The sequence below is a fragment of the Acomys russatus genome, chromosome 20 (assembly GCF_903995435.1).
Source record: "Acomys russatus chromosome 20, mAcoRus1.1, whole genome shotgun sequence".
In the NCBI taxonomy this organism is placed as follows: domain Eukaryota; kingdom Metazoa; phylum Chordata; class Mammalia; order Rodentia; family Muridae; genus Acomys; species Acomys russatus.
This window is the reverse complement of record NC_067156.1, coordinates 47,488,705-47,608,900: the sequence shown is the minus strand read 5'-3', so window position 1 is coordinate 47,608,900 and position 120,196 is coordinate 47,488,705. Positions and strand designations below refer to the sequence as shown.

General features: G+C 51.2%; 3 protein-coding genes across 7 annotated transcripts; 1 reads left to right on the top strand and 2 right to left on the bottom strand.

The window, feature by feature from the left end:
* Positions 1 to 4,409: 4,409 nt before the first annotated feature.
* Slc6a7 (solute carrier family 6 member 7) lies at positions 4,410 to 22,591 on the top strand. The gene is made up of 14 exons (XM_051163549.1): positions 4,410 to 4,595; positions 9,307 to 9,490; positions 11,032 to 11,163; positions 11,264 to 11,498; positions 12,940 to 13,078; positions 14,229 to 14,363; positions 15,316 to 15,419; positions 15,545 to 15,669; positions 16,766 to 16,878; positions 16,954 to 17,085; positions 17,529 to 17,628; positions 17,788 to 17,888; positions 18,425 to 18,592; positions 22,214 to 22,591. Exons 1-14 carry the CDS (start codon positions 4,563 to 4,565, stop codon positions 22,424 to 22,426), a joined length of 1,914 nt encoding a protein of 637 aa, XP_051019506.1. The 5' UTR covers positions 4,410 to 4,562; the 3' UTR covers positions 22,427 to 22,591.
* Positions 22,592 to 33,566: 10,975 nt separating this feature from the next.
* Positions 33,567 to 96,458, bottom strand: Camk2a (calcium/calmodulin dependent protein kinase II alpha). 5 transcript variants are annotated; one of them, XM_051163369.1, is made up of 19 exons: positions 96,233 to 96,457; positions 78,400 to 78,494; positions 71,577 to 71,636; positions 67,441 to 67,495; positions 66,581 to 66,646; positions 66,399 to 66,471; positions 63,305 to 63,407; positions 61,639 to 61,722; positions 61,457 to 61,551; positions 60,569 to 60,691; positions 60,142 to 60,225; positions 58,764 to 58,806; positions 54,521 to 54,561; positions 50,124 to 50,156; positions 49,153 to 49,201; positions 41,303 to 41,378; positions 38,729 to 38,823; positions 34,689 to 34,917; positions 33,569 to 34,464 (listed from the first exon to the last, which is right to left on the bottom strand). In XM_051163369.1, exons 1-19 carry the CDS (start codon positions 96,292 to 96,294, stop codon positions 34,461 to 34,463), a joined length of 1,470 nt encoding a protein of 489 aa, XP_051019326.1. In that variant the 5' UTR covers positions 96,295 to 96,457; the 3' UTR covers positions 33,569 to 34,460. The 5 variants fall into 5 exon arrangements, with proteins under 5 accessions (XP_051019324.1, XP_051019326.1, XP_051019325.1 ...); XM_051163367.1 differs by having other exon boundaries at positions 33,567 to 34,464; positions 61,457 to 61,722; positions 96,233 to 96,458; XM_051163370.1 differs by lacking the exon at positions 50,124 to 50,156 and having other exon boundaries at positions 33,570 to 34,464.
* Positions 96,459 to 104,148: 7,690 nt separating this feature from the next.
* Positions 104,149 to 110,658, bottom strand: Arsi (arylsulfatase family member I). Its single transcript, XM_051163499.1, has 2 exons — positions 110,241 to 110,658; positions 104,149 to 106,007 (listed from the first exon to the last, which is right to left on the bottom strand). Exons 1-2 carry the CDS (start codon positions 110,549 to 110,551, stop codon positions 104,600 to 104,602), a joined length of 1,719 nt encoding a protein of 572 aa, XP_051019456.1. The 5' UTR covers positions 110,552 to 110,658; the 3' UTR covers positions 104,149 to 104,599.
* Between the last annotated feature and the right edge of the window lie 9,538 nt (positions 110,659 to 120,196).

The window sequence follows — 120,196 nt, the reverse complement described above, 5'->3', positions numbered from 1 at the left end:
AGGGTAGGCTCCATGTTCGTCAGGAGGCCTAGAAGGCTTCCTGGAGGAGGCAGTGCTTGAACCTGTATGTGATGATCAGGTCCAGAAAGGAAGCAGGAACAGGAGCTATGGGAATTTCACTGTGCTTTATAAGCTGCTGGGAAAAGATGCTCTCCTCACCTCCTTTCCTAGAGGTGGGCAGAAGTCAGCCATCTAGGACCGTCTCTGCCCAGAGGGCTCTGGTGCCAGCTGCTTGCCCCTCTGTTTACTGTTCTGGGAGGTGGCTAGGTCATAAAAAGTGTGTGCAGCTTGCCTGCCTTCGCCCTTTGCTCCTGGGCCTGGGATAGCAGCACACAGGTGTTCCCAGCTCCAGCACACCAGCCTCCTCCTTGCTCCTGCCATCCACTGGGGGAGCTAGCAGGGCCTCTCTGGCAGCTGACACCTGAGCCTCTGAAAGCAGGTGACTCCAGAATGGAGTAAGGAGAGGCTAGTAGCTGGCAATAAGTTTAGCTTTCTGATCTGCATGCCCCTAGTTCAACTGCTTCCCCTCTCCGGGCCTCCATTTTCTCCCCTGGTCCAATTATCTTGGGAGTGAATGGGATTTAGGCAGCAAATGCTTTTTACCTGTTGAGCCCTTTCGTTGGCCAGACTGACCTGAAACTCACCATATAATCAAGCCTGGCCTTGAACACAGTGATCCTCCTCCTTGCAATCACCACAGCCTTTGGAATGCTGGGCTTATAGGCATGAACTAGTTCTGTCAGTGTTCCCCCAGACTTCCTACCCAGAAAACCCGCACCCAGTACCTGTGAGCATCCCTCACACAAGGGAGTTCTGGAATCTTGGGACTGGAGGACTGTGCCATCTCCGTGACTGAGTGGAGCATCAGGTTTTGGAGTTAAGTGGGCTGGGCTCTGGTGTGGCAGCCTCAAGGTTATGAGAGCTGGAAGCTAAGGTGCTTAGACTCCTTGGGCCTCCCCGTCTGTCAAACGGAAGTGTAGTAGCTATTCTTGGGACTGAGCAATGCCTCACTGGAGATGACTTGCATGTCTGGCTGTAGTTGCAACTACCTCAGTGCTGAGGACCTTTGCTGGTATGGGGAGATGAGGTCCTGGCTCTAGAAGACCCGACAGGCAGTGGCAGTACAGAGTGTGGGGTCACATGTCCATTGGCATCCAAACTCCATGAAGAAAAGAAGTTGTCTGTGTATGTTTCCAAGCAGGTTAATGTTAAGTCTGATATTGTGAAAAACTGGGCATGGTGGCACATGCCTGTAATCCCAACACTTGAATGGTGGGGGCAGGAAGATCAAAAAAGCTAGGTCATTCTTGCCCATATGGTAAGTTCAAGGCCAATCTGGACTGCCTGAGACCTTGTCCAGGAGAGGGTGAGGTTTAGCAAGTAGCTAAGGAAAGAGATGTCTTTAGGTCGCAGCAGACCCAGCATCCACCCCAAAGACAGAGGTGCCCCAGCTGTCCTCTGGAAACAGCAGGCACTGTTTTGTACAGGGGAAGCTGTACCACCCCATCTGCTGCACCGGTGGCATGCCCAAGCTGCTGCTGGGGATCTAGGCTCCAACAGTAGAGCTGGCTCAGACTGGTCTTCTAAGGCACAAAGCTGGCCACTGGCAAATGACAACAAAGGACGCCAGCACTGTTTCCTTGGGTCTGTAGAACCCTAGCTCCACACTGAGAACACTCGTCCTGTGGAAGAGCCACAAAGCCACTATCAACTGCCACAATCATGGTGTGAGCTAAGCAAATCAGGCCCAGGGATGCTCTAGAGAGACTCCAGGTTGGAAGCCCAGTGCCTTGGAGGAGATGGGCTCTGCCACCTGAGGGGTTGTGCACGTGTGACAGCATAAACTTGGAGGAGGGAAGTCTTCAATCTCTGAGAGAAATGGTCTGGCCCTGGGATGGGGAGATGCAGTCTGTCAGCCCACCACCATGGCCTCGGAGGGCAATCCCGGCTTGCGGCGTCCTCCTTGCTGTGCCAGATGGACTGGCAGTCTGGAGCCTCATTTTTCACAGCCACCACGCCCCGTGTAACAAAACACATGCTCTACGGTGACAAAATCCGAACGTTTAAGCAAATTAAAGATGTTTATTTATATGCTTTTAAAAATATCTCCCTATATAATAAAGGAAGTACATTTTCATCTAACACTTTCCTTAAATCAGCACACATCTCCACTTCACTTCTGGCTTGTGGTGAGACCCGGAGACATTCTGAGAGAAGCAAAGGGGTGGGGTGGGGTGGGGTGGGGAGGGGCAGGGAAAGAAATGGAAGAGGGAGAGAATTTAACCAGTGGTAGCTTCCAAGCCCCTCCAGGATGGAGGGCAAAGAATAAGCAAGCATGTCTGGTCACTGAACACTTGGCTATTGTGTGTTTGCAAAGCTGGGGCTTCAGGGAGTAGAATGACTGACCAGGACAACATCTGTCAGAAAATCTCAAGTGTTTTTCTTTTTTCCCACCCAAGGCTGATGACAGGGAGATGGTGGCAGAGAGAAGACCAGGAAATGTAGCCTGGATTGGCTCACATCCTATATCCCAGCTGTGCATCTGCCCTCACCCTAACTGAATGATTTTTATAAGTCCTGCCCTCTCTGGGCCTCAGTTTCCCCCATCTGGAAAACATGGACCCAGCTCACTTGCACACCATACCCTCAGGGACTGTCACCAAAGCTCAGTGCTTGTCACATAATACACTTAATCAAGGAGGGTCAAGTTACCATCTTACCTCCCACCCCCAACCAGATGTTGCTATGCAGGGACCAGAAAGAGGCCAGTTTTCTGTTATGTAGAGTCAGCTGCCTCACCCAAGCCCCTGTTCCGGAGATTCTTCTGGACCTCTCAAAGGCCTGACAGTTTCCAGTGTCAGAGGGAGAGCAGGAAGAGAGGAAAGGTAAAGAGGAGGGAGCATGGGACCTGGGTGAGGCCCCTTCCTAAGCCCCAGGCCTCTGCTCCTCCCCAGGCAGGGCCATAGGCCCCTCCAGGACTATCCCTAAAGCTTAGAACTTCTCTGAGATCTTGGGCACATAACATCATTCCCCTGAGATCGCTTCTCCATGTTTAAAATGCTGTTGGGAAGAGTTCATCAGCAATTACTGGACATGGGCATCCATGATTATACAGCTGGGCTCAGGAGCCACCTGAGGTTCCTGAGGCAGCAGAGAGAAGTCCCTCCCTCCTAAGTCAGGGAAGCCTTGGCTGGCTAGACTCAGGTAGGATTATCTCAGAGGTTGGGGAAGAGAAGTGGGGTGCGCCCCCGCCCCTGCTCAGGAACTCTGTAACCTTGAAGTCTAGCCCTACCCTCAACCCTCAGAGCAGACCCTACCCTGGCATCTCCCAAACCCTACCCTGGCATCTCCCAAAGACCTCACCTCTGATGTAGACAGCAACCATATAGATGGTCAATGTCTAAAGGTGGCACCTTTTGAGGGCGTGGGTTTGTCCACACTTGGCTTCCCACAGCGCTTCATCCCAGTAAGCTAGCGCACGGATTGCTCAGTCACTCCAGCTATCTCTTTCCCATCCCAGCGGAAGGCTCACAAGACGGCCAGGTTCTCCTAGAGCTCGGCCAGACATTTGCTGGTCCGTGGCCATTTCACAGATACAATGTATAGCCCTGAGGCCACAGTGCTGATAGATAGGAACCTGCCTGTACACTACATCACAAGCCATGACAACATGGTGACACTTGCCTATCCCTTCTCCTTCCCCAAATCTCTCGATTGCACTTTCATGCCAAGAAAAGAGCAGTGCTGGGGCCACTATATCTATGAAGCCTGGTTGTCACACGCTAAGTTAACTGTGTGGCCTTGAGTGAGTAACTAAAGTCCTAGTCCTTAAGTTTCCTAATCTGCAAAACCAAAGGACTAACACCGGTTGAGAAAACAGATGTGGCCCAGGACCATTTTAAGAATCAGGATAAATGTCTTACTCATAGACTGATGGCTGAGGGAGCAAGCTAAGCAATTAGCTGAGTGCCTACTGTGTGGCAGCTCCATGCTGGTTGTTTTCTATGTTGGGCCTCTCTGAATTCCTTACACCCCAGTAAAGTGACATAAGGTAAAGACGTTGCCCTATAGAAAACTTAAGTTGAGGTCATCAGCAAAGAAAATGCCCGGTGCTGGAGCACCACACAGGAATATTAGTGTGCAAGAGCCCTCTGCCTGCCTCTCTCCTCACCCAAGGAACGAAAAGGAGGCCCAGAGAAGGTAGTCACTTGCCCAAGGTCACCCAGGAGACCGTAGCTGCGGCCGATGGATTCTGTCACGCACCCCCCTCCCCACCCGCTCGGGCAGCTCCAATCCGCAGCTCTGCGTGCGGGGGCGCGCGCATCCCCCTGCCGCCGTCTGTCCGTCATAGGATCTGTCTGGGTGTCTCCCCAGCCTAGGGCGCTGCGCGGGGGAGAGGCAGGGCGTTCGGAGCGCCCCACGCCCCGCAGCGGCCTCACGGCAGCGCCTGCGCCCTCCCCAGCCCGTGCGCGGGAGCCGCCGGGGCAAAGGCGCAGAGGTAGGACCATCGCTCGGTGCCCGCCTGGCTGCGCTCCAGCCAGCGACAACGCCAGCTCTCCAAGATGAAGAAGCTCCAGGAAGCTCACCTCCGCAAGGTAGGGCAGGAGGGCGGAGCGCACCTGGAGGAGGCTGGGAGGATCGACAGGCCAAAGGGATGCCCTCAACGCTCAGTACTAAGGAACCTCCTTCTAAACTGGATTACGGGGAAGGGCGGGGTCACCATCTCCCCTGGTGGGTCGGGGTTTAGTGCTAGGATCCAGGTTCACTGGGCCTCGGCCTGCAAACAGGTGTCCGCAGCCCCAGGAGGTGCTGATGGGTGGCTGGGGTCAGATACCCCTCTCCTAGTACTCCATTTGTTATACCAGGGCTTAACTTAGGGTGGGGGCGTTGGAAGCGGAATGTCAACACTGGCCTGGGCTCTGCTGAGGCTGGGATCTCGCCCTTGCTTTACCTGGGTACTCTAAACCGAGGGGCCTTTGCCAGCCTCCAGCGGATCTCCACTTCAGTCCTGAGGAGAACTCAGGCCCTGCGAGCTGCAGCCCCTCTAATACTTCCCTTGTACCTTTTCGCCCCGCAGTATTCCCTTTCCTGCTGAGACGCCCCCTCCCCCCAACCCCGGGAGACCCCAGACAGTCCCTAGTCAGGGTTGAAGAGAGGCAAGGACAGGGGTGGGGTGGGGGCGGGAGGGGGTGCCGGGGAACCTAAGAATGGGAGGTGGGGTAGCAATACAGAAGTCCAGCAGACCTCGATCTCCCGAGCACCTTGCCATGCTGGACCTCCCAGTTGTTTGTGGGGGTGGGGGAGTACTGAGGTGAGTTTCCTGGCGACAAGCTTTTAAGTACCAGCTCTATACAAGGAAAGAGAACTCCTGAGTACTGTTTCTGAAGCTGCCACTTGGAGGTGACCTGTCAAGTCCATTCTCCAGCCATCAGGCAGTCTCCGGTATGAAGATAAGAACCCCTCCCCCACTGGGCTGTATGAGATATGGAGATGGCTATGAACTGGAAGGGACAGGTACACGTGAGAAGACTACACAAGGGCTGGCTGCTGTCATCACTCACCACATCACACACACACACACACACACACACACACACACACACACACACACACAAACACAAACACACGCGCGCGCGCGCGCGCGCGCCCCTTCATTCAAGCTTTCTGATCTTCTGCTTCCAGGTCTGTAAACACTGACCTGGCATGAGGCACTTCTTGATGCTGTTTGTGGTCTCTTGGATTCTATTGGGTCTTGTTCCCGTTTTCCCCAAGGTGTTCTCTCTCTCTCTCTCTCTCTCTCTCTCTCTCTCTCTCTCTCTCTCTCTCTCTCTCTCTCTCTCTCTCTCTCTCTCTCTCTCTCTCTCTCTCTCTCTCTCTCTCTCTCTCTCTCTCTCTCTCTCTCCCCCCCTTCCCACAAGCACCCCCGGCCTCTGTCACAGCAACACATGATAGTAACAGCCATGTGGTTAGGAAGCTCTTGCTGAGTGTACCCCATGGGCGCTTCCCTGCCGCCTCGGTTGCTTCAGCCATCCACTAGACCCCACTAGCCCTATTTTGTAGACAGGGCAACTGAGGCACAGAAGGCTTCATGCCTTACCTGGAAGTAGAAGCTTCCTAGAACAAGCAGTGCAGTGCTGACACCCCACCCCACGCCCTATGTCTCAGAGAGAAGGAAGCCCCTGTGAGCAAGGCCGAGGGTCGGCAGAAGCGGCATGTGTCGGGGACTTGTGTGTGTGTGGGAGGACTCTTAGTCCTGCTCTGACCTTGGCTTGCCATTTGACCTTGGGGCCCCTCCCTTAGCTCCCTGGAGCTCTGTTTCCTGCAGTGAAGTGGGAATCCCGGATGCCTTTTGTCTTTCCCAGTAGGTAGACAGTGTAGGTTTGGCTGCACTCCCCCTCCTACTCCCCCCTCCCTCCTCTCCCCCCTCTCCTGGTGTCTGAGGGTGGGGACCTATATCAGTAGGTCCCAAAAAGAGAAGGTGCAGGTGCATGCTCAGAAGTGTGTTCCTACGTGAGCCAGAATGGGGAGCTGGAGCTCCCAGCCAGGTGGAAATGGAAAGCAAGCCAGGTAGGTTCTGGCCCTGCCCCATTTTTTTTTTTTTTTTTTTTTTTTTTTTTTTTTTTGTGGTTGCCCGCTGCTTCTGGACCAGCCCTATCCTCACAGTGCCAGGCTCCTGGGATTCACCTGATGGTGGGGCTAGGTCTCCATGTAGGTTCCTGATTGGCTCATCTTTGGGGGGCACCCCATTCTCTGGTCCTGGAACAGGAGCGCAAGCTTCCTTCTGATTGGGGGAGGTGGGGGACCAGTTGGCAGCCTCCTGCTCTTAGAACTCTTGTCGCCATGGAAACAGATCGGACTGCTCTGCGAGTGTTGGAAAGGGCAGTATCTCTGAGGGGATCAGAGGAGCCTCATTACTGGGACCTCCTGGCAGCTGGCCTGAAGGGAGCAGAGGGTCTCAGAGTCACAGGCCTACCTTGCAACCTAGTGATGGGGGTCAAGTCAGCTGGCTGTCACCAACTCCCCCTTAGAGCTCCTGTTGAGTCCTGGGGGGGTCCCCCAAAGGATGGTTCTCATAACTAGAGAGGCAGCCTTAGGAGAGGGGAGTAAAGAGTAGGAAGGGGAGGGGAGGGGAGGGGAGGGGAGGGCAGGGGAGGGAAAGGGAAGAGCTCTGCTAAGCCTGGGAGTTGCTGTTACCCTCACCTCATAATGTCCTAGGCTACGGCAGAAAAACCACCACTCTATCATTTATTTACCTCAGTTTTAAAGCACCTTTTTCATTTTGTCTGTCACTATCACCCACAACCATGCCAGGCTGTCCCTGTCGCCAGTGCCCAACCACAGACAAGATGGCTATCATGGTCACACTACTGTCACCAAGTCAGCCCAACACTGTAATTTCAGTGCAGCTGCAGGATCCACTGCCCAGCCTGACACTACCACAGACATCTCCAGCTGTGTGATCCTTTGCACCTCTACTCTCCTGCCTGGGATGGAAGCCAGGCCTGGTGCATGAGGACAGATGCTCTACCACTGGGCCACACCCCAGCCCCTCCTTTCATCATCTTGATCCCAGTGGCTTGTGTGGCCAGTACCCTGCGAAGCCTCCTCTGTCACTACCTTTTTTGGGTCGAAAGTCTTTGAGACGGAAACTCACCTAGTCAGTGGCTTGGTTCTGAGTGCCTGGAGAGGCTCTTAGCTGGTCCTCAGTCACTGTGAGCCTCTAGCAGAGGGCTCCCTGATGCTGTCCAGACTCACACCTCTGATGGGACCACGATGCTGGCTCCTCGAGACTCTTTTTTGTAAACAGAAATTAGGAACACTGCATTCTGGTCCCTATTTGGAATGTCCTGGCCCATTGAATGAGCTGACCGGGTCCTGCTAGCAAAGCCGTTTGTTTTAGATTGTATTTGCCCAGCTTTTGATTGGAGAATTCTTCCACAGAATGCCTACGAGCATCTCAAAGACTAAGTCTCTGGAAACACTGTTCTAGCCAATCTCCGCACTGTCTAGATGGGGCAGCAGAGACTCAGAGGACTGTGGTCACACTGTAGATTAGCGTGGACCGCAGGTCAGAATCAGGCCCTTGGCTCCCAGGAATTCCTACAAGCATACCTGGACAGAAAACTGAGGCAGGGGCTTTTCTCCTGTGGCACACACCATGGCTGGATATTTTCTGATTGGCCCACTTTGTGTTCCATTCTCCTGGGCGCTAGGGGATTTCAGAGGCAAGCAAGCAAGCAAGGTGGGCTTCCACCTTCTGACCCACAACCATGTTCCATGCTGGGAGCTGCTCTTTGAATTTTAGGTAGCTCTTCCGGTACCACAGGTACTTCAGGCAGTAAACCAGAGCAACTCATGAATATACCAATTTGTATATTCTTTGGAGTCAAGATCTCAAGGGCCTGGAGCTGATCTCCGCTTCTCAGCTCTAACCGCAGAGAGAGTACCCAGTGGACCTTCCTGACCACAGTGAATCATGGAAGGAGATAGCCAGCCAATTGGCCTTGTTCTTTTTGACACTTTCCTCCCCATTAATGATAGTTGATGGAGGACTTTCTGAGACAGCATAAGAGGCCTCTTCCTGCGTGCTAGGCAAAGCCCACAACCCCCACTAGGTCCTCTCAGCCACAAGAGAGAATTCTGATCCCTTCCTCAGGGAGCCCACATTCTGTCAGGTCCTCTGCTTCCTGTGCCAAGGGTACCCTAGCCCCCTGGAGCCTCTTTTCCTGAACACCTTCCAGTCTGGCCACCTGCTCTTGGGTGTGCCCCATACTGTCCTAGAACCCCAGTGGAGATAACCTCCAAGTGGGTGAAGACCTGGCCATTAAGCAGCGTGAGTTCTGGGTGCCAGGCACGATTCTCCTAAGGACAAAGCAGGCAAAGGCCTCAGGTAGGTCATGACCGCCCCCCCCCCACCCCTGAGCCCTAGCTTTCCTCGTGCTTGGAATGGTGTGCGGATGAGCAGTTGGCTCAGGCGCTGTGGGCAGAATGTGGAGTGCTGTGATCACTAACACCCAGTGACTGTCACAAAGATCATCATTGGCAGTGATATTAAAATTGGCTCATCCTTGGCCTATTTCTGCTAGTCAAGATGAATCTGGGCAGCTTCCTAAGGCCTGAGCCATTTGCTGGTCCCCGAGGATCTCCCAGCGAGGGCCTCTTGAGTCCAGGTGAAACCCCTTGATTATCTGAACCAATGGAGCGTTTTCCACTCAGCCTTGCCCAGTTCCACAGTCGTGGCTTGGGTTCCAGCTCCATCCTGACCTCACTCTCCTCCCTCTCTGCTTTGTTCTCTCTTACTGGCAGCCTGTCACCCCAGACCTGCTGATGACTCCCAGTGACCAGGGCGATGTAGACCTGGACATAGACTTTGCAGCAGACAGGGGCAACTGGACGGGCAAGCTGGACTTCTTGCTATCCTGCATTGGCTACTGTGTGGGCTTGGGAAATGTCTGGCGGTTTCCCTATCGAGCCTACACCAATGGAGGCGGTAAGGGCCCAGGAACCTCTTGGGGGTAACAGGGATGACAGACCAAGGCTTGGGGCCTATAGGATGACCTTTGAAGTGATCTTAGGTTAGATGGAGGAGGCTTACTCTGACTGGCCCTTTTTATCTCCCAAGCCCCTCCTCCTCCTGCCTTGCCATCCTGCTACCCAGGTTTCCTCCATGGGGTCTCATGCTTTCCCAGACCCTCTGGTTGGCAGGAAGAACTGTCTACCTGGCCATGGTGGACGTAAAGAGAGGTACCCCCTGTCACTATTCACATGCTTTGCAGTTCTGTCCTTGTGCTGTCCCTTCTCACGCCTCCTGCTCCATTCACCATTCCCTCTCTAGACTCTTCAATGTTCCCCCCCCCCCCCCACACCCCGCCCCCACACCCCGCCTCCTGGTTCTTTCCATTCAGAATGCAAACACAAGATCTATGCTCTATTACAAGCAACCCCCACTGTCCTTGATTCTCCATCAAGTTACCATGCTAAACCTCGTTAACAATGGCTAGGATGAAGTACATACACCACTGGCCAGGTCCTGATAGCAACCCTTCTGAGTAGGCCCCTTGGAAATGCGGAAGTAGCTAGGGTCTGGAGAGGCCAAGGACCCTGTCTAATGTCACATGGTGCAGATTCAACCTTCTGACTGTCTCCTCCAGGGCTCCGTGTTCTTATGTATCTCCAGCTCCCTCTCCCAAATTTGTTAAAGAGGTGTGTGTTGGCAAAGAGGAAACCAGACAATACTAAACCACCAAGCAAAATTGTGTGCCCACTGCCAGCTTCCAAGGCTGTCCCCTTTCCTACTCCCTGTCTTTTTCTGTGTGTTGACTTTGCTTCTTCCTCAGACAGGAAGCCCTCCTCTATGAAGTCGGGGTGGAGAGCCCAGACATAGACACTTCTGGAGTGACTGTTCTGGAGGGTTTAGTCACCTAGATCCTCTTAGAGGATGAATCGATACCGATTGCAAGGAAAGGGATCAGCCTGACGTGGGATATTTACCCATGGAGCTTCAGGAGGGTGGGCAGAGGGCTAGCTGTGTGCCTACAGCCCTGCCGGAGCCATCTGGAGGTAGGCAGCTGCCTGAAGGAGGTGGCTGTCTATGTGCGAAGAGAAGGGGAGGGGTGCCAGGCCCAGGAAACTTCAGGGCCCATGAAATCTCAGGTGCCAGCCAGAGCATCCGAGGCAGCATTCATGAGGAAGGGACCATTGAAGCCAGATTCTGGAGGCGTAGAGCTGGTACTCTTGGGAAGATAACGCATTCATCCACTCTTCATGTCTTCACTCACCCATGCAGCAGGTGTTTCTGGAATGTCTGCTCTGTGCCCAGCCATGTTCTGGGCTCTCTAGCTACAGAAGTGAGTAAATCCCCATCAGCTCCCCAGCCTCAGTGACCCCCAGGAGAAGTGTTCCATCCATCCACCACAGGTGGATGGTAGGTGACTGCTGTCAAGGCACAGCAGTGGGCCTGCCAGCACGGAACCTGGGAAGGGCTGGTCCACCTGAATCCCACTCCACCCTCATCTGCTACCTCCATTGCAGGAGCCTTTCTTGTGCCCTACTTCCTCATGCTGGCCATCTGTGGCATCCCCCTCTTCTTCCTTGAGCTCTCCCTGGGTCAGTTCTCCAGCCTGGGACCCCTGGCTGTCTGGAAGATCAGCCCCCTCTTCAAAGGTAAGCTCTCTTCAGTGATGTCTGGCTGTGTTGAGCCAGCGGGAGTTGCCCTGCTGCCAGGCTCCAGCCAGGAGGTGATGCCGTCTCTCCCCTACGACAGGTGCAGGTGCGGCCATGTTGCTCATCGTAGGCCTGGTGGCCATCTACTACAACATGATCATCGCCTATGTCCTCTTCTACCTCTTTGCCTCCCTCACCAGCAACCTGCCCTGGGAGCACTGTGGCAACTGGTGGAACACGGAGCGCTGCCTAGAGCACAGAGGCCCCAAGGATGGCAACGGGGTGCTGCCCCTAAATCTCAGCAGCACTGTCAGCCCCAGTGAGGAGTACTGGAGGTCAGTTTGACTGGGGTAGCCACTGGGGGAGGGAGGTCAGGAGGGGGGGGTGCTGTGCTGGTCTAGCCTGGGCTCTGGCAGGGGCGGGGATCCTGGCTCCTTTCTAGCCAGCTACTTTTAGAACAAAAGGATCAGACTAACTAATTCAGAAGACAGCTGTGCAGATTAGAGGACAGGGTGCATGGAAACCGCAGTCCATTTACTAACAAGAGTGATGTTTATTAGCAAGAGTGACATTTGAGAGTCTCCCACTGTCACAGTGTGGGTAATAGCCGCCTACCTACTTCATAGGGCACTATCTGTTTAGTCATTTTCTCAAATGTTCACTCTCTGAATAAGCATTTATTGAGCTGCTACGTCAGTTGGTAAAGCACTTAGCATAGATCCAGGGCCTTACAGAGTTAGAACCAGATCAGATTAGTGAGAGAGCAGAGGTAAGATGAAGGGCGCCTGTGAGGATTGAACAAGGCAACGTGGATAAAATCATCGTTGCAGTGCTAGCTGGAACGGTGGTTGTCAGAAAGACATGGTGGCTCACTAGCTGAGAAAATAAAGGCCTGAGGCTTGTTTAGTAGCAGCCAGGAAGACACTAAGGATTCCTGATTCCATTCTGTTCCAGGATACTCTAGTAGCCCAGACCCTGGATGGGTAGCCCCTTCCTTCCCCTGCAAAGGATTGCTCGCAAGAGGTCCCCCAATAGGTTGTGTCTTGAAATGGTCCCTCTCCCAGCTTGCATGGCCTGTACAGTCCACTCCTCTGTTCATTTCCAGGCCAGCCAGAGGGCCTGTGCCTGCTAAAGTATGACCTAATAGTTTGAGTATGCCATGCAAAACTCAAGGACTTGACATGGTTGCTGTGACTGCCAAGGGTCTCTGTGGCAATACTAAGGCTGATCACATTGGGTGAGGTATAGACAGGGCAGATGGCACTGCCAAGAGGGCTAATTGGAGGGAGTTTAATGAAGAGGCTTTGTAGAGGATCAGGGATTCGAGAGAGAGAGAGAGAGAGAGAGAGAGAGAGAGAGAGAGAGAGAGAGAGAGAGAGAGAGAGAGAGAACTGCTACCATGCAGAACCAAGGGGGCAAAGAGAGGGATTGTGGGCCTTGAACATTTGGAAATGGGACCTTCCAATATGAACCATGACTCAGGGGGGCATAGTCATTGCTAGGCTCCTGAATGGACTGCATGTGTGTAGGTAAGTGTACACACACACATATATATGTATGAAAATACAAGATCCATCAAGCCTATACTTGTTGTTTGCTCCCCAAAGGAGTTGGGGGGAAGAGGTAGAGGCAAATTGGACTCAGACAATCCAAGATAAATGGAAAGGGGTTGGAAAGTATCACATGGGGAAAAGAGCTACCTGTCTTGGAAGGCTGGACATGGCTCCCCCCAAGCACAGGCTGACCAGAGGATGCTCCGATCACTGTCTCCCACAGCCGCTATGTCCTGCACATTCAGGGAAGCCAGGGCATCGGCCAACCCGGGGAGATTCGCTGGAACCTCTGCCTCTGCCTGCTGCTGGCCTGGGTTATCGTGTTTCTCTGTATCCTCAAGGGTGTGAAGTCCTCGGGCAAGGTGAGGCTTGAAAGGCTGGGTGCCAAGACTCAGTGGCTGGGGAGGAAGTGGGTGCTGGTCAAGGATGGGAAGATGACAGAATTCACCTGGTGAGGGGAAGAGAGGACCTAGGGATGGCTGTGCCTGAAGTGGGGGAGGAGGTCAGTAGGAGGGACACTGGGCTAGGTGCCTGCTTTAGGAAATATCCATTGGTTATTCAAGTTGGCACTCTTATCCAGAAATTGATGTTTTGCATTGACTCAGTGAGGATTTATGGAATGCTTATGGGATGGATTTCTAGATCAGACCTCTTGGAGATGCAGGTGACCCATACCCAGATGTGTCATGAGCTGGAACATGAGCATAGGCCCTGGGGGTGCACAATGGCATGGCTGGGTCTAGGTGCCCCTCGACATTTCAGTGAAGCCTTCCTCCACACTGGCTTCCCTCCGCTTGCTTCCTCAGTCTGTGGATTATCATAGAACTTACCTTATTGAATTAGGTGGGCTTCGTATCCATCCCATACCCAGTCTCCGTGGCAAGAAGGGATTATCTGTTTGGCTGGGCCTGCTCCTGAGCCCATCCCTGCAGCTGGACATGCAGTGAACCCCATGTAGGGAAAGTTGGATTACTGTTACCGGGTGAAGACAAACTAGATCCTAGGAGACCAGTGTGCACTGCAAGTGATGGGTGGAGAGGTATTAGAAAATTAGATCATTATTAAATGACCCAGATTTTAAGTGATCTTTGCTAAGCCAGAGGACATCACTGTGCAGTATAGAGTGGAAAGTGTTAGAGAGGAGGGACCACCATGGTCACCAGTGAGGCAGAGGTTGGTGACGCTTGGTGAGATGGCGAGAAAAGTGGCCGGCTGGATGCTCAGAAAGGTGAGGATGTCAGGTAGCTTGTAGAGATGCAGGGGCAGAATTCTCACCACCAGCGGTGCAAGCCTGTACCATTAGAGATGGGGCTGGGGTGGTCTTGGGAAGCAGGGTAGCAACACTTGGCTGGTGATGGGGAGACCAGGAGGGATGGAGAGGAGACATCCAGAACGGTAGCTGTTCCCTGCCTCAGGACCAGCAAAAGTTGAGAAGGTGGGTCCCCGGGATGAGGATTTGGGCAGGCAGAGCTGTGTGGAGAATCCTCTGGCACTCACCCTGCCCTCTTCCAGGTGGTGTATTTCACAGCCACCTTTCCCTACCTCATCTTGCTCATGCTGCTGGTACGAGGAGTGACCCTTCCCGGGGCCTGGAAGGGCATCCAGTTCTATCTCACTCCCCAGTTCCACCACCTGCTATCTTCCAAGGTGAGCGAGTAGTGTGAAAGGAGGGGTCTACGGGAGAGGGGGGCAGGGGTGGGGAGCCTCTTGAGCCTCCAGCTGCAGCACTGTGGCAGCCCTTCCTGTGTGTCCTCGCTTAGTCGTTAAAATCCTATGAAGCATATATTATTTTGTTCATCTGACAAAAGAAAAAAGAAAAAACACAAGGCTCACAAGAATTAGTGATGAGCATAAGGTCTCAGGCTGGGGTTTCCTTCAGATCTGAATGGCTCCGAAGCCCAGGGCGACATTGGTACCAGGGATGATCGCAACATGTCTCTGGCAGCGACACTACTGACCGCTGACTATACCCGACACTTTTCCAGTATTGTAGTTTATGGCAGGCACCTTGGTCTATGGTTGAGTTCTGGCTCTGGAGTCATTTTAAAAGACCTAGGTACAAGCCTCACTCCTCCACTTGCTGAGTAACTCCAAACAAGTGACTTCTCTCTGGACCCATTTACCCCTCACTGTGCCTCCCCATGAGGTAGGAACTATTCTAGGTCCTTCATCTGTGCAGATGGGAGTGCAGAGGGGATGACAAGGGCTCGTCCAGGATGTAGTTAGGACCTGTTTAGGATGAGGACCAGTTCAGATCCCTCTGACTCCAGGCAGGGAGTAAAGCGGTTACATAGGCCTGTGCTCAACTCCAATCGGCTGGCAACTCTGCATTAGCCACACCTTCCTTCAGGACTGGACCAGGCTTAGAGACCATCTACTAGACCCCAGGTGGTAAACTGAGTCCCAGAAAGGGGAAGGACTTGCCCACGTCATGCAGTGTCATGCAGTGTAAGTGCTGGAGCTGGGCGTACCCCTGGCCCTCATTTGTAACCCTGCCTGTTCCCCATTCCTTGCCGAACCTCTCCCTCTCTCACCCTCACCCCTCCTCCTTCTCTCCTGGGCCCTCCCTGTCTTCTCTGCCCCTCTTTCCTTGGCACAGGTATGGATTGAAGCTGCTCTACAGATATTTTACTCCCTGGGAGTGGGGTTTGGGGGTCTTCTCACCTTTGCCTCCTACAACACGTTCCACCAGAACATCTACAGGTCAGTGCTTGGAGCTTCCCAGTGTCGGGGGGCCAAACTCAGGAGGACTGCTGCCAATGATGCGGCTCTCTTGGGGTGAGGGTGTGGTCAGCTCACCCTGGCTTGGGTTTGGACTCTCCTGGCAGAGACACTTTCATTGTCACTCTGGGCAACGCCATCACCAGCATCCTGGCTGGTTTCGCTATCTTCTCGGTGCTGGGCTACATGTCTCAGGAGCTGGGTGTGCCTGTGGACCAAGTGGCCAAAGCAGGTAGGTACGGTGTTGCTTATAACAAAATCTCAATCATTTGGTTTTTACCAATAAAGATACGGGAGCCAGATGCTGGGGTGAAAGCCTGCTAGCTCAGAGAGGCAGAGAAAGTACCCAGCTGACCTTCCTCCTCAGCCAATGTCCCAAAAGGGGCATGTTCCTTCCCACACAGCATCTCAAAAAAAAAAAAAAAAAAAAAAATCCCCAAAACACCTTCAAACTAAATGTCCCTCCCTTCTACTTCCTGTGAGTCTCTTTATCCAACCCCCTGACTTCCTCTCTGTCTTTATGGTTTTTTTCCTATGTTCACTCTCTGTCAACTGGTTGCTTGCTCTGTCTCTTGGCCTATGGTTGATTTTACTTAATCCTGTTTATAGTATTCAGAGTAGAAAGTTCTTGGACTAAAGGTGTGTGCTGGGGCTGAGCAACACCACAACCAGAAACAGGTTTTTCCAGTAAACAACACAGTCTCGGGGTTCACAGTGTGATCAAATGTTCTGCAACAGTGGGGGGGGGAGCAGCATGCAAAAGTTTAGTTGGGTGAAAGGTGTCTGGGCCACACACAGGATATCAACACACACTTGTGGGGGGGCATTTGTGTAAATGCATGGGTGTGCAAATGAGTGTGTGAACTACAATCTGTTCTGGAGACAAAGAGTTTCTGTATGAGGCTGTCTTGTCTTTCAGGTCTTGTTTGTCCAAACAAGTCACATCCTGAGTTGAGATGTATGTGTGAGAGGGAAGCTAGGGTGCCAATGATCTGTGAGTCAGCGTGTTTGTGTCAGTAGGTGAGTGTAAGTATGCGGATTGGTGGGGGTTCTTTGTACAAAGGAGTGCGTGCAGACCTGTGTCTAACTACGTGCTACATTTGGTTCCCGTGTGTACTTGTCCGTGTCTGCTAATTTATATTCAATAGCCCTATGTACTGAGCACCTGCCGTGTGCCTTCCTGAATCCTGGGCACTAAAAAGTGATCAGTGTGTTCAGTTAGTGTCTGAGCGAGCCTCCACACAGACACAAACCACTCTGTATATGTGAGTGCATTTTGGGGCATAGTATGTACCCCAGGCTGCTGACCCTGCATGCCCTGGGCCCAGGCCCTGGCCTGGCTTTTGTTGTCTACCCACAGGCCATGACTATGCTGCCCCTGTCACCTTTCTGGTCCTTCCTCTTCTTCTTCATGCTTTTGACTCTTGGCCTGGATAGCCAGGTGAGCCTTGCCCTTGGGAGTGGGCACTGCTATGTGTGCATGTAGAACTCACTCTGACCTCAGTATCTCCCACAGTTTGCCTTTCTAGAGACCATAGTGACTGCAGTGACAGATGAGTTCCCATACTACCTGCGACCCAAGAAGGCGGTGTTCTCAGGCCTTATCTGTGTAGCCATGTACCTGATGGGGCTGATCCTTACCACAGATGTGAGTGACCTGCAGTGGGTGCCAAGGTGGGGGAGCTGGGCAGGGCGGCACTTGCAGCAGTATTTTTAACCAGTCACTGAATTGCTTCTGGTGCTACCAGGGACTGTTTCCTGTGGCAGGCACCTTGGTCTATGGTTGAGTTCTGGCTCTCGAGTCATTTTGAAAGACTTGGGTTCAAGCCTCACTCCTCCACTTGCTGAGTGACTCCAGACAAGTGACTTCTCTCTGGACCCCCCCCCCTTTTTTCCCCTCATCCATAAATGGGTCAGTCCTGTTAGGAGATCAGGCTGTTGGGAGGCAGGAAGGGACGTTGTCTCTATGGGGCTGAGGGGGCAGATTATTCCATGGTTTTTACCCTCGCAGTGCCCTGGCTGCTTTCCACTCACCTCCTGCCAGAGAAAGAGGCTCAGGCTGGAGGCCCAATGCTATGCTCTGTGTTCCAGGGGGGTATGTACTGGCTGGTCCTTCTGGATGACTACAGTGCCAGCTTCGGACTCATGGTGGTGGTGATTACCACGTGCCTCGCTGTCACCCGGGTATATGGTGAGAAGGGTGGGGGGAGGTAGGTGGGATGGGGAAGCAGGCTGACACTCCCCAGAGTGAGAGAACAGGGTGTGGACCCTATAGCAGTCAGCCATGGAGGAGGGGGTCACTGGCACTGGTGGGACCTCTCATGGGGACACTTTCTCCTCCCCTGTGCAGGCATCCAGAGGTTCTGCCGAGACATCCACATGATGCTGGGCTTTAAGCCAGGCATCTACTTCAGAGCCTGCTGGCTGTTTCTGTCCCCGGCCACACTCCTGGTAACCAGGGGGTGGGAGGGAAGGTCGCTGGCTGGGGCCCCAAGGCCAAGTGCAGGTCCCTCTGTGCAGATAGTCTAGCTGGGTTGTCCTGGCTCAGAGTGAGCCTTTGCTAGGCCTGTGGACTAGGCATCAGGACCTAGCTCACACTTGCCCCTTCACACCCCAGTTTTCTGAGCTGTGCTAGACCTAGTCTTATATTTGGTCGGCAAATGAGTGGGGCGTTCCTAGTTCTTAGGGCCTCAGGACTGTGTTTTGCTTGTCATAGGGTGGGAGCAGCTGGGAGAGAGGCTGTCTCAGGATTTATGCTATGTCCGAGCTGGGCTGTCACATACCTTCATATTGAGTCAGCTTGGAGCTAGGCAATAGCCCAGGTCTGGCAAAGGCCCCAGAGACAGACCATCTTCAGTTCTGGTAGGATCATGCATGAGCACGTCCCAGCTAGGCCCCTCTCAGGCCTTAAGGTGGTCCAGGCCCAGGCCATGCCATTCTCTGGGTTCCACTGAAGGTCTAGTGATGCTGGAATCTCTACTCTGCAGGCCTTGCTAGTGTACAGCATCGTCAAGTACCAGCCCTCAGAGTACGGCAGCTATCGCTTCCCCGCCTGGGCCGAGCTGCTAGGCATCCTGATGGGCCTGCTCTCCTGCCTTATGATCCCAGCCGGCATGCTGGTAGCTGTGCTTCGAGAGGAAGGCTCACTCTGGGAGGTGAGTTTGCCTTCCCTGCCTGCCTATAGCCTTCGAGGCCTGTGGCCCAGCTCTGGTCTCACCTCTCAGTGTAAAGAAGAACCCCTCCCCCCAAAAAACAAAAAACAAACAGCACCTGTACCTGCATAGCCAGAGCCTGGCAGGATCCTTGTAGGCTGCAGGAGGCCCATGTGGTCTAGAGTCACTTGGGGCTAGGGTCACACGCTGAACTTCGCAGCCTCGGTGTTGGAACTGCAAAGAACTACTCCAAAGACCACTGACGATAGTGTAGGGGTTGGAACTTGAACTCAGCATCCAGAGCCAGTGGATAAATTGAGATACCCCAGAAGGCAGGCTATCCCTCTTGTCCTATGTTTAGGATTCCTGCTGGGTCCACAGGTACTAGTATAGAACAGTAATCAGTAGCCGGGCAGCAGTGGTGGCGCACACCTTTAATCCCAGCGTTGGGAGGCAGAGACAGATGGATCTCTGTGAGTTCAAGGACAGCCTGGTCTACAGAGCGAGTTCCAGGACAGCTGGAGCTGTTACACAGAGAAACCCTGTCTCAAAAAACCAGAGAGAGAGAGAGAGAGAGAGAGAGAAAGAGAGCAATCAGTTAGCCAGGTGTGGTGGCACTTGCCTTTCCCAGCTCTCGGGAGGCAGAGGCAGGTGGATCTCTTTGTGATCAAGGCCAGTACAACTCCCTCTGGTCTACAGAGGGAGTTCCAGGACAGCCAGTGCTGTCTTCAAACAAACAAACAAGCAAACAAACATAAAAGAACAATTGGTACAGGAGCCAGAAGGCCTTGAAGTGGACAAGTAGCACCCCATCTGTGGGCCAGCAGACATTCTGTGTGACCATAAGGGGATCTTAGCCTCTCTCTGGGCCCAGGGAAAGCTTTGTACATAGAGTCTTCACTTTGGCCACTGTGAGTCTGGAATCCTCCTCAGAGGCCATCATCATGAGTCAATGGAGCTCAAATGAACCTGATGGTGGCCAGATAGGACCTGGGCCTATCCCTATGACACACACTTAACAGAAGGTGCCAGAGCCAGCTAGTCCCACCTCATGAGAGCTGACTGTTGAGAAATTTAGGAATGCTGTGATTCCATTGTTAAACCAGCTCTAGCCTGAAACCAGAAATGGCCGGAAATGAGTTGTAAAAGCAGGCTTGTGCCCCTTCTGTAGGGCCTGTGCCTCAACATGCTGCTGCCACAATGCCTGCCCAACACAGCTATTCTCTCTCTCTCTCTCTCTCTCTCTCTCTCTCTCTCTCTCTCTCTCTCTCTCTCTCTCTCTCCCTCCCTCCCTCCCTCCCTCTCTCTCTCTCTCTCTCTCTCTCTGCCCACCTGCTGCTCTCTGCTCTCTAATGACAGGTTGGAGTCAAGCCATTACTCTGCTTCCAATCACTGTATGGCTTGGGGCTAAGCTCTTCCCTTCTCTGAATCTCAGAGTTCTCTTTAGCTTCTCAAAGATCTGACAGTTGTGCCCTTGCTCAAGAGCCAGGTGCGTGCAGAGGACAGAAGAACAGGATAGCCCAGAGCCAGGGAAGTCAGTACTTGAAAGGCCCAGGCGCGGCCTCTCACGATCAGAGCTTCCTTCCATCCCAACAGCGTTAATGAGCCTACTGCAGTTATCTCTCTAGCCAGGAATGCCTGCCTCTAAGGTTGCTGTGAGAAAAGGAGCCAGTCAGATGAAGGGGTAGAAAAACAGAACATTAACAAAGTTTGAGATGTGGCCAATCTAGGTTCAAATCCCAGTGCCACCATTTCCCACCTGTGTGACTTTGGCCAACTTAAGCGACCTCTCTGAGCTTTAACCTTCAGATAATATCTGTAAAAGAAAAGGGGATGGAGGATAAATAACTCTTTTATAGGGTACTTCAAAGATTAAAAAGGCCAACACCTACCTAAAACAGAGCTGGGGTATGCTATGTGCTCAATTCCAGACCAGGAGTACCCATAGAGGCTGTTTTTCCTCTGAGCACCATCCAGCGACATAGTTGATTGTCGTGGAGGGTAACTAAAATGACTATAAGCCAGGATCATGGTTAGCATCCTCCCAGGTACAGGACAGCCCCACAGTTTGTCCCTCCCAGAAGGCCAGTGGTGCTCAGGTATACACAGAAACATCTAGATCCTTGGTGTTGGAGACCTTGCATTGTGGGCGCTAGGCAATAATGGATTGAGGGGTGCTGTCTGAGTTCTGTACCTCAAAAGAACAAACACACAAACTGAGAGCAGAACGCAGATGGAGAGTGGTGAAAGGCGCTATTTTGGCCAGGGCAGTGGGCATCAGAGAGAGATGTCAAGATGGACAAGGTGACCAAGACAGCATCCCTGGCAGCCAGCAATAAGTATAAAAGCCATGAGGGAAGAAGGGCTGGCATGTTTGAGGAGAGAAAAGAGGCCCGTGGACCTGGGGTAGGGGCGTGGGGAGTGGCAGGTCCAAGATTGTGGAATGTCTTAGTGTGCTTTCTATTGCCATGTTTAAAATACCACAACCAGGGTTGGGGATGGCTCAGTGGTTAAGAGCACTCGCTTGGCCTTGCAGAAGACCCTAGTTCCCACAATCAGGTAACTCACAACTGTCTGTAGCTCCAGGTCTGAGATCTGACGCTTTCTTCTGGTCTCTGCAGACACCTGCACTGATGTGTACATAGTCACACACAGACACATGCACCTGAGTGTACCTAAAATTAAAAATAAACTAACACACACACACACACACACACACACACACACACACACACACACACACATACACACTGACCAAAATCAAGTTGGGGAGGAAAGGGTTTGTTTGGTTTGTGTCAAGTTGACGAAAACCAGTGAGTACAGGAAGGTAGGCAGGGCAGGTCACAGAGAGCATGGCAAACATTCAGACTTCATTCCAAGGAAGAGGAGAAACCATTGGCAAGTTTGTGAGGAGCTGGCTCCAACAGTTGAATAAATGCCACCACACACTGGGTGCCAAAATGCTGTTGGCGCTAGACCAAGAGCCTGTCACATTCTGTGTGCCCTTGGAACCTCTACCCAGTGGGCTTCATCAGTTGTCAGTGGCCTTCTTTTTCTCAGCGTACAGGGTTCTTCCTCCAGCAGGATGGGCAGAGGGCCCTGGGAATGTGGCTAAGGATGGTCTCTGGGATTGTATGCTTAGTCAGCCCCTGAGTCAGCTCCCTCCTTCCTAGACAGTGGGTTCTGAGAAGTGTCTAGGAAGGCCGCCTCAGACCTGCCTCTGTCCTGGCTGCCAGTTCTTTCTGAAAAGCCCCCAGCAAGTCTGGATTCTGCTTTGAGCAGAAGAAAGCTTCAGTGGGTTCCTGAGTCTACCTTTAAATGTTTGTCAGGGTGTGTGTGTGTGTGTGTGTGTGTGTGTGTGTGTGTGTGTGTGTGTGTGTGTGTGTGTCTGCACATGCATGTGTGTGTGTGCGCACACCTTGTCTCACAGCCTTTGCAGCCACATTATTCCTAGCACTAACTAGTTATATCCTCTTTACAATGCCCCATTGTGGAGTTTACAGATAGATCCTTGGGAACACCAGTACTGACGTGGCAGAGCAGATTCTCACAGGACATAGAGGTCTTCTCTGGGTGCCTGGCCATGGAAAACACTAACCCCCCATTGTCATTGCTCTGCCACAGAGACTTCAGCAGGCCAGTCGGCCTGCTATAGACTGGGGCCCATCACTGGAAGAGAACCGGACGGGCATGTATGTGGCCACACTGGCTGGGAGCCAGTCACCAAAGCCGCTAATGGTACACATGCGCAAATACGGAGGCATCACCAGCTTCGAGAACACGGCCATTGAGGTGGACCGAGAGATCGCAGAGGAAGAGGAAGAATCCATGATGTGAGACTGGAGACCACCAAACAGGAGGGCTGGCCAGGGCCTGCAGGGGACAGCTATACCTGCTGGAATTCTGGCAATGGGAGGTTGCCACAGCAACGCCAGTCTCCAGCATAAATCTTTCTTTTGTGGCCTCTATATCTCCTGGAACCTCTATCTAGATGGACATACAACACACTAGATAGTCCATTCAAGGCTGAAATGACCCAGCTCAGGCCTCACTTCGCAGGGGTATGTGTTGAAGCCAGGGAGGAAAGAGCTGGCCCAAGGTCACATGCCCAGGAGGATGTGTTTCCAAGCTTCCAACCAGGCAACTCCCTTTCTCATGGGGCAACAGGCACTATATTTGTTATCTTTGTTCAGACATTTTGACCAGACGCATTCCATACAAGGCAACTTTAACCCTGGAGTTCAGGCTACTGAGAAGCCTGGAGGGGTTCCAAGGCCCTGGATATAGAGAGTCAGCAAATGAATTGGGCAGAAGAAGCTTTGTGGGTTCTTGTGTTAAAGACCAATTTTCCCGGGAGAAGTGGGAACTAGGGGCCTGAGGGAGGGTTTCTGTATGGGCCAGAGCTGCCCGTGACCCAGGAGGAGGCCCAACCTGCCAGAGTAGAGACCAAGAGTGACTGGAGATGGTGATGCTCACCAGTCGAAAGGGAGTGATGAAATAGCAGGGAGGGGAAGCCAGAAAGGCAGGGGGGAGGGGACTTGCATGGCGCTGCATATCACTTTAGGTCTGTTGAGGGTGGATTAGGGACAGTTATAGAGGTGGGAGGCTTGTGGAGTACAGGTGAGAGGCTGGCATTAGGCACTAGGGTGGGAGCCCACCTTTCACCTCGTGGGCATTGTGCCTTGGGTTGGCAGGAGGCCTGAGGAGCACCCACCCTGGAGGTAGGAATGAAGGCTGTAGTCAGGACCCTTCTCTGTCCCCCAGGGTTCCATTGGCAAAGACTACCAAGAGTCAGAGATGGTTCGCACAGGACATATCTCCGGATGTTGCAGGATACCTGACATGACGGCAGGGACAGAGGGCGGGAGCCTCTGCCCTGGGTCCCTGAGAGATGGTGTTCAGGTGTGGCCACCAGGTGTCCTGCACATTGCATTCCCCAGCAGAGCAGGGCACTTCCATGCAGCATGGTGGCCTCTGTACCCACCTCTCTCCTGGCATCTCCCCAGCCCTTTTGTGTTCCGCCAGTTGGTTGTCAGTAAATACCAAATGAGGTCATCCTCCTTACCTGACTCTTTGCTATGGAGGGCTCAGTGGGCAGCACAGAGCACTTGCCAGTTCCCACTAGACAGAGGAAGGGCCCAAGGCTGGCCACGTGCTTTTTGCAATCCTGCCTTCTGGCACTTGATTTGTAATGTCTGGGAGAGATGCTCAAGCTCCCATTATACATAAAGACAAATAGAGCCCCAGAGGGGAGAGACTTGCCCCAAGTGGGGTGGGTAGCAGCTCGTGACAGCATCCCCACCACCCCAATGTACCCCTGCAAGGGAGGCTGGAGCTGATGGTTCCGGTTTTCTAAGCAGATTCTCCTGGTGTTCTCACCCCCTTCCGGCAGGACCTCAGCACATGAAAGAGCCCCAAACCTTTCTAACGCAGGCCTAGGTTCTGCTGGGCTTTGATGGGGAAGAAAGGCAGGTGGTTGCTATTGGGTATTAATACATTTCCCCTTACAAAGGGCTAGGCCTGCCTACCCCTTTGTTGGTGGTACTCCAGATGGGAAAAGGGTGATGCCGGGGGAGGGGGGGCTTTTTCCCAAGCAGACTCCTTTCCACACCAACACAGCCTCCCATTTCAGGCAGGGCCCCTCGCCTGCTGCCTTCTTGCCACACCCATACGGAGAGTCGAAACATTCTGCTTCTTCACCTCCAACCCCCCCAACCCCCTCAACCCCCCAACCCCTGCGACCTAGTCAGCGTTTACAGTAGGTGATCAAACGATAAGCCTGGAGGCTCTTGGAGCTGAGACCTCATCTGTTCCAGCTCTTAAGCTTTCCCTTGCACCCCTGACTCCTCCACCTTTCCAGTCCTCCTGTCCAGCCCAGGCCCTGGACTTGCAAGGTCTTGTGTTACCTCTATTCATTTCCGCGCTCTCTGACTGCCCTTCCTGTTGGGCCACAGTTTCCCTCTGCTTGTGTCATCTCCCAAATGCCCAGTGGAAGCACTTTACTGACTTCAGATCTCTCTGAGTCACAACAGACTTAGGTAGGCACCAGCCAGGTGGGGAAGCTAACCAGAAGGCAGAGATCCCATCTGGAGGGTGGTGCCATGATGGCACAGGCCATAAATCAAAAGGAACACCTGCCCTATCTACAATAGGACCCCAGCCTGGAATCTAGAAGGTATTGGTTGGGAGGTTAGGGAGGTAATGATGAACATAAAAGTTGGTAGGAAAAAAAAAAAAAAAAAAAAGCCGGGGCACGCCTTTAACCCCAGCACTTGGGAGGCAGAGGCAGACGGATCTCTGTGAGTTCGAGGCCAGCCTGGTCTACAAAGCAAGTCCAGGATAGTCAAGGCTACACACAGAGAAACCCTGTCTTAAAAAAAAAAAAAAAGTTGGTAGAGGTAGGAGAGTAATAAGCAAGCAATCTTTAGTGGGTGTTGGCAGGACTAGAGGGAGGCTGGGGTGTGGGGAGTGGAAAAGGAGGCATGTGGATCATGTGGTGATGCTGCGTCTCAGAAGGTAGCCTGGCTGCCGCATGTGCTGGTTTCTCAAGAGTAGCTGGCAGTATGGATTTGGGGTGCAGGTTGTTGGCTCTGCAGACTCAGAGGACAGCACTTGCCAAGGTCTCTCGTGACCATACTGGAGCAAGGCCAGGCCTCATCTTTTCATTCCCACTGGATCCTCTGCTCCTAGCCTCAATTGGTCTCTGCACCCATGCACCTCTGAGCACGGGAAGTTAGTGCAGAGCACAAAGAGGCAACATGTCTATCTGGCAGGGAGGTGGGAAAAGATGCCCCAGGAGCCTGCACTTCTGCCCCCAAATTTGTTAGAGCAGGTAACCTCCTGGGAACTGAGAGAGGCTGAGGTGAAGCCCCTGACTCTCTACAGTCACTTCTACTTTATGCTATCTGGGTAGCAACCTTGACAGGGAGGGGCAAAAGTCTCTTCCCCAGTCCAGTTAAAGATGGCCGTATTCCCAACACTGGCAGAGAGGAGGAGTGAATACATATTGATTACATTAGCGGGTCCTCAATTAGCCCTGACCACTCCCTCTGCCCTCTACCAGGCCAGCAAATTCATCTCTGCCTGCGCCCACGCAGACCCAGGCTATCCTCTGCTTAGAGCGTGCCTTCTACCCTGATCCTGCGCCATCTCAGAATCCTAGCCAACCCATACATGAGCTTTCTTCAACTCCCAGCCACATGTGACTCCTAAGTGTGACTCAGGCACACATCTGTTGAGTCCAGACAGCCAAGCCTTTATGTCCAAGGCACTCGTGTCCTTCTGAGGCAGCATTTTCTATTGCTGTGCCATCAAGATTCTCGGCTTATACGCCTTGGACCTCAGAGCACTTTAGGATGTGGCAGGGCGCTGTGCAGAAGGCTCTGGCTGCTTAGCCACAGGCTTGGCCTGTTCTCAGCTCTGTCTGCCTGGAGCCATGTGACCAAAGGAAGTCTCTCTGCCTCTCCAAGCTTCGGGCTTTCTCTGTAATGGGTTAACCACAATTCTTCAGCAGTAACCAACCTCAGCGGGGTTTGGGGGAGGGTGCTGTGAGGTTCCAGCAGAGGGCAAAGCCCTGCCTTAGTCCTCCATGGCCAACCCTGGACGTCCCTGGTCTTTCATTGTTATGCACAGCAAAGCGATAAACTGAGCCCAGTTCTCTGGTGGCTCTGGGGACAACTGACTAGAGTTGAGAGAGCTGCATGCCCCTGGGAATACCATGGGCTCCTGGGTCGTTCAGCTTTCTGGGATTGTGGCATGCTATCCTCAACATTCATTTTTTGCTGGTGGCTCATGGAAAGTTTGGCTTCTTTCGCTTCTGGAGCCTGAGATCTCAATGACACTGGTCCTGCCCTGGAAAGGCGTCCAGGGATGTCTGCCCACAGCATGTCCTTGGCCTGCATCCTCTTGCTCTGTCTCCGCCTGACTTCTCTTCAAGGGACCAGGCAGCAGTTTGCCTCCTCTGTCCTGCTCCACAGGGATCCCCCCCTCCCAGCATCCTCATCCAGGCTTCTTTTTTGTTGGGTGGAAAGAAAAAACGTTTTCCCATTAATGGCCACGGCATCTGTGGCCTGCATCCCCCAGAGAATTGCGGTTAAGTAGGAGCCAAGGCTGAGAGAGCTACATGGTCAGAACCAAATCCTGGCCCCACAACCCTGAGAATCTGCTACTTCATGTTTCCAAACCTAAATCCCCTCCAATGTAAAATGAAGAGTTACTTTTGTTTTGGTTTGGTTTTGGCTTTTGGTTTTTGGCTTTTTGAGACAGAGTTTTTCTGTGTAGCCTTAGCTGTTCTGGAACTCACTCTGTAGACCAGGCTGTCCTTGAACTCACAGCAATCCACCTGCCTCTGCCTCCTGAGTGCTGGGATTAAAAGCGTGCACCACCATGCCTGGCTGCTTTTTTTTTTTTTTTTTTTTTTTTTTCCCTCAAGAGATTAGATGAGATATTGCTGGGCCCCTAGACCACACTTTTAAATTTAAAAAAAAAAAAAGGATAATCAAAGTGCCTAATACAAAACTGAATATGTAGAGACCTGTCATGTAAGATTATGCAGGCAAGAAACAGTCTCAGCTTCAACCTCCAGTTAGCCCAGGGAGGAGGAGGTCAATGACTCACAATTCTGGAGCCTGAGACAAGCTGACGTCAGGCCCAGGACTTACCAGCCCCGTGACAACACGCCTCAGAGGCCAGGCCTCAGTGTTCCCATCCGAAAATCAAGTAAGTTGGCTAGGAATCATGGACTCTCCACCAAGGTGCCTGATGGGAGAGAGATTGACTAAAGGAAGCTGGCTGCTCTCATCCATTCCCATAGGCTTTCTGCTGGATGCCCTCCCTGTGGCCCTGGGCAGGAAAGACCTCTGGAATTCCTTCTCCAGGCATGGAGGAAACAGCATCCCGCCTCCAGGCCAGGTTGAACGATTAGGAGCCCCAGTGGTTTTCCCAGTGAACTGGGCAGAGTAACCCTGGCAAGCTAGCATTTGAGTGGACTGTAGTTCCGTAGGTAGAATGCTTGCCTAGTGAGCATAAGGCTGTGGGTTCAAACCTTGACACAACCTAAGATGAGGTGGAATTGTGGTGCACACCTGTCATCTGGCACCCAGGAAGTTAGAGAAGGAAGATCAGAAGTTTGGGGTCAGTGGGTACAAAACAAGTTCAAGGCTAGCCTGGGCTACATGAGGTCCTCTCTCAAAAAAAAAACAAAAACAAAAACAAAAAAAAACCCAACAACGAAACAACAACAACAAAAAATCTGAGCTCAAGCCTTGCCTTAACCTTTATCCTGCTGACTACAGTCAGGGTCCCCAAAAAGCTTTGGGGCTCAGGAACATGAGTCAGGGAAAGCCCTACCATCAAAATCCCTTTTCTGAGGGGAGGGGAATGAAGCGGGAAGCCTTAGGTAGGTCTTCCTTATAACGGGGCCTTGGGGCCCAACTTTGGAGACTGGGAAGGAACTCAATGCAGATCCCCTAACCTAGGTGCTTTAAAGCCATAGCTGCCTGGGCCCCTGCCCAGCCTAATAGATCTCACTCCCCAAGAGTAGAACCGGGTACACATTTCTATCTAGCGGATCCTGTGAGTGAACCTGTAGCAGCCAGCCCCCAGCCCCACATTTTAGAGCAGGTTCGAGGTCATTCTTCCAAGACTGGGTTTCTCTGTGTGGCCCTGGTTGGGTCCTGGACTCACTTTGTAGACCAGGCTGGCCTCGAACTCACAGAGTTCCGCTTGTCTCTGCCTCCTGACAAGGTCACTCTTAGAATGAGGAAACTGAGGCATAGAGATGGGCTATGACTCACTGAGGCCTTACTATGACAGGTCAATAGTCTTTATCCCTTCTGTCCTAGTGATAGGACAGTCACCTCTCTAGTTCCCTCCACCTGAGCCTGGCAAGTGAGGTATCTGGACTAGACTTCCCTGAGGGAAGTGACCTCTGGGACTTTGGCTATCCAGGTGGGGGGAGAAGAGGAAGGACAAGGAGAGAGGCCATTCACGTGGGATTGGTACCTGTTCACCTCTTCCTGAGTAAACACTCCCAGAACCCATTAGCGGGTATTTTCTGAAGGATTTACCACACAGGCCCGGGGAGGCCCTTTCCACTGCTGGGGACCCACCCATGTGCTGGAATGGAACATCCATATTGTGGGAGGTTCAAGGCTCCCTTAGTCCTCTCATACCTCTGGTCCCCACACCCTCCTCCTCCTAAGCCCGCTTCCCACACACACATGCTTCTAGGTTGTCAACCCTTGCCTTGTTTCTAGACTTTCCTCTCACCCGCTCAGTGTCCCAAGTCCCCAAAGTCACACACCTCCTCTTTCCTCCAGCTCCAGGTCCACCTCCATCCAACCTGTCTCTTATGGTCTGACATAGTGTCAGGGGGTCCCAGAAGACAGGAAATAGTTCTAGCTCATATTCAAGTCTTTTTGACACCCCAACATGGCTCCAGCCCAGCCCAGAAAAGTCAGCATTTGCTGTGACTCAGATTCCAACTCATATTCCCCTGCCCCAGCCTCACTGGGGAGAAAGGGGGGGGGGGCTTCCCTTAGTCTTTACCCACAAGTCTCCTAATTCAAGTGTGGCTGTACTGAGGACTAAGAGCAACCAAGCAAAGGAGATGGGACATGTATGGACTATGTCGGTGCCCAGGAAGTGACGACCATTGCTGTTACATGTTGGAATACTCCTTCACATATCTTTGCCTCCATAATCCCAGCAGTGTGCTCACCAGGGGTGGCTACATACAAGAGTGGCAATGCCTGTCACATGCATCCTGCATGGGGACTTGCTGCCCTGCTTACCTGTGGGGAACACATGGTAGGAGGGTAGGCAGAGGGCATGGTGGGAGCCTAGGACCTAACCAAGTGTGTGGAAACCACGGGCGTAAACCATAAAGATGAAGCTGAAAAGGGACCGAGAGTCAAAAGGTACTGAGTGTCTAAGACCCTCACTCACTATTTTCTGATACCTAGAGTTGGGAAAGCACAGAACAGAGGAGTTGGGGGGCTCCCCAGAGGATCTAAAAGTCGGAAGGTTGGGTCAGTCTTGGCTCAAGGTTCCAAAGCAGCTCTCTGGATCTCACTCTTTTCCTTGGTCCCCAAAACTGTTGTAACCAGGACAAGTGGTGTGAAAACACACTGTGAACCATAGCATAGCACACTTGTGTGAGGTATAAAAACAAAAACAAACAAACACAGTTCTAATCCGAGGTGGTACACTGAGCGAGTTCAAAAACCCTCTTGAAATCAACTGGACCTGCCCAGATTATGCTGTGACACACGCCTGTAACCCACTCATGTTCTGCCACCTGCTGGTGAGAATCTGAATTGCAGCCTAGGCGAACTCTCCAGCTCCTCGGCACAGCCCAGGTGCCTGAGGCTATGAACGTGGACCTGAGACAGTATTTGTACTCTCTCATGCTCTTCTGAGCCTTGCCGTGTGCTCTCACAGTGAAGATTCTTAGCTGTGTGCAAGGGTCACACTCTATTTGGCTACCCCACATCAGCATTAGCAAGAACCTGGAAAACTGTTGATACAGGGACTTTGGGGTACCGGCACAAGGACCAAAGTTTAAGAGGAGCTGTTGAGTGCCAATGGACAATCCCCTTGGCCCCCGTGAAATCGTGGCTGTTTGGGATGGAGGAGGCTTGGCTTAGAATGGCTGACTCACTTGGTTTGCCTGAGACTGTCCTAGCTTGCTTGTTTGGGTTTTGTTTTGTTTTTTGTTTGTTTGTTTGGTTTTGGTTTTTCGAGACAGGGTTTCTCTGTGTTGCCTTGACCATCCTGGACTCACTTTGTAGACCAGGCTGGCCTCGAACTCACAGCGAACCCCCTGCCTCTGCCTCCCGAGTGCTGGGATTAAAGGCGTGTGTCACCATGCCTAGCTTGTTTGGGTTTTGTTTTTGTTTTTGGAGACAGGGTTTCTCCACGTAGCCCTGCCTGTCCTGGAACTCACTCTGTAAGCCAGGTTAGCCTTAAACTCAGAGATCCATCTGCCTCTGCCTCTTGAGTGCTGGGATTAAAGGAGTGTGCCACCACCGCCCAATTGACTGTCCTAGATATAGCACCAAAAAAATCTCACGTCAACATCTGGGACAGTCTCAAGCAAGCCAGATGAATTTGCTGGTCTCTACTTGTGGCCAGAGGGGGCCAACACTGGAGCACTGTCACATTGGCCCTGCTAGGCTGAAGGCAAGTGGTGTGGCCACAGAGAAAAACTCCCTGCAGCAGCCCGTGGTACTCTCTCACTGGGATCTTGCTGCCCGGGCCCAATGCTCCTCGCCAGCCACCAGACTCACACACACAACTGTAGGCTGGAGGCCTCTCCTCCCCTTAGTTCAACATCACATGGCTCTGCAGAGATTCTAAAGCTTCATGCTAGTCCGTGAGGCCATGCTGGAGGGAGAGAATGGGTAGGGAGGGCCTCTTCTGGAGACCCTTTCTCATTGTCCAAGAGAAACTGAGGCCCTAAGACAAGTTGACCTTGACCTGAAGGCCCCTCAGAGAGACCTGAGTTCTTGGCTGCTTGTGGCAATCCACCCCCAAGCCCCAATTCTTGTTAAGGGTATGCCAAATGCCTGAAGGGAAGCAGACTCCATCCTTGGCCCTAAGGGTGCAAGGATCTGGTCCAGACGCTCCCATGACTGGCTCAGCCTTGAGCACAGGAACCAAATCATTCCGATTCACAGGAAGACCAGGACTTTGATTTTTGCAACAGGGGACATTTGCAAACAACAACAAAAAAGAACCAGCCTTGGAGTTCTGTGCCCTGACCAATTCAGAGAGACACAGAGTCACATAAATTTGTAGCTATTTATTGCACTGAAAACACCAAGAATGAAACAGACACCTCTTCTCCCTCCCGCCCTCCCCCATCCCCAGTAGCAGAAAGTTTGAGCAGTGGTCATTCAAATTCACAGCCACATATTAAAAAAGAAAGAGAGAGAGAGAGAGAGAGAGAGAGAGAGAGAGAGAGAGAGAGAGAACTAAACAAAACCCCAAACAAATGAGTACAAAGAAACCAGCACTGGGAGCCTGGCAAACACATTCCCCAAAGGATCTCCCTTTGAAGGGGGTGGGGCAGCCATGGGGCACGATTTTGAGCTATGGCGCATAAGGCTGGAGATGCTTTTCATATAAATGTGACTTGGCTTTTTCTTTCTTTTTCATTTTTTCATCTAGAAGGTAATTTGGGAGGAGCATGGAGCTTGGCTGGTGAGGGTGGGCTCTGGGCAGTTTTGTTTTGGTTTTTTTTTTCCTGCTGGTTCCCCTGCCTGCCACCTTGGGGCCATTGTAATGTCCCAAGGGCTACATTAGTTGGCTGCCTACCAACAGGAGCGGCCTCTGCAGAGCGGGCTGTCTCAGACTGGGGTAGGGACCTGCCTCCACTTCTTCCACATGTGTAGAGGCACATGGTGGACAGGGGCATTTAGCCAACAAAAAGCAGGGCATAGGCGTCTTCTGGTTGGGGAAACTAAGGCCCCAAGAGGGGAAAGGACTCACCCAAGGTCCCACAGCAGATCTGGTCAGAGCTTGGAATCAAAGCCTACCAAAGGCCCCAAATATTTCTTTCCCCTGCAGTCCGTTGCTGTTCAGCAACAGACAGGCACCAAAGAGGAAAGTGATGGGGGCAGGCAGTGAAAAGGACGGGGACTAGCCAGGTCTGGTGCATAAGAAGGCCAGCCAGTGACAAACCCAGCAAGTTCTCATAGGTGGAGTGGGCTTCGTGTCATCTTCTTGGTTGACCCTCCATTATTCTGGTTAGGGACATCGATGGAGAAACGGAGGCTTGAAGAAAAGCTTCCATCTTGCTTGGTAATTACAGCATCCCCTGGTAAAGGCCACACCCTCCTTTACCTTTGGCTGGGGATGGTTGGGTTTGCTGAGCCTTATGAAGAAGCCTGGTTCTGGGGCACAGCAAGGGCCCATCCTTGGGCCTGGGCAGCAGTCTCTCTCTCTCTCTACCAAGGGCAGAGGACTATAGTGGAGTGGCTTAGACAGTAGAGTCACGCTTCTGCCCTGTGCTTGTCCCCGGGCAGCAGAGTTTAAGAGCCCAGCACACAGTCAGCTCACTATGTGGGGGGAGGGGAACAGCAGAACTCTCTGGTTCTGGGTTACAATGCTTTCCACTTCTGCTCCAGTCAACTCTCAGAAAAGCTGAGAGGACAAAAGCGGTCTCCAAACCCCTGGGCGCATGGCTCTTCCTCCCCTAGAATCCTCCAGAAGGGACAGTGTCTCATGCTGGCAAAACACAGCCACACCGAGACCAAAAAAGCACAGAGAGGCAGCTACGTCAATGCCAAGTTGGACAGTGAGAATATAACCTCGAATGTTATAATTTTTTTTTTTTGTCCAAAACTTGTCATTTGATTTTGCTGAGTGTTTTTCTTTTTTAAGTTTTTGTTTTTTGTTTTTTTGTTTTTTTCAATATACTTACTGCATATAAAGTCATGCAAAGAAAACAGTGCAGACAGGAGATCCCCGTGGATGAGACACAGCATTCCGTATCAGAGCCAATTCCAGGAAGAGGGAGGGGGAGGAAGAGAAAGAGAAGGCGAGGGTAGTGGGGGGGGGGGGGGCGGGCAGGCAAGCACAATAAAACACATGCCAGCCCAAGTTCAGCATGAAGTAGGAAAATAAGTTTCTGGTGCTCTGTTTTGGCCAAGTTAAGAGAGGAAATGAGCATATGTGCTCAGAAGGTAGTGGGGCTGGGGTGGGAGAGATGGCACAAAGAAATGGGAAAAGAGTTCCTGGGAGTATGGTGGTGAGGAGTCCGGTTCCAGGGATGCCCAGTCTGGATGTTCCCGTCCTAACCGCCTCCAGACCCTGACTCACTGTATGTTGGCCATGCCAGCCCTGGAAAAAAACCTTGTCAGCTGACTTTGGGGACCAGAATGGAAGGAAGCGGTGCTCCCTGAGGGGTGAGGCCATCTCAGAAAGGACTCCCTGCGCCCCTCCCCTGCAAAAAAAAACACTGGAACGGAGTAAAAACTTCCCCCTACCCCACTTCCCAACCCAATCCAACTCTTCTTTACAATAACTTGAGAGGTCTAGTTATTACATAAATAATCCGTTAACGCAAAGTCCATTTACGAAATACACAGAAGTTTGGCTGTAAAAAGGCATGCGTCCAAGTAGAAGTGATACCTAAATGTTGCTTGCTTTGCCCCTGAAACACCATCAGATCTCTTCTCAGACAGATGAGGCTGGAATTCTCCAAGGATGTTGGAGGGTAGAATGGGCAGATCAACACTGGAGACAAATGGCACAGGAGGCCCGAGGCAGTAAGTGGGGCGCCTGACCTGTAGAGCCCACACCCTTCCCCCCATGGTGGATGGTTTGGTCAAACACAAGGCCAGCGCAGCAGGGACGCTGTTGAGAGCAGCAGTTCCTTGCATGGGCTCCTCTCTCACTCTCTCCCATAAGGAGTTGGCTTGGAGGTTGAGGGACTCTTCTGTGCTTCCCTGGGGACCCCAAAAGAGAGGGACCCTTGTTGTAACTTGCCCTCCTCTTCTTCACTTCTGATGAATGCCCAGTTGGGGGCCTCCTCACCTATAGCTGAAACTAGGCCAAGCCAACAGCAGTGGGTAGGGGCTGGGGGTTCCTGGGGCCAGCACTCTGGGTACCCAAGCCTGATGAAGGTCCCCACTGGCAGGAAGAGAGTGAGAGGTGGAACCGAGGAGAGCTGGCCGTTTGCTTTGATGTCATGGTGACTTTTGTGAAGAAGAGGACTTTCGTGAGGCAAGTACAGAGTTGATAATGGTAGGGTGACATGACAGGGAGAATTCCAGCAAAATCCAAGAGAGAAGCAGCAGCCACATTCCATGGACAAAGGGTGGATCTCTGCGATGTGACAATGCAGGGACCCTGGCCTGGTCCTTCAACTGTAAGACACAGTAAACCCATCACCTTAGACATGATCAATGCTGCCTCCTAGGGTTTCCACCCAGCTCTCCCCCAGGATCCGCAGACCCAGACTCTCCTTGCTGGAGCCTTCTCACCCTCTCTGTAGCGATTCGGAGGGGCCCGCTCCCCCTGGGCATGCCCCACCACCACCAGGTCAACACCCTTAATTCCCCCCAAAGGTGCAGGAAGAAAGGATTCTTACTGGGGCAGGACGGAGGGTGCCCCAGATCTGTGGAAGTGGACGATCTGCCATTTGCCATCCCTGCGGTGCCAGACACGGGTCTCCTCTGACTGGGCCGTGCGGGGGATGCCACCTGCATCTAGGTACTGCGTGATGCGGATGTAGGCGATGCAGGCTGACTCGTCACCCATCAGGTGGATGTGAGGGTTCAGGATGGTGGTGTGCACGGGCTTGCTGTTCCGGGACCACACTGGAGGCAGGGACAGGAGGAACTGAGGAGATGCTATCGGGGGGTGGGGGGGGACCTCCTGCCTCATTCCTCTCTTAGCTTCCAGCTTCCCTTTTAAGGGAGACACCTCTGCCTGGCTCGTTTGCAGCAGAGGAATATCTGGGGCAGGGATCAGCTACCTGAGAGTCAAGGCAGAACTGCTATGTAACCTAGGTAACAGGATAGCGCATCCCAGATAAGGAACAATGGACTTCAGACGAGACAAATTGCCCAAACTTGGGGCGGGGGGAGCAGAATTTTAGAATCAGTGTCTTGTGCATACAAAAGCATGATTCTAGACAATTTACTGAGCCAGGTGCAGTTGATTTTTCTTGAACACATTTCCATCAGGACTAGGCTAGCACTTAGCTGGTAGAAGCTAAGCTGGGTCTAAGTATGCTTGATAGAAGCTGGGGGTGGTGACACACATCTTTAGTTCCAGTGCTTAGGAGGCAGGGGCAGGTGGGTCTCTGTGAGTTCAAGGCCAGCCTGGTTTACAGAGCGAGTTCCAGGAAAGCCAGGGCTACACAGAGAAACCTTGTCTAGAAAGACAGAGAATCTGGAAATCTCTCTGGATTTTCATATGAAAATCCTTCGCTTTTAACTTCTGTTATGTTATTCAAATGTAACACAGCTTGTGGACCACGTGAAATGTCTGTAATCTAGACACATCCCATCTTGTGTTTATCAACTGTATTGCAGGCCTATTCAATTCTAGAAATGGGGGGGGGAATGGAAATGCAGAGCCTTCAGTTTGGGGGGGTGGGGGTTGCCCTGGTCAGCATGAAGTGAGGTCATGGAGCTTTCTAGGACTAGAGAGACATAGGGGCAATCTGGTTGCCATGACAACTAACCAGAGTGCCTAGAACTGGTTCCCACCTCCATTTTCAACACCACCATAGCATTCTAGAAACTCATCAAGATGTTCATCAAGTTGTTCACCAAGTCGTGAAACAAAGGCACATAATGGCAGTGACCCAGGGGCAGACAGAGGTCATCAGGTTCTCACTCTAACAGGAACCCTGTGTCTTCCCCTAGTGTAGCCAAATCCTGCTCACAAACGCGTGGACAGCTAGCCTCAAATGTGGAGTCTCCAACAGGACCCAAGACACCCCAGTCTGAGATCCCGTATGACCAGTACTTTTCCCCATCCTCACCCTCTGGTTCTATTCTCTAATAAAATGTGTAAGCTGCAGATCTCCTGAAAACTGTAAACTGTCTTTCCGCCCCGCCCCACCCCTTCTAGATTGAAGAGGGCACCTAATGGCACCCACCCTCTAGTATTGTAATTAGTGTGTGCCCAGGTCTTCCACAGTCAGTATCAGATAAACAGAATAACAGGCTCAGAATTCAGAGTTCTCAGACACAGAGAATGTAGGTCTTTAGCGTAGCCTTAGAGGCTAAAGGTCACCGAGCTTCCCTTATCCAAAGTGCATGAGACTTTCCTAAATGTCCCTAAATATGATGCATGAGGCCAGAGGGAATGTGTCATGCACGAGGCTGGAGGGGACATGTCCATTAATAGGTATGGAAATTGAATCTAAAGCCACCATATGACATGGTTCTGGGGGGAAATGCAGAAGTCAAGCTCACAGTGTGTGGATTTGGACGACCCAGGTAAAGTCCCAATCCAGTCCAGAAGGGACAAACAGTGTAGCAGTGGTAGTGGGGCGGGGGTGGGGGTGGGGTGGCGGGGAGAGACAGGCTTCGTCATTGTTGGTCATGGTTGGGATCTCAGGGTCTCTGACATAACATGGTGTTACTGAGTGGCTTCCAGGGTTATCCTTCTCGTGGACAAAGTGGGAGGCAGGCCCATGTGCTAGGCAGAAAAGAGTAGGCAGTGGGAGGTAGCTCTGCAGGAGGAATACGCTATACTGGGCCACACTCCTGCAAGTCCTCCTTAGAAGCAACAGGGGTAAAGCCTAGAGCCTAGGAGCCAGGGCTGAGACAATGCCTGCTGCATGAAGCTAGCCAGAAACAGGAGCCTCTTTCTGCCTTTGGACCCTTGGTGGCCCCTGTATCTGCTGAGTTGAGCGGAGAACAGCAGCAGGGAAACAGCACCCCCAGAGGACAGAGGTAAAGTGACCACCACGGCGATCCTGTCAGTGAGGAACTACCAGCAGGGTCCAGCTTTCTCTCTCAGTAGAATTCAGTCCCCATATTTAAGAAAACGTAGCTTAAACGATTTAAGTCCCTAACTGCTTTTTTTTTTTTTTTTTAAGAGGAAACTCTTGGAATCTCTGTACTCCATAAATACAGATGGGTGCAAGCCGGGGGCTGGGTGGAGGTGGTGGGCTGCTGCTACGCTGACAGAATGGGCCCTCTCAATGAAGGAAGGTCACACAAAGCTAGGACTACAGGTTGCTTTGCAGCTTCTCTTGGACAAGTCGCTTCCCCTCTCTTGGCCACAGTGGAAACATCTTCTGAATGACGGGACTAGGCTTCACTGGGAGCCACTGCAGTAGCACCTGTGTGCTTTGTTTTTTAAGCCATATGTGAGCACCGTCTGTGCTTATTTCATGAGACGGTTTTCCTGGTTAGCTTCATAATATGTTTATTTGATTTGTTTTTAAGATTTTATTGGTATGTGTCTGTGTGCTTGTTGGGGGCCGGGGGAAGTACATACACATCAGTGCAACAGAAGCCAGAAGAGGATGTCGAACCTTCTGGAGCTAGGGTTACAGGCAGTTGTGCCGTGAACTGGGTGGTGGGAACAGAACCCGGTTCTTCTGAAAGGGTAGTACACACTCCTAATCTCTGAGCCATCTCTCCAGCCCTAATGTGATTATTCTAAAGAAAACATTCAAGCACAATCCTTAGTGGAAGATCGGTAGCACAGAATAAACAGGGAACAGTGAGCCCAAGAAAGGCAGAACAGTTAGGTCGTTATTGCCCTCCTGCTCTTGCCTTTGAAGCATCTGAGACCTTGACACCCTTTAAAAAAGGGGGAAATTGGGAAGTGTCGGAGAAGTGAGCTGAGCCTTTCTCTGCTTGGGCACTCAATAAGAATTAACCAGGAAGGGCATCCTTGCTGTTGGAACCAATGTATGGTTCCTTAAAATCGTGTGGTATGTGCCTGTCATTTGAGGGGAGACTGGATATACTGCCTCTGAGGTCCTTCCTCCATATCCTAACCTTAGCTTGGTCCCTGTCTGGCCCCTGGCCTGGGTAAGACACAGACAAGCAGAAAGCTCATTGGCCCAGGCTCAGCCTCAGCACCCTGCCCACCCTGATTGCAAAACTACTGAGATCTCTCCTGCAGAGGAGAGGCCCAGGAAGGACAGACATACAGGACAGAGACCTAGACAAACAGGTAGGGCACAGCAGTGTGAAATCCCTGGCTCTCCCTACCTATACGTTCATATGTAGCATAACCCAGGAGCCATCATGTCACCAACTGGGCATCTGGGGTGACCCAAAGCACCCAGATGGCTATAGATAGCAGTGTGAGTTAGTGAAGGCTCCTGTATATAAATGGGAACCAAGACCCCTCTCAAAACTCTCCCAGGATAAAGGGCAAGAACAGGCTAGGGAGACTTGTCACATGTCCTTGGTCTCTGGGAACCCACCCCTGCGTCACCCCATCCTCAGCCACAGGAAGGACAGCTGATAATCCAGCCGGCACTCAATGGAGAGGGAACCAAGCAGGTACCAACCCCTGTCCACATGGGATCTTCCTCTTCACTGGCTCCTGAGCCGCCCCTGAGGCCCTGCCCGTCACCCTGCTGTGCCAGCCAGCAGGACATGGAAGGAGAGCAGACAACAGGCACCCCAGAGAGAAGGGATTGCTCACGGTTTTCAAAATAGAATCGATGAAAGTCCAGGCCCTCGACCAGGTTCCCCAGGGCCTCGGGTTCGAAGGCTGTCATTCCAGGGTCACACATCTTCCTGAGGAAAGGAACCCAGAGAAAAAAGGGGGCCTGAGAAGGTGGCTTCTCGTTGCCCACTTGGAGGGTGGGCTGGTAAACGGGAATGACCACACCTTCCTCAGGGGATCCCCAAAGGAGGAGTTTACACACTGTCAAGCGTGGAGTGGGACTGGTGGGTGCTGGCTGCATCCAGGAAGACCACATCTAGGCCCTGGTTCTGCTATGAGATGGTCCCCAGCATGTATTTACTTCTGGAGAGAGAGTACTGCTAGCAGGTAAAGTGTCAGTCTGTACAGCCTGCTCTTATTCTTTTTTGTTGTTTTTTGGTTTTGCTTTTTTGGTTTGTCTTTTTTTTTTTTTTTTTTTTTCCTGAGACAAGGTTTCTCTGTGTCCACCTTGGCTATCCTGGACTCACTTGTAGACCAGGCTGGCCTCGAACTCACAGAGATCCACCTGCGTCTGCCTTCTGAGTGCTGGGATTAAAGGTGTGCGCTACCATGCCAAGCTTATTCTTTACACTGTACCCCACTTCAGGCAGTGACCCAAAGAGGCTTTTCCTAATTTGTCCCTTGAAGTCCCCAAGCTAAGCATGTACATACAGGAAGGTGCATTTTTCACTAATTTGAGCAAAAGCACCCTGTGGCTGGAAACCCTGACATTTTCCTGTGCTTTAAATGAGGAAAAAGAGCCTTAGAGAAGATGATGGGGGGCGGGGGGCTGGAGAGATGGCTCAGCAGCTAAGAGCACTGGTTGCTCTTCCAGAGGACCTAGATTCAATGGTGGCTCACAACCACCTGTAACCCCAGGTCCTCTTCTGGCCTCTACAGGCACCAGGCACGTAGGTGGTACACAGACAAACATGCAGGCAAAACACCCATCCGCATAAAAAAATGAATTTCTAAGAAAGTGACATCTGAGACGAAGCAGAGGATGTGACAGGGGAGCCCTCAGCAAAAAGAAGCTTTTTGTGTGTTTTCAGCTGACTGTCCCTTCCAGGTGTCTGTCTTATGAGGTGACTGCTAGGTAGGATAGGACACAAGTGGCCTCACCACTTACATACTTAGAGGACCTTTTGTGGTACAATAAACCCTAGCGACCAGAGCAGGGAACCCAGGGACAGGAAATGTCCCCACACAGGCTACGCTTCCGTGTCACGCTAGAACTGGAACTCTCAGAAGAAGACATCAGGCCCAGCCTTGCCTGAGATGGACAAAGCCCATGAAGGTACCTCAAGTGCACCCCTGCTATGGACTTCCTTAAAGGGTTGTCTGGGGTCTCTGCATCCTTGAAGGACTTGAAGGCTACCTTCTCTAAGATTCCAGGTCAGCACAGGCCCCAAGGCCATGGTAAGTTTCAAAGCCTGTAGCGGGATGCGAATATCGCCATAGCCTGTAACATTACAGAGGGGAAATGTTTCCCCCATGGCAGCCAGGAAGGCCATGTCACTAGCTCTTTGTTCCCTGGCTATGGCTTCTCAGAGTCACCGAACTGATACATCCTGACTTAGCTCCTCCAGGGCCATCCAAAATACTAGTGGAGAGTCTTCTCCCATGCTTTGATGCAACACTCTCTTACACTCTGGTGCACACGCCCGTGCATACTCGTGCACATATTTATAACTGTGTGCATATGTTACAAGTGCATGAACAAAGCACACATATAGTATGTGGGATTCTGGGTGTACGCATATGCCTCTCAAGTACCTTATTCTTCCAAGAAAGCCATTGACTTTCCAATGACTGAATTCAGTTCCCATGATTAGAATGCATGTTGCAGCTTCGGGCAGCCTGAGATCATGCCAGCCAAGCTTTTCCCATCTCCCATTAACCCCACAGGCAAGGGTCACGCTGTCTTGGTTGGAAGGCATGTGTGGGACTGTCAGGTCCAGACCTGGTCAGCCCTGGTTAAAATGATAAGGCCTGCAACCCAGAACATCCATTCTCTTTGGGTCAGCTGAAGACCTGCTTTGGGATCAGACCAGCAAGGGTGTGGTGACCACTAGAGGGTGCCGAAGCCCAGCTTATGCACATGGCCACCACCAGGCGTGTGCGCAGAGGCTATTCTGTTTAAGACTGTCTTACTCCCCAGAGGGGTTCAAGTTCCACTCCGCTCACTCTTGCTCACTCAAGGTGCACACCTTCCTGTTCCTGATCAGCTGAGGTCAAAGACCTGCGTAGACCCAGGGCAAAGACTGAGACCCACTGGGCAGGATGGAGAGGGGCTTGCCTCCATTCCCTCCTTCCCATGCTAGGGTACATACAGACCACCCTTCTTTCTTGGGGAGAAGCAAGGCAGCTTTACTTAGAGCTCTTCCTAGAATCAGGCTGGCAGAAAGAGGAACAGGAAGTGACGTGAACACCGGGCCGAGTGCAGAACGGAAAAGACAGGACCTCCATCTCATTTGCTGCTCATGCAGAGAGTGAGTAGGGCTCAGAAGCCCATGGTTAGCACCCCTGAACCCAATCCAGGCAGAACATGCAGAAGCCTGGCTGACTCACGTGTAGGACTCAAAGTCTCCATTGCTTATGGCTTCAATCAGCTGCTCTGTCACTTTTATGATTTCCTGTTTGCGCACTGTAAGGTAGGAGGGGACACAAATAACAACAACAGTGATAGTCATAAGGGACCAAGAACCAGCTTCCAAGTCCCAAGTCCGTGCCAGGCAGGCTCTGCAGGGGACCTGACACTGTGCACAGATGATCTCACCCATCCTTTTGTTGTCCCTAGGGGAGAGAGGGATCATTGGCCCCATTTCACAGGAGAGACCGAGGCTCAGTGGGTGTGATGTGGTTCCCAGAGCTACAAAAAGTGAAGGCATTGTCTCAGCTGGCAGCCTCGGCCTCCAAACACCATGGTGAACATTCAGTCTCCGGGTCTTGTTTGAACCCAGATTTTAAACTCCAAAATAGGTGTCTCGGCCATCCACCTAGGTTTGCCATGTGAACCAATGGCAGTGTCACACGTGGCTTGATCACTGACTATCACAAACCAGGGGTTCTCCCATGGGCAAACATGGGGCAATGGGGAAAGTCTTTGCGGTTACCCTTACTGTCTGGGTAGTTTTCGCTCAATTTGGGGGACTCTAAGATTCAGACAGAGTTGTATAGAACCGGCTAGGGTCAACTGCTTTCCCCCCATCTGCCTCGGAGGAAAAAAAACAAACAAAAACAAAAAAACTTCCGGTAGAGACCTAGAGGCCGGCCTCCTTATTAGATGTGCAATGGCTGGAGTCACAGCCCGTGGGATGAGGGTCACTCAGCTAGACAGTAGCACAAAGAAGGGTTTGAATTGCAGACAGGTCTTCATCCAAATTCTACCCCTTATGAGCTGTGGGGCCGAGGGCCACAGGGCTGACTGGGTTGTCCGATGGAGACAAGTGTCCTCCTCCCAGAGCTGACCTGAGGGTGGACTGATGTGATGAGCATATAGTGACCCCGAGCCTGGCCCGTGGCGGGTGACAAGCACTGCCGTTGCCTGCAGCCCCCACCTAAGCTTGTCTTGTCTGCTCCTCACAGACCTCCGGCAGGTAGGCGAGCTGCCTTAGCTAGTCCAGGGCAGAACTTCTGTCCTGGCCACTCAGTGCTGAGACAGAGGCCACACTGTCCAGGACGTGGGCTCAGTGGGGCTCAGTGTCTCTCAGACCCAGGGGAAATGGACTCTGAAAGCATCCAGGCTGGAAAAACAACTGCAGGTCAGAAACCCTAAGTTCTTTCTCTCTGAGCTACTGAGGAAACTGAGGCCCAGTGAGGGTCACAGTTTACCCAAGGACATGAAACATATGCTGCCATCTGACTCACAGCCTAAAGCCTCCTCCACGGGGACCCCGGTGCTTCTGCCCACATGTTCGCTCGCCACATTTTCATAACACTAACCCTACTCAGCTGCTTGGCACCCATGACCTATCTCTAAAGTTCAATGCCTGCTAATGGAGGGTGGAGCCAGGGCTTCATTGAAATCTGCAGCTGGCATAGCCCTGCAGGCTGCAGTATGGAGCAAGCAAGTGAGTGTCCATAGCTGTGGCCAGGGACTTCACCCCCACATCACAGCTGTTCTCTCCCCAAATCTATACCTGGCATAGCCCTTGGCATGTGGTGCATGCTTGGCAGAGGGAATAATGACCCGGCAATGGAGGTGCCACATCACACTCAGCCAGCTCACCCTGACTCCTGTAGGAATCTCCCGTACTGGGAAGGTGTCATTCAGACCCTGAGTGTAATTCATCATGGATGCTGCAGCGGGGCGTGGAGTGGGGTGTGATTGTTTCTTTTTCCGGGGCCCACTAGGGCAGAAGCCACACAAGCAGAGTGGATGAATGAATGAGCAGATGGCTCCAAACCAGTCTGGGCTGTCATCTTTGCAGTCTCTGGAATTGCCCAAGTACCTGAACACCTGTGTTCCTAGGTGCTCTAGAACCCAGACTCCTGGTCAGTCCTATGCAAAAGTAAAGACTAGTCAAGGGACATCTGGGCTTTGCCAGCAGGGACTACAGACTAGCCACTCCCATGTGGGATCAGAGCGGACAACGAAGAACAAGCCCCTCCTCCCATGCTCCTGGCAGGTTGTGGAAGCTGAGCCATAGCGTTTGCATGTGCCCTGGGCCCCTCCAGCATCTTTCTGCTGCTTCTTGCTGCCATCACAGGGAATGTGGGAAAGTGGTCCAGGTCCTGGGTTTTGGAGCCAAACTCCCTAGGCTTGCATTCCTGTTCTGTCACCTCATAGCTGCAAGGGACTGCCCTGGGCCTCAGTTTCCCCATATGGATAGGGGAGATATCAATGGTACTTACATTTTTAGGATTATCTTGGTCAGGAGAAAGAATGGGTCCCATTCAGCCTTCCCTGAGATCTGGGGTTCCAAGCTCCCAATATCAACTCATCATGTGAGCAATAGCAGCTGAGATCAAGCATTCGGGGCAAGGCCTGGCGGTCACTGAGAGACAGCTGCCATACCTACCATTTGTTAAACTAGGAAGCAGAAGCTTGTTCAAGTCCCTCTGCCTCAAGGCTCAGGCCAGGCCACATGCTTCCTGAGTCAGAGTCACAGGACACAGTCCTACTGGAGTTGTGGGCTGTGGCAGCCACTTCTTTGTTAGACAAAACTGACTAAGTGTGCCTCCTGTGCTTGGGGCTTTCCAGGCTGAAGCCTACTTCCTAAAGCTCCTCCATGTAGGAGCCCCCCTCTCTCTGCTTCCTGGGGCCTCCAAGTGAGCACCGGCTCCCCAGGCTCTGTCCTCTCCTGACCAGGCTTCTCTTCTCAGTGGCTTTCCAGAGCTACTGCACGTTTGCACCTGTCTTCAAAGCCCCCTAACCTGTCTGGTCACACTGAGTGGGCTACGCAGTCTCCAATGGTAGAATTGGACTCCAATGGTCTGGAGTCACACTGAACATTGAACCTCCGTGAATTTAGTGCTAGGTAGTGGCTGGCTTGGCTATGCGTTCAGACACCAGGATACCCAGTTTTCCCAAAGTCAAAGCTACTGGAACAAGAATCTCCCTATGGTCTCTGGGACGGAAGACCTGGCTGGAGACTGGTGCTTGGTGGACCTGAAGGCCTCTTTGATAGGGGCCTTCCCAGGACTCCAGCAGTTCACATCGCTGTGCAAGCAGCTTTCCAGCAGCCCACTGCATACCTCTGGCTAGCCTCCTCACCCAGACCGTCTGGAAGATTCCATTACAGACAGGGAAACTGAGGCCCCAGAGAGATGAAGAAAATCTCTTGGCTGGGCTGTGATGGTGCATGACTTTAATTCAAGCATTTGGGATGCAGAGGCAAGTGGATCTCTTTGAGTTTGAGGCCAGCCTGGTCTACAGAGAGAGTTCCAGGACAGCCAGGGCTACACAGAGAAACCCTGTCTCAAACAACAAAATGAAAGAAGAAAGAAAGAGGGAAGGAGGGAGGGAAGAAGGGAGGGAAGAAGGGAAGGAGGAAGGGAGAGAGAGAGAGAGAGAGAGAGAGAGAGAGAGAGAGAGAGAGAGAGAGAGAAACTTTCTTAAGATGAGACAACAGGCTGAGGCTCAGCTGGGGCCTGCACTCCTGACTAGTATTTCCTAGTGTTTACCCAGCTTTCGGGGAAGCTCTTCAGCTTGGAGAGAGAACAGAGGCAAGGGCCTGGGGAGGGAGCCCAGCAGAGCCCGGCACAGCTCAGAGAACAAGGCCCTGTGTAAAACCAGAGGAGCTCCGAACAACTAATGCATGCCCCTTCCTTCCCCCCAGGGACTGTTGCTCTGGGGAATACCATTTCCAGAGAACTGTAACACTGGGTCAGAGTCCACCAAGCTCAGTAAGAAGGCTTAACAAGTGAATGCCAGAAAATAGCATAGCACTGGGGGAATGTCCTCTGAGTTGGGGCAAGTATGAGTTCTTCTCTGCCCTCATAGGGAGCCCCTTCCACTTGGCCACTGGGCCCTTTTCAAATGAGGGGAACTGAGGCAGGAAGCAAGGTCCCAGGTCTTCAGCTGGTACCTATGACAGTTAATCTTGACCGTCAAATGGACAGGATTTAGAATTATCACAGAGACACCCCCTTGAGTGTGTCTCTGAAGATGTTTCCACAAAGATTAGCCTGAATAGGGAAGGTTCTCTCTGAATGTGGGTGGCATCACCCCATGGCCTAACTGAAAAGGAAACTGAGCTGAGCACAGGCACTCGGCTCTGTTTCCCGACTATTGTTTCCTGTCTACAAATGCAATGTCCTCAGCTGCCTCATGAGCCTCATGCGCCTCCAGCCATGACTGCCTACCGTGATGGACGGTGCTCTCAAACTACAGGCCAAAACAAACTCTTCCTTAAATTGCTTTTTACTTTTTTGTTGTTGTTGTTGCCACACTAACGGGAAAAATAACTAATATCATAACCCGTGTGGGCCTTTCCTCCCTCTATAAAACAGGAAGAAGTAAATTAAAATCTGAGACAAATTGTCCTGTGGATCCCTTAAAGTAGAGGAGGCTGTTGGCAAATGTGGGGCCTCGGGGCACAGCCCGAAGTCACCATCCAGGTGGAATAGGTCTTTGACAGCTCCTATTTTACATTACTAGTGCACACATATTTTGTATTCTACTCCAAATATTCTGTCTGTTTAACATATAAATATTTGTCTTAAAATAGTCTTGGAATCAAATTGACACTCCAAGAAAATGTCATGGGGCTCACTGTCATTCAACCACGAACTCCAGTTTGAATGAAAAAGAAATGAAGATTTCTCTAAACAATCATCACACGCCAAATGCTGTGCATGCACCATACATGAGCTGTCATTTCATCTGCACTGAAATCTCAGAGGTCGGTACTGTTATCAAAACCTGGTTATTACCAAGGAAACAGGAACTCAAGAGAGGTTACATTGGCTGACAAAGGTCACCCAGACAGTGGAATATGGTGCCTAACACATCCATAGTTTCTATCTGCCCTAAAGGCCAAGAATAGAATCTAGCTGCCTCAGAATCCCAAAGCCCATCTACCACCAAGTCATAAGCCTAGCCCCACTGTATATTTTTTTCACAACAAAATATCAAAACTCCAGGCCAAAAAACAAAAAACAACAACAACAACAACAACAAAAAAAAAAAACCAAAAAAACCAAAGAACCTACCAACCAACAAACCACGTGACATTTTTTCCATATTTCAACACACCCTCCCCCAACTCAAGGCATCTGGCTCCTTCCCCCGCATGCCGCCTGCTGAGTGCTCTAGTCTCCCTGACTTGGGAAATGTGAGAGGTAAGGACTCTGCTAGCCATTAAGGATCTGTATTTCCTGTACAGAATCGGCACATGGCTCCTTCCCAGAATACCTTCCCAAGGCCTTCAGGACACTGCTCGGCAGGGTCCAGATGCAGACTGTCTGGGTTCAGACCTCAACCCCACTTTGAGCCAGTTTCCCCAAACTCTACATCCTGCATTCTTGGCTGCAGAAGAGGGTCCATGGCAAAGTGAACTGTTTACTGTAGAAAGCCTCTAGGTCAACGGTTTTCAACCTCTGGGTTGTGACCTCTCTGAGGTCATGTATCAGCTATTTACACTACAGTTCATAACAGTAGCAATAAAATTACAGCTACAAAGTAGCAATGGGATAATTTTATGGTTGGAGGTCACCACAGCATGAGAACTGTATTAAACGGCCACAGTATTAGGAAGGTTGAGAACCACTGCTCTAAATCCAATTTTTTCACACTGTGAAACAACATTATCATCAGCAATGTTCATGAACAGAACTATGCAATACGGTCACAAAGATTTTTTTTTTAATGTAAAAAAAAAAAAGAACCTCTCACACTTTAGGATCACTCAGCAGTTATGAGTGTAGGCAGAAGACACTGGTTCAGTTCCCAGCACCCACATGGCTGCCTACAACCATCACTCCATTTCCAGAGAATCCAGTGCCTGCCTCTGGCCTCTGAGGGCACCAGGCATGCACTTAGTACACTTATACATGTAAGCAAAATATTCATACACATAAAATTACAATTAATGAATTTTTAGCTGGGCGTGATGGCACAAGCCTTTAATCCTAGCACTCGGGGAGACCTCTGCGAGTTCTCCGTGAGTTCAAGGCCAGCCTGGTCTACAAAGTGTGTCCAGGACAGCCAAGGCTACACAGAGAAACCCTGTTTCAAAAAAACCAAAATAAATAGATAAATCTTTTAAGGTTGTTGTGTTCAAAGTGAGTTTGTGATTCTGTGTTGGGCTGTGTTCACAGCTACCCTTGACCACAAGTGGCCAGCAGGCTGCAGGTTAGACACACCTGCACACTGGTCCAGGTGGAGCCCCGGGGTTAACAAGTATCTATGAACTGAAGATGGCTCTTCTTGCTATTTCCTTTCTTGAGACCCCTGTCCACACAGAGCTCTCTGCTCCCTTATCCAGCTGGTAGGTTTTATTGTGAGTCCAGTTTTCAGGGTGCTGACCTCAGCCTGTGCTCCTGCCTTGGCACCTCACGCATGAAGGCGGCAGATGTGCCACTCCAGCTGGCTGACCTGGGCACCTCTGAAAACAATTAGGCTATGGGCCACAAAACCCCTGCGTCTTTAGTTTCGTCTTTGGTTTTGACTTCACTCTAGCTGACTGGAATTCCTGGATTATTGTTCTCTATTTCTTTATTCTATTGCTTCATGTCTTAAAAATGAAAAGTCTCTGATGGGGTTGAAGAGCAGATGGTTTAGTTTTATAATTAAGCTTAGTTGTCTAGGGTTTAAGACGCTTTTTAGGTCTAGCTAAATGTTTTAAGTTGATAATGATGAGATATGATAGATATTGATTTACATTCAGGAATTTTAGACTCACCAAGACAGGCAAGATGTTTTCTTTAAGGCTGCCAAATACAAAAATAGCCAAAACACTACGAATATAATATAATATAATATAATATATATATATATATATAGTTCCTGATTGTTTCGTCGTTCTTCTTGCTGTAGGTAGTTTATTGTATATATGTGTAATAATATAAATGTATATGTAACTTTAAAAATTAAAAAAAAAGAAAGAAAGAAAAAGGAAAAAGAGCAAGCCAGAGAGCTCAAGGACACCACAAGAAAACATTCAGAATCAACTAAGCTGGGCACATAGGGGTCCACAGAGACTGAACCGCCAAACAGGTCTAGGATGGACCTAGACCCTTGGCATATATATAACAATTGTGCAGCTTGGTCTTCTTGTGGGACTCCTAAGAGCAGAAGCAAGAGCTGTATCTGACTCTGTGGGCTGCCTCTGGATCCCTGTCCCTTAGCTGGGCTGCCTTGCCTAGACACAATAGCAGAAGATGCACCTAGTCCTACTACAACTTGATATACAAAGGCAGCTGATGCCCATGGGAGGCCTCTGCCTTTCTGAGCCTTTTCTGAGAAGAAAGGGAGGGTGGGAGGATGTTGGGAAAGTGAGATGAGAGGGAGGGACTAGGAAGAGGGAAGGAAGGGGAAGCTGCAATCGGAGATGCCAAGTAAATAGATTAATTAAAAATACAGGTAATACATTCACACACAAAAATCTCAGTTGGGTTATTTTTAAAAAGAACACAAAGTTGGAGGCCTATAGAGTAGAGGTGGGTCTGAGAGGACTTAGGGGGAAGAATGAGAGGTGAATATGGTCTAAATACATTGTATATTATATTAAGAAACCTAAAATGACTTATTTCAAAAGGAAAGTTCATGTTACTAAGTATCATGTAGCTATGGCTTAAATATGTTAATTTTTTTCTCTGATAGTGAAATAAGCCCATAAACTAAAGTTAAGAGAATTTCTTCTGTGTAGCCACGCCCATAATATGTCCTGATTAACATGAGCCAAATCCAGGCCTCTGACGTGGTGGGTAGAAACAACAGTAAGAAGTCTGCTCAGCAGGCCAGGCCTCCCTACCTTTGGTGTCTTCATCCTCAATGGTGGTATTGGTACTCTCAGAAGATTCCTGCCAAAGAGAAGAAAACAGGCGGTGAGGAGGGCCTGGCAGCAGGAGGGGTTGGGTCAGGTTGGCGACCTGGCTGCCTGGTGATTCGCTGGGCTCTGTGGCCTCTCTGCTGACCAGCTGCTTCATACAAACCCTGCCAGACCCTCCAGCCTGAGGGAACCCAGCTAAGCCGGCATGAAGCGATCCCTGGCCTCTCTGGGAGGGTTGAGATGAGCTCCCCGGGTCCTTTCTGCTCATGGGGGCAGAGAAGGGGTGCAGAAGAGCAGAAAGACACCACGGGAGCCACAGAATGGGGGAGAAATACACACACTGGCAGGAAAAGAAGAGAAAGAGAGAGAGAGGGAGAGGCTGGGTCCAGTGTGAGACAGGGTGGGCTTTCCAGAGGGAAGGAAAGCCAACTGCACAACCGAGACTGCCATGGAACCAAAAGAAGAGGGACACGGGCCACCGGTGTCACCCTTGACACTCTAGACAGAAGCAGGGCTATGGCTCCCCTGATGGAGTGGCCTATGCAAGCTCAAGGGGCCTCCATGACGTCTGCTGCTTTGGCCAAACTGAGCCCCACCCTAGCAGCAAGTGGCACAAACCAAGCCCTGACATGAGCTATTGAGCAGAGGAGTGGGAGAAGCAAGAAGCCAAGGACAGGACTTGGTTCAAATCTACCTTTGGAGTACAGGAAGTTCTTAGATCTGCGGCTGGCCTACTGGTCTGGGCCATGGAATTGTAGGTGTCAACAGAAACACGCAAACAACACACACACACAACACACATATTGTCACACAATGCACACGTACCACCCATGCCCTGAGCACTCTCTCCCCGCCCCGGGTTCCTGTGCAGCCTGCAGGAAGGAGGCAGGAGCGAGGGAGCAAGGGTCCAAGGCCCAGCATTTACCCGTGTTTGGGAGACGGCAGACACTCACCATTAACTGAACGCTGGAACTGGACTTTCTTTTCTGGAAAAACAAGGAGAAGAGATGGAACAGGAAAAGACACAGCGTGAAAACAGCAGGGAGGTTAGGAGGAAGGACGGCCTCGGGGCCATCCTGTATGGTCCTTTCTGATCAGCAACATCTAGCCTGACATGTTCTGGGTCCTCAAATGCCTGTATCTGGCTCTACCAACTTAACATCCAAGTTCAAAACCAAGTCTGCCTTTGACTAGGACCATCTGCCATGCCTCACTCTGATAAGGAAGCTAGCCTTGGCTCTTAGGTGTTGGCTGTCTGCTCCTTTTAGGGGACATCAGGGTGCTAAGAAAGATGAGCCCCAGATTTCCCGTGCTTTTCTGCTAAACAGACCCCAGTCCTAGGCCCACTGTCTCTTAGGGGGGTTCTTCTTTTGTTTTTGTTCTTTGTGAACCCCAAGGCCTTATGTATGCCAGGCAAGCGCTCTGTCCCTGAGCCCTGGACAGAAGAGTAGGTCCTCTCTGAGGAATTTGATTAAGTCTTTCTTGGTGGGACCTGGTCATGTCCACTTTCAAGAATATACTCAAGGTGGCCCTGGGGGCTCCTTGGCAGTCTCGTTTGTGTTCATGGCTCCTCAGCAACTGTGTTATTCAGATCCTTTATGGTGAAAGAGAACTGAGGCACAGCCAGAAGTCCTCTCCTGTCCTGTCCTCTCCTCTCTTCCTCTTTCTCCTGTCCTGTCCTGTCCTGTCCTGTCCTGTCCTGTCCTCACCTCTCCTCTCCTCTATGCTAGCCTCCCTCCATAGCTGCAGCTTGGCCAGACAGCATGTGGGGAAGCAGGACAGGCCCGTACAGCTCAGCTGTCAGCAGAAACTCGAGGAGGCCCACGAGCCAGAAGGTTCCAGGTGGGACATGAAGAGGGAACACAGGGCAGAGACTGCATCAGATTCGGACGTACAGTGACAGGATGGGACATAGGGAAGAGGTTAACAACGCCACGGATGGGACATCAACAGGGCAGTGAGTGGGGTAAGGGGTGGGGGCCATGAATCTTCCTACGGAAACCAAGGCCTAAAGGAGGCTAGTGCTGGACACTCCTTCTTGGGGACAGAGGTTCTATATCCTAGAATGACAAATGAGGGTGATGGTCATGCCGCCTGACCGGCCCTTGAGAGTTGGGTTGAAAGGGGGCAAAAGTACAGTTGCTTCTCCTAGAACCACATATGGAAACTGGCTCTAAGGTCAGCCAAAGTTGCAGAGTGGAATTATAGTCAGTCTTGGCCCTGAAAAGCCTGTAAAGGCTCAAGAAGTATGAGAGTGAGCACCTGTCAATCAAGCCTAGCAGCCCTCCCCTCAGTGACAGAACAGAGGCTGCACAGCCTCTCCAGTCAAACTCCACGTGGACCAGTTTGTCTCTCAACACACAATTGTATAAAGAGCAAGGATTCCCCCTTAAGCTAGGTATATGTTTGTATAATGAAGCTCCCAGGAGCCTCTCTGGTGAGACCAGCTCACCAGCCTTTGTGAACAACTCTGTACTCTCCTGGTAGACATGGCAGGACCAGGACCAAGCCCTGGGAAGAAGGAACCGTGAGGCTCCAACTCAACCTGTGGCTTTTTGACTTGAGGATTTGAGTGTATAACCATCACTGTCCTCACCCCCTTTGCCCTCTCCACTCCATGGAAGACCAAGGTCTAACCAGCCAAGTTCCCCAAGTCCCAGGCCAGACCCCAATTACTCGTTTCTCCTCCATGTCTGGAAAAGGATAAAGGCTGAGTTAACAAGGGGTTGCTGGGCCAGGGACAACCTTTGCATGTCTACTCATCCAAATCTAGACCAACCAGAGAAGTCACTTAGGATGTGTTTTACCCTGAAGGAAACAGGGACATTTTGCCCAGCTGTGCTCTCTGGAAAACACCCTGATGACTACCAGAGTACCCTGCTATGAGCAATTCTTAACCTTGGCCAGTGCCTCTGTCCAAGAGCAGATAGATTGCGAGTTTCAGCATTATCGTTGGCCCAGTGTGGACCACTCCTGGTCCCAAACCTCACAGCTCTTCAACAGTTTGCCAGGCGCAATGTGAGTTCTTCAACAGCCTGCCAGGGCCAATACAAAAGCCAGGCAGAGCAGGGTACTCCAACTCAGCAACTACACACTCTGGGTGGAGGAGGGTCGCAGCCACTTTAGGCCTGCAGCCCCCAGGTAGCACATCCCTCTTGCACCCATTTCAAGTTGGGAGCAAAAGTTGGCTTAAGGACAGCAGACCAGAGTCCATCACAGCACATGTCTTAGTTCTGTGACGTGTCTGTTAATATTTCATCTGAGGTTTCCAAAAATGTGCTTTGTTTTTAAGAGAAAACAAAGTCTGACACACAAAACAGGAAAGATATTCCCAGTTCAATGGCCTCCTGCGTTCATGAGCACTTTTCACACTCTTAGTGTGTGTTAGCTCAGCTATCCTCACAGCCAGCTAAGGAGGAGAGCGAGAAGGAAGCGCAGTCCCCGAGACTTGAACCAACCACACCGCCCCAGCTGTCAGTAACCCACCCTATCCTTTGACCCACCATGATGACTCTGGCATGGAGTTGTTGAGGTTGAAATAGCCTCAGGAATCCCAGGACCCTGAAAACTGTATTTTCCCCTTTATAGTCCTCTCAACTCCATCTGCTTGCCAGAGGAACCTCCCCAGGATATTTGGGTCCAAAGAGTTCATTTTGAAAAGCATTGATTTTTGTCTAATAACCAAATAGCTATGTATAGTCAGGAGCTTCTTAATAGCTGGGACACATTCTGAGAAATGTGTCGTGAAGTGATTATGTCTTTATGTAGGCATCTTTATGCCTACATAAATTATGTCACTTTATAGGCACCTTGTAAATTGTTCATTATGTAGGCACCTTAGACCACAAGATATCTCTAGTGGTCCTAGGCTCCAAATCTACACAGCGTGTTATTATACCAAATACAGTAGGTATCTGGAATACATGGTAAATACTCTGTACCTAAACAAATCTATTTTTATTTTATTTTTTATTTTTTGGTTTTTTGAGACAGGGTCTCTGTGTAGCCTTGGCTGTCCTGGAGTTACTTTGTAGACCAGGCTGGCCTTGAACTCACATCGATCCTCCTGCCTCTGCCTCCCAAGTGCTGGGATTAAAGGCGTGCGCCACCACACCAGGCTCCTAAACAAATCTAAGCATGTGTAATTACATCAAGGGCCTGGTGTAGTAGCACACACTTGTAACTCCAGGCCTCTAGAGGCTGGACCAGGAAGATAAAGTGTTTGAAGCTGGCTTGGGCTGCATGGTGAGATTCTATGTCCAAAAAAAAGTTGGGGAAAGGTACAGTAAAACTGCTAGGCACTGGGAGCTTCCCCGTTCCACTGTTGTCTTTGTGAATCACCACTGCATATGAAGTCGGTCACTAACCAGGCACCATTACACAGCACGTGGCCACAGTCCTCAAGCACACACTATGAGATGGGAGAATGGTTAGATCAGAAAGAAAGTTTGCTCTTTTGTATGTTTCCAGAACTGAAATCTTGGAAATTATCACCAAGTCCACATCCCACCTGAGGCACCTAAGAGGCCCTCAGGTGGAAAAAGGCAATGGGGCAGAGGGGGAAAACCCAATTCTGGCCTGAGATACCCAGCCCAGATTCTCCCCCATGCAGTCCCAGGCAGCCCAGAGCCATTCTAAGGGAAGCTGTGCAGCCACCAGCACACACTGAATGGCCACCCAGACCATTCAGGACCTCGCACCTCCTGGGTAGGTGGGTGCGGAGCCCAGAGTAAGGCAGTCTCTGGAGGTGAGACCCTCATGAGGCAGTCAGATAGCGGAAGAGGAGGGGGGACTGCAGAGAGCAGAGGGACCAGGCCCCAGACAGCAGAGGGAGAAGTGAGAAGAAACAAGAAAGAGGGGCCAGCAAGTATGGAGAGGGGGGCAACGTGGGTTTCAGGGGCACAGGCATTGGTGGAGACGGGGGCCCTCTGGATCCCAAAGCCTGGTGAAATTAGTAGCTGCCCACTCTTCATGGGCCTTATAGGCTACACTAGTGTACAGACAGGCCAGGGCCCATCCAGCCCCAAATGCTTGGGCAGAAGGAGATCACCTCAGTGACCCTTTCTGTCCCCTTTGCACCCTCTTGTCACAGTTTTCCAGCCCCATAGAGCCCCAGAAGCCTCCTCAAAGATCTGCCCCTTTACTGTGCTCCGGGCAAGCCAAGCCACCTGCCGTCCTCAATCTGCTCCCAGCAAACATGGTGAGAGGTGGGCACCGGAGCATAGACTGGGTGATCTGGGGAGAGCTTGGCCCTAGATGTGAAATGTCACCATTAGTGAGGCTCCTCGCCTGAGGCCTGACAGCGGGGAGCCGCTGCCAGAGACGGGCCTGCTGGCTCCTGGGGACTTACCTTCACACCATCGCTCTTCTTGTTTCCTCCACTCTTCCCTCCTGTGGAGGAGAGAAAGTAGAGGGTTAGCAACACCAGGCAGGGCACCAGGGCCCACAGAGTGAGGAAGAGCAACATTTGCACGCAGCACAGTGGCTGAGAGCAGCGGAGGGTGGACTGTCTGGGAACAGAGTCGGCTTGGCAACCAGTGAGAGCCTTCCTCCTCCTCTTTCTCCTCCTCCTCCTCCTTCCACTTGTCTTCTTCCACCTTCTACTCCCTCTTCAGCAGCCCACAGAGTGGGTCTGGGATCCCCAGTTCTCAGCAATCTCGGCGATAGCCCTGTGGCTTTGGAGCTTTGAGAGGTGACCAGTATGTGCCGGGTCCATAGGGTTACTGTTTGAGCCCGGGGATTCCCTCTGGATCCCTGTCACCGATTTCGTTGGTGGCCAACTCGGAGGCCTGCAGCCTGATTGAGGGCTGGAAGCTCCCTGCCTTGGCCCCCACCTGCCCTAGCCCTCTCTAATTTTAGCCCCACGCTGCTGCTGAGGTCATGTGTCTGCCCTGCCTACTCACTCAGGACAGCTGCAGACTGCATTTTGCTGGTGACAAGAAGCAGATGTCCCCTGCTGGGGCCCACCCCTGCCTGGACACTCATTCCCTGCCTTGCTTCTCAGCAGCATAGGCCTAAGCTCAACCTCTGGAGCCCCACTCTATGGCTGGCTGAGTCAGGTGAAAACTCAGCCACAACTCTTACAGAAGCTTATACCATGGATTCCCTTTTCCTCCCTCCTCACTTCCTGGCTGGAGCTCAGACAGTAGGCATGAGCCAGAAAGTAGCATGAATGCCCAGCCCTGTCCTGACTTGTACTGGGCCACTTCAGACCTTTAAAAGAAGGCCTTAAATGAGACATGGGCTCTCTGAAGTGCTTTAACACAGAAGTCAGGGTACTGTGTTTTTCGGACTATAAGACGCACCTGACTGTAAGATGCACCCAGTTTTTAGAGAAGTAAAACAGTAAAAACAGCAAGCAGACCATAATTCCTCGCCTCCCTCCCACTTTTTTGGGGGGAAGTGTGTTTTATGGTCTGAAAAATACAGAATATACAGTCGATACTCAATGACACTGTGACTAGTTTTTCTCCAAGAAGCCCCAAGAGGGTGAAATGGGGGTGGGGTGGGGATGTTGAGGATAGCCTGCACTGAAGCTCTGAGGGATGAGCTCACAAATGCTCCCATAATTCCACCTGTCACCTGTCAAAACTCCCAATGGATAGAGGTCGTTTCTGTGTGCCAAGCATGAAAGAATTGGTGTCTGTCTTTCCAGGCTGTGCAAGTAGAGCCAGGATGAGCAGCACATGCCTGTGCTGACATTGGAGGCTCTCAGTCCCAACCCAGTGTAGTACAGGTCTGTGTCCAATTGAGTCAGGCTCTGATTTTCTTTCCAGAATAGGCCCAGACTGGCCTTTGCCTTACTGTGTGACCTTGTTCTGATCTTCCCACCTCCATTTCCTGAATCTTGGGATTACAGCCATGTGCCAGCACATACACGTGTTGCTGTTGGGTTTGGGGTTTTTGCTGTTGTTATTGGCTTTGTCTTTCCAGACAAGTTCTCTGTGTAGTCCTGGCTGTCCCAGAATTTGTTCTGTAGACCAGGCTGGCCTTGACTTGAATTTGTTGCTGGAGATAGGCTTTATGCATTCTAGGCAAGCATTCTACCATCTAAGCTACATCCAGACTGATTTTCAAAAGATCACAGAAATCTGGAGTGGGGGATGGCGTCTCAATAAAATCTCTTGATTTTTTTTTTAAGTTGGTGGGTGTGTTTATGTGTGCACATGTGGAGGCTGATGTTGCATACCTTTCTTGATCACACTTTTCCTTTTTCCTTTTCTTTCTTTTTAAAAACAGGGTTGTTGTTATTGTTGTTGTTTTATTTTTTACAGAGCTACAGAGCTCTGGCTAGAACTTGCTATGTAGAGCAGGTTGGCCTTGAACTCACAGAGATCCACCTCCTTCTCTGCCTCCAGAGGGCTGCGATTAATCAAAGGCACATGCTACCAGATCCTCCTTATTTTCTGAGACAAGGTTTCTCGCTGACCCTGGGGTTTACTGATCTGCTAGATCACTGGCCAGCTAGCCCTGTCTCTGCCTCCCAGTGTTGGGAGTACTGATGCATCTAGCTTTTCAAATGGGCACCAGGGATCTGCACTCAGTTCTGCATTGCTTGCCCAGCAAGTGCTTTCCCAGGAGCCATCTCCCCAAGCCCCCAAATCTCTTGATCTTTAATGGCTAGAAATCTATTCTCCAATTTTTTTTTCTTTTCTTTTCTTCTTTTTCTTCTTTCTTTTTGTATTAGAAACCTAAGACAGATCCAAAAATCCTTCTTGAAAAAAAAAAAAAAGATTTAGTTAGCTATTTATGTGTGTTTGTGTGGATTTACATGTACCACATGTGTGCAGGACCCCATAGAGGCCATTAAGAGAGCATTAGATCCCCTAGGACTGGAGTTACAGGCAGTTGTAAACCTCTGCATAGATTCTGGTAATTAAGCTTGAATCATGTTCAAGAATAGTAAATGTTCCTACCTGCTGAGGCATCTCTCCAGTCCCCCACCCTTGAAAAAAAAAGAAAAGAAAAGAAAAACACTTCTTCCTTAGCCCTAGCTTACCAAGCCCATTCTGTGGGCTTGAGATGGGTATTTTCGTAGAACAACAAAACAAAATAACCCTCTGTTTGTGCGGCTCAGCTTTCAGTGTTCAATGAACAATAACAACAAAACCAGTCAGATCCATGTCTGAGGAAGGGTCAGTATGGATGAAGACCACCTTTCAGCTGGTCATCCTGTAGGCAGACCCTCCTAGGGGACCCGGACCCACATGCTGCTCAGAAGTGACCCCTGGCTGAAATTGGCCTGTGTCTGTGCGTGCAGTTGTCTGCACTGGCCCAGCCCCAGTGCCAGAGCTTCTCTGGTGAGCTCTGCCACTTCCACTGTCTATATCTGCTCTGCTGCCCCGTCAGCACCCAGGACTCCCCAGGGAGAGGCCTTAAGCGGCACTGGCCTGTCACTGACCCGTGTGCCAAGAGGAGTTGCTAAGCTCTGACAATAATCCTTTCCCTCCTGTTCAGAGCTACATGCCCAAGTGCTTGGGCACTCCCTGGAAGTCTCCTGCCCTGGTCTGCTGGGTAACCCAGCTTGTATAAAAACACCTGCTAGGAGTTGGACTGATCTGTGCTGGAGACAGGTTCTGCCTCTCTTGAGTGCTGGGGACCTGGGAGGAGACAGAGCACACTGTCCTAAGCTTTTGTCACCTCCACCTGGAGAAAGGAGACAGCCCCCACTGCCTTGTTATGAAACAGCCTGAGCTGAAGTTAGGGGCCTGGAGGATATGGCTCTTACGTGAGTGCTCTCCGGGTCTGGCTCTTTCCTGCAGGACTGGACTCCAATAATTGGCTTCCCCTCTAGCTGCCCTGGCCTGAGAACCCCAGTACTGCTACAGATTGGGAAGCCAAATTGAACCCTAACCAGGCCATGGTTTGCTGACCTTTTTTTTTTTTTTTTTTTTAGATTTATTTATTAATTATGTATACAGTGTTTCACTTGCATTCTGCCTGCACACCAGAAGAGGGTACCAGATCTCAGTATGGATGGTTGTGAGCCACCATGTTGTTGCTGAGAATTGAACTCAGGACCTTTGAAAGAGCAGCCAGTGCTCTTAACCTCTGAGCCATCTTTCCAGCACTGGTTTGCTGACTTTTGATCTCTCTTCTTTCCTTTCTTTTTTTTGAGACAGGCTTTCTCTATGTTAACTTGACTGTCCTGGACTTACTTTGTAGACCAGGCTGGCTTCGAACTCACAGCGATCCGCCTGCCTCTGCCTCCCAAATGCTGGGATTAATGGTGTATGCCACCACGCCCCGCTTGTTTTGTTTAGATTTATTTATTTATTATTTATATAGTATTCTGCCTGTATGTGCCTGCACACCAGAAGAGGGCACCAGATCTCATTACAGATGGTTTTAAGCCACCATGTGGTTGCTGGGAGTTGAACTCAGCACCTTCGGAAGAACTGCCAATGTTCTTAGCTCCTGAGCCATCTCTCCAGCCCATCCTTTCTTTGTGCTGATTAAGGCAGGTGAGTTTAGTCTGGATCACAGTGTCTCCTGCAGCCCCATCTCTGGGTACACCCAAGCTGCCCAACAGTGTAACTGGCATCCAGCAGACCAATGCAGGATGCATTAGGGACTCTAGCCCCACCACCTACCGGAGAAGTTCCTGGTGGCCAGCATAGTGGTGAGGATGGCTCCCTGCAACAGACAAAAGAGGCCACAAAAGAGGCACAGGTGAGGGGAGGAACATAGATAGGACCAGAAGGGCATGGTGAAGAGAAGGCAGTGTGTCCTTCAGAGAGAAACCAAAGTCTCTGCTCCTGACCCCATTTAACTGCATCCCACCCTCTATCCCAGAGCCCATCCACTCTCCCCAGAGAAGGAAGCTTTGGCAAGCACAGCTCTTGAGGCAGGAGTGGGCATTAATAGGTCCCATGGCCTGGTCAGTGCTAACAGGCTCAGGGGTTCCTAAAGGCTACAGAAGTTTCCTGCATGGCTCAGGAAGGCAGACAGTACCTGTGCTGCTAGACTTGGAGGTCCTAGCTCTAGATCATTTCTTGCCTCGATGGCCTCTGGACCATACCAGGAGGATAGGGGCTTGGTGAAACCCTCTCTATTAGTGAAGGGCTAGAAACCAGGGCCCAGCTGGTCCTTGTGTTGTCTCATTAAGACCTGACTCAGACCATCTCCAAACCCAACAGCCCATTCCATTAAGAATCCCTGGTCCCCACACTCCCACTGGGGTGGGAGTGAGACTCAGTGAGACAGATGCACCAGTCATCACCCCTTTGCCTAGGTTCTCATCCTGAGCTCCCATCCCAGGTCTGAGAGCAGTAGATATGGGAGTTGCCAGTGAGCTAAGGCCTCCACTTCTGCCCTCCTTACATCCTCATCGGGAGCATTGACAGCTAGCTGTCATAGTAGAGCCTTCCTGAGTGCAGACCCTGCTGAGAATGTCTAGCTCAGGGGTCACCTCAATGCCACCGTGGCTTTCTCAGGCCCTCCAGCCTATCTCTGATGGGCTCATCCATTCGTCTTTCATGCTCAGCAACTGGGGTCTTTCTCTCAACTGTGGTTCTGTGTCTGGTCACATGTGCTCCCCGCAAAGCTCTCTTAAGCCATTTGTGGTCCCCTAGAGAGTAGTGCTCATGCTTGCAAACATCTGTACAGGCCATTGCTGTGTCTGGAACATATCCCCATTGTCACTCTATAACTGCTTGTCATGAAGAGTCAACTCAAACACCTTCAGGAAGGCATCTTGAGATTCTTCCCAGAATCCTCCAGGCCAGGGAAGGCCATCACTCTGCTATGTTACCCACCATCAGACACAGTACTCACCATGCCCAACAGAGTCCTCCTGCTTGTCTGTCCCCTCAACCAGAGTGCAGACAGGGTAGGGTAGAGTCAGATTTGCTGCTTACTCCCCCAAACCCCTTTGCAGCCAGCAATGCAAGAATGTCCAGTAAACATATGTGAGACTGATGAAGGAAAGAACTAGTGAGCCCAGTGATGCCAAGGACAAGGACAAGTTACCTTCAGTTTCCTCCTGGCATTGAACTTCTTCAGGCAGTCCACGGTCTCCTGTCTGTGCATGCAGGAGGCCACAGTCGAGCGGTGCTGAAAAGAGGGTAAGAACTGTGTGAGGGGAAGGCCTATGGGAGGACAGATTGACCCAATAGCACTTGAGCAGAAACTTGACGATATCTTAAGGAGGATTACCTTTCAGTCAGCTACATGGTATAGGATGGTTAAGATCCTGGTACCCATCAATCAGTACCAGTGACACGCCCAACATGATGCCCACCCAGAATTTCCCTCATTTCTATATTGTCCCTGAGACCCACAGGGAGCCAGAGATTCTCAGATAAGGCCCCCTGAGCCCCATACTGGAGCTTTGGGGCCAGGGACATGATCTTGAGTGACCAAGCCTCCAGAGTGGGAGCGGCTGGTAAAGGCTCACCGAGATCCAGGGGTGCTTGAGAGCCTCAGCGGCCGTGATGCGTTTGGACGGGTTGATGGTCAGCATCTTATTGATCAGATCCTTGGCTTCTGGGGTGACGGTGTCCCACTCTGGTGAGGGGAACTGGAAGGGGCAGAGGGGCCAGGTTTGCCTAGCCTGCCCCAGGCCACCCCTGCGATCCTCCAGCCCCTGACTGGCAGGGGAGCAGGCAGGGGTTCTCATGCCCAACCACTCAGGCATCCACAAGGTACTTAGAAACGTGGGCACCAGAGCCAGACAGCCACACCCAAGTCCCACACACTAAGCGTCTTTGTCCTCAGCCTCCCTATATGTATAATGAAGGGAAATAGCAGTAACTATGTCATATATTGGAGTGATGGTTATGTGATAATACATGTAAAACATTCAGAAATACGATACAAAAGGGCTCAGTTATTTTAATATATAGAAGGGAAAAAAAGCATGTCTCATAGTCAGGTATGGTGGGAGAAAATGGTGACCTCAGAATTTGGGAAGTAGGAGAATCCGGAGGCCCTGACTACATAGTGACTCTCAGACCAGCCGGATCTCGTGAGACATCTTTTGAAAATTAATTAATTAATTGGTTGATTGATTAAGTAATTATAAGCAAATAAAATGCTTGGAGCCTGTCCCTTGCCTCTACCTTCTAGTGCCCCATGAGATAAATTCCACGACTTTTAGACCTTAGTCGTTAGGCACCATGAGGTCATGGCCTGGCTCTGCTGGTCAGTCTTGGAGCAGCCCTGAGCTTCATCCTCTGCAGTAGTAGAGAGTGGTGGTGTGTCCTCCGATCCCTGGCTTCTTAGGCCACTGGCTCTCACCAGAAGGGGAGCATCAGCATCAGCCAGAGAAGGGGGCAACACTCACATCATAGGCACCAGCTTTGATCTGCTGGTACAGGCGGTGCTGGTCCTCATCCCAGAATGGGGGGTACCCAACCAGCAAGATATACAGGATGACGCCTGGGGAGAGGAGCAGGAGAGGAGAGATGAGGCAGGGGAATGGTGCAAAGTGGGCTGCTAGACAAACAAGCCTGCAGGCGGACTTACCGCAGGCCCACAGGTCCACGGGCTTCCCATACGGGTCCTTGCGCAGCACTTCTGGGGAGAGGTATCCAGGTGTCCCTGCGAACCCTGCTCCCCAGACACACAGACAGGCAGACACACACACAGAGGTTGGCACGTGAGTAGCCTGGAGCAAGACCCTGCAGGAGAGGGGACGAGGATAGCCCTGGAGCTGGAGAACACAGGCCTGCCCCAAAGCTGGGGTTGTTCTGTGCAAACCCAGGGGCCTTGGTAAGCTGCTGGGGCCTCTACACCAGACTGGACCAGACAGTCCAGTCTGCCTTCTACTCCCCACTCCTCAGGTAGACAACAGTTACCAAACACAGAGCTCCTTTCTCTCTGGGTCCCAGCTTTCAGTGCAGCCATTACCTATCACTTGCTGGTGTCCCTAAAGAGCTGATTCACTGCCCATACCCCACAATCCACTCAAGGGCTGCTCATGAGATGTCAGAGTCGGGTGTGTGTGTGTGTGTGTGTGTGTGTGTGTGTGTGTGTTGTGGTATGTGTGTATATGTGTGTGTGCATGAGTGTGTGTGGTGTAATGTATATGTATGTGTGTGCATATGTGTGTCTGGGGTGTGGTATGTGTGCGTGTGTGTACATGAGTATGTGTGCATGTGTGTGGGGGGGGTGTGATGTGTAGATGTGTGGTATGGTGTATGATGTGTGTGTGTGTGTGTTTACTTTCCAGGCCTTAGTTTCCTGATCTGTCAAACAAAGGATTAAATGATCTTGCCTTTAATACCTCTCAATACTGAGAGGATTGTTGGAACAATGAACAAGATTATCTTAACTAGATATCTTAACTAGTCATCTCAGGAGCAGTTACTAGTTGCTGCAGATGTGTGCTTAGCATTGGGTGGGGCACTTCACATGCCTTCTGTTAGTTACTCTGTTGGATTCCCTGAGGGACATGCTACTGTCCTCTTCCAAGATATGAGAAAAACAAGACTTGATTTAAAAAACAAAAAAAACAAAAACCCACACACCTTGTTAGTAGCCGAGTCAGAATTTGAACCCAGAATCTGGTTCTTGTTTGGTTGGTTGGTTGTTTTTTAAGACACGGTCTCATATGTAGCCCAGGTTGGCCTTGAACTCCCTGTTATTCTGCTTCTCCTTTCCTAAGGCTGGGGTTAGAGGCAGGTGCACCACACCCAGCTCAAGAGTTCTGTGTCTAGACCACTGATCACTATAGTTCACTACGAAGTACCGAGAGGGAGGAGACGTGCCCCATCATTTCCAACCCTGAGGAGTGCTGAGTCGTCTGCACTCACACACCAGGCTTTTCTATACCTGTCCAGTTCTCCTGACCGTTCCCAAGCAGCTTGGCATGTCCCTCCTCTCTTAACACTCAGTATCCAGGGGTCAGGGGAAGTCTACAGAGCTCCCGCCGACCTAGAAGTGCATGCTGTCACAAACAAGGTGTGTCACCTGGTTAGTGATGTCCCTGTGCCCATACCTAGTCCCGAGGGAGAAAGGTTAGCACTGCCCACTAGCCCAGAGGCTGGCTGGGTGCAGCATATGTTCCTTGGGCCCCAGATGGCCAAACAGTCATCTCTAGACCATCTCACTTTAAACAGAGGATTCCCGGGGGCACACATGTCATCCAAAGTATGCCCCTCCCCTCCCTGCCACCTCACACCCCACTCACCAAACCATGCCTGCTGCTCCCCCTCAACCTCTATGGCCAGGCCAAAGTCTGCCAGCTTCACAGCAGCTCCCTTGAGCTTCGAGGCCAGCAACAGGTTCTCAGGCTTCCCAGGACCAGGGAGGGAGAGAGGAGGGAAGGGAGGGAGGGAGGAAGGGAGGGAGGGAGGGACCAAGAGAGAGTCAGTAGGTTCAGAGCCTCACCCATGCTTGTTCTCCTCCCAAATATCTCTGTCCTGCTATCAGCCTCATGCCAGCCCTCCAAAGGCTCTCTCTCTCTCTCTCTCTCTCTCTCTCTCTCTCTCTCCTCCTCTCTCCTCTCGCTCTCTCCTCCTCCTCGCTCCCTCCCTCTCTCCTCTCTCTCTCCTCTCTCTCTCTCTCTCTCTCTCTCTCTCTCTCTCTCTCTCTCTCTCTCTCTCTCTCTCTCTCTCTCTCTCTCTCTCTCTCCAGTCCTCTCTAGCTCCTGTTGTTAATTAACTATGTTTATCATGTGTGCAAAATGGAGAAAGAGGGGCTCTGAGGGAGTAAGTGAGGTGTCAACAGCTGTTAAATGCTGGCCATCAAAGTCAAGGCAAAGGGGTTTGAATGTGGTTGGCCGTGGAGGAAGGGCCTTATTTCTTTGGGCCATGGCTAGTTTTGGACTGTGACAGGTCAGGTGGGGGGTCCCCGGAAGTCCTGCTGGGGAACAAATGAGCCAGAGTCAACACCAGCTGTCTCCATAGAGACAGGAAGTTTGAGCACTGGGGCCTGGTGCTCAGAGCACTACAGTTTACACGCCTAGGAACCATGCTACAAGGCAGGTGCCTCTTGGCTGAAAGACAATGGGTCTTGGATGTGGGAACCATGGTTGACATGGGAGGGGTGCACACAGCTGGCCTCTGGAGCATCAAGGCTGTTGCCTCTGGCTTAAGCTCCCAAAATCTTCCACTTCCTGTAGCTTCCTATCACTGTAAGACTCTGGACAAAGGGGAGTTAGGAGTAAGTATGGATTCCAGCTTAAGACAGTCCCAGCTTCTAATTCCAATGCTGCCCCTGCTGCAGTGGAACCTGGCCAAAACGATTTCTCTTCTCTGATGGTAGGTTTCCTTTCAGAGAAAAGGGACAGATGCCTGCCTCATAGAATGGTGTCTAGGTGTGTAAACAGCAGGTTGGGCTTTCTGAGCACGGGGGTGGGGGGGGGGATGGGGCAGCTCTAACTTCCTGCTGGGGGCGGGGCTGAGACACTCTACTGAGCCAGCTGCTGTCTACTCTATCTCTGATTTCCCAGCAGGACTTCCAAGGGCCTTTCACAGTGCAAAGCTAGCCTTGGCCCAAAGAAATACGGCCCTTCCACCTGGCTTAGTAAAGCTTCCTTTGTCCTCAGGGGCTGTGTTCCCAACATGTCCTGTGTCACAGTAGTGTCCTGCCCTGATTTGATGAATGTACTGCTAATTAGTGATTCCAGCGTGGCCTAAATCTGGGCCGCTTCTCAGCTCTCCTGTTTTCTCTGCCTGAGCATGGTCTGTTACCATAAGGAGGAGAGCAGACCCTTGGGGAAAGCCACCCTGCCTTTCCACTGAGACCTTGTTTCTGGGCCCACCTTCTTGTCACCAAGGTACAAGGAACTCACCTGGGGCGGGGGGGGGGGGGGGGGGGGGAAGGAGGCTTACGGTAGTAAGAAAGAGGTAGGGAGTCCTTTTAGAACACTGTCCCTGGAGGGAGGGTGGGGACAGACTGGTTGCTGACCTCGGAGGACATACAGGCTCAGAAGAGCCTGGGGTCAATCTTGGTGGATTTGGGGGTTGCAGCCCTGGGGAGTCTGAGGAGCATTCCTCAATGAGTCTCTGGTTCCCAAGTCCTTTTGCATTCCAAACTGGGAATGTAGACAGTGTCTGCAGTGAGCATGTCCCATATGACGTCAGCACAGTCACTGATGGCCAAGGTTCCTGGATACCTGGCATGGTTGTCCTAGCAGGCTGCTGCAGAAGCTGACTTGGATTAGGTAGCTTTCTGTGCATGAACTGTGGGGGTCACAGGCTCTGGGGTGAAAGCAAGCCAGGGATCCTTGACCCTCCTTAGACTCCCCTGAAATGCATATCCTTGGCAAACCCCTTGATTCTCTCATTCTATTTCCTGTTCTGTACAGTGAGGGTTCTATGAGTTGCTAACAGAGGAGACCCACAAGGTCCATATTTGTTGGGCAAGGTCATGCAAGCCATGACAATGCCGGACTTCTTAGTGTTACCCCATTCCTTCAAGGTGGACAGAAGGGCGCACAGAAGGCTCCCCAAGCCCTGTCTTCCTCCTCCTCTGCCTAACAGAGATCCAGGAGCGTGGTTATCAGGGGTTTGTATGCCAGGAATTTTGTGGGTTCATTTGACAGCCTCATCAATGGGGCAGAGGTTGCCATGACAACTCCTCTGTAGGGAAGCTGAATAACCTGCAAGGTAGTCCACCAACCAAGGGGTTGGGAAGATGGTCCAATGGTTAAGAGCACCGGCTGCTCTTCCTGAGGACCCAGGCTTGTGCCGACAGGAAGATGTACAAACTGTCTGTAACCCCGGTTAGGGGAGGGGTGGTGTCAGATGCCCTTTTCTCGCTTCCACAGGCACCAGGCATACGTATGATGCACATAGGCGATGCACATACCTACATGCGGGTAAAACACTCATACACATAAAATAAATAAATCTTTAAAAAAAATTTTTTTTTAAAAGCCAAGTGGCTGGAAGGCAACAGACTAAGCCCTGCATCCTTTCCAAATCCTACGGCAGCTTTGGTCTAACTCACCTCACCTTCCTGGCACAAACAGCATCGGGCCTAGTCCCATGCCCATCCATTGCCCCCGCCCCAACCCTCACCCCCAGCCCTACCTTCCTGAGCTCAGTTTCCTGACCTGACAACCTCAACAGCTGGAAAACTCAGCTAGCTGCCTCATGAAGGACATGAAAGGAATTCGGAGAATGCAGTTATAGAGGCCTGGGCTGAGTGACTGACCCCCTCCCCAGGCCCTGGATGGAAGGAATTTGGGTGGTGACTGTTATGGGGGGCAAGGAGTCGGCAGGATGGGAGTGCAGAGGCAGGGGGCCTGTGGAAGCTGCTTCGCCAGGGTTACTCACCTTCAGGTCTCGGTGCACCACCCCCATCTGGTGACAGTGCAGCACAGCCTCCAGGATCTGCTGGATACAGTGACTGGAGAGGAGGGAGGAGGGGTCAGGCCTCTGGAGAAGCTGACTGCAGCCAAGGGGAGCGGGGAGGCCCTACCCCCAGGCACCTCTGCCAGGTAGCACCTGATACTTACCTGGCATCAGCCTCGCTGTAATACTCCCGGGCCACAATGTCTTCAAACAGCTCCCCACCAGTGACCCTGGGGACACAGGTATGGAGTCACCCTCCCACTGAGATTCCAGGTGCCACCTAGACTGAAGGAACCTTCATGAAATTAGGTGAGAAAGGCAGGGCCAGGGACCTCAGCCCCTAAAGGAGGGACTGGATCAAGGATGCTGCTGCTTTAACCATTTCCTGTCTTCTGACACACACTGCTTTCCTTGCTGCCTCTTCCTCCCCTCACTGGGTCAGGACAGGGAGGGCAGTAACTGAGAAGCAATGATTGGATCCATGAGGCTTTTGGAAGCCTGTGGGCTGTTTGGTTTCTTGCTTAGCTTATTTTTCCTCCATTTTTCTGTTTATTTTTAAATACTTTTTTTTTTTAATTGAGTGAAAACTTTGGTGATTTCCCATATGCTCCTGTTCTCTCTTCGTAACTTCACTGTGTTTTACAGACCAGGCCAGCATCCTCACTGATTCTTGCTGCCCACCCAGGAACAACTGAAGCCTGTCATTTCCTTCCTGCTTTGACAAACTAGATTTCAAAATGAAACTTGATACCCCCACCACAAATGGCAAGGCAGCATCACTGGCCACAAATAGAACAGCAAAAATAAACTGATGATGCTAGTTGAATGTGTCTGGTGTTTTAAACAGAAAGACCAGCTTGGGTGGCTGGCATAGCAGCCCTGCTACGTTTAGGGGAACTCTGGGCAGCCTAAGAGCATTCTGATCCCCCTCAGACCAGTGAGTCCATAAAGGTCATCCCGCTTAGGCACCCCTCTCCTGTGGCATATCGGGGGTGGGGGGGTCGGGGTGCGTGGAAAGACTCACAGATCGAAGATAAGGTAGTGGTGTCCCTCCTCAGAGATGCTGTCATGGAGTCGGACTGTAGGAAGGGTCAAAGCAGTTGGTTACACAGGGCTTTACGCTCTCTGCCCCCACTATCTCTGTCAGACTTCTGGAGCCACCATCTCAACCCGCAGTCCCTGAGCACAAACTTTGACAAAAGCAAATGGAATGGGTTCACCACCTCAGCATTACTGGAAGGGGATTGAAGTCTTTTCTGTGTCAGCTTGGTCCTCTCACTGCTCCAAGCCTCAGTTTCCTTGCTGAGCAAGCCAGAGTGAAAATATATATCCTATGGTGCCAGTTTTTGCCACAGACTGGTTGAGTGTGATGGCAGCTGCACCTTCTGAGCCTCTGTTGTCCTTATTTAGACTTTGCAAGCTTGTTACAAGGGTCCCATGAAATGAACAGCCATAACCACTGAGTACTGGCCTGGCCCTGGATTGACACCCCTGCTCAACTCCCAGCATGAGAGACAACAGTGCTTCTGGTGCTGGAGTGAGAGAGACACAGCAGTTGGTTCCTGAACTCTGATGGCTGTGAATTTGTCATCTCTTCACACCTCATTTACCAGGAACAGAGGCGAGGCTCCCAGGAGCCCAGAGCTCCCTAAATTGCTCAGCTTTTAAAAGAAAGGCCCTTGAGGCCTAGGATTGACTCCGGAAGCTATGTCCTGTCAGCCAAGGACCAGTTCTCACAGGCTAGGGTGCCCATCCCTCTCTGTGTCATAAACCATGAGTGAAGGGCACCGGGGTTGGGTGGGACAATTAGGATCATCCTGCACAATGGATGTCACACAGCTGTTGGAAATGATTTGGCAGTTATCACCCACCGGTTTGGAATCTCCTTCCAGTTCTGTAGTTTAGTGGAAAAACAAAGTGTAAAGCTGTAGCGTTCTTCCTAAAAAGATGTTTGAGCTTAGGCATGAAGCAAAGCTTTCTGGGAAGACGTAGAGAAGTGGACAACAGTGTGCATGTAGGGAGGGGCTGGGGGAGCCGACTTCCTTCTCATTGGAAACCTTAGCCTCTCTAGGGGAATGCCAGTGGCCTTGAGCTACAACTCAGTATCCTGACTGGATGCCCCAGGGGACAGGAGATAGCCCCCAGAGATAGAAGATGGTGGAGTGAGGGGTGGTTTACACAGACTTAAATGGAAATATTAAGGTCCTCCCCCCATTTTTACAGTGCTGGGGATAAACCAGAGCAAAAGAAGTGCTCCACCAGTGAGCTACATCCCCCACACCTCTGTTGGTTGTTGTTGTTGTTTGCAAAAGGTCTCCTTGTGTAGCTCAGGCTAGCCTCAAATTCACAACCCTCCTGCCTCCCAAGTGCTGGGATCACAAGCACGCACCTGAAACGCTGAGCCGAATGTAAAGGGTTTTCTTTTTCTTTTTCTCTATGTGTCCCTGTGTGTACACACACATGAGTGAACGTGCCAGCAGAGGCCAGAAGGCATCAGGGTGCTCTGGAGCTGGAGTTTCAGGTGCTTGTGAGCCACCTTGTGTGGCTGTTAAGAACTTAAACCAGTTCCTCTGCAAGAGCGGCAAAGGCTTTTAGTCCCTCAGGCATCTCTCCAGCCTGCACAGGCTTTCTTAAACGGTGATAAAAGCTGTGATTGCTTTGGGTATGAAGTGCCTCCCAAGAAGGCTCATGTGTTAAAGGCTTGATCTTCATCAAGCAGAGCTAGGGGGCGGGGGGTTGGGGGGATGATTGGATTATGGGGATACTAACCGACTCATTTGGTTTATGTTTCCATATTTAGGAATGGGTTATCAGGAGGTAGAGCATAATGCCTGAATATCTTTAATTTCCCTTCCCAAACTATTCATTAAGCTCTCAGGTTGTGCACAATCCCATCCCAGTTTTCCACGCTCCGGCATGAGCACGGGACTTCCAGGGCTTGTCTCTCATGAGCACGGGACTTCCAGGGTTTGATCTACAGGCAACAGCTGGACCAGCCCATGCTGAGATCCCCACTCCCTAGGACAGGGCAGTGAACACAAGGAGATAGCACCCCATCCACCTTGCCTGGACTTGCCCAGCAGGCTAAGATCCTGGTTCCTGCAGGCATGATGCCCTCTGGGTTTCTGTACCACATCTATCCGATGCTAGGCTTCTCTGGCAAGATCAAGATTGCACCAGATTGGGGTGAGCTATTGGGCAAGGTCCAGCTCTTCAGCAGTAGCTCCTGGCTCCTCTGAGATCCTCCTGGCTACCTGCTCAGCTCTGCTCCCCACGGGTAGCCATGTTTACCCAATCCCACTCCAGTCCTCATTGCTCCTGACAGCCTCAGTGCCCTGAAGAGGTCTGGACATGTGATAGAACCTCCAGTGACCTTGACATTGGGTGATTGTAGAAAAGGTGACAATGGCCATTTCTGGACTCTTGTCCCTCAGTGTGTCAGGATGTCTCCCCGTGTGGTGCAGAGCAATGGCGGCTGTGTGGGGTTACAGGCCAAACTTATGTTCTGGGCAGATTGTGTTGCAGGAATGGGCAGACTGGGGTGTGGGGTGGCTGAGCAGTGAAAGCTCACCCATTGTCATTGTACTATGCCATATTGAATTACCACACCCAGCCCGGCAGGAATAACTCCAGATTTCCAGAAAAACCCGAGTTTTCTGAGTGGTGGGGTAACATGTCTGCGTGTCTGCTACACAGTAGCAGAGCAGGGTTTGAGCTGCGGGTTGTCACTGCTTGGCCTATGTATTCCCATTCCAGCTGGGAATAGGAGGGAGAGAGACTTAGGGAGAAGCGCTGAGCCCAGGCAGATCTGCTGCCATGCCTGTGTGTGCATGCGCATCACACACACAGACACCATAGACACACACACAGAAGACACCGACACATGCATACAGAAACACACATACTACAGCGACACATGTGCAGAGACACATACAAAAGCATACACACATAGTCACTACGCATGCACAGACACACATACAGAGACACAGACACAGACAGACAGACAGACAGACAGACACACACACACACACACACCAGTATGCCACCCTCCTTTTTCCAAGCTGACAGCCTCCTTGAGAACACGGGGTTCCTGTCAGAGCTCACTGGAACCCTCTATCCTTAGTGAGGGGTGGAGGATCCAGGTGAGCAGAGCAGGGTCCTGCTAGGGTTCTCCTCCAGCTGTGGCCTGTGCCTTCTCTGCTACTAGCCTGCTTCTGGCTGCTGGGGGGTAGGGGGAGACGTAGGGGGAAAGGGAGGGGCCTTTGGTATAAATAGAAGATGGAGTGGTCTCCCTGGGGATAGTTAACCCTTCTGGCTCTGTGAAGGAGCCTGCTTCCCCTCTGTGGGAGAGGAGAGGGCGCAGCAGTTGGAGCTGGAGCTTACTCAGAGGACTCAGAGGCAGCTCACCTGAAAACAAGCTCTGGGAACCAGCAGCCTTAGCTTCACCTCAGGCCTGCAGATTCACAAGCCGCCATGACACAAGATACCCAGGTAACCAGACAAGGACAAGCACTGGTGAAGATGAAGAAAGTGGCTCTGAGGGAGCAGCTTTCCCACTAAGATCTCACAGCTATATTCCCTGACAGAACAGGATCTAACAGCCCTGCTCCTCCCTGACTGGCCTAGGTCTGCAGGCCAGATGCACAGGAGCGGAAGAACGGGGCAGTGAGACAATGATGTGTATGTCAGGACCTTCACTGTGGTCCTGAACAATGGGCCACGCACCTCCAGAAGAGTGCCCTCAGACTAACTCTGGGACAGGGCCCAAGCTCCTGGGAAGGCGAGAGGCAGGCAGGAGCAGGGCTGAGAAGCGGGACAGGGCCACAGATCCAGGCTGACACTGCATGTGGTGGGTCCAGGCGTAGGCCTTGTTGGTCAAGGCCAAGCTCCCCCCCCCCCCCCCCATCCTCCTCCGGCCTATTTTCATCTTTCTTTTTCAGCTTCAAGAGCTTTCCTGAAACAGCTTTTCTGAAGGAGGCTGCTGGCAGTGTGGGAGGGAGGAGGGGTCCTTTCTTCACCTTCCTCCAAAGCAAGCTGGTCCCCAAGCAAGACGCCCCCTTTCCCATCTCCCTCTGCAGCCTCCATCCCCAGAGAGAGTGAGACTGGCTGCTCCCCACCCCGCCACACTGTGCCAGGACCCCTCACACTCTCATGGCTTACCGATATTGGGGTGCTTCAACAAGCGGCAGATTCGGGCCTCACGCTCCAGCTTCTGGTGATCTGAAATGCAGATTCCTACATCAATCCCAGAGAAGACATGATCCCCACCCTGCCTCTATTGTCCTTACCTCCCAGGGTGGCCCTAGGCACTGGAAAAGGTGGCCTACATACCAGGGCTTCTGAGTTCCAAGAAAGGGCAGGTAGATGGATTCTTTCCTTCCCCAGGCCTCAGTGCCTAGGGGTCTCCAAGGAGATTTTTCTCCAACCCCTTCCTGTATGATCCAACCATCTGGAGCCCTAGTACAACTCACTGTAATTCTCCAGGCCTGCCCCCACACCCTAGGTCCAGGCAGGTGAACTGCAGAGTTTTGTCCTTCCTTTTTTCCCTCTGGGAGCTATAAGTTCACTCAGCAGGCAAACTCTATCAGCAGCCATTACTCCATCCTACCACCCCTCGGTGCCATTGGTTTCTAGAAGCCCACCCTGACTTCAAGCCTGTAGGGATCCTCCTCTGGACTTCAGAGGGCCAGGCAACATCTTCGTGTCGTATATTTTGGGTTGTGAGCCTACCCTTTAATGGCTGAGCCATCTCTCCAGCTCCTTGGTGTCTTACAGAACCTACATCCTTGGGCAGAGTCTCTGCTGTACCCATGTACATCTGCTTGAATGCCTGGGGCATGTTAGTTACTCAAGAAATCACTGGATGGATGGATGGCTGGATGGATGGCTGGATGGGTGGATGGATGGGTGAGTGGATGGATGGGGCAAGCTTCCTAAGGCAGTGACAGTTTTCTTCAGAAGATCTGTACCCCATCAACCTTTCCATTTCATATACTGGAACCAGGTTCATATACTGGAACAGATATCTTCAAAGAGCTTACATGGTAGAACTTGGTGTGTCCCTCCCTTGGTGCTGGCTCAGAGCCTGCACACCTGCCTGCCAGGACGTCTGTCCAAGACCCTCTGTTTCCCACCCATCAGCAAGAGCTTATGTAAGCTCTGCTGCCTATGTTCTCTGAAACAGGCTGCTAGGAACAATTGTAACCATAACCCCGGTCAGTGTCTGTCGTGGCAGTCTGTGGCACCACTGTTGGACACGTGTCCCCAGCCTGTGGCAGCCTCGGGGCTGCAGCAGTCCTTGTGCATTCTCCAGTCCCCTTTTTCCTATTCTTCCACAATTCAGTAGTTAAGGCTTGTGTTAAGGAAACAAAACATTTAAGGAGACATTGTTAGCAAATGCAGTATTATTTGTCTAAGTCAATAGGGACCAGGAACCAAAAGTTGTTTGAAATTTGGGCTTGTGGAATATCTGCACACACATAATGAGTCTTAGAGATGGGATGGTAATCTAGCCACAGAGTGTATTTATGTCTCACATAAATACACCCTAAGGGGAGTTTGACTTCAGTACACATCCTGCCAGAGTCAGCACCTAAAGGTAATTTCATATAACATTTCTCATGGTGCCGTGCATAAAACCCAATTTTCCTGGTGTGGCATGTTCTATCTATCGCATTACATCCATCCTCAAGAGCTTGCATTCTCTAGTTGGGGACTCTCAACCTGTACTCACTTGATGCCAGGCATGGGACAGAACACTTGCATACCTTTCAAGCAACCTTAGCGGCGTACTTTTCTGGCTTCACAGAGGAAGGAGGAGTTAAGTACCCAGCCCCAGAAGTATGATTTGAGCTGGCGCTTTGTTGTTCTGTTCTCTGTAACCGGACTCAGAACTGCCAACTCCACCTGCCTGTGCCCAAGTGGGAAGTTGGGGCCCATAGAAGGACACTCAGTGTCATAGTCCAAGGCTGACCCAGGACTAGAACCTTACCACAGGATGGCCCTAGAGCAGGTGGAAGCCCTTCTTCCCCCCCCCCCCCCCCCCCCGCTTCCCCCACTAGAGCAATCACTGGTTGCCCTCTGTGGATGGACGGATGGCAGAAGCCAAGATCAATGCTGAAATGTGGTTTTGCCATCAGCAAAGCTATTAAGGACAGCTCTGATTCAATAGGTTGAGCTCCTGAGCTGAAAGCCTGCTGCAGGCTGCAAGGAGTGGGGATGGGGTGCAAGGCGAGATTGGCTCCACAAACCCGTCTCCCCCTCCCTCCCAGCCTCCTTCTGTCAACACCCTCAGGCAGCTCAGGGGCGCTGACTCCCAGACAGAGGAGAGGACCCTCACCAGGCCCCAACTCGCATGTACTTCACCGTCACCCACAGTGGAACCAGAGAGCTGCAGAGTCAAAGTCCAGCCTATGAGGAGGAATAGGATCTTCTGGCCCAGGCAACACACTCAGGGGGATGGGGGTACAAAGACCCAGAAATGCAGTCCTGCTGTTGAATTATACAGGAGTGGGGCAAAACACCGGCCCAGTTCCGCCCATCCTGGTGTTCTTCCTGTAGGTTTCTAGGACCTCCTGAATCCTTCTATTTCTTCATTCTCCTATACTTCTCTCATCTAGAGTCCCAGTAGGATGTACTCACATCTATACCAATCTCCTGGTAGGTGAAGACTTTCATGGGACATGGTTTTTGGTCTATTGTCCAATTATAAGTGAGTATATACCCTGTGAGTCTTTCTGCTTCTGGGTTAACTCACTCAGTATGATGATTTCTACTTACATCCATTTGTCCTAAATGTCCCTCAATCGAAGAATGGATAAAGAAACTGGTACATTTACACTATGGAATACTACTCAGCCGTTAAAAGCAGGGAAATCCCGAAATTAGTGGACAAATGGATGGAACTAGAAACCTTTCTTTCTTTTAAGGCAGAATCTTTCTCTATGCTGTAGCCCTGGGTGTACTAGAACTCACTATGTAAACCAGGCTGGTTTTGAACTCACAGAGCTCAGCCTGCCTCTGCCCTCCCCAGTGTGTCACCATACTCATCTGATTTTCTTGGTAGCACCCCTCACTTTTTCACTCTACCTAGTTTATAGGTATATTTCATGTGCCATGCAGTGTCATTCCTGAGAAAACAAGCCTGTGGGAACACAACCTTGCCTACTGGTTACCGCTGCACTCTAGGGGCCCAGCATGGAACAGCTGAGACGCTTACCCAAGCTCCTAACACCAGCAAGTGGCAGAGCGGTGTGTCAGTTCATGCTAATAACTACTGCCCTGACAGTCAATTAATGCGTGACTCAGTCACAGCCCAGCAGAAGCAGCCCACAGTGATGAGACATCCAGGGAAGTTTAGCGTCTCCACACGCTGCCTGGTACCTGAGAATATGGCCCCTAATACCCATGGTGACAACTTGGGGACTTTTTGTCTCACTGTGGTTAAATCATCTTCAGGGTATTGACACTAAATTGGAGATCAGTCTAGCCCTAGGAGCAGCCATCAGGCCAGGCAGGGTCAGAGCCATACAAGCACACACATTACAGGGCTTTGCCTCAGAGAGGCTGGGCTCCTGCAAGGTGAGCTCAGGAGGGATGATGAATCGGGATGAGCACTAGAATCAGGAAAGGCCCCTCCTTGCTCTGGGACATGAGAGAAATAATCTAGAGAGCAAGGAAGCCAGGAGAGTGTGGGGAAGACAGACTGACACAAAGCCTCCTGAAGGCACCCAGATAGGGGTTTCAATGAAGCTAGAGATGGTCATGACCTTGTGCAGTGAGACTGAGCCTAGAGCCTGAGAAAGCTCCTGCCTGACTACTGCATCAACCACAGCTGTGTGCCCACATTCCCTAGGATGTCCACAGAGCACCAAGTGTGGTCCAGCCCAGAGCACATGGCTGCTGTCTACAATGCCAGGAGGTTTTCTGCCCAAAATCCTTGCTAATACGATTCAACTCCAGGGTGGAGCTCAGGATTGCTCTTTTGGTTTTTTGTTTGTTGTTTGTTTGTTTCAAGATAAGGCTTCTCTGTGTAATAGCCCTGGATGTCCTGGAACTAACTCTCTTTGTAGAACAGGGCTGGCCTCGAACTCATAGAGCTCTACCTGCCTCTGCCTCCCAGTGCTGGGATTAAAGGCATGCACCACCAAGCCTGGCTGCATTTTGTTTTTAAGACTGGAAGTGAGGGAGTGGCAGGGATGGGAATAGGCAAATTTTTTTATGTTTCATTTTATTTGCTTATGATTTCTTTGAATGACACTATGAGGGTTTCGTTCTTAAGAACTAATTTTAAAATACATATAAAAATATCTCCCTGAGTCGGGAACTACTCGCTAGAAGAGGCCAGGCAGGATGTGCTAGGGGAAGCCACAGCTTGCAGGGAGGGGTGGCTAGCAGCCCTGGGTGGGTCCAGCTCCCGCTGAGAGCTGCAGGAAGCCATCCCAGAGAGGCGGCAGGAGAAGTTTAGAGAATATTGCCAAACGTGACAGCTTTAGAGCCCCCTGTAGAGGCAAGTGACACACAGAGACGTGCTCAAGGAATCTTTGTCTTCCTCCCTGCTGGGAAAGAGGGCTGGCAGACAGCAGCAGGCAGGCAAAAGGTTTCCTTTTTCAAGTCCCCTTCTCCTAGGCAGGGTTACTTGTCAAGGTCTTGACAGAGTCAGAAAGAGGAGGCTTGCGTAGAGACTGCCTGACACGGCCAGAGTCTTCACTGTCCAGGAATGCTTAGTCACCTTCCCAAACAGGAGTGATGACCTCTGTCTCTCAGTGAATGTCCCCTGGGATGGTGCTGAGCAGGCCCAGAAACTCCAGCATCCAGCATGATGCTCTCATCTTAACTTCCTTCTGATGCCCCTCTTGAGGGCAAATCTTGACCTGTCATTACTCTAGCCCAGGGGTTCTCAACATGTGGGTTGCGACCCCCTTTGGGGGGGGTCAAATGACCCCTTCACAGAGGTCACATATCAGATATCCTGCATATCAGACATTTGCATTACAATTCACAAAAGTGGCAACGTTACAGTTATGAAGTAGCAACGTAAATACTTTTATGATTGGGGGTCCACCACAAGATGAGGAACCGTATTAAAGGGTCCCAGCATTAGGAAGGTTGAGAGCCATTGCTCTAGTCCTGTCTCTAGGGCCTTAGAAACTGAGGTACAATTATACACACATAGCAACAGAAGGCTGCTCCAGCCGGGCCTACCAATAGGAAGCAGCATTCCAGTCAGACTCCCTGACTCCTGGCTCCTTGCCTCTGCCTTCAGACCTTCTATATAAGCTTAGCCTTTTTACACTAATCGTGCCAGCTGGGGACCCCAGTGCCTCTCTTCCTTGCAGGATACAGAAGTAAGTAAATAGAGAGAGCACTGTAGGCCAGACAACAGAGCTGGAGACAAAAGGTAGCAACCACAGTCCAGTCCAGGGCTTTCTCTGGGAGGCCCACAGAGCGCAACATGAACACCCTGTGCAGCATTCACAGGACCTTTGTAAGCCTTGCACCTGCTGGGCCCTCCCCCAGACACAGGTGCAGCCTACAAAAGAATCAGACTGTGCCTCTCTCCCATAATTCTGCAACCACCTCACCCGACAGAATTCTCCACATACCCAGCAGTCTTCAAAGCCTCAATCTGGTGTGGATGTTAATATGCCAATGCACTGTCTTGGTCACCCATTACTGTCCTAAACACACAAGAATGACTAGGAATCTTCTAGGCAGACTTTCCAAACTCCAGTGTTAACTGTTTTAGGTTCTGCAAGGGGACTATCACCCAGGGATGCTGCTGCTATTGGCCATGATTGGTTCTAAGATTTGGGGGCCTCTGCAAGCTGGAATTGGCTGGATGTCCTTTTCTTTCTTTTTGTTTTTTGTTTTTTTGGTTTTTGTTGGTTTGTTTGTTTGTTTTTTGGTTTTCGAGACAGGGTTTCTCTGTGTAGCCTTGGCTGTCCTGGACTCACTTTGTAGACCAGGCTGGCCTCGAACTCACAGCGATCCGCCTGTTTCTGCCTCCCGAGTGCTGGGATTAAAGGCGTGGCGCCACCACCACTCAGCCTGGATGTCCTTTTCAAAACCAGGCCATACCTCAAAGCACCTATGTAAAAACTGGTGTGGTGGGAGCAGAGCCACAGATGGTTCACAGATAGCACCTCACCCGGTGAGGGTGCTGACCTGGGTGCTGAGCACAGAGCAGTGGGTGGGTCTGGTCCACTGTGTTGGGGCTCACAGTCACCGTGAACCAGGCATTACACAAGGAGCCAAAGAGGTGAACAGAATGAGGTGAGCCAGGGAAAGGCCACATGGAAATTAAAAACAGTAGAAAGAAAAAAATGGAGACTGAAGAGCGGGCAACGGAATTGCACTGAGGATGTGACCCTGAGTGGAGACCTGGAAGGAGAGAAAGGGCTGTTCACAAAAGGAGCTGTAGCAGGGCATGATGGTATATGCCTTTAATCCCAGCACTTGAGGGCCAAAGGCTGGTGTATCAATGTGTGCTCGAGGCCAGCCTGGTCTACATAGTGAATCCAGGACAGCGAAGGCTGCACAAAGAAACCCTGTCTTGAAAAACAAAAAAACCAAACCAAACCAAACCAACAACAACAAAAAAAAAACCCATAAAAGGAGCCTGGTTAAACACTCAGGTAGAGATGCAGCAAAGGCAGAGGTTGGGAGGCAAGCTATGAAGGGCATGGCAGAGGAGCAGGGAGAGGGAGTACTCCTAAATGCAGTGCCTTAGACCACTCAGCCACGCTACCTCCCCAAGAGAGTACTCCTAAGGGCTTGACCCATCTGGAAGATGCTGTAACCTCTAGCCTAGATTCCCCGAGGAAGGAAAATGAAAGGTTTATTCTCATCACACTCTCAGAAGGAAGAGCCTCTTAGCCTGTCAACAGTGTCTCCCTGGGGTCAAGCTTGAGGTTCCGGTCTAGGACTAGACCTATCCATGGCAGAGTAAAAGCTGGCAGTGGGCAGGCCCTGCAGAACCTACCTCTGGCTGAGAGCTTCTTGGTGTTGATGATCTTAGCAGCATATTCTTGACCAGCCAGCACCTTCACACACCTGCGCACCACGGAGAATGCTCCCCTGGAGGACAGAGAACAAGGTGACATGGTGAGGGGCTGAGAGTTGTGTCCCCAGGCTATCAAGAGCGCCCACGGCTGTACCATACAGGAAGAGAGCCCTTCATTGGAGCCACTTATGTCACAAGGGCTGCTGGGCCTGGCTCAGGGCAGCATGGGTTAGGAAGATCCAGAGAGGGGCCCAGATCCTTAACTTCATGCAAGATGAGCCTTCTGGGTCTATAAAAGTTAGGTCACCAAGTTATAAAACGTTAGAAGCCTGCAGTGAGAGCTACAGAATCTAGGTCTCTGAGGCTCTTTAAAGCTTTGTTCTTGGAACAAGCAATATGTCACATAGCTCCAAGTTCAAAGGAGGTAAATGTGTAGACCCTGAAAAGTCCTGCCTCCACTCCTAGGCCCCAGGCTGTGAAGTGTCCTTTCCACCATGGCTTCTGTGACTAGGACTTAGAGCCTGTCCTTGCAGACCCTCCCCTCACACACAGCACCAGGTAGGTATACTATTCTGTTTTCTCCTTTTTTTCTTTCTTTTTTGTTTGTTTGTTTTGTTTTTTGTTTTTGTTTTTTCAAGACAAAGTTTCTCTGTGTAACAGCTCTAGCTGTCCTGGAATTTGCTCTATAGACCAGCCTGGCCTCAAATTCATAGAGATCCACCTGCCTCTGCCTCCCAAGTGCTGGGATTAAAGGCATGCTCCACCACCATCCAGCTTTTTTAATTTTTGGTTCTGTTTTCTCCTTTCTGTAGTTAACTTTTTTTTTTTTTTTTTTTTTTTTTTTCTGCTTTGAGGCAGGGTCTGACTATGTAGCTCGGGCTGACCTGGAACTCATTATGTTAGTCTGGCCTAGAACTGAGATCCACCTGCCTCTTCCTCCCAAGTGCAGGAATTAAAGGCATGTGCCACCACACTCAGTGCAGTTAATATATTTCAAAGGCCCTACTTCATAAAAGGCTCTTCATTACATAGCACATAATTATATGGTGACCTGGCCAGTTTCCCCATTGAGGTCCTCTATTGGTAGGCAAGTCGGTTAGGTTCAATCTCTATTAGAAACAACTTCCCAATGACCTTGTATGTGTGCATTAGAATTGCATTGATCCTAGCACCCTGGAGACAGAGACAAGCAGACCTCTCTGTGAGTTCAAGGCCAGCCTGATATACCTAATGTGTTCCAGGACAGCCAAAACCCAAAACCAAACAACAACAACAGCAGCAACAAAGAATCGCATTTCCTGTATGTGGCTGAGTCCCTCGAATAAGCCCCATGCTCTAATGCTGTTTTGGTCACAGAGGGCAGGTGGTGTTCATCAGTTTTGATTGACGATGAAGTTGCATGAACTTGTTTTCCCACCAGCATATGTTATGGGTTGAATCTGAAATGTCCCCGTAGACCTTTGTTTTGAACAACCTTGTTCCTTGGCTGCTGGCACTATTTGGGGGAGGCTGTGGGGCTTTAGGAAGTGAGGTGTGGTTAGCAGAAGTGGAGCTCCAGAGCCCAGCCTTTGAGGGTTACCTCTAGCTCTGTATGCTTGGTGATCTCTGCTTCTTGCTCCGTTATGGTGTAAACAGACTATCAAGTGCTGCTCCTTCTATGAACTAAGCTGCTCTGCCGCACCTGCCTCGCCGCAAAGCACTGGACCTTCTGAAGCTGTGAGCCAAAGTAAATCCTGTCTCCCTGAAGTTGCTTCGGTTGGGCAATTTTAACAAGGCACACAAAAATATCACCAAAGTGGGTGTGGTGGCCCACGCCTGTCATCTCAGCATTCTGGGAGGCAGAGGCAGGAGGATCACTGTGAGTTCGAGGCCAGCCTGGTCTAAAGAGCGAGTCCAGGACAGCCAAGGCTACACAGAGAAACCCTGTCTTAAAAAACCAAAAACCAAAACAAAACAAAACAAAAAAAAAACAAAAACAAAAAAACAAAAAAACAAAAAAACTCAAAAAATAACCTCCCCCAAATCACTAATATACTGTGTATACTGTATTATTCCATCATATTTATACATACATATATATGTATATATGGAATATATATGGAGACTAATTTCTCTGCCCCTTTCAAGATATATATGAAAAAATAATACTGTATTATTCCGTGTGTGTGTGTGTGTGTGTGTGTGTGTGTGTGTGTATGGAGACCAGTTTTCTCTGCTCTTGTAAATATGAGATATATATGTGTACATGTGTATGTGTATATATATATATGTATGAAATAATTCCACGGTGTGTTGACAATTGAGCTTTTTTCACATTTGCAAATAAGTTGGGTAGGAAATAGCGATTTGATACCAATTCAGTTTTGTACGTACATGTGCGGCACATGCACATGAGTGTGCCGATGCATGTGCTCATGGAGACCAGAGCCGGATGTCAGATGTCTTCCTCTGTGACACTCGGCCTTGTTGCCTTGAGACACAGTTTCTCACTGAACTGGAAGCTGGCCATTTCAGCTAAGCTGGCTCTTTATGTGGGTGCTGGATGTTGGAACTTGGGTCCTTCCGCTTGCAAAATAAGCGCTGTCTTACCCAACAAGTCATATCCCCAGTCCCGTTGCTGCATTTGGTTTTATTTATTTATTTATTATGTATATAGTGCTCTGCCTGCAGGCCAGAAGAGGGCATTAGATCACATTATAGATGGTTGTGAGCCACCATGTAGTTCCTGGGAACTGAACTCAGGACCTCTGGAAGAGCAGACAGTGCTCTTAACCTCTGAGCCATCTCCTCAGCCATGCATTTGGTTTTAGGAACAAAGTTGAACATCTTTTTAACGTGCTTTTAGCAGCTCCTGGAATTTTACCCTTGAAGTGTCAGGGACTACAAGAGTCCTGGGGATGAGAGCTGTGAGGCTCAGAGCTCACGAGCACAGCACGACTGTTGTCATGTGGAATGGGGCACAGTTCAGTTTTTCAAGGAAAATGTTTTCCTTTGAATTTGGATATTGACCAAAAAAATTTCCTTGTTTTTAAGTGTTGGCTTCTTATTTCCAAAGAATGTGAGCATAGACCCAAAGAAAAGTAGTCTGAGGGCCAGACCTGACCTTGACCTGCCATTTCGCTCTTCTCCTCCAAGGCCATCTTGTCAGCTCTGCATATCACACAAGAGGCTTCCGAGGGGCATGGTGTCACAGTCGTTACTGTCCCCACACCAATGACCAGAAGAGAGAGCCTGGCCAGTCTTCCCAGATGGTAGTGTGCCATTATATTATGAATCATCCAGACATAGTGCAAAACCATAGTTCAGAGGCCACGTGTGTGGAGTGAGTGTGAGATACTGAACTCCAGGGGGCAGCCATATATGTAGATCGCTCAAGTTCATACTGCAGATTACAAGCAGAGATGCACCTAAGGCCTCAAATATTTGCACTTGAGTCTTTTTTTAAAGGATTTATTTATTTATTTATTTATTTATTTATTTATTTATTATGTATACAATGTTATTCCTGCATGTAAGCCTGCAGGCCAGAAGAGAGCAGCAGATCTCATAATAGATGATTGTGAGCCACCATGTGGTTGCTGGGAATTGAACTCAGGACCTTTGGAAGAGCAGCCAGTCCTCTTAACCACTGAGCCATCTCTCCAGCCCCCACTTCAAAGTTTTTGTTTTTTTTTTTTAACATTCACACCGAGTAGCCCTCCAACCTCCTGCTGCTGACCACGCTCAGTTCCCAAACGGCCTCCAAACTTCTTATCCCCTCACCTAGGACGATCGGCAGGCCCAAGCCACAAGACACTTGGATGATTCCTGTGAACCAACCCTAGTATCTGGAAAGCCAGGCCAGGGTCTCTCTTCTTGCCATTAGCTTATGAAATAGGAGCAATTGGTGATGGAACCCCAAGGAAGCTTTCTGTCTGGCATAGACTGACACACTCTAGCTGGCTCAACACAGGGCAGCAAGAAGTAAGTGGCTGGGGAAATGACAGAGAAAGGCAAGGAAGAAAGGGATGGCCAGAATCACGTATACACTGAAGGCCTCACATAATAATAGGCCATCCCAGGGCTGTCAAGTTCCTCCTGTTCTTTACCAATAAGAAAGCAGAGAGACCCAGCCACCTCCTTGGGACACTGCCTCTGCTACAGGGTCTCCACCATGCTCCATGAAGCCCCTGTGCACCTTCTATTAGTCACCCCCACAATACCAAATAAAGGCAGCCTCTTTTATACCAACCAGTCCTCCTGCTGCCTGTACCTCCATCCGTTACGATGCTATCCAGAGTTAGGGCAGATCTACAGGTTAAGGGCTCCTATCCACAACAGCATATGCCCTCACTTCGGGCAAGTGTAAGCCAGCCAGGTTGCCCGTACTCCTGTATGACTTTGCTAACAGTGGGGAGTTTTTACTGCTCCTCTCAAATTGGAGAAACTTCTATGATGGCTTACAGAACTCAGGGAAAACGCGCTTGCTAGCTTGTTATGTAACATAAGACGTGGTGAGGAATACAGATGAGCATCTGGATAAAGAGGAACAGAGGCCAAAGCCTGGGACATTTGAGCACAGGAGCTCTACCCCTCTGGAGTGGAGATGTGCCACTCTGCTGCCATGTGCATGTGTTCAGCCTCCCGGAAGGTGTCCGGACCCCGTGCGTGTAGAGTCTTTGTGGTGACTTCATCATGTACCTGTGATCGATCCCTAACTTGATTTCCAGCCCTCTCATCTCCACCGGGAAAGAAGAATCAGGCACACAGAAACCCGCAAATGAGTCACCTCGTGAGAAGCAAAGATGTGTCGGGCGTGGTGGCGCACCCCTTTAATCCCAGCACTTGGGAGGCAGAGGCAGGTGGATCGTTGTGAGTTCGAGGCCAGCCTGGTCTACAAAGGGAGTCCAGGACAGCCAAGGCTATACAGGGAAACCTTGTCTCGGGGTGGGGGGGGTGGGGGGGGTAGAAGAACCCAAGATGTATCACTTGGAAATCCCAAAGGAGCTAAGAGTTTTGTGTTGGGAACTGGGGTCAAAGATCAAACATGAGAACAAGAACAGCAAATGTGCTGTAGTCATCCCTATTAATCTGGAAATTGCAAGAATTTTAGCAGCCATGCACCAAAAGCCAGCTAACAAGAATAAATGTGTATTGTAAGTTATCTGTCTTAGGATCTCTTGGGGGCTGCTTATCCTCTTTCTTGTCTCTCCCACCCAACTAGTGAGTTCCTGTGCTTAGCACTTGGTACCCAACAGGCAGCATCTAGCACTTGGTACCCAGTGTCAAGAACCAGTAACTAGCACCTCCATAAGCAGAGCTGGCAAGACGAGACAGTGATTTCAGACAAGAGTGAGGAACAGAAATGAGGCCAGAAGGAAGATTTCAGTCAGGAACACTGAGGACAGAAATAGACACTTGAAGACAAGGAGACATCCATCTTACCTAGGCAGAGGAAAGGGCTTGAAAGCCATTATCAGGTTCCTGACCAGCTGGAGACCTTGATTCCCATGAGGCCTTAAAGGGAAGTGTTTCAGTGACCTCATCTGGGAAGGGTTCTGAGCTGCCTAGAACTGGCAGAGCCTCAGCTTGTCTACCAGTACCTGGCCCATGCTGGGTTCATAGCTAGACTTCCATTAGTGTGAGTCAGGGATATGCAAACAATTGCAAAGTTACAACACACACACACACACACACACACACACACACACACATACACACACACACGCCAAAAACCAAACAAAAACCTCATAAGACTTTAGACCAGTGGCTGCCACAGTATTGACTAGGGAAATCTTTAAAAATATAGATTCCATGGATGGATGTGAAACACATCTGTAATACCAGCACTCCAGAGGCTGAGGCAGGAGGACCATACACTTGAGGCCAGCCTGGGTTACATATACAGTGTGACCCTATCAAAAGTGGAGGGGGAACTTGGGGCTGTACTCAGGTGACAGCATACTCCTATCATCCCCCTTTAATCCCAGTATTTGGTGAGTAGAAGGGGAAAAATCAAGAACTCAAAGTCATTCTCAGCTACAGAGTTTGAGGCCAGCCTGGGATACATGAGAGCCTGTATCAAGCATCTGAAACACATACACACACACACACACACACACACACACACACACACACACACAGAGACAGAGACAGAGACAGACAAAGAGAGAGATAGAAAGACAGAGAGACAGAGAGAGACAGGGAGAGAGTGAGACAGATAAGGAGAGAAAGAGAGTCAGAGAGACAGACAGACAGATATTTTAGCTCCCTCTCCTCTGCAGGCAGTCTTTCCTGTCCTATTATTTTCCCCACCTCCTGGAATCAGCACTGATGGGGCTACCGAACCGGCTTTGTGTAGTCAGCTTCACCAAACCCAAGGAGCCAGGGCCTCAGAGCCACATCTGCTGAACAAGACAGGCCACCCTCACTGAACAAGAACAGCACAACTTTCCTATGAGGCAGGGGTTAATACAAAAGGATGTTGAGAGCCCCCAGGGGCATCCTGAACATGTTGCCCATGGGCAGAGGGGCACAGCCTTCCTCTGCTACTGAGAGGAGGAACCTACCCCCAGGATACTGGTACCATCAAGCCTGGGTCCTGCTAGACTCCTCTTGATCCCACAGCAAACCGAAGAAATAGGAATTATGATCCCCATTTCACAGATCTGGAAATTGCAGCCCCAAGTGAGAACGACTATTTCTGAGGTGACAGTGAAGGAAAGTCAGGTCACTTGAGCCTTTCCTCCCGGCTGCGCTGACGGCTGGCCAGTAGAGCCTTCAAGAACTTTTTGCTCTCGGAGGTCCCGTCCTAGTTGGCCCCTAACTGACCGTGTGACTCTGAACTTAGCTTCTGATCTTCTTTCTCCCCTTAAGAGGGCAGTGGCAGCACTGCTCTGCGTGCGCTAGGAGGTGAGGTGACATGGTGGGCACAGAGCTCGTGGCTCAGGACTGGCATTGCAGAACAGGACAGAGTGAAGGATGAAAGGGGCCTGTTGAGGTGGCAGAGGCCTGAGCGAGGCAGCCCCTTCTCTCTCTTCAGCCTTGGGGTCACATCTACACAGAGGAAGGCTCTCTTCCTGTCATGGTGGGGATCCGACAAACAGGCTTAGACGAGAGTCAGGGAGCCAAACTGAGAGTGAGGCAGCCAGCCTGCTGCTCTCACTTCTGCCTCTTTCATCTTCTGTTTAGAAAAAGCATGTGTGTTCATTCTTGTCCGGCATGAGCAAGTGACGCAACCCAGAAGCCTTGGCAAACGGAGGAGCCAGCCCACTCCTCCCAGGGCTCTGAGCTCAGCAGGAGGCTAGCAGGTGGGTAGGCAGGCCAGCGCCTGGCAAGGGGAACTCAGGCAGAGCAGGAGCAGCTCAAGGAGGCCAAGATGGAGACAGCGGAGGGAAGAAGTGGCCCCATGAAAAGGAAAGAAAGGATGCTGGGGAAGGGGAATTTTTTGAGAATACCTGTGAAATACCTGGGCTCCTGGTGGGGGAGGCGTTTCTTAAGCCCAAAGACAAGGGTGGGCAGTGCTCCTGGGTGCAGAGGGGGAGGGTAGACAGTGCTCCTGGGTGCAGAGGGAGAGGGTAGACAGTGCTCCTGGGTGCAGAGGGAGAGGGTAGACAGTGCTCCTGGGTGCAGAGGGAGAGGGTAGACAGTGCTCCTGGGTGCAGAGGGGGAGGGTAGACAGTGTTCCTGGGTGCAGAGGGGAAGGGTAGACAGTACTCCTGGGTGCAGAGGGGGAGGGTAGACAGTGCTCCTGGGTGCAGAGGGAAGAAAAGGCAAAGGAGCAAAAATGGGGCATGGCCCCCAGGTACAAGGGGGCAAACATCTGGACACTGGTAGCTTTAGTCCTTGGCTCTAGCTGAGTCTGTGATGCCATGAGATATTAGGGATGACCCAGCACAGGTGTGTCACCCTCAGGATTTATCCATGTGACCAAAAGAGTTAGGTGGGGAGAGGTATGTGTGTAAGATAAAAACAGCAGGCACCGGAGGGTCTCAGCTATTCTGGGAGAACTTAGACAGGGGTGGGCTCCAGGGCCTTCAGTTTCACTGCAACATAAGGCTGAGGAAAGGTCAAGACTCTGTGGCACAGAGACCCAAACACTTCAGTGTTGTATGCTGGTCGATGGCTTCTGCTGTCGGGTTGGCAAGCAAGAGCAATCCAGCACGAGTTCAAATCACCAGCATCGTTCAGCCCCCTTCCCAAGCAAGTGATGTCATCTTAGTTTGTCTGTCTCCTCCCCCATAAGATTCGGACAATAGAGTCCCCACCCTGAGCAGTGGCTTCAAGGATTCAATGCGATAATGAGGCAGGCAATCTGTTCAGCAGAGTCCCCGGAGTATAGTAAGTGCTCAAGAAAAGACGCCTTGTATGGGCATCACTACGTGCACGAGGATGAAAACAGCTAGGCTCATCGGAAGCAAAATGGACCCTGTCTGCTGAGCTTAGGGGAAAGGAAGGGGACCTGACAAGGAGGGAAGGGGGCCTCCCCCCTCACCAGGGCTGAGCAGTCTCTTTTGGGTGTATAAACCAGGAGCGAATATGAGCGGGCAGAGAGGCCCCACCCAGTATCAGGCAGACAGCAGGAGGACAGAGCAAAGTGGGTTTACTGTGGCGAATCTGGGACCGTGCTAATGGGCTGTGAAGAGCAACTCTGCGCTGGGGAATTGTTTTCTGGCTGACTATCAGAGCTGGTGTCCTGGTGTCCTGGGTGTGGCTGACTGCCAGCCACAGGTGGCCATAATCATTTCTGGCCTAGAACCCCCCCTTCGAAGAGTTGCCATGGCAGCTGGGGGCAGCAGCTCCTGCGGCGCTAGATGGGAAATAGAGAAGACCAGAATATTCTCCTAGCTTGGTTTTACAAGCTGGCTTATCTGCATGGGCCTTGGTTTCCTTATGTGAAAGAGGGGAATAACAAATTCTAGCCCTACTTCCTCCTGGACTCCTCAACATCAGTTATTTTACCTTCCTCCAGAGCCTCTCAGGGGCTCAGCAGAAAGGAACAATTCTGCGTGGGGATTTTTTTTGGGGGGGACGGCCTATTTATGAGCTTGCCCTGCACTCTGCACCCTCGGGGTCTGATCGTCTGGGATGCTTATAGTCCTCTGGGACTTCCCTTCACTGACTGCTTTCATAAATACCCTCCCTGCCCCCCCCCCACCAACCCCCTTGACACAGCAAAGCAACCATCCTCTCAATTCAGCAGCCTGGCTGCCCCATTCTCTCTTCCTTCATGCTGCCAAACTTCCAGAACAAATGTCCGACATCCGCTGCCTCCTCTTCCCACCTCCTACACTCCGGGAACCCACCGCAATCTGGTCGCCGCCCCCAAGGCTCCATGGAAGAACCGCGTATGCCAGGCTCGCCCACCCAGTGCCTCCCCTTCCCCCAGCCCTGGCAGCACCCCTTGGGCCTAATCTACCTCACCAGCCCCAACCTATGGGTATTTGGAACCCAGAAAGCATGACACCATGGTTCACCTTCAATGGCAGTGCTAATTCAGCCTGCCTGTTGCCCACCAACTGCCACTCCCTGTTCTGTTCTCTCTGTCCTCTTGTCACTTCCTCCTCCAGCCTTGGGCCAGGGCTATTAGCTCGGGCCTCCAGGAAGGCTCTAGGCTTTGATGAAGCCACTTACAGTGTCATTAAAATGACCCTGTGTCTATAGGACGCTCTGGGGGAAAGGCTGCGCATTTCTTCTTCAACTTCACAAAGGATCCTGTGACTCCCCCAAAGGGTTTAATCATTCTAGCCATTACATCCAGAGATCTACACACATGGGCTCCTCTGGCTTTCAGAATTCTAGTCCTTTCCTCTGAGCTATTCATTCTCCTGCTTGGATGCTAGCTACATGGCAGGTGTTTCCCAACCAGTCTCTCCTCAACCCCACCCCCCACCCCGCCTCTGTTAAGACCTGTGAACCTTCTACCTCTCTGAGCCCAGTGGAAGTGATCGCAGAAGGTTCCTGGCCTAGTTACAGCTATGTGCGATAGGATTCAAACCTGGTCCTATTGTTGTCCTCAGTAACTTAGCCCAGGCAAGCTGACCTGACTGCCCAGGATGTGGAACTCAGAGAAGATATGGTTAAAACATCTACAGGAGGGCAAAGAGCTAAGACTGGCTGCCAGGGTGGTATCACCTGTTAGACTACAGTGTGGGACCCCTCTGGCTATGCGGGGAGCTGGCATATCCGGTGTATCTTATCACAAAGGTCAACAGGTAAAGAAACTGAGGCAGAGAAAACTTGGACCAGGCCTTCTGGCTCAGCCCATTGACACTGTCGGGGTGGGAGAGAGCCCTGACTTTGGATCCACAGCTGTGCTTTACGTCTGTGAGAAATGGGCAAGAATCCATGTGTTAGAAAAAGTGAGCGACGTACAGGGAGTGTGGCCACAGCTTACACAAGCATCCTCCAGTTCTCAAGAGCATAAAAAAGCTGTGGCCAGGAGAGTCCATGTGGAAGCAAAGGGGAAATTTGACACAAGGCATTTTTACAGCTCCCAGCCCTGTGCAAACTTAAGCATGTCTTTCCCATCAGTGAAACCAACAGTCGATAGTTATGCACAGTACCCTCTCTTTTTCTTTTTGTTCTTTTCAGGAAGCGGTATTCTTTCTTAATAATAAGCAAGCAAAACTGGGCTATGCCAGTTCCAGACAGCAAGCTAATGAGAAGGAAACAGGGCTGGGTCCAGGATGCCCTCTGCTTCATGTGCCCCTCCCTTCCTGTCTCCACAGAACCTCCATGAGCAGATGGCCACATGCCACTGCATAATATAGCCAGAACACCCTAGGACCTGCTGCCAAAACTTCGCCTCGATCCTCCTGTCCCCGGTGGTGCACCACCCACTCCCAGGCTCCAGAAGATACTGTGGGGACGAGCTGTCCTGCACCCCCACTCCCCCTCCCCCAGCTCCACCGCCAACCCAGCAGAAGTCTCTTGGAGGACACAGAAGGCCTCAGAACCAGAAGATTGTGTTTGGTGAAGAGAACATTGAATCAACAGAAGTTTCAACAGATTCCCTGTTTTGGTTGCACATGCCTTTTCTTGAATGGGTTACAAAAAAGAAAAGATGGCGGTGGGGGTGGGGGAGGGGTGGGGGGCGGAGCAGAATACACTCAATGCCTAGGGCCAGAGCCAGAATAGGACAAAAACCAGAGACAGGCAAAAAGGTTTCTTTGTTCACCTCTTCTTCTCACCTGGCCTGTCCCATCCGTGGTGCACATCCCAGAGGCTTGCCCCAGCGTCAGAGATGCTCTGGAGGCGGAGGGGCATGCCCTGGGGGTAAGACAAGTCACTAAACAGAGGCCATAGTGCCCTGTTCATAGAGCAACAGCATTGGGGTCCTGGGTTATTCTCAATGACATGGAGAGTATCCCAGTCCCTCGCTGTCCCCCCCCCCCAAATCATTCGTACAAGCATGTTGCTAGGTGAGGGCAGGACAGGTGGTTAGGAGGATGCTAATGAGGCCAAGGGCTGTGTACAGGAGCTTGCCTATCTGCCACCTTAGTGCCATCTCCAGAGGTGCTGGCAACAGGAACGGTTCTGTTCCTTGGACAGTTCCCTCGGGTGTTGAGGTTTAAGCCTGACTCTCTTGTTCTGTACATCCAGACGCTCTGTCCCCTGTGCTCCTTTGTCACTGTCAAGCCCCAAAGAAAGCTCTGATTTGGCTTTCAGACCTCCACCACCCTTCTGGCCCTCCTCTTCTACAGGCACAGTCTTTCACAGTTCCTCCTAGGACTTAGCATCTAGTAGTTGGGGCGGGGGGGGGGGGGGGTGAGGCTCGGCTCTGCAAACCAGAGAAGGGTGGGACCTGAGTGCCCCCTGAGGAGGATGTGTACCACTAACACAGCTCAGAGGCTTTGTCTGAGCTGCACTGTGATTGGGAACATTCTCACCCCCTCTTCCCTGTAGAGAGGTCTCTCATTCAGTGATACGTCCTCAGGGCAGTCCTCGATAATACTTCCGCCCCTGACTAACAGAGTCTCAAGTCTCATTGACCCCTGTCTGTGCTCCTAGCTCTTATTCAGCTGCATTTTAAGGACTGGAGGATGGAGTAAGCACGCCGTTGTTGTTGTTGTTGTTGTTATTTCGTATTTTGAGACAAGGTCTCACTGTGCAGCCTTAGCTAATCCGGAACTCATTATGTAAATTGAGATGGGCTCAAACGTATATAGATCCACCTGCCTCTGTCTTCCAAGTGCTGGGATTACAGGAATAGGCCACCCTGGCCAGCACCCAGGGGCAACTCTCAGTTCAGAAGACAGCTGGCTCTGGCTTGGTACAAGATTGTGGATCCCATGAGGGCAGAGACCACATAAGTACTGCACGTGATTGGGAGCAGAGAAATGCATGTGGAAACAGCCATAAGGGTCTCAGATAAAGTCCCCCCTTAGATGACCCCAAGGTACCGAGGCCCTAAACATTCTATGACTCAATACATCTCAGGGGCTGTACAGCACTGCCTGATAGGATGTGAAGGCATGGACCCTGAGGATCGAGAGTGCCAGGTTTGGGGCTCAGCAGGGTGGGTGGCACTTGGTTTGTCTGGTAGTTCTTGGAAGTGTTTATAAAAGGACAGGCCTTGGGCAGTGTGCATTCAGGAACTGTGAACTGGAGCAGAGGGTTTGCCCAGGGACAGGAAATGGGAGAGAAGGAAATAAAAGACCAGGGAAATGGAGAGAGGCATGTGATGAGACAGGGTCCAGAAGTCCAGCCAGCCCCATCTTGATTCCCTGTGCTAGAAGTGGATTCATACTACACGTCCTGTGCCATCGTGTGTGTGTGTGTGTGTGTGTGTGTGTGTGAGACGCATGCACCAGAGGGCTCCCCTCACAGTACATGGAGGGCTGCAGTTCCAGGCTGCAGGGGATGCTGACAGCAGTGTCACTGTGCTTTGGAGGGAGGCAGGAGGAAGGGAGGAGGCTTAGAGAGTGTCAGTGTGTCTCAGCCTGTGTGGGGGCGCCTGTGTGGGGGTGGAGGGCTGCGGCATGCACCAGAACATGTGCCTGCTTGCTTCTCTGATGATGCAGAGAAGCCAGGAGACGCTGTCCCTTCCCTCCTTGCACTTCTCTCTGCCATCCAGGTCCTGTCTGTCTCCCCGTTTCCTGTCTTTTGGCCTCTGGTCCCTGGATACTGTTGCCTTTCTGTGTAGCCTTGGGCAAACCACTGCCCTCTGTGAGGTGTCTACATCTATGCAGTGCATGGATAGTCTCCACAGCCCATCCAGTGCCCGGAGCACAGGGTCTGCGGTTTTCCTCCTAGCCCTCCACTGAGGAAGGCCACAGAGGCAGCCTCTCAGACATCTCCAGAGATAGGACCCCCATTTTTACTGACCATAAAGTTGAGTCACACAAAGAACAAGCGGCTCATCCGAGGTAGCCCAACTCAAAGCAGAACTGTGGACAGGAAATGAACATCAACTCAATCGTTCCACTCACCGGCCCCCTGCCACCACCACGAAGACCACTGCCCGGGGTCAAGGGCAAGAGGAAAGCTGTTCCACAGATACAACACTAGATGGCGCCTTGTTCAGCAACCTCCCGTGGACCAGGTCACAGTCCCTTGAGCTTTCTTGCCACCTCCTGTAGCCCAAGTCTGCTCATCTGTGAAATGGATGGGTAAGCCCTGCCCAGTTCCCTGAGTGGTAAGCTAATGGATGGAAAGGTACCGTGAGGCCCGGTGCTGCTCGTAGAAGGCTTCGATGTGAATAACCCTGACTCTAGGTGGGGCCCTGGTGCCTTAGTGTCTTCTCGCCATGACGCTACCCATCCTCCTTCCACCTCTTCATGGAAAGGCAAAGAGGTCCCAAGCACATGTCACAAAGCATTCAAGTTTGCGTCTCAAAGAAGTCTTGTGCATCCCGCATCTTGAAGCCCAGTGCAGGAGGCTGCCTCTAAGCCAGGCCACCGTCGCAGATCAGCAACACACTACACACACACACACACACACACACACACACACACACCACCTCCAGCATGGTACAGGATGAAAAGCTGTGGAGAAAGGGGTTCAGGCTCAGGGGCCAACCCCCAAGTCTCTGTCAACCTCGCGGCCACCCACACTCCCACCAGCCTCCCCTCCCCTGCCCTGCCTGAGTCAACTTCAGATCCCTGTTTCTAGAGAGAAAAGAGTGGGCTGAGCTCTCTCCTCCCTCCTCTCTCTCTCTCTTAAATAAAATTTCCTTCTGAGGCCCCTTCTGTCCAGAGCAGCAATTGTAGGTCCGCAGAGCAACTCTCGGCCTCTCTAACTTCTGCAGGTAGGGGCAGAGGAAGCCTGGGGAAGCTTAGGGAAAGCAATGGCTGGAAGAGAAATCCAATCTGACCCCTGGGGCCTGAGCTCCCCAGAGCTTCCCTTGCCCCCTCCTCCGCCCCGCCCTACCCCTACCCTCTTTATGGACTCTGGTCAGCAGAGAAGACTGAGTAGGAGGGAACACTGGCCCTCCACAGAGCTGGAGCCTGGCACTGCAGCCCACTCCAAGCAAGCATTTCCATTTCTTTCATTCCAAGGAGGGAGGAGGAGTGGGGGTCAAAAGAGGGAGCTCATCTCTGGGTCCCTAGAAACAGCTCCATCCTAACTCTATAGGGGACCTAGAATCAACTTCTTAGCTTTTCTTAATACATGCGCTTCAGTGTCAGGGAAAGAGGATGGGGAGGTCTTCAGTCCGGTAGCATCTACAAGTTCTAGAAATCCTAATCAGGGCTACCTCCAGGCAGGAGAGGAATCTCCACTTGCACCCTAGGCTCCTCAAAGACCATTGGTGACAAACCAATCTTCCCTGGGCAGGATGCTGGTGCATCTTGGAGAAACGCTAACCCTCTTCTATGCTATGGCAATCCAGGGTCCTGCCAGAGGTCAGCTAAAGTCCCCCCCCCCCCAGTCTCTTTTTAAGGCCCCTCCCAGCGAGGTAACCTGCTGGTTCTGTGGAGAGAGTTCCGGGTGGGGGGGTCTCCTTGTCTAGGTAGTCAGACAGTGTCCTAGCTAGAAGGCACAGGGTCATCAAGTAAAGGGTGAGCTCTGCAGACACACCTCTTCCTTGTCTCCCTCACGGAAGAGGAGCCCAGGGAGACCTTGGACAACATCTTCCCCAAACAGGGTTCTCCTCTAAACACATGATGAACCCTGAGAAGGCCTTGCCTCCCCTCAGGCCTGCCTCCGCCCTCAGGCCTGCCTCCCCCCTCAGGCCTGCCTCCCCCTCAGGCCTGCCCCCCTCAGGCCTGCCCCCCCTCAGGCCTGCCCCCCCTCAAGCTTGCCCCCCTCAGGCCTGCCCTTGAGGCTAACAGCCAACCTCAACAGCAATGCCCAGTATGTGTCAGACTTGAGGCTATGTCTTCACACGCCATCTATATAATCCTTACAGTCTTCTGAGTCTCCAGCTGGCAAGCCAGAAAGTGTGGCAGCCTATCCAATGTCACAGAGCTAAGGGCCACATGGGGCAGCCCCTCCCTGCCCTACCATGTGTTCGGACTAAAGCTAAGGTGCAGAGCAAAAGCCATAGGACTCTTCCTCCATAGAGTACCCTGACGTATGGCACACAGACACCCAAGACATGAAGCTGGCCCACCCCAGCCCCTTCTCCTTTGCGCAAGCATCTTCAAGCACAGGTCCATGCAGTTCCCTGAGGTCCCGCAAGCTCGGACGCTGCATGCAACGTTTTATAGGTTTGCGCATTTTTCTAGGGGCTGTCTATTTAGACTTTCATCAGATTCCTGGAGGAATAAATGACCTAAAAAAAAAAAAAGTTAAGAGCACCGATAGTTCTGGAAGGAAGAGGTCTGAAATTGATTGGATAAGGTCTGGGCACCCTCACCCCGCCTCATTTTCCTGCCATGGCCATACCACTGTTCTTTGCCCCTTAAAATTCTGCCCCTGCCCCAACACCTCTGTGGATCCAGGTAGGCAGAGGGGCTGAGAAAGACAAGTCAGCTCGCCAAGCCCAGTCCTAGTGACCCCTATCTCTTCTCAGATGGGCAGAAGAGCACTTTGTTGTCATTCTGATCCCTGGAGTCATATCTTAACTCCATTTCATTGAGCTCTGTGACGCAGTCCTGCTAGAACCAGCTTTAGTGGCCCCTGAAAGGCAGCTCCTATCTATTCAGGAAATTCTTAGGTTCCAGGCAAACACCACACATGCTCTGGAAAGAGGTCCCAGATAAAGTTTAAGAGACAGTCCTCCAGAGCAGCCCTAAAAATTGTATTCTTGTCATTTCCTTCCCCCACCCCCTCCCGCCCCCGGCAATGCAAAGACATGCAGAACAGCATGAAGTCTGTAGACAAATGTGAACACAATTTGCACGAAGGAGCTAGGGTATGTGTAGGTGTCTGGATAGTCTGAGTGAGTGTGTGTGTGTGTGTGTGTGTGTGTGTGTGTTCAGGAGCTATGCTTATACCCAGCCATAGGTCCACCTCCCACACATATGCAGACACCAGCATAAGCTCACACATTCCTACAACACCCACACACCCACACGTGCCCATGAGCTTAGGTCTCACACAGGCACACACACACACACACACACACACACACACACACACACACACCTTTCTGTACATATTCCTTAAGATACATGTGCACTTAAGAACATTCTGTCCACATTTCACATCTGTGACCTTACACACACATGTTCACTGATATTCACACATCTCTGACCTGCCACACATGTGCATACAGATGCACGTCTATGCCTTCGCTGCACCGTCACCTAAGCTGAAAGCATCCCTTGCATAACTGCACACATGCACCCTTGCAGGGCATGCTGACATTTTTAGGCTTTGCACACAGATGACACACACACATCTCTCTGTGGTTTACTTGCACCAGTGCTTCCCTTTCAGTTCACAGTGTGCCCAGTGTCAGTGCTTACACAACTCCATCTGCTCCCCCATGGAAGTCATATATAGCCTTGTCTCCATATACGCGTACCTCCGTATCTCACACTGGCACACATCTGCTCACAGGCCCCTTATCTCATGTTCCTGCTGCTAGAGCAGGAACCAAACAGGGCTGGCACAGGCACTTTTGCTCCCCCGGGACACTGTGCCAAACTGCTCTCCAAGTCCTGATCCATCCCAGGACCCCCACAAGCCCAGCTGTGAACATCTAGAAACCTCTTATATCTGTTGCCTGCTGATCCAATGGAGGGAACCTCTCTCTTCCCGGCCTCCCACCCCTTCTTTTAACATCAGAAGCGCAACATGAGGGGCAACTTTGGGGAAGGACCACAGTTTTTGAGCACAGCCACTGCCACAGTGGCATACCCCAGCATGCTGATTGTTCCTCCCCTCCTCCCAAACATCACAATTGCTTTCATGTTAACTCCTTCAATACCGAAGCCCTTGCTCCTGGTAGGTACCTGGGAAAGGGGGAGGGGATGTGCAAGGGAAAAGCTAGCCACCCTGCACAGTGTCTAAAGTCAGGTGGGAGGTGATGGACTCTCCCTGTCTCATACTGGAGGTATCTAAGTACAACTACAGAGAAGATTCCAACCAGGACCCAGCCAAGTGGGAAAATCCCTTTTAAGCCCCAAATTTCTAAGAATCTTTACATACCCAGGTGATGTATACTTGTGTGCATAAACCACCAGTCTCTTACCCCACTATCACACACACACACACACACACACACACACACACACACACACACACACACACACAGGCTGACTGGCACATAAATGTGTCAATGCCTAACTCTGGACACCCTGTGCACACACAGTGCTTCCAAAACATGCAGCGCACCTCCCTCTGCATGCATGGGAGAGCTCTAGCCACACAGGCACACGCCCCCTGCCAAAGGAGGCTGATCCCCCCCATGCCCTCCAGGATGCCCTGGGGTGTGACTCACTTTCCCAGTTCCTCAAAGAGCTGATACTCTTCTGTGAATCGGGTGCAGGTGATGGTGGCCATCCTGGCACTGGGCAGGTAGTAGAGGCTTTCGGCTGGGGACTAGGACTGGGATGCTGCTACTCTGCTCCCAGAACTAGGGGGGCCCGCTTGCCTGCCCGTGCTCCTGAGTGCAAATGGAGAACCAGCTCGACTGACGACTGACGAGCTTGGGGCTTCTGAGCAGGGCACTGTGGCTGCTCACAGCCTCGCGAGCCTTCGTCAGCATCCAGGTCCCCATGGCAACCACCTCCGAAACGCCCTGTTCCCGTTGCCCCGGTAACTGCCTCCCCAACACCTGCCTGCCTTCCACTTCAAAACCTGCTCCTGTGTTGCCCTGGCCCTATATACACAATACTGCAGGACTGTGTGGGCTCAGGAGCAAGTGGTCCCTGTTCCCACAAGGTGATATCCTGATGGGGGTGGAGAAGGAGAAGAGAACAAACTTAGTCCACAAGTGATCTTCTCTCTTCTTACCTCCCCCATCTCCAACTATAGGGCCCTCTTAACAGACGGGATGGGATTAAGTGGGGCAAAGAGGCAGTTGCTATGGTAACAGCTAGTGGGTGCCACATTCTGGGATGGTCCTTGAGAAAGACAGGATGTAGTTACCCTGGCAACTACATCTCCGCTAGAGAGACAGGTATTGCCCCGTTGCCCGGGCAACAGCTGGGTTCTAAGGTTTACAGGAGAACGATGGCTAATTCATTTCTCTCTCCTTCCTCCCCTCTGTAGTCCCTGCAATGGCTTCTCTGCTCCACCTGGGGATTGGTCTGGTTGACTTGACCTCTGCCTCTGCCTTTATTTTGCTCCTGGTCTCCTTGCTTTTTAGCCACTGTCACTCCAGATTGGGGACAAGTACAGAGCGGACCCAGGACTCTAAAGGAATGACTCTGCTTTCTCACCCCCACCTGCCACCACCACTATGCAGCTGGGCCCCTCCTGAGGCATCCTCCACAAGCTCTCCCCACCCATGCTCCCAGAGGGACCGTGCAGACTTGGTCTCCTGGGACGCATGTCCCAGTTTCTGCTCGTGCTTCATGAGACAACTATAATGAGGTGAGCAGGGCCTGGCTCACCCAGGGCTGGGCCAGTGGCATGGATGCACCCTGCCCTGGAGTCTTTTTCCCCACACTCTCTGGTCATCTTCCCTGATGACCTCACCTCTTCAGCGCATCAGCCATACTCGCAGCCACAAATCACGCCCTAAGGCGTGGAGTTTAAGATGAGTGATCTGAGTTCAAGTTCTACCTCTGACACTTACTAACTGTGTGACCCTGGGCAAGTAAATCACTAAGGAAGCTCTGAGTCCCCATCTCGTTTTCTAGAAAACAGGAAGCCACTCATCCTCTCAGAAGACTCCCATGAAGATGGAATGTAGCCTAAGGCCATAAATGGGCTCTGGCAAGTAGGCAAACCTGAAGGGTTCTCAGTCGCTATAGGGGGGCAAAGGGGGAAGTTTTAAAGTGAGTCCACGAGCACTTCCACCCGCAGTTTGGTCTTGAACACCCACCCCTCCATTAAAAAAAAATTTTTTTAAAGGTGCCTTAGCACAGTTCACAGGTGGCTATGCAGAGGCCTCATGTCAGCATTTGCCTCCAGTGAGCAAGGGGCAGGTAATAGGACCTAGAAATGCAAATTCTCTGGGTTTCCAACTTGCCCCTCAGAGTCCGTAAATCACGGTATTGCTTACCTCACTTGTGGAGACAGAGTGGCACCTTCAGATAGTCTCCAACATCAACAATTGCTTGACCCAACTGAGGCTAGGGGACTCTGGAAATCTTAGGGGGGGGGCTTTTATCCCTTTTCCTGAGAGTCAGTAGAAGACCCGGAGGAGAGTTCTTCAATTCCGCCACTTTTCTCAGGAAAGAAAAAGAAGGGGAGGTGGAGGGGAAGGAGGGAGGGAGGCAAGCCAGGGAGGAGGGGGTAATGGCTTAGCCACTAATTGCACCATTACCACCTTCAGAAAAAGGAAAAGCCACTTGGTTTTGTTTCTGCGCACAATGCGCTTCCCGCTTCTGCCGCCAACGTTGGCAATTCAGAGCTGAGCAGAGAGGCCCAGGCTCGCAGGGCCGCACAGCTGGTGGGTAGCAGGCGGGCACAGAACACCATGGCCAAGGCTAGAGGCACCAGAGGAAGGCAGGGGTGGGGAGGAACTGTACTTCCATCCTCCTGACTCAGCTCCTTTAGCCCAGTGGGTCTCTACCTTCCTGATGCTGCGACCCTTTAACACAGTTCTTCATGTTGCGTGGCCCCCGACCATAAAGTTATTTTTCGTTACTGTTTCATAACTATAATTTTGCTACTGTTATGAACCATAATGTAAATATATGTGTTTTCCAATGGTCTTAGGCGACTCCTGTAAAAGGGTTGTTCAACAATCTCCAAGCGGGTGGTGACTCACAGACTGCTGCTCTAACCTGTTCCCAGGATCCTTGGGACCACCCAGGCACTGCGCACTGCCCAGGGGAAACAGTGTCGATCAACTATCGGCGACTACATGATTTGCAGACTGTGATTTGGAATCAATGTCCTGCCTTCTCTGGACCTCTTCAAGTGCAAAATTGGGTAAATAATGTTCCTTACATGTTAAGGCTATTTTGTGGCTTAAACAAGATGAGCACAGTGGCTGATACTAGAAATCCTTTCTCCTCCTACCCCTCCCTGCACCATGGAAGCTCTCTGTGACACTGCTCTCTGAGACCTTGCTGGGGGTTAGCTCGTGTCATCTAGACATTGCCTGGTGATGGTTTTATTTGCAGTACTTCCTGCAAAAACAAATGGCAAAGACTGAAAAGGAGGTAACTGGGACCCTCACTTATTAGGGGCCAAGGGCATCATGGCAACTGCTTTAAAACCTGGAAAGCACTAAGAGGAATGTGCTGAGGCTGTAACCATGGAAATGTAACCCTGTGGACAGAAGTGGCCATCCTCTTGGACCAGTGCTGGCCTGACTACTGCTCCGGTAATGCCCCACAGATGAAGTGCAGTGCTGGCTCAGAGGCCAACAAATCATGTGGAAGATCCTCGGATGTTCAGGGAGGCACATGAAGGCACGACCAGACTGATACCTGCCTGCCTCTGCCAGGGACCACAGTGTCCTAACTCTGCTGTGGCTGCCATATCTCTTCTGTTCTTCCCTGCTTCGGGCTCCCTTTTCCTCCCTGGAACCCTCCTGTCTCTGCCTCTTCTCTCACTGATGCATTTCTCTCCTGCACACAGGGCTAGGAGATGGGCAGGTCCCAGTCCCAGGACACTAGACCCACCTAATGGTGAAGAATTGGCTGGACAAGAGAAGCAGGCTGGGAAGGTCTGTCTTACACCTGTGCGTGTGCATGCTCTCAGGACCTTCTAGAGACTAGTTCGGGGATGCAGGCACTGCCTTTGATGGACACCTGCCTACTGAGAGCAACTGCTACTCTGCTGAGGAGTCATGACCACTAATTCACCACATCCTCTGTGCCCACAAAGCTGGCAGCTGTGCCTAGTGGTGGCAGGCATCAAGAAGTCAGCCATGCCTGCGTGGCGATGAGAGAATAAGCTGATGACTGCATTAGGGGGATTGGTTCTGCTTGACTTCCCACACCCCAGGACCACAGTAAGCGTAACAGTCCAGCACGTGCACCTCGTCTGCAACACATGTGCAGTGCTCAAGCACAGGCCTGTGTGCCGTGGGCCAGTAGCCAGGGTCAGGAGCCCTGGAGTTTGCTGAGCCAGCAAAGCAATGCCAGAAAGAGATTGGTTATGTAGACAGACAGTCCCTTGTGTCAATGGGAGGGACTGGAGGAGGCTAGGCTGAGTTCCAGGCGACAAGAGAGGGATGAGAAGGAGGATGACAGCCCCCCCCCTCCACATACGCTAACTATCACAGGGTCTTGCAGGGCCTGGACATGCACTACAGAAAACGTGCCATCTGAATGGTCCCCATGGGGCCTGTCCCCCTAAGGGCAGCAAAAGTGGAGAGCAGGCTCAGTAGAAAGTGGGCCAGGAGGAGAAGGATGCTGCAAGGGTCTGGGTAGAGGGCACCTGAGTTAGGGAAGTATGTGGAGTAATGCCAGGACTGAGAGAGAAGGGGAGGGAAGCATCACTGTACCCTGAGGTAACCCATGCAGAGGTCCTCCCTGGGGGGGACAGTGATGTATGCCCAGCAGTTGGAGGTCCAGTTTCTATGATGGGACAGCTGGAGACAAGGTTTTCCCAATGGTCTCATTTCCTCCTGGAAAGGTCAGGGACAAAACACTCATTCTTGGACCCCAAGGGCATGAAGTAGTTCCTCCTGCATCAGAGCCAGGCCCTGTACTAAGCATTTCTTCAGTAACACTGTCTGGACCTTACAGCAACGTGGTAAATACAGGCATAGTGGTTCCACTCTGCAGCACCATGACACTGCCTGAGAATCAAATCCAGGTCTGTGTGACTTCACCACTAACCCTGCATTGTTAGCCCCCCCCCTCCCCCGTACAGAGCTGAGAAGACATTTAGGGGCCACAGATCCCTTAGAGATGAAAACCAAGGAGCCAAGAGTAGAGGCTACCCTCTAGCACGTGCATAAGTTAAGGGCCGTCAGGGCGACACCCTGGAGTCCCTGGCTCTCTGAGCACTGCTCCCTCCCTTTCCCTGATGTGCTCTTTTCCTGTGTCCCAGGGATGCCAGAAGTGCCAGAAGAGGAAACACAGCCCTGGCCCAGGCAGGTGTGGGGCTCCACCTGACTGTCAGGGAGCTGGGCATTAGAGGCCAGGATGCCATATCCAGGACCCGCTGTCCTGGACTCGCTTGTAGACCAGGCTAGCCACAAACTCACAGCGATCAGATGCACCTGCCTCTGCCTCCCGGGTGCTGGGATTAAAGGCGTGCACCACCACACCTGCCCCCCTCCCCCAATCTCACTTTCTAATAGGTCTGGCTGCCAGCTAATCCAGCCCAGGGAGAAAGCCCTCCCCCGCCCAAGAAGACCTGTCACCTAGGGACTGCCTCTGGGTGTCCCACCCTGTCCTCTTCAAAGGGATTCAGGTGACAGCACAAGCCCAGAGGTGCTGTTTTAAGTCAACTTGACACAAGCTAGAGTTATCTGAAAGAAGGGAAACTCAACTGAGACAAAGCGTCCATAAGATCGGGCTGTAAAACATTTTCTCATTAGTGATTGATCAGGGAAAGCCCAGCCCATTATGTGTGGTGCCATCCCTGGCCTGGTGGTCCTGGGTTCTGTTTTAAAAAAAAGAAAAAGGTGGCAGGGCGGAGGGCGGTGTAGAGGGGGTGCCGGGCGGAGGCTGAGCAAGACACCAGCAGCAAGCCAGTAAGTAGCTCCACGGCCTATGCATCAGCTTTGGCCTTCAGGTTCCTGCCCTCGCTGCTTTTAACGATGAACCATTATATGGAACCATGGGTGAAAAATAAATCCTTTCTTCCCCAAGTTACTCTTGGCCATGGTGTTTCGTCACAACAATAGTAACCCCAAGACCGGTGCCAACTGGGAACTGGCATATAGTAGATCCAGGTGTGCTTGTTGAAGGGATCCCAGACCACAGTAGGAAGCAGGTAGTGGGCATGCTGACTGCTAAGCTGGGCCTCTCAATACAGTACCCCAAAGACCATCAGCCTCAGGCACCTGCTGCCCACTGGTTCCTGGGGACCAGGTTGCAGACCAAAGCTTGGGTGGCTCCCAGACTATGCTGGCATTTGGGTTGAGAACTCTTAAGTTTGTTGCGTTCTACATTGAGTGGAAGACTGAACAGAGAGAGGCTTGAGCCAAGCTTGCTCTTCAAGACTTCAGAAACAGATACCAGGTGTTGGAGAGATGGCTCGGAGGTTAAGAGCACTGACTGCTTTTCCAAAGGTCCTGAGTTCAAGTCCCAGCTACCACACGGTGGCTCACAACCATCTATAATGAGATCTGCTTCCCTCTTCTGGCACGCAGGCAGAACACTGTAAACAAAATAAATAAATGAATCTTTAAAAAGAAATTTTAATTAAAATAAAGAAAAAAGAAACAGACACCAGCCCCAGAAACAATTATTCCTTAGGTTTTGGGGGCCAGACCAACTGCAGGGAATAGAGCTTATGGCCCAGAGAAGCACAGAAAGCACTATGTCTGGTCCTGCTCTTGTGGCCCCAAAAGGGTCCTTAGAAGGGAAGTGGATGATGGGGCTGGAAGTTGGAAAGTCCTGGCAGGCAGGGGCCCTTCAGCAGGCCTCAGAGAAGCACTCATACAATTCCTTAAAGCCTGGATCCACAAGGAAGTCTAGGCTGTGTGCCAGTGTGCCAAACTGGCAGGGTGTAGCTAAAGCAGGTCCCAGCAGGTCTGGAGTGTCCTAAGCAGTGGGCAGACTATGAATAGTTCGTCTGGGATGCACTGGGCTAAGACTACACCTTACTAAGCATCTTTTTCACAGATCCCTTCTGTGAAGGCAAAAATGCTACAGCCACTGGAGTCCAGAGACCTCTGCCAGGCCTGGGCCCTGCCTACCATCCAGGCATCAATATTAACAAGGAAGGGGAAACATACAGGTGGGGAAGATGAGAAAAGGCAAAAGGAACAGAACTGGGCTGGAGGAATGGCTCAGTAGTTAAGAGCACAAACTGCTTTTTCCAGAGGATGTAAGTTCATTTTCCAGCACCCATGTTGGACAACTCATATGTCCTGTAACTGCAACTTTAGGGGTGTCTGATGTCTCTAGCCTTTGTGCACACTTTACTCACATGCACATACCCCCACACAAACAACACATCTACACAGTATTAAAAAAATAAATCTTTTTGTTTGTTTTTTGAGACAGAGTTTCTCTGTGTAGTCTTGGACATCCTGGACTCGCTTTATAGACCAGGCTAGCCTTGAACTCACAAAGATCCACCTGCCTCTGCCTTCCAGAGTGCTGGAATTACAGGTGTGCACCACCCCACCCTGCTAAAAATAAATCTTAATAAGGGTTAAAAAAAAAAAAAAAAAAAAGGACAGGGCCAGGGCTAAGGAAGAGCCTAGGATGCAATGGTCACCACCTCCCTGTAGTCCAGGCCAGACCCACATGCAGGATTCCATCACCGCGGCGTTGGTGCAGCCCTGCAACCAGCATCAAACCTCCATGGCACTGCACCCACCCCACTCCACCCATCCCGCTCATCCACAAGCTGATGAGTCCTAACAGGCCTCCTTTGCCAGTGACAAAAATAACTATTTTCAAAATTCACAGCAGGGCCTTCGCCTACACACACTGCGCCGACTGGAACCTGAAAGCAGAACGCAGTGTGCGGATGGAGCAGTGCTATGCAGCAAGCAGGCTTTACAACCTCCACCCCCTCCTCGTCACTACTGAGCCTGTGTCCCCCAGATGCATATTGCCCAGTGGTGCTCAGAACAACCAGAAGTAAGGACTCTTGACTCGTCCATTTTACACAGAGAAACACTGAGGCCCAGAGAGCGTCAGGGGGTTTCCAGCAGCCACACACAGTGAAGCCCTTTCCTGTTCCCTCTGCCAACAGTGCACTCATACAGGGCCCCCCAGGACACTTATGCATACACACAGACGGGCCGTCATCTCTTGCCTCTGAGTTATGGCACTTTATTTCAAGTTCACAGGCTCCTCCACAACCATTAGCTCGGCCAGTTTTCTACAGCACCGTGAGGTAGGCAGAGCCAGGGCTAGCATTTCCCCACCCCTTTGCAAGTAGGGAAGCCAAGGCCCTGAGATGGAGGGAGGGGGAGGACTGTGTTCAAGGCCAAAGGAGATGATTGGTTCAAAGGCTCTTTTCGGGGCTGTTTTCCTCACCCTCACCATGCACCGGCTCAGGGCCGTTTCCCCTGGATGCTGGGGATGAAAAGAGGAGCATCCACTAGGCTCCCAAGTCTTGAGGCTCCAGGAATGGAAAGATTCTCGTAAGCTATACTATCTGTCCCTGTTAAGTCCTTTAACGGAGCAGCCAAAAGGGTGTGTCCCAGCTGATATCCAGGAGCAGCACAGAGACCTGGAAAGAAGGTCATGGACTCTGGAAGGTGGCAAGGTCAGCAAGGACCTGCCATGGCCCCAGACACAAGTGTACACTGAAGCCATAAAGTCAACAGAGCTCATCTTAGAGGTGACACTGAGGCAGAATGCTGCTAATAGGTAACCTGAGGTCATAGAACAAACACATCAGGAGAGAGGCATGACTGGGACCCAGGCATCCTAGCCTGGTTTGTGCCCTCCCCCAACCCCAAGTCCCACCCTATTCAGCTGAGGGCTTCTGTGCCCTCCCTCCACATGCCTGCAGATGAAGACTTGACCTTGGCCTTCTCCCTGAGAACCAGCAACGGGACAGCATTTGCGAGGCAACTCAGATTCCCTGCCACCCCGAGCCATCAGATGCGATGGGACATCAGCCTGGTATTGAGTTTACGGAAAAAAGATCGAAGCTTGCAAATCTTGCATTTCTTCTTGCGGCGGCCCCGGGAGAAACTTCTGGCCCTGCCTTCCTCCTCCTCCTCCTCCTCCTCTTCTTCATCACTGGCCCAGGGCCCCCAAGCACCACCATTAAAGTCAGGATGGGCCCGAGGGTTTGCAGCCGGGTAACGCACAGGGATGGCGGTGCGGTTATAATCAGCCAGGCGAGCCAGCAGGGTTCGGACTACATCAGGTCTCTGGCCAGCCAGGTCCTCTCGTTCATAAGGGTCAGCACTGATGTTAAAGAGCCACACAGCCTGGCGGATGCTAGCCATCCGCTCCAGGTTCCACCAGCTGCCAGGGAAGGAGGCCAGTGTCTGCGGTGGGATCCAGTCACCATAGCCTGGGTCTCCTGTGAGCAGTTTCCACTCTCCCACCCGGATAGCAGCCTGCACAGCTGTATTCCAGATGCCAAAGCCGTCCTCCAAGGAGCCGTGCTGGGCATGGTTGTAGAGGGGGTCGATGTTGTGTAGGATCTCTGTGCGAGGCGAGGCTTGGCCCTCGCTGATGGCCGGCCACACATCATAGCCATCCAGTCCATCGGCTGCTGATGTAGTACCACCTGCCAGACCCACCAACGTTGGGTACCAGTCTGTGATATGCACCAGGGCCCGGCTGGTCCGTCTCTTTTTCTTGAGCAGGGGGCTGTGGACGAAACCCAGGCCCCTCACACCACCTTCCCAGTAAGTGCCCTTTCTTCCTCGAAGGGGCCAGTTGCTACCCCCTGAGAAAGTCTGGCCACCATTGTCACTGGAGAAGACAATGACGCTGTTGTTATAGAAACCATAGCGCTTGAGGGCCCAGGTGATGTTGCGCACAGCCTCGTCCATGCAGGTCACCATGGCTGCGTACTTGCGCCTGGCTACATTGCCCATCGTGCGGTAGCGGTACAGGTACTCTCGAGGTGACTGCAGGGGTGTGTGTACTGCCTGGAAGGCCACATAGAGGAAGAGGGGGTGCTGGGGATTGTGGCTGGCCAGGATGTGGCTGGCACGTTGAGCATAGAGCATGGTGGAATACTGGCCACTGAGCCCCCAGGCCACACTCTCACCCTCATGTAGGTCGAAACCACAAACCCCTGGGCCATCACAGTTGTCATAAGTGTAGTAGTCCACATTGCCGGTAAGGGAGCCCAAGAAGGTATCGAAGCCCCTGCGGGTAGGCAGGCACTCCTTCCGGTAGAAGCCCAGATGCCACTTGCCCACCATGTGGGTGGAGTAGCCTGCCTCCTGTAGCTTCTGGGGCAGGGTCACCTGGTCCAGGGGCAGACAGTTGGGCTGCCTTGGGCGGATGATAGAGTGTTGCAGTCCTGTGTGGATCTGGTACCTGGGGCGGGGGGCGGGGGTGAGAGAGAGACACATGGGAAATACAAGTGAGCAACAGACCACTGCTCCCAATAGAAATCCCCAGTAGCACCCTGAGATGAGCCCTGGTCCTGTGCCACCAGCAGGAACAGTAACAAAAACATATACCGCCAAAGGGCTAAGCACCTATGATACGCCATCTCAAGGCTTGATATCAAAGAAGCAGGTATGCCAACTTATTGCTGACATGGGATAACTACAGCTCAGAACAGTCAAACCACTGCCCAGGGACCACACAGCCAGAAGTTGGTGCATCCAGCCTTGAGCCAGGCTTGAGCATGACAGCAGTAAGAGCTAACACCAAGTTCAGCCTCACACTCCCTTTAAACTAGAAAAGTACACATTATTATGCGCACCTCCTGGATAAGGAAACTCAAGCTTGGTGACTCACTTGACTAGTATAAAAGTAGGCTCAGTATCCCAGAAGAGGCTCCAGACCCCTGGTCCCTGAGCTCTAAGCTATAAACTTAGTACAGAGCCTGGGTCCACCAAGTCCTGATCTCCTAGGCAAACCCCTACTCCTTGGAAGCCCACCGCAGTATTGCTGCCTCAGTAGTCTCTCCAAGCTCACTCAATGAGTAGTTACCTTGTTTCTGGGTCTTCCGCCTCTGCAACAGGGACTTGGTGTATACCTCCACTGTCTACTTGGCCGTGGGATTACAACTGAACATGCTCTGGGCCCAGTGATACAGAATAGGATTGTATTTGTACTCCTAACACCTCGGTGATAGTTAAAGTTCACTCACTTACTTAAGGAATGAGCAAACAAACGAATAAGTGAATTCAGGGGGCTTGGGAGCCAGAAGTGAACTAAGTTCTCTTCTAGCTTCTTCATCTACTTTAAAAAAAAAAGCAACAACAAAGGTCAGAGGAGGGAAGAGGTCAGTCAGCACAGTCAAGGGGTCAAGATCAAGGTCACTCAGCAGTCAGGGTCATTGATGAGACCTGAACATGAATCCAAACAGAGGTCTGTTTTCAAGCAAAGTAGATGGCCTGCCTCCTCCCACACTGAACCAGTTGATGTTTGCAAGTCTGTGTGAGCTGGCTGGAATGGGAAATCCCTAAGAGCTGTGTCCCCCCACTCCCCCACCCCCCCAAGGTTTATGGGACCAGCCCACACGTGCTGGTACCTGCCCCTGCCGTGAGTTCAAGCCCCCAAGCCATGCAGCAATCAGTGCCTGTCAGAATCCAGAGTGGCCTTTATTCATTCATAACGCATCTTCCGCTGCTGTGATCTGCTTGACACATGCGGTCTGCTTGAGGTGTCTTAAAAGTTGCAAGTAAATAAGCTACCTGGAATGTCGCAGGGAGTGAGAATCCCACGCCTTTCCTTGTCTCTAGGCAGCTGAGTTAGCTAATGCCTGAGTACTTGATGTTTGGCACCAGACTGTTTCCTTATCTTAAGGCCATTCTTAAGACTTTGTGCCATGGGCTGGAGAGATGGCTCAGTGGTTAAGAGCACTGCCTGCTCTTCCAGAGGTCCTCAGTTTAGTTCCCAGGAACCACATGGTGGCTCACAACCATCTATAATGTGATCTGATGCCCTCTTCTGCAGATAAAGCACTCATATACAATAAATAAATAATTTTAAAAAAGACTTTGTGCCACATACAAGTATTATCTCATTTAATTATCCCCCCACTGTGTGTGTGTGTAATTTCCAGCCTTGTGCATGCTCTGAAAGCACTCTACTACTTAGCTATATTATATATCCCCAGCTCTTTGTTTTAATTAGTTTATTTTAGGTGCTTTGGTGTTTTGCCTACATGTATGTCTATGTGAGGGTGTCAGAGTCTCTCAAACTGGAGTTGCAGAGAGTTGTCAACTGCCATGTGGGTGCTAGGAATTAAACACAGGTCCTCTGGAAGAGCTGCCAGTGCTCTTAACCACTGAGCATCTCTCCAGTTCTTTTTTTTTTTTTTTTTTTTACCAAGCTGATCTTGAACTCTGTAACACAAGCTAGCCCAAGCCAGTGCAGAACTTTCAATCTTCCTATGTCAGCTTCCTACATAGTTGGGATTACAGGCCTGCAGTATCAGGCTTCTTTTCTGTTTTTAATTGTATTTATTTATTTATTGGTTATTATTAATCCTGTGTGTGAGGTGTAGGGTATATGTGTCTGTGTGGTGTGTATGCTGTATATGTGTAATGTGTGTGTACACGTATGGAGTGTGTGTGTGTGTGTGTGTGTGAGATATGTGTATGGCTGTGGTGTATATGCATGTGTGTGTGGTGTGGTGTGTGTGTATGTGTGTGTGTGTCTGGTGTGTGTGTGGTATGTATGCTTGTGGAGTGTGTGTGTGCATGTGCGTGTGTGTGTGTGTGTGAGATATGCATGGATGAGTTCGGGCCAACTCATGCTAAGACATGCACGTCAATTCAGAGGACTTTGTGGAGTCAGCTCTGTCCACAGTGGGCTCCAGGAACTGAACTCAGGTCACCAGGCTTCCACAGCAAGCTCTTGTACCTGATGAACCATCTTACCAACCTAAACCCTCTTTACTAAAATATATATGGAACCTAATCATAACCCCCCATTCTACAAATAATGAAACTGAAGCCTCACCACCCAAAGTGTAGCACGTGCCCCCAAGTCAGGCAGCTGGCAAACAGCGGAACTGTTTTAAACCCAGGTCTACCCAACTCATGCTCAGAGTCTTCGCATGACACCACTTCTCCAGGCCTCGGGCAAGCAGAGAAGTGATTGGAATTGACAGGAGCAGCATCCTAGGGCGCAGAATTCCAGCCGAGTGTCTCTGCATGAGGGCGGGGTGCCCGAAGCACTGATTTGTAATGTGGGTGGGCCGCCTAAGCCTTGCCAAAGTCCATTTGTCAGTGAGCAACATAAGAAACTTTGGCTCTCACTGGGCTCCACCAAACAGCACTGGCCGCATAAGCAATAGCTAAGCCACGGGGAGTAAGCATCTGTGAGATACAGGCAGATGTGGAAGATGGAGGGCAGACACCGGCTGGCCCTGCTGACTTCATCCATAAGAGCCTGGAGCGCTGCCCTGACAACCCATTCAGCTGCTCACCAGTCACATCTCTCTAGGGAGGGAAACATCAACTGCAAAATTCTGAATGCAGGGAGTTAGTCGCTGCCCCATGCCAGGGTCTACCACTACCACCAAGCTACACCTGCAGGACAAACCTCCCGCCTCTCTCCCTCTTCCTGCTCCTCTTCACAGTCCCTGGATTTAAAGGTAGGCAAAGCACTAGTAGAAAGAGAAAGGGCACCACCCTTTGATTTCTAGCTCCATGGCGCCAGCCCCAACGTCTGACTTCACAACCCTCTCTTTCACAAGACCCTGAAGTTGGGGCGGAGGCACCAAATTGGCCCCTCCCAGATTCCATCCCTCATTGTCCTACCCAGGAAACGGGGAGAGATGGGATCTGGTCCCAAGATCCCAGTAGTGATCCCAAAGCACACCATGGCCTCCTTCCAAAGAGGATGAACATCAGCCCATCCCTGGGATTTTCTCCTCCACAGCCCCTCCTGTGTCCCAGAGCACTGTTCCTCTCGCAGTCCCTGGCCCCAGCAAGGAACAGCTCCTAGCAGAGGGCACAGCACTCCTGGGGGCTCTCTTCGGACAATTTAGGAGGATTCTTCAGATGAAAAAACTTGGAGACTTCGAGAAGTAAAGCAACCAGCCTCCAGCTACAGGTCTCTGCATCTTACAAGTTCCTTGGTCTTCTCCCAGTAGAGCCACCAATGGCATAGGACACGAATCTTTCCAGTAAAACAGACAGAGGCTGCCATGCATTGACAGCCAGGCAGGTTACGTATTGTTCACCTCTGGTCATACCTTCTCAAGATAGAAACTGTCCTTCACTCCATTTTCTGGGCAAGGAATCCGAGAGTTAACTGACTTTCTAACTGCCTCTGCGTTAGTCAATACACACGGAACTCAGAATAAGAGTCCCCAGAATAAGGGATCCCTCTGACAAACAAAGTGTCCTGGAACTGCAGAGAAGGTCTCAAAGATGATTAGAAGCATTGACTATGAGGGTTGGGAAACTGAGGCCCCACGAAGGTAAGGGACTTACTGATGATCTAACATGTTGCAAGCAAGGCTGGCCCATAACACGTGCTTCTTAGGTGCCGGCACAGGGCTGTTCTGCAGGGTTTGCAACCTAGCGTTTGAGTGCTTTGGGGGTCTGGACAGCCAGTCCCGCGGGTCTGGGCAGTGCCTACCTGCCAGTGAGGAGCTGGCTCCGCGAAGGTGTACATATGGGCTGGATGTAATAATTCTCCAGCTTGACGCCCTCAGCTGCCAGCCGGTCCAGCGTTGGGGTCTCGATATCTGAGCCATGGTAACCCACGTCGTGGTACCCTTGGTCGTCGGTGAGGATGAAGATAATGTGTGGAGGCTGCGGTGGAGCCTCCGAAGGCTGATCGCCCGCCTCAGCAGGCCCATCAGCCACAAGGCCAGGCTTGGCCCAATCCCAGGACAGGTAGCCCAAACTGAGCAGGCTGACCAGGGAGAATCCTGAGAGAGCATGCATCGCTAATGCTTGGCCGGGTGATCCGGATTCCCAGGGCCTCAGAACTGGGCGCACTACCTGCCCACCCGCCCGCGTGGATGCAGCGAGAGCTCCCGGTGGGTCTCGTCCAGGACGGGAGACCAGGCAGCGGAGCGCTCCGGGAAGGTCAGGCCCGCGCCGAGCCGCCTCCGGCAGCCCCCGCTCCCTCTCCCCCAGCTCTGCCGGGCCAGCCCCAGTAGAGGAGTGGCCGCTTCCCAAAAGTGCTCTCCACCATCCCCGGACTCTCTGCTTCCTTTTTAGCCCGATCCCTCCAGCCTCTTAATTTCTCTCCTTCCCATTTCTCCTCCCTCCCGCGACCCCCAATTCCCCTAGCTGAGCTTCTGACCCCGCCCGGAGTCCCCGCAAAGCAGTACTCCCAGCAGGGAGGTGGGCAGGACCCCACAGGGAAAGAGGAGGGAGACATGGGCTGGGCGGGTCTGAGAAGGGACACAGCCCTAGAGAGGGCGAAAAAGTTGTAACATCTGCCGGGCTGAGCCCCAGGTGGAGGGCTGGGACGCCGAAAAGGGCCCCGCCCCCCGGGCAGGGAGCCCAGACCCGCTGCCACCTTTAGTTCTAAGGACTGCTCACGGCCAGGACTAGGCAGAGAAGGGAAGGGGGGTTGCTTGGAATTCAGTGAAACAATTCCGGAGTGGTCTAGCCAGACATTCCTTGATCATGGAGTCTTAGCATATGAATGCCAGCCCTAGAAGAGTCTGAGTTCATTTCCCCAAGCCAACTAGGTCAGTTCTAGAGGTGGAGAGACCGTGGTCCGGCGACGAGGAGGAGCTAACCACTGCTAAGTCACAGAGCACAGAGCGAGGCACTGCTTGAGTGACAGCTTTCTTCTGGCTCTGCCAGCTTCCCTTCCTCCTGCCACTTCTCAGCTAGCCGTAGGGTGCTAAGAGTGCACGCCCCAGTCTAGATGGTAGAGGTATTGTATACATCTTATATCCACGGGTTCCCTCCACGCACAGTAGGAGCTCAACCCTGTCCGTGCCCAACACCTTCTGTAGTACGAATGGCTGCCATGGCTGAATGAGTAAATGGGCTTCTGGGATGACTGGGGCCCACCCACTCCCCTCTGAGAAGGTAAACTGGAACCTTCAAGCTAAGTGTTACGGTGAGACAGGGGCAGCTGTTCCCATTGTTAAGTGTTTGTAACTAGTTTAAGCACCTCGTAGGCCACAGCAACCCTAACTGAGAAATAGATCAGGAGGCCACCAAGGGTCCATGTGCAACTTTGGCTAGTAAGCGCAAGTGCGCAGTGAAACCACTCAACAGGACCACTCCATGGATGTAAAAGAAAAAAAGGGTTTATTGTAAATATGAAACTGCGGAATGGTTAGAGGCATTTGGGGGAGCCCAAAGCTGCCACGGCTACCTGGGGTGTGGGGCAGAGGGGATAGTAGACTGATGGCTGCCAGAGAGAAGCAAGGCCTTACTTGTTATAAAGAAAGCCTGCTGGAATGGGAGGGAATTCTGTAGACTGGAAGAGCCTGGGAGTTAGCCTAGTGGGGGAAGAGTGGGCGAAGTAAGAAGAACCAAGAAGCGGGGCCAGAAAAGCCCAGTAGCTTTGATATGCATCACAGGCGCATGTTAATAGAGACCAAAGGAGCCTGGAGGTTAGTGTGAGCTGTGATATGTAACATGGTATGTGCCTATAGAGAACCAGATGCCCCTCATCCGCCACAGCCTGGGGAGGTGAGGGAAGTGGCTCCCCTGGCAGACAGAAACCCATTTCACAGGTTTCTGAGGAGTGCTGGGAATGGAGTTTTGTCTCAGTGGACAATCCTTCTATTTTCCCTGTTAGCATCTAGCATCCAGACTGTCTTTTTGGACATAATCAGTGGTACTGCTCTGTGTGTGTGTGTGTGTGTGTGTGTGTGTGTGTGTGTGTGTGTGTGTGTGTGTGTGTGTTTGGGGGGCTAATGTGGCTCTGCATTAAGTTTACAGGTTTTTTGGTTTTTAACTAAGCTGTATTTATTTATTTAGTTCTCCATGTGTGTGCGTGCGTGTGCGTGTGTGTTTGAGACCGTCGTGAACCTGTGTGGTGATCAGAAGAACTTGTGGGAGTCAAACTCAGGTTGCCAGGCTTGTGGCTTGGTGGCAAGTGCCTGTACCTGTTGAGCCATCTGGCTGGCCTTTTGGCTGCTTCTTTGCTCCTAGAACTTCAGCTGTTTAACACGGACACCGATGCCCAACAAAGGGGAGCCTTCCCATTCTTTTTTTTTTTTTTTAAGATTTATTTATTATGAATACAGCATGATCAGATCACATTATAGATGGTTGTAAGCCACCATGTGTTTGCTGGGAATTGAACTCAGGACCTCTGGAAGAGCAGTCAGTGCTCTTAACCGCTGAGCCATCTCTCCAGCCCCCAACCTTCCCTTTCTAATGTGACCACTGTGTGATCTTGAGGCCCAGTGTCTCAGAGACAAAGACTCTCAGGCACTGCTTCCCTCCCGGCACCTTTTCCCTGCCAAGATCCCTCCTCTCTGACTGAAAAACTACCGTGTGTGGAAGGAAACCAGACCTCCAAAATAGCAGCCCAATGCAAATCTGCATTTGGAAATGAGGGCTGCGTGGGGCCAGTGCTCCTGTTTGCTCCAAGCCCCATATTTAGGGTGACCAGATTTATCAACAGGGAGAGCTGCCTGTTGTTCTGGCAAAAAAAAAAAAAAACCAAAAGGTTGAGGACAGAGACAGGAAATGCACAGCCTCCTGAGGGGAAGCTTGCTAAAATGGTGCTTCCGGAAGCTTCAGCAAGGTTGTCCTGGGTGACAAGGTGAGACACTAGAGGTCAGAAGGACCAGAGCTTTTTAGTCTCTACATCTGTCCCAGCCCACTGGCCAACGTGGCCTTCCTCTTGCTCATACACAAAGAGAGATGGCAGGGTGAACAGGCTGGAGTTTTAGTCTGCCCTCCCCCCCAAAAAAGGCCTAAGAGGATAGGCTCACGGGCTGTATTACTTTGGGGTGCTGCCATACACAGACAGTATTTTAGAGGACAAGGCTCCAAGTTCATATCCTAACACTTCTTTGAGGTCTGGCTTTGACAAGTTATTTTTATTTTTCTCCCTATTAACTTCTCCATCTGTGAAATGGGATGACCACACAGATGAGAAACACTGTCGAGTCTGTGACATGTCCTGCTCAGAGTCAGCACCAAATGCCTGTGGATGAGTAATGCTTTCTTCTCCCAGCTTTTGGGAACTGAGTCTTGTGGGTTAAAGTCACTAGGAGGCAGATTCCAGGCCAATTTTAGGGATTACGTGGATAAACACTCTGGCAGCTTGCTTAACAAAAGGATGTCAACAATGGGTGAGTAACCAGTGAAGAAAGGTGGGTGGAGCATTGCCCTGCCGAAAGGGTGGGGCATCAAGGGGGGCTGGGGGGAGGGGGAACAACTCTTGTTTCCCAACACTCCCAGCATCTCTTTTAGGAGTCTCCAAAACCTAGAGTCTCAGAAGTCACCATTCTCCTCCAGTGCTCTAGGGAAATAAGTGAAGACCCAGGCCTCCATCTGAAATACCATTGCAGATGCCAGGCTGGAACATTCCGAGCAGACATTTCCAAAGGCTCAGGGCCCACAGGGTGGAAATAAACACACAGCGCAACGCAGATCCAGGTCATGTGGCTTTCAGGATGAGCTGGTTATCTTCTTTTATGTCTTTCCCTGGGTGCTTGCCCTCTTTCCTGGGATAATTCCATCAGCGCACCCCCCACCCTCCACCCCAGAATACTTAGGTATCTCAAGTTCAGGGCCACTCTCTGGCCAAGCTAATCCAGACTTGATGCCGCCAGACCTAGCTGTGTCCTAGATGACTGCCCACCTCACTCAGGTAATACCTACCTCCCATCCGCATGAATGTGTTCTTTTTTTTTTTTTTTTTTTTATGAATGTGTTCTTATCCCTTACCCACCCCCACCCCCCAACACACAAGACATCCACATCAAAACACTGCAAGAAACTTAACATCTTCCCACGAAATGCACATCAGACATGGCAGGGGTGTGGCTCTGTTACTTCCTAGCTGTCAGAGATTTCATTTCCACACATGAAGTTAGACTGGTCGGGGGAGTGATTTTCCCATTCTCAGATCTAAGCAGTGAGATTCCTGAACCAAACCAAAGCAATATGAAAGGACTTTGAAAATGCTTGCTTTCTTTCTTTTCTTTCTTTCTTTCTTTCTTTCTTTCTTTCTCTCTAAACAAAATTTCTCTGTGTAGCCTTGGCTGTCCTGGACTCAGTCTGTAGAACAGGTTGGCCACGAACTCACAGTGATCCGCCTGTCTCTGCCTCCTGAGTGCTGGGATCTTTCCAATGTAAGAGTGTCATTATTCTAGTCATTTGTCCCCAAGACAGCTTTCTAGTGTGCAGAGATATTGGGGGGGGGGGGTAGTTTGAGACAGAGTTCCCCTGCAGAATAGCTCTGGCTATCCTGGACTCACTTTGTAGACGAGGCTAGCCTTGAATACTCTCTGCCTTCCGAGTGCAGGGATAAAGGCATGCCCAGCTGGGCACATAGACTGTCTTTGCTATATCTGTGCATGTGTGTATGTGTGTACACATGAACAGACACAGGATGTATGCGTGTTGACTGGTTAGATCTTTGAACTAAAATGATCTCGTTTTTTAAAAAGACGTGTTTATTTATTTATTTAATGTGCATGAGTAAGCTGTCTTCATGCACACCAGAAAAGGGCATCAGGTCCTATTACAGATGGTTGTGAGCCACCATGTGGTTGCTGGGAATTGAACTCAGGGCCTTTGGAAGAGCAGCCAGTGCTCTTAGCCTCTGAGCCATCTCTCCAGCCCAAATTATCTTGTTTTTTTTATATAGCTAAATAGGTCTTTCTGGTTACAGTCCTCGGCAAAGACCCTATATACTAACTATGTATGATGACCTCTTCTCACTGAAGGGCATTTGTCTAGGCTGCTGGACTATAACAGAGATGTATAAGACTTATGCTGGGCCTGTGACTATCAGAAGCAGCACAGAATTCACTCCCTTACGTAGGAAGGTCAAAGGTCAGAGTGTCATTCCTCAGAACAACACCCACCTTGCTTTTTGAAACAGCTAGTCTGGCCAGTGAGCTGTAAGGATCCTGCTGGCTCTGCCTCCTCGTGGATCACCAGGGTACCACTGTTTAACATGGGTTCTGGGAATCAGTTCTGGTCCCCATGCTTGCATGGCAAGAACTTTTACCAACCAAGCTGTCTCCCCAGCTCCTTGTCTGCTTTTAAGGTTTTTATCCAGACCAGCTAATAGGAAGGTGCACAGTGGAGGTTGGTTCTCTTTCAGCTCTAAGACATCCTCCCTGCAGGCTCAGGCTCTGGAGCCCAGGAAAGTTCTCCGGAGGTTCTGTGGCAACCAAGGAGCTGCACCATGTGGCACTGGAGGTTATTCACAGCAAGGCAGCGCGTGTGTCCATCTCATTGGCAGACCGTGTCACCTACCTTCTTCCTGCAATTTGCAGTCTCCATGCAGGTGCCTGCATTTCAAAGGTGTCCATACCTTGGGCCACACATTCCTCCAGAACTGAAAACAATGCAGGTGATCCCTAGTATTGGGGTACTATACCCCACTTCTGGTGCCCTCTGACAGCCCAGCCAGTGGCTCCTTTTGGAGAAAGACACCCCCTACAAAGAGGAGATTTCCCCCAGGTTTTCCCCTGGCTCAGTGACCACTGTTCATAGCAGATTGCCTGCACTCTCTGGGAGGATGGTGACAGTTCCAATAGCTAAAGATGAGGGATGGTTTAAGAAAGCCATGCTGGTTGTGCCATGGAGAGAGTGTGGGAGCACCTGGAACCCTCTTAGGAAGTCCTGGAGAGACAGGCCTGCCAATAGGTCACTGTCACCAGAAGACAGGCCCACGAGGCATCTTAGGGGCCTGTTGCTTACTAAATATCACTTGAACAATGTAGTTCATAGGAGAAAGGGTTTTCTCTTCTTTTATATGGAAGTACCCATTAGCATTTCTGGGGAAACTCATGTGTTCTCTTGATCTTTGCTTTCTACCCTTCCGACCCTCTGAGTGGTCTCCCTGAATGAGTCTTGTCTTAGTGCTCAGGGTCCCTGTGTGGAGCATCTGTCTAAGCCAGGAGCAGCAACAGCCCCAGCTACTTAGCCCCTGTCTTTAACCCTTCATAGAGCCCCAGCCCCAGGCATTTGAAAGGCTCCTTTCTCTGGCATTCAATGAAACATTCTTCAGGGCCAGTTATTTGAAAGCAAGAGCTCGCTGCACAATGGGCGCCCTGTGCTCACAGCCACGGCCCAATCTGTTTTCCCAACCTGACTGTGGCCTCACCTCTCCACACGCTCCCCACCCTCCACCCACCGACCCCGACCCCACCCAGAGGCCAGCTCAAAGGGAGGCCACATGAAAGGACGTGTTCGCTGGGCTCTTAGAAGTACCCGCCAGGGCTTCTGCCAGCTTCGGAAGGAAAGCCTAAAGGGACTCAGGCCTGCGTCCAGTCTGTTCATCCGGGGCTCTGCCCACTTTGATGTCTGGAAGCCACCATCCTCAATGGTCAGCCAACATTTCTTCTGTTCTCGTTCTCCCTTTCTCTCTTAGGAGAAGGTAAAAATCAGAAAATGGCATCAACCAGACAAATTGAAGGTGCCCCCCAAAAGAGAGGTGGGCAGGCTGTCCTCTAGTCCCCAAGTCCCCAACCCAAGGGATTCGTTCACAGTTTCAGAGAAGTAAAAAAAAAAAAAACAATGCCAGGCTGGGAAGATATCTCAGTTTATAAGGCATGAGGGCCAGAGTATACCAGATGATAACCCACTTAATAAATACAAATTTAAAATAGCTTACAAAATTAAAAGTGGCATGATGGCACACACCTGTGATCCTGGTGCTGGTGAGGCAGAGACAGGAGGCTCTCTGGGTCTCACTGGCGAGCCAGTCTAGCTAAATTGGTGAGCGCCAGGTTCTTGTCTCAAAAAGTAAAGTAGAAAGCAGTTGAGTCTAATGCTGAACTCTGACCTCCATATGCACAGACCCACACATCACAAAAATGTCCTGGTTACACATGAGCTGTCCAGGACCCGCTTGCCCATGTTCTAGTCCCACCCTTCCGCTTGCCTGTTGCTGTGAACATTGCTTTGTCTGAAGTTTTCTTATTTATAAAGCAAAAAATATAACAGAACCTATTAAATAAGGTCATTGTGGGATTACAACAGGCAAGGTTTGTGCCATGCTTAGCACAGTGCCCAGTGTAGGGCAGGCTCTCTCACAATTCCACTGTTGTTATTATCATCACTATACTTAGATTATATTGTCATTACACTGAGATTCCACTTCTACAAGGACAAGAATCTGCTTTGCCAATATCCTGTTGTTTTCCTCCTCTGAAGTTTGTTTGTTTGCTTGTTTGTTTGCTTTTTGCTTTTCAAGACAGGGTTTCTCTGTGTAACAGCTCTGGCTGTCCTGGTCTTGCTTTGTAGACCAGGCTGGCCTTGAGCTCACAGAGATCCACCTGCCTCTGCCTCCCGAGTGCTGAGATTAAAGACGTGCTCCACCACGACCAGCTTCTCCTCTGAAATTTTCAATGGGCCAAGTTGCCTGTAGCATAGTGAACTAGGCTGTCATTCAGTACAGACTATGTCCCTCCTTTAGGACAGTTCTTGGGCACAGGGGAGGCAAAGGGGTTCCAGCACCATTTCTGTTTACATTGTCATTATCTACTTACTTAAAACAGGCTGTTAACACAAAATATAAGGAAATTCAGCAAGGAGTAGGGGACTCTGAATTCTTACCAAGTTGACACCTAGAAGCAGTAATATCAGCTGGGGAGACAGCTCAGTCAGTAAATCGGTTGTCTTGCAAGCTCTAGGACTTCTGTTTAAAAAAAAAAAAAAAAGAGGCGTGGTAGTTCTTGCTTAGACTCCTAGGACTGGAAAAGCAGAAACATGGATTTCCAGGGTTCACTGGGCAGCCAGCCTACTTGTTCCAGGCCAGTGAGAGAGCCTATCAAAAATACATACATATACCATACACATACACATACATACATGAAGGATGGTGCCTGAGGACAGGACCTGAGGCTGTCCTCTGACTGCCACCTGCATAGGCACACATAGGAACAAGGGCACAAGTGCACTTGCAAGCATACCAACACAGACGTTAACCATTCGTGCATGCGCGCACACACACACACACAGAGAAGCAATAATAATTTAATAGCTCACATTTACTGCATATCTTTGTGCCAGGTTATTAGAGTGACTGTTTATAAATCAGCTATCTCACATGATTCTCACATAGTCCTATGAACTAGGTGAAATTATTATCATTTGTATCCCACAGAAGAAGAAAGCAAGAAATACAGAAAAGGTAGGCAGTTCACCTAACCTCACATATCTAAACAATGTTAAAGCTGGGATTTGAACCTATGCCTCACTTAATCCCTAAGCCTGCTTTATTAGAGTTCCCACAGTCTCCTCTTGTTGCCAGGCCTGGAGGATTCACTTACAGTGTCCCTTGGGCACGTGATGGATGAGAAACCACCTGCTCTGGGACATTGGAGGTCCCGGGAGGTCTGAGTGGGCCTGGGACTGACTCTGATGCTGGCCCAGGAGGCTGCGCAGCACTTCCTTACCTAGAAGCCAGTCTCCATCCCATGTCCCTCCCATCCCCTTCCTGAGTTCCCATGGCCTGTTCTGGTTCCTTCAGAATGTCATTAAGCCTTGGAGGCAGAGGCTTCTTCCTCTTGCTATCTTCCCTGACCCAGGTGTCAACTCTGCCCCGAGCTTTTCTTCTAAGGGACAGACCCAGCCCCCAACCCCTCACCACCTCCTGCTGTCTCCTGGCCTCAGCTAAAGGGCTAGAAGCCAAGGATGTTCACTAATGACAGGGATGAAGCATGCTTCTGTTCCCATGGCAACTGCTGCTCTCTACTTAGTCAATCACTTTTGAAGCTCCTGCTGGTGTGAAAGTTGTTTTGCACAGAAATACTGAACCCTTATCCAAGAACTCTTTAGATGAGTCTGGTCCCTCTCAAGTTGGTCCTTTACATGCGTGTGCACACGTGCATGTGTGTGCACGCGCACACACACACACACACACACACACACACACACACACACACACACACTTTGTTGAAGCCCTTTAAACTTTAAAGCTCAGTTCAAATGCCTCCTCCTCCAAGACAGCCTTCTAGACCCTTCTGGCCTTCCCTATCCACAGGCCCCTGGGGCCTGTTTATGGTTCTGCAGATCAGAGTGAGCCTTTTTCACAGTTAGTTATGTGTCTCCTTCAGAGCCCCCAGTGAGCCCATAGTAGGTGCTAAACAAACATTTGTTTGAATTTATTTGAATTTCCCTTTCAGGGTTTAAAAAAAATTACTATTATTAACAGCACAGGCCGTTACTAATAATCCCTTATGCCTGTAAAATTATTTACAGTTTATATATAGCTTCATGCTTGAGGGCACTGCTTTCAATGCCAGCTCCACCCTTCCTGGCCCTGTGACAGTGTTCAAACCTTGTAACCTCTCCTGGGCTGCTTTTGTATCAGCAGGATGGATGACTGTAAAACGAAAATAAAGATGTAAAGGCTTTACTTCTTCTTCGTGCAGGCCCTGCCTGGCAATGCCTCCTTGTGAGCTAATACTATGA

Bases quoted from the DNA above. Each gene is read 5' to 3' on its own strand.
- Slc6a7 (XM_051163549.1), top strand. From the start codon at position 4,563: ATGAAGAAGCTCCAGGAAGCTCACCTCCGCAAG. The intron at 14,364-15,315 runs GTGAGCGAGTAG...TCCTTGGCACAG, and splicing joins ACCACCTGCTATCTTCCAAG to GTATGGATTGAAGCTGCTCT. The intron at 15,420-15,544 runs GTCAGTGCTTGG...CTCTCCTGGCAG, and splicing joins TTCCACCAGAACATCTACAG to AGACACTTTCATTGTCACTC.
- Camk2a (XM_051163367.1), bottom strand. From the start codon at position 96,294: ATGGCCACCATCACCTGCACCCGATTCACAGAAGAGTATCAGCTCTTT. The intron at 60,692-61,456 runs GTGAGTGTTGCC...TGCCCCTTCCAG, and splicing joins TCAAAGCTGGTGCCTATGAT to TTCCCCTCACCAGAGTGGGA. The intron at 50,157-54,520 runs GTAAGTCCCCAG...TTGTTTTTCCAG, and splicing joins AGAAGAGCGATGGTGTGAAG to AAAAGAAAGTCCAGTTCCAG.
- Arsi (XM_051163499.1), bottom strand. From the start codon at position 110,551: ATGCATGCTCTCTCAGGATTCTCCCTGGTCAGCCTGCTCAGTTTGGGC. The intron at 106,008-110,240 runs GTAGGCACTGCC...CCCCCGCCCCAG, and splicing joins AGCCAGCTCCTCACTGGCAG to GTACCAGATCCACACAGGAC.